Source organism: Zingiber officinale, chromosome 4B (assembly GCF_018446385.1).
Source record: "Zingiber officinale cultivar Zhangliang chromosome 4B, Zo_v1.1, whole genome shotgun sequence".
In the NCBI taxonomy this organism is placed as follows: domain Eukaryota; kingdom Viridiplantae; phylum Streptophyta; class Magnoliopsida; order Zingiberales; family Zingiberaceae; genus Zingiber; species Zingiber officinale.
In genome coordinates this window covers 90,440,442-90,561,018 of record NC_055993.1, presented here as the reverse complement: position 1 = coordinate 90,561,018, position 120,577 = coordinate 90,440,442, and the positions used below count along the sequence as shown (strand labels likewise).

At 37.7% G+C, this 120,577-nt stretch overlaps 6 protein-coding genes across 11 annotated transcripts; 4 read left to right on the top strand and 2 right to left on the bottom strand.

The window, feature by feature from the left end:
- The first annotated feature begins 53,206 nt into the window (after window positions 1–53,206).
- On the top strand, window positions 53,207–58,714 carry LOC121975471 (activating signal cointegrator 1 complex subunit 2-like). 3 transcript variants are annotated; one of them, XR_006110331.1, is made up of 10 exons: window positions 53,207–53,694; window positions 53,827–53,986; window positions 54,102–54,163; window positions 54,237–54,331; window positions 54,907–55,020; window positions 55,495–55,560; window positions 55,657–55,751; window positions 55,834–56,267; window positions 57,201–58,440; window positions 58,518–58,714. XR_006110331.1 is itself a non-coding variant. In XM_042527144.1 (9 exons), the coding sequence occupies exons 1-9, from the start codon at window positions 53,271–53,273 to the stop codon at window positions 58,265–58,267; spliced, it is 2,517 nt and encodes an 838-aa protein (XP_042383078.1). In that variant the 5' UTR covers window positions 53,207–53,270; the 3' UTR covers window positions 58,268–58,445. The 3 variants fall into 3 exon arrangements, 1 of the variants encoding a protein (XP_042383078.1); XR_006110330.1 differs by having other exon boundaries at window positions 58,514–58,714; XM_042527144.1 differs by lacking the exon at window positions 58,518–58,714 and having other exon boundaries at window positions 57,201–58,445.
- Window positions 58,715–59,217: 503 nt separating this feature from the next.
- Window positions 59,218–63,305, top strand: LOC121975469 (mitochondrial outer membrane protein porin 5-like). The gene is made up of 6 exons (XM_042527141.1): window positions 59,218–59,358; window positions 59,480–59,547; window positions 62,086–62,196; window positions 62,270–62,356; window positions 62,432–62,640; window positions 62,716–63,305. The coding sequence occupies exons 1-6, from the start codon at window positions 59,313–59,315 to the stop codon at window positions 63,020–63,022; spliced, it is 828 nt and encodes a 275-aa protein (XP_042383075.1). The 5' UTR covers window positions 59,218–59,312; the 3' UTR covers window positions 63,023–63,305.
- Window positions 63,306–63,523: 218 nt separating this feature from the next.
- On the bottom strand, window positions 63,524–65,977 carry LOC121975470 (40S ribosomal protein S3a-like). The gene is made up of 7 exons (XM_042527142.1): window positions 65,894–65,977; window positions 65,764–65,811; window positions 65,544–65,649; window positions 64,454–64,591; window positions 64,196–64,381; window positions 63,909–64,109; window positions 63,524–63,822 (listed from the first exon to the last, which is right to left on the bottom strand). The coding sequence occupies exons 1-7, from the start codon at window positions 65,902–65,904 to the stop codon at window positions 63,727–63,729; spliced, it is 786 nt and encodes a 261-aa protein (XP_042383076.1). The 5' UTR covers window positions 65,905–65,977; the 3' UTR covers window positions 63,524–63,726.
- Window positions 65,978–66,114: 137 nt separating this feature from the next.
- LOC121975468 (pentatricopeptide repeat-containing protein At5g67570, chloroplastic-like) lies at window positions 66,115–73,104 on the top strand. The gene is made up of 9 exons (XM_042527140.1): window positions 66,115–66,775; window positions 67,322–67,513; window positions 67,681–67,762; window positions 67,854–68,045; window positions 68,145–68,258; window positions 69,420–69,513; window positions 69,587–69,690; window positions 71,191–71,676; window positions 72,272–73,104. The coding sequence occupies exons 1-9, from the start codon at window positions 66,168–66,170 to the stop codon at window positions 72,974–72,976; spliced, it is 2,577 nt and encodes an 858-aa protein (XP_042383074.1). The 5' UTR covers window positions 66,115–66,167; the 3' UTR covers window positions 72,977–73,104.
- Window positions 73,105–73,272: 168 nt separating this feature from the next.
- Window positions 73,273–95,352, bottom strand: LOC121975465 (myosin-10-like). 4 transcript variants are annotated; one of them, XM_042527137.1, is made up of 18 exons: window positions 95,208–95,352; window positions 93,850–93,912; window positions 85,925–86,018; window positions 85,722–85,830; window positions 85,611–85,649; window positions 83,884–83,967; window positions 83,730–83,791; window positions 82,562–82,664; window positions 81,142–81,291; window positions 79,842–79,910; window positions 79,696–79,752; window positions 79,342–79,605; window positions 77,209–77,298; window positions 76,944–77,054; window positions 76,141–76,211; window positions 75,214–75,426; window positions 74,601–74,694; window positions 73,273–73,683 (listed from the first exon to the last, which is right to left on the bottom strand). In XM_042527137.1, exons 2-18 carry the CDS (start codon window positions 93,908–93,910, stop codon window positions 73,387–73,389), a joined length of 1,968 nt encoding a protein of 655 aa, XP_042383071.1. In that variant the 5' UTR covers window positions 93,911–93,912; window positions 95,208–95,352; the 3' UTR covers window positions 73,273–73,386. The 4 variants fall into 4 exon arrangements, with proteins under 4 accessions (XP_042383071.1, XP_042383069.1, XP_042383070.1 ...); XM_042527135.1 differs by having other exon boundaries at window positions 75,214–75,435; window positions 95,208–95,351; XM_042527136.1 differs by lacking the exon at window positions 95,208–95,352 and adding an exon at window positions 94,971–94,990 and having other exon boundaries at window positions 75,214–75,435.
- Window positions 95,353–95,579: 227 nt separating this feature from the next.
- On the top strand, window positions 95,580–97,507 carry LOC121975466 (vicilin-like seed storage protein At2g18540). Its single transcript, XM_042527139.1, has 5 exons — window positions 95,580–95,926; window positions 96,012–96,203; window positions 96,273–96,340; window positions 96,417–96,725; window positions 96,802–97,507. Exons 1-5 carry the CDS (start codon window positions 95,641–95,643, stop codon window positions 97,462–97,464), a joined length of 1,518 nt encoding a protein of 505 aa, XP_042383073.1. The 5' UTR covers window positions 95,580–95,640; the 3' UTR covers window positions 97,465–97,507.
- Window positions 97,508–120,577: the final 23,070 nt, after the last annotated feature.

The window sequence follows — 120,577 nt, the reverse complement described above, 5'->3', positions numbered from 1 at the left end:
AGGAGATCATCTGATCGGTCGATCGAATGTGGGGATCGGTCGATCGATCCACTTCAGGTCAAACCTGATCCCGAGCTTTGAGGATCTGGATCAGTCCTGCAGAGGCTATAAAAGAGCATCGGGAAGCAGCTTCGAGAAGAACGAAAACTGAACAACCTATGCTCTTGTACACTGCTCTGAACGATCCAACTACACTCTACGACTCCGACAACTGATGACGACTTTCTTCATCTGTTTGTACTGTCAATATAATTCTTTATTCAGTATTTGTACTTTAACATTGTAAAAGATTTACGGATTGATAGTGATTGCCCATCGAAAGCGATCAACGATTGCGGGCCTTGGAGTAGGAGTCGCCCAAGGCTCCAAACCAAGTAAAAATACTTGGGTCTTTTTGTGTGTGTTTTATTTTCCGCTACTTTACTCGAACGTTTTCGAAAACGATAAGTGAAAGCCACGAGCGATGTTCACCCCCCCTAGTGCGTCTCGATCCAACAATTGGTATCAGAGCAGGGGTCACTTCGATTTGGTGCAACCACCAGTCAAGCACATCTTCGTGGTGCTTTTCAGTTTTTCGAAGTCGATCAGAATCGGTATTCTTGTCGTCTTCCGATTAATTATGATTTTTGAAATTAATTGAGATTTTTAAATTAATTATGATTTTTAAAATAATTTTCAAATAAATTGAGATTTTGAAATTAATTATGATTTTTAAAATAATTATGAAATTAATTATGATTTTTAAAATAATTATTAATTAAGATTTTAAAATAATTAATAATTATTAATTATGATTTTTAAAATAATTATTTTTTATGATTTTTAAATTAATTATGATTTTTAAAATAATTATGAAGTTAAGATTTTTAAAATAATTATGAAAATAATATTTTTAAAATAATTATGAAGTTAAGATTTTTTAAAATGATTATTAGATAAATTATGATTTTTAAAATAATTATTAATTATGAAATTAATATTTTTAAAATAATTATGAAATTAATTATGATTTTTAAAATAATTATTAATTATGAAGATTAAAATTAATTAAGTTAAATTTATTAAATTGATTAAGGTTGATTAATTAGATTAAATTAACTTAGGTTAAATAAATTCAACTAAGTTCATCCTGGGTCCATCTCACTCGATTCTAAGTTATCAATCAGGGAATCTTATATAGTTTTGTGAGATGGTTAAGTTTTAATTTAGATTATGCCTAAGGATTAATTTACATTTGAGTTAGACTTAGGTTTTCCAATTAGTCAATTAAATACACATTTCAAAGATTGACTCTCAGGCTGTGGGAATGCAATAGACCTTCTTGGGTATGAGATCATTCACCACTTCTAGACAGAGCCTTTCAAAGAAATCATATATTTAATTTCCTTTTTGAAACCCTAGGTTTAACTAAACAAGTGTAAATTACGCCTAGGTCCTTAATCTATCCTAATCTAAACATGCATATTATAAAGAAAAGAAAATAAGCAATCATCAAGAGATTTTATCTATTTATCCAGATAGTTTTTCTATTGGCTCCCCTGGATCATAGCCTCGATATGGTCTATCAAGGTAATGGACTAGATCCTTGGGGACCTAATATTGACCAAGTCCAACTTGACTGACCAAGTTAGACTTAGGTAGTCATGCTTGGACTACATTTCTATTTGGTCTATTAACAAGTGATAGATAAGATTGGTATTTTTTTTTTAAATCCTAGTCCGGATCGATTGTATACGGCTTTCTGTTTTTCAAGAATCAAGTCAAGATTCTTGGAACCCAGTGTAAACCGTTCCAATGTTATCTTCAAATCCTTGACTTGAGTTTTCAGATTGGAATTCTCTTCCTCAAGATTTTGGACTTGAGTTGAGGTTCCAGTCTGAATCGAGTCAGTCAAGGTTTCAGAGCTAGTCACTTCTTTAAGGGTTGTTACCTCCTTTAGAAGTGATTTGATCCGAATGTTAGATTTGGCCAATTTCTTTAATAAGTAGGAAACTAGTTTTTCTAGACTATCTATGTTAATACCAGAAATTAAAGTGCTTACAGTGGTTTTGGGTCCTTCGGAAATGGATACGGATTCGTGGCTTCGCTCGGACTCAGTATCTAATTCACTCTCGATTTTGGACTTAAACTCGGACTCGGTTTCGATGATGTTCGCTTGTAGCGGTAGAGTGAGAAAGCTCATTTGTTCTTCTTCGTCGGATTCGGATTCGTCTGAAGACTCAGACCATGTTGCCTTCAACACCTTCTTCTTTCTCCTTTGTCTTCAATCGGTCTGGAGGATCGGACTGGCAACATATATGCTCTCCTGAGTGGAGTAGGTGAGGACGCGTTCCCTGCGAAGGGAATAGTAGGCGTCGGTGTTAGAGTGTATACTAAAAGCCTAGCTTTTTACAAATATTTATTTTGAAATAAAGAATCACATTGGTCATATGTCTACATTTATATGCTAAGTGTAGTTGTTCAATTAATTTATATTGTAGATAACATGGTGTGTGGTGTTACACACAGAAGATCATGTTATTAGTTCCTTATAAATTACAAAAAGTAGCTCATGACTAAGATGGAAAGGAACAAACCATTGGAATAGTTGTAGTGTAATTTGGTATTAGTTTATCTTAACTATAAAATTATACTAGTACACTCTGAATGTATTGAGCAGGACCATTTAAGGAAATTTCTTTTTATATTGACTACATAAAAGAATAAGATCTTTGTTATTATGGAAGTGTGTGCTCTTAATCATGATATAATAACAAGCACATATACTCAATATTCATTTCTTTAATTTATCAAAGGGTATGATTTAGTTCGATAAATCAATAGGTGTGATAAGTTGGGAAATGACATTATTTATATGGTGTGTTGTTGATTATAGAATGAAACTGTGTCCTAGTAATCTAGATTGATAATGTCCCCAAGAGAAGCTCATAAGGATTGTCATGTAAACCCTGTAGGTGGACTTAGTCCGACATGACGATAAGGTTGAGTGGTACTACTCTTGTAGCTAGATATTAATTAAGTGAGTTGTCAGTAACTCATTTAATTAGTGTGCATTCTATATCTTAAACACAGGGAGACTAACACACTCATGATAAGAAGGAGCACATATAGTAATATGAGATTGGTGCGGTAGTTCAATAATAACTCTTTAATGGAATGAGATATTATTGATGAACTCGAGTTGGGTGTTTGGGGTGAACACGGGAAGCTCAAGTTCATCGGGAGACCAAAACCAATTCCTCCTCTCGGTCCTTGTCGTAGCCTCTTATTTATAAAGTCTTATACCCACCTATACCTACATTCTTACCCATCTTTAGGTGGTCGGCCAAGCCAAGCTTGGAGCCCAAGCAAGGGTCGACCAAGATAAGCCTTGGATAGACCAAGTGGTGGCCGGCCCTAGCTTGGAGCTCAAGCTTAGGTGGCCGACCACATAAAAATAAAATGAGTTTATTTTAAAATCTTTCCTTATGTGGAAGCCATGGTTTTAAAAGAGAGATTAAAATTTAAATCTTTCCTTTTATAGCTTTCTACAAAAGATTAAGAGAAAGGTTTGATATCTTTCCTTATTTGTAGTTAAAAGGAAGATTTTAAGTTTTGATAAAACTTTCCTTTTTTGTAACCATCCTCATGGTTTTAAAAGAGAGTTTTAAAATTTAAATTTTTTCCTTTTATAGCTTTCTACAAAATATTAAGAGAAAGGTTTGATATCTTTCCTTATTTGTAGTTAAAAGGAATATTTTAATTTTTGATAAAACTTTCCTTTTATGTAACCATCCTTATGATTTTAAAAGAGAGTTTTAAAATTAAATTTTACCTTTTATAGTTTCTACAAAAGATTAAGAGAAAGATTTGATATCTTTCCTTATTTGTAGATTGAAAGAAAGATTTTAATTTTGGAGAAAATTTTCCTTATTGTAATCATCCACATGTTTTAATAAAAAGATTTTAATTTATAAAAATTTCCTTTTATAACCAACCATGAAGGGAACTTTTAAAGAGAAATTTTTATTTTAAAAATTTTCGGAAACAAATTAGGAAATTTTAATTTTGTGTTTAAAACTTTCCTTGTTTGGAGGATTTGAGGTGGTCGGCCAATAGAAATAAGAAAAGGAAATTTTAATTAAATTTTCCTTTCATCGGCAAGGAAAATAAGGAAGTTTTTATTAAAACTTTCCTTATTTGCCAAGACCAAGGAATATAAAAGAGAGGGTAGAGGTGCCTCACCTCATAACAATATATCATCTAGTATTCCTCTCTTCTCTTCCTTGTGGTGGCCGGCCCTCATCCTCTCCTTCTTTTCTTCTTCTTTGGACGACGGCATCAACTCTCTAGGAGACTCTTGGTGGTCGGATTTTGCTTGGAGAAGAAGTAGAGAAAGGAGGATTTGTTTCTTTGCATCCCTTGGAGCTTGGTTGGTGGCCGAAGTTCTTCATCTTAAGGAGTTTGTTGATTGGCCGAAACTTGCTTGAAGAAGAAGGAAGCTTGGATGGATTCTCGTCTCGGTAGATCGTCGCCCACACAATGTCCGAGATAAGAAGAAGAATACGACAGAAGATCGTGAGGTCTATAAGCTATAAAAGGTATAACTAGTTGTTAGTGTTGGGGATCGGACGGCCGGCTTGAAGGGGGGTTGGATAGACGGCACCCCCAAATAAGCGCTTCCTACGTATTTGTTAGCACAGCGGAATACAAACAATACAAATACAAATACGAAAGCTAAAGACTAAGAATGAGAAAGACAAGCAAACCAATTGACACGATCGTTTAACGTGGTTCGGAGATTAGGGCTCCTACTCCACGGCTGTCCGTAAGGTGGACGATCCCGATCCTTCGGTGGATTACTCCCCGGCAAACTCCGGCTAGCTCACGTAGCTCCTTGTGGGTGGAGAAACCTCACCACAACCCTCACAAGAACTCTTTTGACGCTAGGGCACAAGTAGACTACTAATAGAGATTAACCACCTCTATTTCATCAACTCAAACCAAGCTCCCAAGCTTTGGTTTTATAGGCCACGGGTTGGAAAACCCCGCCTACCAGTCGACTGCTAAAACATGCAGTCGACTGCCCTCTGTGGAAATTCGACCGTTACATCCCAACGGCTCGATTCCACACATTCTGTTCGCTGCCAGTCGACTGCACCAGTCGACTGCTAAAACATGCAGTCGACTGCTACAGTACTGCTACAGTAGCGCTACAGTACTGCTACAGTAGCGCTACAGTACTGCTACAGTAAAACCCTAAAAACTAGGATTTTACTCCGAGTACAATCTCTCGTGCACTCGTACCCTCACCCTTATGACTCACTTGATGCTTCCTTTGCAGCTTTGACCTTTTACCTTCAAGCCTACTTCCTTTGGCTCTCGTCCCTCGGATGCATTCAAGCCCGCGGCTCGTCCCCAATGCCATCCTTCGCGTATGCCTCGAAGTCGCTTCCCTCGGCCCTTGTCCTCGCTGCCTTGTCCACGGTCCCTCGGATGCTCCATCCTTCACCGGACCCGAAGCCATCAACCTGAGTCACATGTGTATCCTGCAAACCTGCACAACTCAAATACACATATCAAATACAAGGGTGAACCTAACTTAAACCCTTTGCCCAAACACCAAAACACATGGTCCCGCGGACCATTGGGATTGCTCCAACAATCTCCCCCTTTTTGGTGTTTGGCAATACGTTTAAGTTAGGGAAAACATATAGCAAATAAACATGCTAAAACAAATGGACTTACGTTGCCAAGGCTACACACTTGGACTTACACCGCCGAATGGACTTACGTTGCCAAGGCTACACACTTGGACTTACACTGCCGAATGGACTTACGATGCCAAGGCTACACACTTGGACTTACAACGCCGAATGGACTTACGTTGCCAAAGCTACACACTTGGCAACCGCCGAAACAATGCATCAGGCTTTTGAACCTATCCCAAGGCTCCCCCTACACCTAAGCTCCCATTGAGATAGGATTTTCACAACGGGCTTTTTAAGAACCTATCCCAAGGCTCCCCCTTTACCTAAGCTCTCCATTGAGCTAGGATTTTTACAACGGGCTTTTTAAGAACCTATCCCAAGGCTCCCCCTACACAAAGGCACTTTCAGGTTTTCCCAACTAAACCTTACTTCTCCCCCTTTGCCTAACATCCAAAAAGTCCTCCAACAATATCCCAATTGTTGAAAACTTGTCATTCCAATTGACCCTAAACTCATGTATTAATCCCCCATGGATTTCATACACCTGTATGAGTTGACTTGGTCAAAATTCAATGCTGAAAACAATTTCAGACTGGTATCAGTCGACTGCAAGAACTACCAGTCGACTGGTCGCTACTGGTCGAGCGAACAGAATGCTTCTGTTTCCAGCCAGTCGACTGCAACTTTTAGCAGTCGACTGGTGCAGTCGACTGCTAAAAGTTGCAGTCGACTGGCACAGTTTTTTAGCCTTTTTCAGCATTTCTGACCCAATTTCAGAAATGCACCAGAAATTCCACAGACCTCCAAAAATTCCCAAATTTTGTGGAGAGGTCTGTTTTACCCATTTCTACTTGGGAAAAATACATTCAAAAATGTATCTATCACCAATCCCAAGATTGACACAAAACTCAAAACTAGCTAAAAAGTTCAATTGAACCTTGACCTAAAGTCCTAGTTTTGGCTTCCTCTTGATGTATTTGCCCATACCAACCCACAATGCATCCCTAGCATTGGTTTATATGGCATCTATACTTCCAAAACCAATTATCATGCAATATGACCCCAATTGTCATATTTCTTGCATGAAACATAAACCATGTGTGCCAATTCCCTAGGTTTGAGACTCAAGTCCGTCTCTAAACCACTTGGCACACTCCATGGCTCCTCTAGACCCCCAAGTAGAACCCACCTGAGATCCATTGGCCATGGATCCCAAATTGACTCTTTGAGCTCCCCCTAGAGCTCTTAGCCTTAGCCACCTCCCTAGGTGACTCTTCCACAATGGCTAGGCCACATCGATCCACCCCGACACTTGGCCTACAAACGTAACTTTCTTAACCTTGGACACCTTGTCCTTGGTTAATTTCTTCTTACCATTAAATGACTTTCCCTTGCCATTAATTGACTTCTCCTTGCTATAGTCATATGCAACCCTAGCATAAGACTTTCCCTTAGCCTTGGAGACCTCTCCTTGCCATGATCATTTGCCACCCTAGCATATGAACTCTCATTGGCCTTGGAGGGACTAGATCGGTATCCCAAGCCCGATCTATCATTATTGGGTCTTTGGCTACCCAACATCATCCTTAATTCCTTAGATCCAACATTGAATCTCTTAAGGAATTGTTCCAACTTATCAAGCTTTCCCCTTAAAGCTTGATTCTCCTTCTCTAGGTTTCTAACCCTAGAGTTAATTTGTCCAAATTGGACATTCCTAGACCTACCCTTCCTAGGCATGTGTCTCCCCTTCTTGGGATTAATGCCTTGGGTCTCCCTAGGTCTATTGTTTCTAGATTTTTCATGCATAGATTTCCTAGGGTTTTGATCTACAATTTCCCTACTCCTATCATGATATTTGAAACCAAAATTTTGCATGGGCATATAATGATTAACATTATTTTTCCTAACATGCATGGGAACATAAGAATTTGAATTTGAATTACACTTCAAATTAGGGTATACCTCCCTTACCCTTGAAGCTCCCCCTTGATTTGAGCTCTTCTTCTTCTTCTCCCATTTCTTTAGATGCTCCAACTTCTTGAACTCTCCCTTTTTGGGGCATTTGGTGTGGTAGTGACCCTTCTCTCCACACGTGAAGCATATGATGCGCATCTTCTTCTTTTGGACTTCTTCATTCCTACAATCCACATTAGAATTTAAAATAACTTGATTGGGTTTAGGATTTACCTTCTTCTTACCCATAGGACATCTATTCTTGTAGTGTCCCTTCTCATTGCACCCGAAGCATATTATGTTGTCCTTTGACTTCACTTCGGTGGAGGTGCTTGCTATGTTGGCCACTTCCAAGACCTCTTCTTCATCCTCTTCACTTGTCTTGGATTTTTCTTCACTTCTTGAGGATGTTGATGATGCCTCATCTTCCTCATCCACACTTGTGGATGGCCTTTCTTCATCCTCCTTCTCCTTGGATGTGACCGAATTCACTTCCTCTTCCTCTTTTGATGTTGAATTGGTCTCCACATCCAAATGGTCCTTCTTCTCCTCTTGAACCACTTCATCTTTCTTCTCCTCCTCGGATGTTGAACATTTCTCAACTTCTTGTTGATCTTCCTCTACTTGAGCTTCTACATCCGTTTCTTCGGATTTTTCTTTTTCTTCTTCTTCTTGTGTAGGTATGAGTTCTTCCCATTGAACCTTCTTTATTTTGCTCCACAACTCGTGGGCGTTCTTATACTCACCTACACCATTTATCACATTAGACGGCAATATATCTATTAAGATTGATATTACCTTTGAGTTTGCCTCCGATCGTGAGGTTTGCTCTTCCGTCCAATGTCGTGTTCGGAGCTTCTTTCCTTTCTTGTCCTTTGGGACTTTGAATGGCTCTTTGACCACCATCATTATGTCCCAATCCGTATTGAAGAAGGTCTCCATCCTCATCATCCAATACGTGATGTCCCCAAGGCTTCCTCCTTCAAATTTTGGAGGGACAATAAACCCGGCCATCTTGTGCTTCCTTGGCGGTTAGTCCAATGGAGAGCGTCCTCGCTCTGATACCACTTGTTGGGGATCGGACGGCCGGCTTGAAGGGGGGTTGGATAGACGGCACCCCCAAATAAGCGCTTCCTACGTATTTGTTAGCACAGCGGAATACAAACAATACAAATACAAATACGAAAGCTAAAGACTAAGAATGAGAAAGACAAGCAAACCAATTGACACGATCGTTTAACGTGGTTCGGAGATTAGGGCTCCTACTCCACGGCTGTCCGTAAGGTGGACGATCCCGATCCTTCGGTGGATTACTCCCCGGCAAACTCCGGCTAGCTCACGTAGCTCCTTGTGGGTGGAGAAACCTCACCACAACCCTCACAAGAACTCTTTTGACGCTAGGGCACAAGTAGACTACTAATAGAGATTAACCACCTCTATTTCGTCAACTCAAACCAAGCTCCCAAGCTTTGGTTTTATAGGCCACGGGTTGGAAAACCCCGCCTACCAGTCGACTGCTAAAACATGCAGTCGACTGCCCTCTGTGGAAATTCGACCGTTACATCCCAACGGCTCGATTCCACACATTCTGTTCGATGCCAGTCGACTGCCCCAGTCGACTGCCAAAACATGCAGTCGACTGCCAAAACATGCAGTCGACTGCTACAGTACTGCTACAGTAGCGCTACAGTACTGCTACAGTAAAACCCTAAAAACTAGGATTTTACTCCGAGTACAATCTCTCGTGCACTCGTACCCTCACCCTTATGACTCACTTGATTCTTCCTTTGCAGCTTTGACCTTTTGCCTTCAAGCCTACTTCCTTTGGCTCTCGTCCCTCGGATGCATTCAAGCCCGCGGCTCGTACCCAATGCCATCCTTCGCGTATGCCTCGAAGTCGCTTCCCTCGGCCCTTGTCCTCGCTGCCTTGTCCACGGTCCCTCGGATGCTCCATCCTTCACCGGACCCGAAGCCATCAACCTGAGTCATATGTGTATCCTGCAAACCTGCACAACTCAAATACACATATCAAATACAAGGGTGAACCTAACTTAAACCCTTTGCCCAAACACCAAAACACATGGTCCCGCGGACCATTGGGATTGCTCCAACAGTTAGTTTCCGCATCATAACTAGTTCATCATTTTATTTAGATCTTGAAATACCAAATACAAGAGGCTAATGAATCTAGGTTATCGATCTTGTGTTTCTTTTGTTTTTTGAACTTGTGATTCAATTGTTCTTTTTCGTTAAACCTAGGGTTACTATAAGGAAATTAAATATTGAATTTCGTTAAAAGGCTTTGTCTAGGAAGTGATGGATGCTCCCATACTCAAGAAGGCCTAGTGCCTCGCCATGTTTAACCTGAAAGCTGATCTCTGAAATTAATATTTAATTGAATTTGTAATATGGGTGGATTTAAATCAATAATATTAAGCATCGTTTGTGATCCAAGTCTTAACCACTAAGAACAGATAAGTTGAATTTGGAATCAATAATGTTAAGTTCTGTTTGCGATTCCAAATTTAATTTCTAAAGAACACAAAAGGTCGTTAGAAATTGTTCAGGACTTGTACAAAATTTTTGTACAGGAGAACCGGTACGATATTCCGAGTAGCAACCAACAGTCAGTTCGTCCTAGGGTTTTCGATCGGAAATCCGAAGTCAGAATCGGACAACCCGAAATTTGTCAACTTATTTGTTTTAGTTGCTATTTGTCTAACTTTGTTTTATAGGAAACTAACATTTCTGCAGGGTCAAACTTAGCCATGATCGGTCGACTGAACGACCTGATTGGTCGACCGAACCGCAGCACAAAAGGACTAGATTTTCAGATTGTAGACTGAGTTCAGTGGAGGGATCGGTCGACCGAACCTGGGGATCAGTCGACCGAACCAAGGATGGGAGTTGACCAGATCGAAGCCGGGGGGATCGGATCGGATGAGGAGGTCATCTGATCGGTCGACCGAACTTTGGGATCGGTTGACTGAACCAAGGATAGAACTTGACCAAATCGAAGCGGAGCGAGTGGATCAGATGAGAAGGAGATCATCTGATCGGTCGACCGAACGTGGGGATCGGTCGACCGATCTGCTTCGGGTCAAACTTGATCCCGAGCTTTGAGGATCTAGATCAGTCCTGCAGAGGCTATAAAAGGAGCCTCGGGAATGTAACGACCCGCCTCCTACTGACTAGGCTGTGAGGCCGATCGCTACATTATGCTGTGCTAAATTACTATTGCAGAAATCTGGATTGATTAAAATTTTACTAAACTGATTACTGTAAAATCTGAACTTAACATTCTAGGTGTACCTAGGAGTTGTACACATGCTAGGGAAGATAATCTATGCCTCTCGGATGTCCTGCTAGCTGTAATCAGGCATTTCAATCGATCCATGAATCGATTGGGCTGTCGGATCGATCCAGATTCGGAAGAAAACCCTGGATCGGTCGGCTGACCGATCCACAAACCATCTCGCTTCTGTATGCGGCTGGATCGGTCTACCGTCCGATCCAGGAGTACACTGATCGGTCGGTAGACCGATCCAGTGGCTCACTGATCGGTCGGCTGACCTATCAGTGAGCTTTGTACTTCTCTGTTCGCATCTGGATCGGTCGGCTGACCGATCCATAAACTCTCTGTTCGACCGATCCAGTGGCACTACCCCACTTCTGATCGATCCGTAGATCGATCTGGGTTTCTGATTTCACACCGAAACTCTGATTTCAGCACTAGTTCGTGCCAAAACCTCACACAACAATTATACAATGCATGGAAAACATTCTAATATCCACTAACTAGCATTCTAACATGACATAGTGCAAGGTTTATTAATTCATAGCATTTAAACCACTAGAAATGCATAAAAGTGTCTTAAGAGAAGAAACTAAGTTCTTAATTTGCTAAACTTCCTAAGGATCTTCATTCCAGGTTCCTGCCACACACACCATCTCTGCATTGACCTCCAGCTTCCTCTGCAAGTTCATCTTCCCTTTACCTTTATCTGCAGTATAAGGGAAAATAGTATCTGTAAGCTTTAAGCTTAGTAAGAAAATCAACTACCTCACTAAAACATGCAACGATGCAAACATGTTTTTAAAGAATGCTATTTAAAAACATGCACTGAATTTGTTAAAGCATGGCATACTGAAGTTACATGGCATAAATACTGAAACATGGCATGCATAATAAAATCTAAGCATGGAGCTATCTCATGGTATCAACTAGGAGAACTAAACTGAAACTGAAACTAAAACTGAGCTAAAACTATATTCACATAACTAGATTACAAGTTTGAAAGCTATTATCATAATAAGTGAAAATAGTAATCATGCTGCTGTTTGGGCCCGGCAACTGTACTTGCTGTGCGCGCATCCCTAGCTAGACCAGGGTTTGCAAGTCCCGCATTTAGTAGGGTTTACTAAGTTATCTAAACCTAGGGACCGACTATGGGAGCCCAGCCCAATGGATATCTAATCCTGTACAGTGCCACTAAAAATAAAATACTGAATATAGCTATTAATTGTTTATTTTACTGTTTCTAGGTTATCTGAACCTAGAGCTAGGTTATCTAAACCTAGAGGCGACTGTGGGAGCCCACCCATTGGACCGTAGTCCCATGTTAGCTGAAACTAGACTGATATACTGATTTAAATGCTACTAATGCATTTAACTGAGCTGTTAAAAATATCTGAGGTAGTATTTAGCTACACTAATCATTTTATCGAACACTTGGTGTGCTCCAACTCTCCCCTCTAATAGGGAGACCACCTCTAGGCACCCGACAACGTCTAGAGCCTCCAACTGAAGGAGAACAACGTGTCTGGCCCATCTAGAGGTGCTCAACTAGATCCCTAATCTGCGAGGAGGGTTTAAACACACCCTGAGTGCCGAAAAATCTGCATATAGCTAAACTAAAGGCATGCAATCAAAAGAAAGCTACTTATACTGCAGGTGAGGGGTTTCTTACCTCGTGCGCTAGTTTTCTTACGAATCTAGTCGCTAGTTTTCCGGTGGGGACGATCTTCTTGACGATCCTCTCGCGTCTACGTGTTCTTCTCGCAGAGGGGAACGTCCTCGTGTCGGAGTCATCGCCGGAAGGTGCTCCTAGAGCCCTTAGGAAAGGAACCCTAGGTTGTTCTTGTGGTTGGCGCCGAGAGAAGGAGAGGAGAAGGGGAGTCGGCGGTGAGGGTTGGAGAGGAGGAGAAGTTGCCGAACCAAACAAAAATAAACCAAACCCCACTTAAACTTCCTATTTATATTAAGTGGGTACTTTGGCCCAACTCTAATATAAATTAAATCGTTTCCCTTTCCTTTCAGCATGGCCCTGCTGGGTTCATCTGGTTACTAAGGCTAACTAAAAGTTATCGGATCCGAGAGGTCCCGGGTTCGATTCCCGCCTAAGCTATTTTGTGGTTCTAATTATTTTTGCTACTTCCGCTATTCTAAAAATTCCGAAAAAATATCTAAAAATTCCAGAAAAATCATACAATATTTCTAATATAGTCTTGAGAATTTTCGGGCGTTACAGGGAAGCAGCTTCGAGAAGAACGAAAACTGAACAACTTGTGCTCTTGTACGCTACTCTGAACGATCCAACTACGCTCTACGACTCCAACAACTGATGACAACTTTCTTCATCTATTTATACTGTCGGTATAATTCTTTATTTAGTACTTGTACTTTAACATTGTAAAAGATTTACAGATTGATAGTGATTGCCCACCGAAAGCGATCAACGATCGTGGACCTTGGAGTAAGAGTCGCCCAAGGCTCCGAACCAAGTAAAAATACTTGGGTCTTCTTGTGTGTGTTTTATTTTTCGTTGCTTTACTCAAACATTTCCGAAAACGATAAGTGAAAGCCACGAGTGCTATTCACCCCCTCCCCCCTCCCTCTAGTGCGTCTCGATCCAACACCTACATCTTTGAGAAAAAGAGAAGCTTGGAGACCTCTAACCTTTCAGATCTAGCTTGCTTATCAAATAACTCATGAAAATGATAGACAATATTATAAGAATCCAAATGCTCATGCTATTTCTATAATTCAGGAGTCATAGCAGCTAACATGATGCAACTAGCAAGTACAGAATCATCCTTATGTTTCTGAAGGGCCAACAGTTGGTCCGCAGTTGGATCGACATCAAGACTGGTGGGAAGAGGCTGATCAAGGACATAAGCTAGCTTTTCAGCTTTGAGAACAATTCTCAAATTTCGAAATCAGTCCAAGAAGTTCAGCCCAGTCAATTTGTTCAAGTCCAAAATTGAACGTAAATTAATAGAAGTCATAATTAAATGATTAGTCTAGAAATACAAAAATGAGAATGTATAAGACATGATTTTATTTATGTAAACAATTTACATAAAAGCTCACTTATTTATTAAATTCAAATACCCTTATTTTGAATTTAGGAGATGGTAGGTTTTCTCCAAGTGGGTTGATATTCACCATAGATAAGAATAACCTTAACTTTGGCCAACAAGCCATTCTTAGCTATAGTAGTAGATAACATATTTAACGATTGCATATCACTTATATGTAACTATCATATTATGCTAGCAACTAATTGATCTTCGCATAAACATCGGGTTGTTAACACATTAACAAGTATACATCAAACGCACATCATCCAACTTCACCTCTATCCACATTGATCATGGCTTTGACAAAACAAATCAATGCTTCAAGTTTAAAACCAACCCGTTAATCATGAGATTGCATCTCTATGGTTTGAACATGTTTAATTTCAAGTTGAGCTTGCCAACAACTCAAATAAAAACTTAAACTCGCGTTCTTACCATATTAACGGAAGGTGTAGGTTTTAATATTGAGTAAGGGATTTAGGTCTCATCTACATCATGCAAAATTCTATCTATATGACATTACACGCATGACATAAATGATGACATGGCACATCACACGCATGACATAAATGATGACATGACACATCATACATATGGTAAGATCTAATCACATCACACGTATAGCAAAATCTAATCATATTATAATTAATGCATCTACATGGCAAACAATATGGTATGTTTATGGCATAAATTTACATATATTATAATTCTATTTTAAAAATAAAAATATGTTATAAATCTGATTTTAACAAATCAAGATTTATCTAATCAAATTACGAAACCAATTTCTAAATTTAATTAACATATCTCATCTAAAATCTTTCTATCAATCAAGAATTTTTAATTATTTTGGAAATAAATTTATAAATTAATTACCTAACCATTTAGGAAATAAATAATTAATATTTCTTAATTTATTACAAAATAATTCAAATCTGTTTTTTTTATTTTTCAAATCTTTCCAAATTTGGTATTTCCTAACAATTTAGGAAACTTCCCAAAAATAGAATATTTTAATAAATCTAAAAATTCTAGAAAATATTAATTTTATAATTTAATTTAGAATATCTTAAATCTAGATTTTTTTAATGATTTTTTTAATCTTTCCAAATTTGGTATTTCCTAATAATTTAAGAAATTTTCTAAAAATGAAATATTTTAATAAATCCAAATATTCTAAAAAAAATAATTCAATAATTTAATTTAGAATATCTCAGATCTAGATTTTTTTAAAAAAATTTCATAATCTTTCCATATTTGGCATTACCTAACAAATTAGGAAATATTTGTAAAATAAAATATTTCTTAAAATTTCAGAAAATTCCAAAAATGATAATTTATAAATTAACAGAATATTTCTAAATTTAATTTTCTAAAATTATATGAGAAACTTTCCAAAAATAGAATTTCCTAACAATTTATGAAACTTTCCAAAAATAGAAAAATCTCAATGATTCTAGAAAATTTTAAAATTAATTACAACATAAATTATGAACCATAAAATAATTTTACGATCATGTCGAAGCACGATCATGCTCTGATACCACTGTTGGGATATGCACGATGCGGTGTGTGCTAAAACACGTTTCGTAAACATACGTAATGAAAGATAAAACAATAATAATTCCTAAATTATTATATTACACGCACCACACGCATACAAAGATACAATATGCTAAACATGATCGCATAATTAAATTTTTACGAAAAGTAAATTTATGCTAGGTGTACCTTACGGATGACCTGTAATGAGAAGGGCATCAATCGTAGCGACGTTGTCGAACCTTGCCTCTATTCGTATCCACGCCGAGCTTCTCAAAATAACTTCTTGAGTACAAGCCTCTCCTTCGAAAGTTACTAGCCATGAGCGAAGAAGAGTGATCAAGAGGAAGAGGAAGAGAAGCACACAAGGAAGAGATTTCTTCCTTGTGGTGGTCATGGCAACAAGGGGAAGGGCTTTCCCTTGTTAGCAGTGGCAAAGAGAGAGGGGAGAGGGAGAGGAGAAGAGAAATTGGGTTAAGATTTTCAAAAAAAATTTACAAGTCAATTAATGATCTCATGTGTATAATCTTCTCTCAACCATATCAATATATAGCTCTTATTAATGAGTTGGATTAAAAAGCTCAAATCCAACCCATTATCCCTTAACCAAAAATTAATTCATTAACCCTTTGGTTTGGTTCACAACTAAACCAAGTTGGTTCATGACTAATTCATGATTAAACCAAATATGGTCTAACTCTTCCATAAGAGATGTGGCCCATCTATACTTCTATTGCGATAAATATTTCTATATTTATCTTATGTATGGTCCAACTAAACATTTATCTCTTGATTTAAGAATCCTATTCTTTAACTTATTTTACGCCTTTTAGAGACTCATTAGTGTGTGTGACCCAATAGGTTCCCGGTTTATCTTGGGCATCCATAATTAACTACTTAATTATAGAACGATCATGAGTGGCACCTAGTAATACATCATGATCCCCAATTAGCCGAAAAATCATAGTTGATCTTAGAATTAATTTTAATCCCTTCAGCAGCTACAGTGAGTGGTGTCTCGTTCCTTTCACTCATCTTATACCCACTTGGTTCAGGACATGGTCTACGTGTCTTATCCCCACTAGGCTGACTACGTCACACCTAACTTAAGTAATACTTCCTCGTTCTACGGGTTCAAATTACTTGTACATGTGTACAAGAGTCTCGCGCTCTTAACATGTGATGCTTTGACCAAATACTTTGAGTAATAATCCTAACGAGTGGTCATAGGCTATACGTCTCCTCGCAAGGAGTGGTGAATTCTCTGTGGGCTATCCAAACACCTTCGGACACTTCAACTTATACTCAATCATCTCAGGTCCACACCTCAATGAGATTCTTGCTTAAGATATCAAAGTATAAGTCTTCATGACTAAGATGACTTGTATATCTCAAGTCGAAGGAAACTTGCACTCGTGCTGCAGCAAGAACTTCACAAAGATATCTATATATATATGTAGAGAACCATATGAAGTCTTACAGCGAGTCACTCCAATGAACTAGTTACCATAACCAGCATCCACGTTTAACTCTTGATATCCCAATGTCTCCGGCCAGTGAGAAAATAGTTGCTTAGCAGAACTAAGAATTATAACCCGTGCTAATCTTACAGAATTGATGATGTCCAAATGCATCAATTCGACGACTAGGGAAATTTTAATATATTCATAATTACACATGTAGAGATAATCACTAGTTGCGATCCAATCACAAATTCTCTCATGCTATAAATTATATTACGGGCATTCATTAAATGAGTTTAAGACAATCAAACATATAATATGCACTCAAATAGTAAATCTATATTTATCAAATAAATAGAAAAAATTATAAAACGATTACCTTAAGACATCCCTCAAATTCTAACACTTAGATCCATTGTAAAAGTCTAAGTTGAGACTAAGACTAGGTCTTGGTCTTGGTTAAGACGAGATCTAATTTATAATTTTATTTTATTTTATTATGTGATAACTCTATTTTGTAGAAAATTTTATTATTTAGACTAACACACTTTTGCAGGAGTTAAATGTAAAAAATAAACCACGAATGAACAGTATTGAGGATGCCTTGGCTGATTAGAGGTGCCTCAGCTAAAGCACTGGAGGCACCTCGGATGTATGGAGGCGCCCCAGTGCGGATAAGCATCGAGGATAGAACTTCAATGCTGGAGGCACCTCAAGTTGTAGCATCAGAGACACCCTCAGCCAGATGGAGGTGCCTCCAAGTGGATAAAAGTCGACACTCTCAAAGATGACAACTTTAATGGAGGTGCTCCAGAGACATTGGAGGCACTTCCAATACCCTATAAAAGGAGGATTTGGCCAGTGCATTCTACACAACTTTCATATGAGCTTCTTTAATCATTTTGCTGCACCATCCTCTTGCTATCGCTCTGCTACAACTCTACTACACCCAACTATTGTAGTCAGAGTGACACCGACCTCAAGCTACGATATTCAATCTACTAAAGTGTTGGTAACGTTTTAAAGTTATTTTTATTGCATGTGTAGTTTGTTACACTTTCTTCTTTTTGTAATCGAGATTCGATTGTTTAGAGGATTTCCCATCGGATACATCCCAAAGGAGTGTGGGCCTTGGAGTAGGAGTCGTCGAAGGCTCCAAACTAATTAAAATCAAAAGCATACTCATTTTCAGCTATGTTTTATTTTCTTAATCTTTCTATTGTGCATTTAGTTTTCAACTATTTTAAAAAATGAAAAAGAAAAGTTTTTTAAAACGTGATTCACCCCCCCTCCCAATCTCATGTTCTATACAATCCTACAAAAAGAGCTTGATCAATTATAAATAGGAAGTAATTAATTCGAAAAGATTCTTTAAAAGACTGCGTTACCTCTTCATTGTTAATCTTATCAAATTATTTTTTTCTTTGAATGATGAGTTTTTCTTAAAAATAAGTTCAATTCTCATTTCACTTGCAATATGTTCAACTTCAATCAATGCTTGATCAAATCTAGATTCTCTAAACTCTTGGAGAGAAGAAATAAGTCCCTTTAACTATCTAATAGAAACATCAATATCCATATTTTATACTTAGAGAAACTTACAAACAATGTTGATCTCATATAGCAACTTGTACCAAATAACCATTCTAGACACGAACTCAAAATTCTCAAGTTCAAATAATGTCAAACCCCCAACTTCACTCTTTATTTTTTAGCCATCAGAAATGTTTGCCAAATCAATTGAAGCATCTCGTATTTTCAAAGTTTGACCTTTTATGGGTTACACACTTTCAACACGGATTTCCCATTGTGTTTGCAATAATGGCTTGACCGTAAGACCTTGTACATGATATTTGAAGATTTGCCACAGCTTGGTAGAAAAAGAAAATAATGAATATATGCGTTGTATAACACCGAAAAAGGATATTGCTTTAGGGCAACATTTCACCATATCACATAATGGAGATTAATACTGTGGCGTCCACATGGAATGTTGAAATCTCTAGGATTAATTTCAAGTAATCTACTCTATATACCCTTGTGTTTTTCTTTCATATTAGATCCATTGTCATATTCTTGACCTCTTATATTATCATTGTCAAACTCAAGATTACTCAAAGTATTTTTAAGCAATGTAAAAAACCCAAGCCCTAAAGTTTCATTAATTTTCAAAAAAAATCCAATCTAAATTTCCTCAACCGCTATTGCATTTTCTGAATCATCCACACATCTAATTACAAGGGACATATGCTCCTCGTTGTAGGTCCACATTAGGTCAGCTAGAAGGGAGTGAATAGTCATAAAAAAAAGTTAGACAAATCTCTTGCTTTCGAGCTTAGCAAGAATACAATATTAATTAAACAAAGATAACATAAAAATAGAAAGTAAGAAGGCTAGAGTTTACTTAGTTACAACCTAGATGGTTGTTAATCTAAGACAATTTAAAGCTCATTAAAAAACTCCTTCGTTGAAGGTAGAGAAGTCTCTTACATACTTTAAAAGCTTAGGAATTACTAAAAAGATTAATACAATGATTGTTGATTAATTCCTAACTCCATAAGACTTTTTATAACCTCGTAGAAAAAGTTATTATTACTTAGAGATGCCTTGAAGGGGATTCAAAGTGCCTCCAAAAGGATAAAAGTTTATTCTCTTCTCAACGGTAGCCTAACGACTACTGTTTATTAGAGGTGCCTCTATAGAAGCTCTAGGGCACCTCCAATAGAAACGTGAGGGTGCCTCCAGTCTCCAGTAGGGTGCCTCCATCAAATCTAGCAGGGTGCCTTCTTCTCCAAGTAGGGTGCCTCCTTCTAGAGGCGCAAGGCCACCTCCATGATCCTTGGAGGCGCCTTCTCTTCGGCAGTTGGCAGATCCAAAGTCAACTTTGGAGTTGACTTATTTATTCTTCGCATGGGTGATGTTATGGTCATCTAAAGTTGATCTCACCCGAACCCAACTTCGACCTTCTCCTCGAGTAGGCTTCCTCTCTGACTTCTCATCCCTCGAAAGCCCTGCACATGTCATTCTCATCCACCAGAGTACTCTTCCATAACTTCTCATCTCTCGGTTGTACTGAGCATGTTGACTCTCTTTTCGTGTCATCCTTCTCGTCCATTACGTTTTTCGCTTGACTTCTTATGTTCCTAAGTCCCTGCACACTTAGACACAAAGCATCAAAAATGTAGAACCTAACTTAACTTGGTTGATCACATCAAAATCAATCCGGGGTACTTATACTCATGACTCACATCTGGAGTGCAATCAAGCTTGGTAGTGAAATATTTTGCATGTTTAATTTTTGTAACAATTGAACTTCTTACTTCAGTCGTCAATATCTGTATCAATTCATTTTGGATTTTGGGTCCAAGATAAGTGTAATGAATATATCTTTCTTGAACACGCTGAAGGTGCTCCTCCATTATTGGATTAAATTCAGCAATCATTTAAATTAGCTAAAAAAGATTCCATTATTCTCAATATAAATCTTCTCATTATCTCGCCAAAGTGCCAAGTTATTTTTCATATTTTTTTGCACAACTGCAATTATTCTCTTTAATACTTATTTTTAATATTCTCTTTCCTTGTTAATTACTACTTGCATATTTTCATCAATTATTTTTTTTTCTTTTGAAGTATTCGTTCTAACTCAATCCAACTAGTCATGCAATCAATATGATCTTTACTAGTTTCATGAAGATTGAGACATTGACTAATATTCTTCCAATCTTTATATCCTTCGTCAACCATATGACCAAGTTTCATTGTTGCTCTTTGAGTTTTGAATAACTTGCAATAGAAGCAGAAGATCTTGTCCATAGAAATAGAATATGTAAGTACCCCAGGGTAGTTTTGATGTGGCCAACCAAGTTCAGTTAGGTCCTAGTATATTTAATCCTTGTGTCTAAGTGTGCAGGAGCTTAGGAACACAAGAAGTCGAGCGAAAGACGTAGCTAGCGAGAAGGGTGGCACGGGAAAGGAGTCGACGAGCTCAGAGCATCCGAGGGACGGAATGCTACGGAAGAGTACATCGATGGAGGAGAAGAATGTGCGCGACATTCGAGGAATGAGAAACCGAGGAGGAAGTCTGCTTGAGGAGAAGACTAGAATATGAGTCTGGGTGAGCCCAATTCCGGACAAATTTAAATCACCCAGACGATCGGAGCGGCGAAAGAGCAAACAGAGCTGTTGAAGGTGCCTCCAACACTGCTGGAGGTGCCCTCACGCCTTTCTGTAGGAAGGCGCCTTCAACAGGGTTGAACGCGCCTTCAACCACCCATAGAAGGCGCCTTAGACTAGGTAAAATGCAGTCATTGGCGAAGATGAAATCTTATCATCGCTTGCTTCACTGGAGGCGCCTTCCACCTTGTTGGAGGCGCCTTCCAACATCATATAAGATTTTTCAGGGGCTATAAAAAGACCCCTGGACCTAGAAAATAGTTAATCAATTCTTGTATTCATTTCCTAGCACATTTTTTAGCGTTCAACGAGTGTAATAGGCTTCTCCGCCTACACGAAGGAGATCTTTTCAGTGCTTTCTTCTATCTTAAATTAACAACCACCTACGTTGTAACCAAGTAACTCTTTAATATTTTTAATTTATTAGTTGTTTAATTTCCTTTTTATAAGTGTGCTACTAATTTGAGTTGAAAGATCGAGAAAGGTTTTTGTTTTATTTCTTCAACAGGCAATTCACCCCCTCTTGCCGGCCCAAATTGTTTCAACAAGTGGTCTAAGACCCAGAACGTCTCAGAAGGACTAACCGCTGACTGAAGCACTGAGACAATGGTCAAACCAAGCATCTACCCATCGAAGTTCGAGGGAGAATTCGCGTTATGGAAGAAACGCATGGAGGTATTTTTTTAAAACTGATTTTGAAATTCTTTTGATAATTAAATATGGTTTTATAGCTCCCAAAGACCCACAAGGAAATGAAAATGAAGAATACCAATGGATCAAGAAGGAGCAAGCAGACTTCATAGCGAATAGACGAGCCAAGTTCCACTTACTCAATGTACTTCCACCCTAGGAAGTAAAGTGGATCGGAAATTACGAATCAACAAAGGAACTTTGGGAGAAGTTCCTGAAGCTACACGAAGGAACTTCAGAAGCAAAGCTCGTGAGCCGAGACCTGCTCCAGAACCAACTGACGAACCTCCGGATGGAAAAAAGTGAAATAGCTACACATCTACACTCGAGGATCAAAGAACTCATCACCGGACTCACGAATTTCAGAGAAAAGATAACAAACTGAGATTCATTAAGGTACGCTTTAAATGCATTTCCTAGGACACCCGAGTGGACCTCTATAGTCGACTCATTTTATATATCTAAAGACCTCAAAGTTAGTTCATTAGAAAGTTTATTTTCCACCTTTGAACTTCACGAATCTAGATATGCAGAGTTGAAAAAGGAGCCTAATCAGAACATTGCTCTGAAGGTAAGAATGGACAATCCAGACTCCAAAGTGTCAATTGATGAAGACGAAGCGACCCTAATGGTAAGAAAATTTAGTAAATTCATTAAATTTAATAAATTCAAGCCACAGATAAAAAAAGATTTAAGAAACAAAAGGAAGATTCGATGTTACAACTGACAAGAAGAAGGGCACATCAAGGACGACTGCCCCAAACTGAAGAAAGACAAGGGCAAAAGACCAACAAGATCGAAACTCAAGAATTTAAAGGCAACATAGGATGAATCTTCGTCCTCCGAGTCCGAGATCGAAGCCTACATCAAACTAGCCCTAATGGCAGACCATCAAAAAGAAAACGAAAGCAGCTCAGAGATGAGTATCGATGAAGGGGGAGGATCATCAGAGGAAAGCTACGATGAAGGGGAGTATCAGAACACGAGGTAAGTGAGGTACGTGCACTATCCTCCAAATAATCTTTTGAATTCATAAAAATACTTTCTAAAAATTTGTGCAAATTAGAAAAAGAAATTTTTAATTTGAAAAGATAATTAGCTAATGCATGTCCACTAGAATTATTTGATAATTTAAAATTAGAAAACAAAAAATAAAAAACACAAATAGAGAAATTGAAAGATTACCATGCATATTCTAACTACACTCAACCAAAGTTTAGAAATCATAGTAGAATCAATTGGTACATTAGAAATCACCAGGGACAAATTAGGAAAATTCTAAAAAATAATGTACCTCCCAAATTTTTACTAAATTCAGTAGGTAGGAACCTATATTGGGTTCGAAAATCATTTTTAGACTAAACTCTAATTTTTCTTAATTCTTAGGATAGAAATTATCACAATTAAAAAAATAATTTTTTGTCTATCTTTGAAAAATATTAGCTTACTAGTTATTATTATTACGTAACCCTAGAAAAGTGTTGCAATTTTTTTTTAAAAAAAAAGTTTAAACTATTTTTCCCTATTTTTTTGATGTGATCAAAAGGAGAGAAATAAGTACAAGTTCAGGGAAAGTCAGGATTTAAAATTTTGTACTTATTTGTTTGCAAATTTTTACTTATTTTGCAAGCAATTTGTTATCACTTTTGCTATCATGTTTATTTTATTATATTTTTACCCTAACTTTAACTTGGGTTTATATACATCAAAAATGGGGAGATTGTAAGTACTCTGGGGTAGTGTAAACTAAGTTCAGTTAGGTCATGGTGTATTTGATCCTTGTGTCTAAGTGTGCAGGAGCTTAGGAATACAAGAAGTCAAGCAAAAGATGTAACTAGCAAAAAGGGTGGCACGAGAAAGGAGCCGATGGGCTCGGTGCATCCGAGGGACAAAATACTGTGGAAGAGTACACCAGTGGACGAGAGGAATGTGTGTGGTAATTGAGGGATGAGAAGCCAGGGAGGAAGTTTGCTCGAGGAGAAGGTCGAAAGATGGGTCCAGGTGAACCCAATTCCGGATGAACGAAATCACCCAGACAATCGAAGCAGCCAAAGAGCAAATGGAGCTACTGAAGGTGACTCCAACATTGCTGGAGGCACCCTCGCGCCTTCAACAGGGTTGAAGGCGCCTTCAACCACCCATGGAAGGCACTTTCAACCCTTTAAAGGAACCTTAGACTGAGCAAAATGCAACCGTTGGTGAAGATAAAACTTTATCTTTGCTTGCCTCGCTGAAGGCCTCTTCCACCTTGTTGGAGGCACCTTCTAGCATCAGATATGATTTTTCAGGGGCTATAAAAAGACCCTTGGACCTAGAAAATAGTTAATCAACTCTTGTATTCATTTCCTAGCACATTTCTGAGCGTTCAACAAGTGTAATAAGCTTCTCTGCCTACACGAAGAAGATCTTTTCAGTGCTTTCTTCTGTCTTGGATTAACAACCACCTAAGTTGCAATCAAGTAACTCCTTAGTGTCTTTAATTTATTAGTTATTTAATTTCTTTTTATAAGTGTGCTACTAATTTGAGTTGAAAAATCGAGAAGGATTTTTGTTTTATTTCTTCAATAGGCAATTCACCCCGCCTCTTACCGGCCTAACCTATTTCAACAGAATACACTAACCATCTTCTATCACCTTTCTCACCATTTGGCAATTGCCTCTTATAATGTCATGGATTAAAGTGTCTTCCGGTATTATCAAGAGGAAACAAAATACCATAATCTTTTCTAAAACCTCTTTCAACTTGAAGGTCCCAAATATTTTGAATTTGGTCATAATTTCCTAGATTATCAACATTTAAATGAAACAAGATCTCTTGATTTATATCTTCATCCCTAGCATTTTCAGGCATATTGACTTCACCTTTATCATTTTCAGATTATTTTAGGTTTTCATTGTGAAGTTCATTCAATTCACTATATTCTAATCATTCAACTTATTATCAGTGTCATCCTGATTCACTTGTTCTACTATTTTTGTTTGCACTGCTCTTTGATTGTTAGTACAATACTTATTATGACTTCTTGCTTGGCTTTGAATTAAAGCCTTTTCCTTTTGTTCTTTCTTCTTTTTTCCTAGTCTAGACAATTATTTTCTTATAGGAGATATATTTGCTAAAAGCCTAAATGTTAATCTACACCAACAATTCATAGATTAAAATAGTTCTAACATCTAAATATAGGAAAAATTCACCAAATGATAATACATGTAAATACCATTATGCTAAATCATAGTCATATTTTTATATAATCTTAAAAACTATGGCGGGCTTAAACAAAGAATTTGAAGATTTTATACAGATGCCATTGTGTGTAAAATGAGAAAGCACCACATCATTGCTACAAGTACATCCACTTCAATCGAACTAGATTATAGACTTCCAAACAAATTCAATCACAATGGTCATAACTCAAAAGAGTCAACTATGTTAACCTATGCTATTTTTGCAAACTATCAGTTTGTTTTAGCCGAGAGCCTTTGTTTATTTTTCATTTTTCTTTTTTACATTTGAAATAATTTTTTTCTAATTAATGACTGAAGTACAACTAATAAGATCATTTGTGTCATGAAACGATATCAAAAGAATTTAAGTATTGAACCCCTTCTAACTATACTAATGCAATATAAAAATGACTCAAGTCATCTCCCAACGAATGCAATGATAGGATGGTAATTTAGGATCGCTTATTATTCATATTTTTGGGGTTTTTAATATGGAAATGGGGGTTATTGTTTTTGTGATTCTAAATCTAACAAATGAAAAGCAAAACAAGTAGGAAACTAATCTAATGCTTGAATAAAATCTAACTAAGTGTCAACAACTAATCCACAACGCATTGTCACTCTACGCTATGAGTTTCACCATCAACACAATTAAACTAAGGAAGAAAATAACAAAGCATTAAATGAAACATATCCTAGTAAATGAAAGACAATGCAAGTAATGAAAACTAAGTCTAACCTAACTACAATTGTAGAAAATAAAGACAACATGAAGTAAAACATCAACGAAACTAAGCATAGAACGAAACCTAGAGCATGTAATGAAACCTAAGCTAATCTATCCTAATTACATTCAATCAAACCTAGAACTTAAAGAAATTAGAAGAATAAGACAAATCTGTAGGATCGAAAAGAATTTAGATATCTCCACAATGGTATGATATTATCCACTTTAGGCCTAAGCCCTCATGGTTTTGCTCTTGGGCTCTACCCAAAAGGTTTTATACCAATGGAGATATCTTTTCTCTTATAAACCCATGATCTTTCCCATGTATTTTTAATGTGGGACTATGTTTGCAACCTTGCAACCCCAATAATCCCCCCTCAAACAAAGGACCACAGACTTCTCATGTTCGATCCTCGACCCACCAGGTCTTCCTGCCCCTCAGTCCACCCGACCTACTAGGACTTCCTTGCCTAGTTACAACTAGGACTTCTTGCCTGGCATTTGGTCCTCTTGATTCGAACATAGGAGCCCCCACTTTCTTTGTTCAAGGTTAATATTGCACCCACATGGCTCAATCAGACCATAACTCTTGTGTACAATCAGCGATTAAACCTTCTGGTAGTCCAGGCTCTGATACCAATTGTAGGATCGAAAAGAATTTAGATATCTCAACAATTGTATGATATTGTCCACTTTGGGCGTAAGCCCTGATGATTTTTCTCTTGGGTCTACCCAAAAGGCCTCATACCAATGGAGATATCTTTTCTCTTATAACCTCATGATCTTTCCCATGTGTTTTCAATGTGGGACTATGTTTGCAACCTTGCAACCCCAACAAAATCAAGAATTAAACAAAGTTAAATTCATCAAATTAAGCTTAAGTAATGGTTGAAACAATTCATCAAACACGTTGTGTTCATGAAACTATCTAAGCAAAATAATTCATCGAACACATTATGTGCATGAAACTATCTAAGCATGGTACATGCAATTCAAACATAGAAAATCAAGTTCAATACAAGCATTCAACCATAATTAATAAACATGAATAAAACTAAGTTACCACTCCACAATCCATGCTCAACTTTCAATTCCAAAGACTACCCTTTCTAGGAATTATATAATAATTGCACAAAATAATTAAACACTTACAGTGATCTCCCGTAGATCTGCAATCGGTGACGGTAGGACTTACTGTCGGAAGAACGATTACAAAATCGGAAAGCTCTTTATAATTCACAAACCAAAACCCTCTCTAATGGATATTCTCCTTCTCTGCAAGACACATAGTCTTGGTAGAATTCTGACAGCACTTCTGTTGTGCTTCGATTTTATCTGCATACACAACGCAGCAACCTTTTCCTAATGCATGCACTCCTTTCTCATCATACACCAATTGCCTTGGGCACTCTTTTATATAGAGGAAGATGACTCTTCCTCTACCTCCATTAATGGAGGAAGGTGAAAGGATTGGAAGATGAAGGGGAAGAGGCACCCTTTCACCTTCTTAACACCAACATCTCCCACTCATCCAAGTCAATCCTTAAAGGTTAACTGGTCACATAGACCATGTCAGTCACACAGACTACAAGGTGATCATGTCACAATGCCAAAGCCAAATATTAATTAGTGACAAAGACCAATTAAGTCATATAGACTATTTGACGATCAAATCACGAAGATCGGAGAAAAATTAATTAGTCACAAAGACTAAATAAGAACATCCATTCCATACATTAAGGAAAATGATTCGTTTGACAGCAAACACACTAAATAATTATTGCTAAGAAGATTTTTACACCTTACATAGCTACTCTTTGAGTGATCAATGCTAACAAAGTTGTTACACTTTACTTAGCTGCTCTTCCAAATGAATTAGAGGCACTCTCATTATGACACATAGCCTCTCTCTTGGCAAAACATATATGTTACCTAGGAAATATCCAATCTCCCAATGGCACACAACCATTATCTAGGAGATATCCATGTCTTGTTATTTACCCAGATTAAATAATCTTTATTTACATCAATATGAACATCTTTAATCCCTCATAATGACTATTATGTCAAGAGCATGTTCCATATTCAATATTCACAATCATTTATATAAATAACAGAAATGGGTTGACCAGTGAATAACATTAAAAGATGTAAATCTATTTAATTTTCCTTTTTAGCTAGAATCTATTCATTTTAAATAGTCGCTTTCCTAGTTATGCTTTATAGACTAAATCATCCAGAGCCAATAGGAAACATGCTAAAGTAGCAGACACTGATTATAACTTCAAGTAGACAGCTAAATAGTCACTTAGGGTAAAATTGAGATTAACTTATAATCTCAAGGGTCTCACATAGTACAGAAGTAGGGATGCATTCTCCTACTACCCTTCTTGTCGACATAATCACATGCTACAATGTTATTCTATTTACTAAAAAGAGCGCATGTTTTTCTCAAATTTTAACATCGTACAGATTTCGATCTAGACATACCTAATGTCTAATCCTAAATTCAACATATGAATTATAATTTGGCCTTTAAACAAATTCAGTAAATGGTGGGTACATTTACTCCGATCATTACATAAATGATCTTATCTTGATATAATTATCAAGGTGGTCTTAACTTATAGGTATGTCTCTATTTATAGCTACATAAATTATCTCATAAGTAATGGTCTTACCTCTGTTTATACTTAACAAATAGAGATTTGTCCATGTGAGTGGATCAATCTCAATCTGTCAACATGCTCATTGAGATTTTAATCCAAAATGTAACAATGTATACACTGAATAGATCATGATATTTTACAACATGTTACATTTTACGAAGTCACAAAGACTTCCCATATCCTTGAAATGAATCTTTAGTCAATGGCTTAGTAAAAGGATCTACAAGTATAGTGCGTATAGGAATATACTCAAGAATTATCATTTTCTGATCCACAATATCCCTTACAAAATTATGCTTAATTCTATATGCTTGCCTTTGATGTAATATTTGGGATCCTCAGCCTGACCATTACAATACACTGTAATAGGATTCCCACTGTCCTCGGCAATCTTCAAGTGCTTCAGGAACCTTTTCAACCAGACAGATTGTTCCACAACTGATGCGCAAGCCACACATCTTCCATTATCGACAAGGCTACACAAGCCTAGCCATATAGCTTCTATTGTTGACAAGGCTACACAAGCCAAGCCACACAACTTCCATTGTTAACATGGCTACATAAATTTGCTTCTTGCTATTTCATGAGATTGTGCCATCATTTAGCAAGAAGGTATAGCCAGATGTGGATTTTTTATCATCAAGGTCTCTTGTCCAATCCACATCTGTGTAGCCACTTAGGCTCATCTTAGATCCTTGAAAACACACATAATCTATTATCTTTCTGAGGTATTTTAATATCCTTTTCACCACTTTTCAGTGTCTCGATCTTGGATTTAACTGGAAATGACTAACTAAGCCAACACCATAGCTTATATCTGATAGATCGGATGCGAGCGATAGAGGGGGGATGAATATCGCTTCTTTTAAAACTTTTCTTTTACTTTGTAAATCAGAATCGTGCAGCGGAAAATAAGAAAAGAGACAAGTTCTTTTACTTTGTTTGGAGCCTAGCTCGACTCCTACTCGAAGGCCCGCGATTCTTGATCACACCGATGGGCAATCCACTATAACCCTTCTTTCCGAGATCCTCGGAAAGAAGCAGATCGTACAAATGAGTAAGATAGTAGCAACCCCACTATCTTACTGAAGCAATAATACAATGCAAGTTTAATAAATAATATACCGACAAGATGTAGAAATGAACGCTCGGTCGGTACTTTCGAAGTAGCTTGAAGAGTTGTAGTGAATCTTGCAGTACGAGCAGCTTGTGCGGAGAATAACTTTTTGATAATCAGTAGTGTTCTATTAAGCCTCAGATCTCGAGCACCTTTTTATAAGTGCCACTGTCATTCGGTCGACCAATCCCTATGTTCGGTCGACCGAACCCACTCCCTTCCTTCCTGGCTGGAGTCTGACACTGACTCGATCTTCTGCGTTTACTGTTCTTTAAGGGTTAGGTCGACCGAACCTCTTTTTCGGTCGACCAAACAGCTTCCTTCTCTATTCGTCAAAATCTGCTGAGATCTTCATTTAATGCTCCATTAATACTGATTGGATCGGTCGACCGATCCCTGGTTCGGTCTACCGATCAAGCTTCGATCGGACTGTGCTTCGCTTTGGTTTGAACTGATCTCTGGTCTGAGTCAAGCTAGTTCGGTCGACTGATCCTCCTGTTCGATCGATCAATCAGGCCGAATCTGCAAAACAGAGTTAAACAATATTCCTGTAAAATAAAGGTTAGCACAGTAATATAATGCATGAGTAATATAAACAGTAGAACTGTCTTGATCTCAACTTGGAAACCTTCTCGGTTTCTTCAGTTGGATCAGCGACCTAAGAGTGTTCCCTTTAGGAACCCAACCTCACTGTCGCTCCTCCAGTTGCATACCTCAACTTACCTGCCAAACATTGGTCCTCCAGACCTGTTTGGACTTTTGCTAGCTTAGTGTCTGATCGCCCGATCCACTAAGACTTTTCCTGCAATACTACATTAGCCAACAACAATAATAGTAATACAGAATAAAATGGTAAACCTAAACCTAGATTTATCGAGATCCGCTGGTCCGGTCGACCACGCGCGGTCGACCGGAAACCATCCGAACAACCTTGCTTGGAGTTCACTCCTCCAAGACTTCTCGTTACCTAAGGTTACCACCCCCTAAGGTTTTCTCAACCTGGCTTCACTCACCAGGACCTAAGGTTACCACCCCCTAGGATTTTCTCAACCTGGATTCACTCACCAGGACCTAAGGTTACCACCCCCTAGGATTTTCTCCACTTGGCTTCACTCACCAAGACTCAGTATTCAGCTACCCAGGGATCAAGTCCTCCAAACATATCCACCTGGCTTCCACGATATACCGAGATTTCCCTTACCTAGCCTACAACTAGAACTCAGTATTCGGCTACCCAGGGATCAGGTCCTCTAGACCTATCCACCTGGCTTCCACGATCTACCGAGATTTCTCCCCTTGCCTAGCCTACAACTAGGACTTTCCTTTATCAAGCTCCATACTTAAGCATACTTAAACATATTTGTCTGATATTAAAACCTTGGAGGTCGATTGCACCAACAATATCAAGATGAGTACACAACATAATGTACATCAAACTACCAATAGAATTGACATATGGTATTACCTTCATTTTGGCTATTTCTTTAGGAGTCTTGGGATATAATGTTGCAATTTGATATATTGAAGTGTTGTAGCATCTTAGCGATATAAGCCTCTTGAGACAATCCTAAAAGTCTTTTTGATCAATCTTTCATGATCTTCACTCCTAAGATGTACTCAACTTCTCTTCAAAAATAATACCCTCCATTTGGATATATCCTTTTGCAACTAGTCGATCTTTGTATCGATTAATTGATTGATCCTCTTTCCTCTTGATTTTGAGAATCAACTTATTCCCAATAGCCCTTCGGCCCAGAGGAAGATCAACTATAATCCCAAACTTGATTCTTTCTCATCGATTCCATCTCTTCAACCATTGTAACTTTCCATTTTTTTCTCTAACTCTACATCCCAATGCTTCCTATTGAGGTTAATCATCGTCAATTGGAAGTGTTATCAATGCCTTATTCTCAATATCAAACCTCTTCTTAGGTTTGATTTTACGAACACTTCTCCGTAAGTTAGACTGTTGAGAAGTCAACTCATGACTCGACATATCACTCTCACTCGGTTGACTAGACTCAAGCATCCCTTTTGACACCTCTCTTGTTGATAATATCTCATCCTCCTCAAATAGAGGAACTTTTTTATCAATATCACCTTTGATGGGGAACTCTATTTCGAGAAAAGTCACATCTCTCGAATCTATTTCGGAGATGGTTTCATCTAGTTGCTCACCTATGAAAATAGAATCTTTGGAGATCTCATGATATCTAATAAAGATACATTTCTTATCATTAGGTCCTAGTTTTCCATACTTATGAGAACTCTCATGAACATAAGCAGCTGACCCCCAGAGTTTCAGATTACTTAAATCTGATTTTCTGCCTGTCTAATGTTCATATGGGGTAGATGGAACTGACTTTGAAGGTACTTTGTTAAGTATATAGGTTGTAGTTAATAATGCATCTTCCCAATAGGAGATTGTCAAATTAGCCTGCGCCGTCATAGACCTAACAATTTCAAGAAGAGTCTTATTTCTTCTTTTAGTTACCCCATTTTGCTGTTGAGTTCCAGGGATTGTTAATTGTCTAATAATCCCTCTATCATTATGTATTATCTTGAACATATCAGACAAATATTCTCTTCTACTGTCAGTGCGCAAAGTCTTAACTTTATATTCTGTTTGATTCTCAACTTCGTTTATATAACAATGAAGTAATCCAATGCTTCAGATTTGTGAGAAATCAAATACACATGATCGAACCGAGAGAAATCATTAATAAATGTAATGAAATAGGAAGCTTCATGTCTAACCTTCACATTCATTGGACCACAAATATCTGAATGAATTATTTACAATGGTGATTCAGATCTAATAGACTTACCAAATAGTTTCCTAGTTGCTTTTCCAGTAAGACAATGCTCACATATAGATAAGTGAATCTTAGGCTGAATGTCCAATGGACCCTCTCTAGCCAACCGATTCATACGTTCTTATCTTATATGTCCTAATCTAGCATGTCAAATCTCATCAGTTATATCTGCATTACTAGTTAAAGCAATGTTCAAAAAACAACCTTCAATTATACAATTGGCATCTAGTTCTACTTCAATAACCATAAAATCATTTGTTAAAAAAAAGCATATCCGATTAACACTGAGTCAATCTTAAGTTCAACACATTGGTTGTAAAAATTAATACAGTACCCTAAATCAAGAAGACATGTAACAAAAATAAGATTTCGTCGAATTTCAGGAGCATACAGGACATCATGTAGAAACAAAACACTACCACCATGAAGGTTGAGTTTGCAAGTGTTGATTCCTTTGACGTCAACTCTTGCATTGTTTCCTATATAGATCCATTTATTGCCAGCTGGTACCTGATGGTACTCAATAAATGTAACTCATTCCCGAGCTACATGGTTGGTTACTCCCAAATCTATAATCCACAAAGGATAAGAATCAGCTAACAAAATTTAACTAGCAACAAATGCTCAAGAAAAGAAGACACACATGGATTTACCTTTTTCAGCTCAGTGCACTCCCAAGTGAAGTGACCTTTCTTACCGCAATTAAAATAAGTCAACTTGTTTTTAGGTTTCTTTCCAATTTTTTTTCCTATCTTCTTGATTGGGTCATGTCCCACAATAGCAGCTTCTTTCTTCTTTCCCTTCCCTTTCTTGTACCATTTCTTTTTCATGGATCCAGATGATCCAACAGAACTGACAGCCACATAGGCTTGTCCAGAAATCCTTACGGATTCAACTCTCTCCGCCTCCAATTCTACATGGCGTGAGACGTCAGTGAAAGTCTTGATACTCTCATTGTGAGTCAGGATCTGCTTCATGGTCTCCCAAGAATATGGAAGGAAATGAATAACTATTTGAACCTGTTGTTCATCGGTCAACTCATGACTAGCAGTTTTAAGCTCCCAAATCATGTTCGACATCTCCCTAAGGTGTTGAACCATTGAAACATTCAGACGCTTCTTGTAGCTGTCAAACCTGATTGTCAGCTATCGAAGTTTGCTTAGACTTACTCCACTATATTTTTCTTTAAGGGCTACTCAGACTGCATGAGCCGAAAGATATGACTTATACTCAAAATTTAGGTCATCTACCATTGAACTAATCAATATGCCCTTTGTAGTGGAGTCATTTTTCTTCCATGCCTTATAGGCATCAAGATCTCATCTATGCTGTGTAGTGGGACCATCTATAGGTTCTACCATAACCTGATTTACAGCCTCTAAAACCTCTTGTTCCTTGAGTACTTATTGTATCTTAAGCTGCTAGATTTTGTAGTTATCCTCACATAATTTCTCTCTATTATTGAGTTTATCTATGATGTTCTTATTTGCCATGATCTAACATAAATAAACATATTATTTAGTATTCAGTGTAATTCATATGCATGCAATTTATGATTGACTCATTGTTAATTTGAGTTAGTTTACAAAATCAAGTAATAACTATGTTTTCACTCATCATTTGTATGGTCCAATCAAATTAACATTGATCAATACTATTACACACATCAACTTAATCATATTCTATCATGATTTCTTTAATTAAATGAACTAATCATTTAATAAAATGAATTAATCATTTTTCATGACATCATATAGAGCAATCAACATATGAATGAACATATCATTAACATAAACACGATGCAGTTTGTTAACATATAACAAACTGACATGAACTAAATGGACTAATACTGTTCATACATAATGGCAGTAACAATAACAGAACTCTAATTAACTAGATAGGCTACTATCACTCCTACTAGGATAGATACTAGTGCAGTGGCCAACATTATCCCTTTCAACCTGGACTCATTTGGGGTAATCTCAGGTGGGATAGCTTCAGGATTCTCCATCAGATTCCCAATTGGATCCTCTTCTGGATCCTCCTCGATCATTTTTGGGTCCTCTTCGAACTCTTCAGGATCCTCTTCAGTCATATGGTGAAGTAGTTCCTCACATAATTCTGAATATGTGACACGTCCATGATGATGCCCCCAAATATAGTCTGCTATCATCTTAGGATTCTTTGGTAATGAACGTATCAAAGCCCAGATCCTTTAACTATCTAGGACTGGAAACTCTTCTCGTTCAAGTTTCTAAAATAGATCATCAAGTCATCCAACGTGTTCGTCCACTCTAAAAGCAGAATTATACTTTATCTCTTGAATTTTCTCCCTGAGTTGATTTCATCGCACTTCGCGATGAGTCAATGTGGTAATCATCCGTGCCATCTGAAAAAATTAAAATTAAATAAGTCAATACAAAACTGACTAACCAGTACAAAACCGGCTTAATTCAATTTATACAAGCTTAGTACCAACATAATAAATCAAGAAAGAACAAATCTTCTCAATTTTTAGGAGTCTAAGTCGACTAACTCATTGGACTGGTTGATTGGGAATCTAGATCCTAAGCTTGGTCCTTTATCCTTGTTAGAACTAATCTAATTTAACAGGGATTTATAGTACCTATGTTCTGTTATTGTTTAATCTAAGTCCATTTCAGCCAAACTCAGACTTATTGATCAAACTCAAGTTCGTTTGATCAAACCAAGGCTCATTGGTTTAAGTCTGACCAATTAGAATAAATCTAATTATTTTGATCAAATTTGACCCAATAGAACAAATCTGGTCATTTGATCATATTTGGTTCAAGCCCAATTAATCAACTCAAATCGTTTCCAGTTTTGATCAAACTGGTTCAATTAAACCAACTAATGATTTAATCTAAACTGAGTCTAAGTGAACCAAATTAATCTAGCCCATAAATTGAACCAATTTTCCAATTAATTACTACATACAAAAATTAATGCTACAGTATACATGCGTTGGCAAAAAACATGCATTGATTAATTGAGACCAAAAACATAAAGTTTAACTTTATAAACCTACTATGTTTCTTGATTTCAAGATGCATGCAGTAACGAAATATTTTATTATTATTATTATTATTATTATTATTATTATTTTCTAAAAACAAACTTTTTCTTATGAAGCACTGTGCTTCGTGTTTATCCTTCGTCCGTTTTCTTCGCCACACGATACCCACGCCACCTCAACCATTGCCTCCACGCAACCATGACAGACACGGTCGTCGTGTTGGGATGTATACTATAAGACTAGCTTTTGTATGAACATCTATCTTGAAATATTTTGAAATGAGAATCACTTTGGTCAAATGTCTGCATTTTATATTTATATATATGTCAATGCAGTTGTCCATTTAATTTATATTATAGATAACATGGTGTGTGGTGCCACACAGAAGATCATGTTATCAGTTCCTTATAAATTATAAATAGTAGCTCACAACCAAGATAGATTGGGGCAAACCATTGGAACGACTGTAGTGTAATTTGGTATTAGGTTGTCTTGACTATAAAATTATACTAGTACACTATGTGTGTATTGAGCAGGACCGTTTGAGGTTGTTCAATTTATATTGACTACATAAAAGAATAGAACCTCTGTTATTATGGATGTGCGTCCTCTTAATCTCTATATAATAACAAGTATGTATACTTAGTATTTATTTCTTTAATTTATCAATGAGTGAGATTTATTCGTTAAATCAATAGGCCCGATGAGTTGGGAAATAGTACTATTTATATAACATGTTGTTAATTATAGAAGGAATCTGTGTCCTAATTATTTAGGCTGATGATGTCCCCTTGAGGAGCTCATAAGGATTATCATGTAAACCCTACAAGTGGACTTAGTCCGGCATGATAATGAAGTTGAGTGGTACTACTCTCGGAATCATATGTTAATTAATTAAATTGTCAGTAACTCATTTAATTAATGGGCATACGATATCTTAAACACGGGGAGATTAACACACTCATGATAAGAAGGAACCCATATTATAATATGGGATTGATGCGGTAGTTCAATAATAACCCTTTTGTGATATGGGTTATTATTGATGGACTTGAGTTGGGTGTTCGGGCCGAACACAGAAAGCCCAAGCCCATCAGGAGGCCTAAACCAATTCCTCCTCTAGGTCCCTGTTGTAGCCTCTATATAAAGTCTTGCATCCACCCACCCATAACTTGGTTTGGTTTAACCTGGTTTGGTTTAACTTGATTTGGTTTAACAAGGTTATAGAAAGGGAGATTTTTTCTTAACAGAGTTTTGTTATTTTTCTTTCTTTGTAACCGATGGCAAAGGTTATAAAAAGAGTAGGTAGTGCCCCCTAAAACCTAATTTTCCTAATTTTCTTTCTTCTCCTCCTTGTGGTCGGCGCCCCTCCCTTTCCTCCTCACCTAGGGTCGACGCCCCTCCCCTTCTCCCTTGCTAAGAGCTGGTGGCCCCTCTCCTTGCTAGGGTTGGCAGCCCCCTCCTTGCTAAGGTCGGCGTCCCCCTCTTCTACTCCTTGGTGGGCGGCGGCTTAGAGAAGAGGAAGAAAAGGAAGAAGAAGAGAAGGTGCCCGATCCTAAGAGCTCCTTTTATAGCCGGCGGTTTGGAAACCGAGGAGAGAAGGAGGGTGGTGTTGTCTTGGTAGTTCATCGCCCACACGACGTCCAAGAAGAGGAGAGGAATACGGAGAAGATCAAGAGGTCTTTAACTACAAAGAAAAGATACAACTAGTTCTTTAATTCCTATACGTAATTAGTTAGTTTTCTTTGTATCAATTTTGAATACCAACACAAGAGGCCGGTGATCTTGTACTTCAATCAAGGTGTGCCTTGATCATTCAAGAACTTGCTTGATTGATCAAACACATGTTTGATCGAACATGCGGGTTGCTAGGAAAAGTTTTGTTCTTATACAATTTTTTTTGTACAGGGAATTGAAACAGAAAAGAATTCCAGTGCCTTCAAAGTGGTATTAGAGCATGGTTTCTGGTTCTATGTGATTAGTTTTCAGTTAAATTATGCACTATCCGTACATAAGTTTAGGTCGGATAATAGTAGGATGTGCAAGATAGATTAACTCTGTGGTTGCAGGCATCATAGATCCAACTATTATGGCTTTGTGTGTTTGTGTATGATTTGAACCCTCGGGCATGTCGAGGTTATTGTGTGTGCATGATTGTAATAATTAAATGCAGCTGGTTGTCGTATTATTATTACTATTTTTACATTCTGTTTGATCTATATTACATGTAAATTCCTTTGTAGAATATAGGATCTATAAATGTAAAAAAAATAAAAAATTGTTGCGGCTTGTATCCTTGCTATGCGTGGTGCTATTTTGAGGACCGGAGGCGCGGTTGAGAAGGAAGCGAGATAGACACGACGGCTTGATCCATTGGCGGCATATTGGAGGACAGTGATCCATTGGTGGCATATTAGAGGACATCGTTGGATGAGGTCATAATAGTTGGAAATTTTATTTTCATATTTATTGCCTTTATATGCTGTTTTATGTGTTGTGATGCTGTGTTGTGATGCTATGTGATGTGATGTGTGCGCATATTAAAATTACTCAATTTAAATAACTAAGTGGGAGAGAGATTATTTAAATAAATTCCACGGTTTCCATTACTAGTTTGTAGGTGATGCATTCAAACTTGCGCGTTGGCTTTAAGTGCCTTCCTCCATATCGGATGAGTTTGTTTGCGGATCACTAGATCAAACTTTCTCTATGGATGATTATAGGAAATTATTTAGATATGTGTCATCTTCTCCATCTGAAGGGGCACAATCCTAATTAATGGACTAAGTATCAAGTAATGGTATACACTTAGACGCATTTAATAGTATCCTCCCCATCGAAGTCACTGCTATTATTTGTGTGATCGAAGATGAACCAACTATTAATTTTATTTGTCATAAAGTTAGGTTGACAAAATAATAAAATTAATGGGTAAAACCTCCTCTTACAAATGTTTGAATTAGTATACGTCCACACTATCGTGGCATACAAAATTCACGGTGTTTTAAAGTGTTGGTGAATTTAAATTATATTGTTTGAAGAATCAATATTATTTTAAATTCTAAAGTTTTGACCAAATATTTTATTTTGTGATTCTCAAGATTTCAAAATGGTTTTCAATCCTCTTGATGTTATTTTAAAAGAAAACAAACTTACTGGTCCAAATTATATTGATTGGAAACGAAACTTGGGCATTGTCTTAACTGTTGAAGAATACAAGTTCATACTTTTTGAAGTCTGTCCTAGCGTGCCTGATAAGGATTCTAATGAAGAGGAGATAGAGAGACATAGGAAATGAGTCAAGGCAAACGAGATGGCGCGGTGTTACATTTTGGCTTCTATGTCAAATGTCCTGCAACATCAGCATCAGGCCCTACCCACTGCTTATAACATGATACTCAATCTCAAGGAACTCTTCGGACACCAGAATCGGGCTGTCAGGTAGGAGGCCATGAGAAAGGTGGACTATCCTCGCAGAAAGGAGAACAATAAAGGTATATCTTATTCATTAGTTGTTGAAATATGTTTAGCGGTGTTATCTATCGGTACCTGGTGTATAGATACGGGAGCCACTGATCATGTCTGCAATTCATTGTAGGGGTTCCAGGAAATCCGACAACTACATGAAGGGGAGACCACCGTCTACATGGGCAATGCTATGAGAGTGGTGGTTGTTGCAGTGGGAGATGTTTATTTATCCTTTGATAGGAATAAAACTTTGATTTTGAAAAATTATCTTTACGTACCATATTTTAGAAAGAATTTGATTTCAGTTTCTAAATTATTTATGGACGGATATTCTATTTCTTTTGATGATAAAGTGGTTGTCAAGAAAAATAGGATGGTTATCTGTTCTGGTGCGTCGGTTGGCAATTTGTATACTCTTAATCCAATAACTCCCACGATGCAACAAATGGAAATTAATAACACATCTTCTAATTCTAATAAAAGAAAGCAACCTTCGGAAATGAACCAAACATATCTTTGGCATCTAAGGTTGGTTCGTATTAACTTGAGTAGGATTCAAAGGTTAATAGCCGATGGACCTTTAAGTTCATTGGTAGTGGAAAACTTTCCGACCTGCGAGTCTTGCTTGGAAGGAAAAATGACCAAGAGGCCTTTTAAGGCAAAGGGGTATAGAGCCAAAGAAGTATTGGAATTAGTTCATTATGATTTGTGTGGGCATATGACTATCCAGGCAAGAGGTGGTTTCGAATATTTTGTCTCTTTTATAAATGACTATTCGAGATATGGGTATATTTACTTGATGCACCGCAAGTCTGAGTGCTTTGATAAGTTCAAAGAGTACAAGGCTGATGCAGAGAAACGTCATGGTAAAAGTATCAAGATACTACGGTCTGATCGTGGTGGAGAGTACCTCTTAGGAGAGTTTAGGAGTTACTTATCAGAGGCTGGGATTCAATCCTAATTGTCTGCACCTGGTGCACCCCAACAAAATGGTATGGCGGAACGAAGGAATATGACTCTTATAGAAATAGTTAGATCAATGATGAGTTATTCAAAATTACCAAATTCGTTTTGAGGATATGCTCTGGAAACGACGACGTACATTCTGAACTTGGTATCTTCTAAGTCAGTACCCTCTACTCCCACAAAATTGTAGAATGGGTGTAAGCCTAGTTTGAAACACATTTGGATTTGGGGTAGTCCAGCACATGTGCTGAAGGGAGACGTTATAAGTTAGAATCATGTACAGAAGTTCGCTTGTTCATGGGATATCCTAGTGGAACGAAAGGTGATTTGTTTTATAGTCATAAAGATAAGAAGGTCATTGTTAGCACCAATGCCCGATTTTTAGAAGAAGACTATGTAATGAACCACAAGGTCATGAGTAAAATTGTTCTTGAAGAAATAAGAGAGGGCACTTCTATCTTAGTACCAACGGTACAAGATGAGATACCACAAGTAACTGCAACACGTGTCACAAATGATGCATAATTACAGGTAGTGCCTCATCGTAGTAGGAGGGTTGTTAGGTAACCTGATAGATTCATGTTTTTGGGAGAGTCTTCGGACTTGATCCCTGGTGAACATGAAGCTGATCCCTGGACATATGATGAAGCACTCCAAGATAAAGATCCAATATCTTGGCAAAGTGCGATGAGCTCTGAAATAGAATCTATGCATTCTAATCAGGTCTGGGAGCTTGTAGAACCACTAAATGGTGTAAAAGCCATTAGATATAAATGGGTCTACAAAAGAAAGATAGGAACAGACTGGAAGGTGGAAACCTTTAAAGCGAGACTTGTTGCGAAGGGGTATACTCAGAAAGAAGGAATCGATTATGAGGAAACTTTTTCGCCGGTATCCATGCTTAAGTCTATCCAGATTCTCTTATCTATTGCCGCTCATATGAATTATAAGGTTTGGCAAATGGATGTCAAGACAGCTTTTCTTAATGGAAGTCTTGAAGAAAACATCTATATGAAACAACCAGAGGGATTCATTGCGAAGGCAAAAGAGCATCTTATATGTAAACTCAATCGGTCCATTTATGGACTGAAGCAAGCTTCAAGATCTTGGAACATCCAGTTTGATGAAGTGATCCAGTCTTATGGATTTATTCAGTATCCGGATGAGTCTTATGTATACAAGAAAAGTGACGGAAACGTGGTGGTATTTCTTGTACTATACGTAGATGACATTTTGCTTATTGGCAACAATGTCAAAGTGTTGTCAGACGTAAGGGTATGGTTGTCCAAGCAGTTTGATATGAAGGACTTAGGAGAATGTAGACATATTCTTGGGATCAAAGTAATAAGGGATCGCAAGAAAAGGATGTTGTGCTTATCCCAAGCTTCATACATCGATACTATCCTAGCTCGTTTTAGCATGCAAAACTCCAAGAAAGATTTTCTACCTTTTCGACATGGAGCACCTTTATCTAAAGAGATGTGTCATAAGACATCAAAGGAGATAGAGGAGATGAAGGCAGTTCCTTATGCTTTGGCTGTAGGAAGCCTAATGTATGCGATGCTATGTACGAGACCGAATATCTATTTTACTGTGGGCATGGTTAACAGATATCAAAGTAAACCAGGACCAGGACATTGGACTGTTGTAAAGCATATATTAAAGTACATTAAAATGACTAGAGATTATATGCTGGTTTACTAGGCAGATGATTTGCTCCCTGTAGGTTACACAGATTCGGACTTCCAATCAGATAGGGACAGTAGTAAATCAACCTCGGGGTATGTGTTTACTTTGGGAGGTGGGGTCATAGCATGGAAGAGTGTTAAGTAGAAATGTGTTTCAGACTCCACCATAGAAGCTAAGTATGTGGCAGCCTTTGAGGCAGCCAAAGAAGTTGTATGGCCCAAAAACTTCTTGATGAACTTAGATGTTATTCCTGGTTTGCCTAAAGTTATCACAATTTATTGTGACAACAGTGGTGTAGTAGCAAACTCAAAGGAACCACGAGCCCATAAGGCAAGTAAACATATTAAGCGCAAGTACCACCTGTTACGAGACATCGTAAAATGACGAGAGGTTGTTGTCGCCAAGATTACATCAGCAGATAACCTGGCAGATCCTTTCACTAAGGCCCTTTCGGCGAGAGCTTTTGATAGGCATGTTGAGGGGATGAGAATCAGATGTATGGCAGCATAGTCTTTTAGTATAAGTGGAAGATTGTTGGGATGTATACTATAAGCCTAGCTTTTGTATGAACATCTGTCTTGAAATATTTTGAAATGAGAATCACTTTGATCAAATGTCTGCATTTTATATTTATATATATGTCAATGCAGTTGCTCATTTAATTTATATTGTAGATAACATGGTGTGTGGTGTCACACAGAAGATCATGCTATCGGTTCCTTATAAATTATAAATAGTAACTCACAACCAAAATGGATTGGGACAAACCATTGGAACGGTTGTAGTGTAATTTGGTATTAGTCTGTCTTGACTATAAAATTATACTAGTACACTATGTGTGTATTGAGCAGGACCGTTTGAGGTTGTTCGATTTATACTGACTACATAAAAGAATAGAACCTCTGTTATTATGGATGTGCGTCCTCTTAATCCCTATATAATAACAAACGCGTATACTTAGTATTTATTTCTTTAACTTATCAATGGGTGAGATTTATTCGTTAAATCAATAGGCCTGATGAGTTGGGAAATAGTACTATTTATATGGCATGTTATTAATTATAGAAGGAATCTGTGTCCTAATTATTTAGGCTGATGATGTCCCCTTGAGGAGCTCATAAGGATTTTCATGTAAACCCTACAGGTGGAGTTAGTCCGGCATGATAATGAAGTTAAGTGGTACTACTCTTGGAATCAGATGTTAATTAATTGAATTGTCAATAACTCATTTAATTAATGGGCATACGATATTTTAAACACGGGGAGATTAATGCACTCATGATAAGAAGGAGCTCATATTGTAATATGGGATTGGTGCGGTAGTTCAATAATAATCCTTTAGTGGTATGTGTTATTATTTATGGACTTGAGTTAGGTGTTCGGGCCGAACACAAGAAGCCCAAGCCCATCCGGAGGCCTAAACCAATTCCTCCTCTAGGTCCCTGTTGTAGCCTCTATATAAAGTCTCGCATCCACCCATCCATAACTTGGTTTGGTTTAACTTGGTTTGGTTTAACCTGGTTTGGTTTAACTTGGTTTAGTTTAACAAGGTTATAGAAAGGGAGATTTTTTCTTAACAGAATTCTGTTATTTTTCTTTCTTTGTAACCGACGGCAAAGGTTATAAAAGGAGTAGGTGGTGCCCCCTAAAACTTAATTTTCCTAATTTTCTCTCTTCTTCTCCTTGTGGCTGGCGCCCCTCCCTTTCCTCCTCACCTAAGGCCGACGCCCCTCCCCTTCTCCCTTGCTAAGAGCCGGCGGCCCCTCTCCTTGCTAGGGCCGGAGGCCCCCTCCTTGCTAAGGCCGGTGTCCCCCTCTTCTACTCCTTGGTGGGTGGCGGCTTGGAGAAGAGGAAGAAGAAGAGAATGTGCCCCATCTTAAGAGCTCCTTTTGTAACCGGCAATTTGGAAACCGAGGAGAGGAGGGTGGTGTTATCTTGGTAGATCGTTGTCCACACGACGTCCTAGAAGAGGAGAGGAATACGACAAAAGATCAAGAGGTCTTTAGCTACAAAGAAAAGGTACAACTAGTTCTTTAATTCCGCTGGATAATTAGTTAGTTTTCTTTGTATCGATTTTGAATGCCAACACAAGAGGCCAGCGATATTATACTTCGATCAAGGTGTGCTTTGATCATTCAAGAACTTGCTTGATTTATCAAACACATGTTTCATCGAACATGCGGGTTGCTAGGAAAAGTTATGTTCTTGTACATTTTTTTTTTACAGGAAAATTTAAACAGAACGAAATTCCAGCGCCTTCACGCCGGCCAAAAAATTCAATCTCCGGCCTACTAGGGTGGTCGCCAGTCCTATTCTGCACCAGAATCCAGTCGCTTTTGGCCCGACGAGGTCATTGTTGGTTGTTCTGCTCGTTCGTCCGTCTCGGCCACCAGCACATCGCCATCCATTTGAGACGCCATCCCTGGCCACAGAAAGCCTTCGTCGGCATATCTCTGTGGCTCGAGCCCGACTCTAATGGAAATCTTGACCCTGTCACGATTTTGGCTCAGTGCGCTGCCGAGCAGCGGTGTTAACGCTGGCAAGCGACGCTTACGAGCGACCCTATCACTGGTCTCCCTGAGCCCTATTGTTGGCAACATACAGCCATAATGCAGTGTTGACGCTTGTCTGCTATGACACATTAGTCGTGCAAACGATGATGAGAAATCACAACTAGGTATAATTCCTAATACTCTGATACCATTGTAGGAATTATATAATAATTATACAAAACAATTAAACACTTACAGCTATCTCTCATAGATCTGCAATCGGCAACGATAGGACTTACTGTCAGAAGAACGATTACAAAATCAAAAAACTCTTTATGATTCACAAACCAAAACCCTCTCTAATTAATGTTCTTCTTCTCTGCAAGACACATAGTCTCGGTAGAATTCTGACAGCACTTCTGTTGTACTTTGATCTCATCTGCGTACACAACGCAGGAACCTTTTCCTGATGCATGCACTCCTTTCTCGTCATACACCAGCTGCCTTGGACGCTCTTTTATATAGAGGAAGATGACTCTTCTTTGTTAGGATGTATACTAAAAGTCTAGCTTTTGGTATAAACATTTATCTAGAAATAAAAAAATCACATTGGTCAATTATTTACATTTATTTGTTAAATGTAATTGTTCAATTAATTTATATAGTAGATAACATGGAGTGTGGAGTCACACTTAGAAGATCATGTTGTCGGTTCTGTATAAATTATAAACAGTTGCTCACGACTAAGATGGAAAGGAACAAACCATCAAAATAGACGTAGTGTAATTAAGTATTAGTTTATCTTGACTAATAAATTACACTGATACACTTTAAGTGTATTGAGTAAGATCATTTAGGTAAGTTTTTTTTGTACTGACTTAGTAAAAGAACTAGACCTTAATTATTATGGAAGTGTGTGCTCTTAATCCTAATATAATAACAAGCATGTATATTTAATATTTATTTCTTTGACTTATCAAAGGGTGAGGTTTAGCTCGATAAATCAATATGCCCGATAAGTTGGGAAATGATATTACTTATAGTGTGTGTTGTTGATTATAGAAGGAATCTATGTCCTAGTTATCTAGGTTGAGAATGTCTCCAAGAGGAGCTCATAAGGATTGTCATGTTAAACCCTGCAGGTGGACCTAGTTCAACATGACAATAAAGTTGAGTGGTACTACTCTTGGAGCTAGATATTAATTAAATGAGTTGTCAGTAACTCACTTAATTAGTGGGCATTCATAATCTTAAACACAGGGAGACTAACACACTCATGATAAGAAGGAGCCCATAGTGTAATTTGGGATTGGTGCGGTAGTGCGGTAATAACTCTCTAGTGGAATGAGTTATTATCGATGAACTTGAGTTGTGTGTTCGGGGCGAGCACGGGATACTCAAGCTCATCGGAAGGCCAAAACCAATTTCTCCTCTAGGTCCCTGTTGTAGCCTCAATAAAGCCTCAAGTCCATCCAAAGAAAAGCCTATCTTGGTGTCCAAGAAGGGGTCGGTTCATTGCTTGGTGACCAAGCAATGGTCGGCCACATATTCTCTAGAAATGGTCGGCCCTTGCCTTGGGCAAGGGGGCCGGCCGCAATATTTAAATTAGGAAGGTTGTTTTTGAATTTTTAAATTTCCTCAAATATTTACAATTTGTAAAAAGAGAGATTTAAAAATTTATAAAATTTTCCTAATTTAAATTAGGCCACAAGGTTTTAAAAGAGAGTTGTAAAATTTATAAAACTTTCTTTTAAAAAGAAATATTATTAGAGATGTTTTAAATTTTAAAACTTGGTTTTAAATTTTAAAACTTTCCTTTTAATATCCACATTAGAAAAAAAAAAAGAGTTTGTAAAATTTTATTAGAAGTTTTCTTCTTTTAAAATTTTATAAAAAAAATTTTTCTTTCTTTCCCTTTTAATAAGTGGCCGGCCACCTTACTTGGTGCCCAAGCAAGGGGCCGGTCAAATAATTAAACATCAACAAATAGTTGTTTAATTAATAAATCAATCTAGGATTGATTAATTAAAAGGAAAGAAAAAGAAAAAATTAAAAGGAAATAGGAATGAGTCTAATTTTTATAAAACTCTTTCCATAATTTTTCGTTGGGAAACTAATATAAAAAGGGGGGAAGGGGAGGCCTTGAATAACATAACAATTGATATTGTGTTGTTGGAGATCATCAAGTGGCCGGCCCCTCTCCCTCTCTTCCCTTTGCTCTCTTTTGCTCCTTTGTGGTGGTGGTGGCCGAATTCTAGAGAAGGAGGAGAAGCTCTCCGGGTGGTGTTCGTCTTGGAGGATCGTCACCCACACGACATCCAAGAGGAGGCAAGGGATACAGCAGAAGATCTCGAGGTTTTTAGCATACAAGGAAGAGGTATAACTAGTATTTAATTTCCGCATCATACTAGTTAATTTTTCTTTGTATAAATATCAAATACAAGAGGCATTCGATTCTTGTTTTTCGAATTTAATTTCGATGTTGTGTTCTTTTTCTTTTTTCCTTGTGATTTGATTGTTCCTTTTGGTTAACCTAGAGTTATATAAGGAAATTAAATATTAACTTTCATTAAAAGCCTTTGTCTAGTCGGTGGTGGTTGCTCCCATATCCAAGAAGGCCAAGTGCCTCACCATGCAGTACTGGAAGCCAATTTTGGAAACTAATATTAAATTGAATTTATAACCTAGGTGATTTGGATCAAACGTGTTAAGTTCCGCAGGAGATCTAAATCTAAACCTAAAAGAACATATAAGTTAAACTTGGAATCAAACGTGTTAAGTTCCGCAGGAGATACAAGTTTAACTTAAAAGAACACATGGTAGCTAGGAAAGGTTCAGATCATGTACAAAATTTTTGTACAGTGGAGCCATTGGGTTTTCCGAGTAGCAACCAACATTCTTCTACCTCCATTAATGGAGGAAGGTGAAAGGGTTGGAAGATGAAGGAGAAGAGGCACCCTTTCACCTTCTTAACACCAACACCCTTGTCATCACACAAGGGCCCAAAGATTGAACGCCAAACTCCGGTGATGATGATACGAATCTTCCACATAAGAACCCTCTTGGATGGAAGTTAATCGGAGTGTGGATGGACTGCCGCCACTGCCTCCTTGCTCTACCGCCTAAACCCCAGATGGTAAAGTTGTCGAAAGGAAGACGGAAGGTGGATGTCACATCGGAGAACCCCTCCGGCGAAGTGGATGTTCTCACTGCCGAAGTTTGCTCCTCCCTTTATAGAATGTCGCTGTTGTCGCCACTTGGAATCAAGAAGAGAAGAGTGGAAAAGGGAGGGTCGACAATGACAATGAAGGAAAGAGGAGATGTCGCCGGTCAGTGGTGAGGCAAAAGGAAGAAGAAGTGGTGCGGCAGGAGATGGCGTCGCAAACCCTAAAACGCGAAGAGGAAGAAGGGTCGTTCATGTGGACGATCTTTTAGAAGCACTATGCATTTCTTATTGGATTTTGGGTTTGGGTTAAGAAAAGGGTTGAGAAGTTTGAGTGAGATCTGGATAAACAATAAGGATTGAAATTGGACTCTTGAATTGGGTTTTAAGAGTGGGCTTTTGGATCAAATTGGGCTCTTCTCTCTTGGAATGAAATAAACCAAACTCTTCAATTGACTTGAACCAAATATTCTCAAATTGAACTGACTTTGAATCTATAGCTTTGAACCAATCGGTTTGACTCGACTCATGTCCATGTCTCTTCTTTAATTCCCTACAAAATCATGAAATAATGCCAAAATTAGGAAGAGAGTATAAAAAGCTCACAAATATATCCGAACTCATAAATCATAATATTAAGCAAGATTTAAGCAAATAAGAGGATAAAAATGCTAAATGTGAGAGCTAAAATAATACATAAAAAATGCTAGTTATCAACAAACATATTAAATTAACAACACACAACCTGCCATTGTCATTGACGATATCTAAGTATTTTCTACAAATAGTAAAAATAGAGAAGAAATATCTGATTTTAAAATTTTGGGAGATTGAAAAAAAATATACTCTAATATGAAATATGCTTGAAGTTGAAAGAGAAGTGCTTGCCCAGACCCCTTTTGGAGTATTCCCAATTTTACCAAATGATATTTAAAAGTGAGATTAAAATGATTAAATTTATGTACAAATAATTGGATAGTGGCCTTCAATCTCACTCATGAGCCATTAAGTAATATTCATGATGGGATGTGCATGGACATAGCCATATAGTCTATATTAGTTAATTTTTTTAAAAGATTTTAGTGCCCCTTAAATTTGTGGGCTTGCCTCACATGCTACATAAAAGATCTGGGCCTAGCGTACCATAAGTTCAAAATTTAGATGGGAAATATAAGAAAGAGATAATAATGAGAATGATGTAGTGAAAGATAGTTGTGTCATTTTATAGAAGCATAAGCGTCCTTTTGATAAAAAATCAAAGTGGAACATCTTTTTAACTATTTAAAAAAAATGACGCCCTTTTTATTTTTACCCTATATAATCTTTTATAAGAAAATAATTAATCATTATTAAGCATGAAATCTAAATTATTTTTAAATATAATTTAAATGCATTTATTTTTTACATGTATTTACTGAACAGCATAGGTAGGGTTTTGTAATTACCAAATCGTGTAGGATAGTTTATAAATTACCAAATCACGTATGTTGTACCGATTTGACCCCTCGTCCACGTCGCCTGCTCATCTACATTGTCATCCACTTCGGTTGCTTATCTGAAGCAAGGAAAAACGCATCCCAAACCACTTCCCATAAAAAATTTGAGATGAAGTTCCACTTCAACTTCAAAAATGCAAAACCATAACTCCCCCCTCTTGAATCATGTTGCCTACTCATTCCCGACGTTTAGCATTTCACCGGCGAAGTCTTACATCACTGATCCTCCTAAATTTGACTTCTTCAACTCTATCGGCGTCTTCATTGGTCGTTTTCATTGGCCTCTTTGTTCTCAGGAAGTTTTGAAATCCAAATCATATCCTTTACCAATAGTTTTGAAGTTGAAATCATTTCTTTCACCTACTACTATGTTCTCAGAAGCTTCTAGGTTAAACTTAGGCTTCACCACCTTCACCACATTAGCTCCTTCTTGTCCTGTTTGCCACATTAGCACACCTATGAAAATGTCGAAGCATATACCTCATCATCTTCAATGGTAAAAATTTTTAGAGCATAAGTTTTTTTTTTAATTGTTCATTTATTTCTCATTATAGCTTTATTTATGAAAACACATTCTGTGTATTTAACCTTGTTAATACTATCAAGATGAATTGGATGAATTGCCTAAAATATACTTAGGTGGCGTTTGATTTTTTCTTAGGAATCGGAATTACTCTTCTATTGATACTTGTCTTAAATTTATGCACATCTTTCTTGATTACTCACTTAGCCATTTTGCTAACTTTCTGCATTCCTTGCCTCCAGTTTTGCAGACACGGAGATCCTTTTAATATTATAGTTAATCCTGACTTTACATAGAGTTACTCAGAGATCTCGACGTTCTAGTTCCTGGTTTGTTTTAATTTTGTTTCATTGTATTTATGTTTTGTTTCAGGTGTCATCTTACTTATATAGTTTTGTTGTCTATGAAAAAGATGATATATATATATATATATAATTTGATAAATTTCCTGATTATTATGTTTAGATTGTTCTTAGGGTTTCTTTGTATTATACTGTCACTGAGTGAGATACCAGGAACTATACCCCCGGGGCGTGACATAAATACATCAACGGTATCTAATTGTTGAATTATGACACGGGATTGGTTTCTTAAGCATGCCCCTATTCAAGTGACAAACAACATTGTAACACCAAGGATAAGTAAGTGGAGATCTACTTATTCTCATAAAAATAAAATAAAGGCTAAGTTAGCAAGAGTCTTACCTAGCTAGGTAACCATTATGTGTATTTCAACTCATGCTAAATTCATCTTATATAGTTAAACATTTTTTATTAATTATATATCGTTATTGATTTTGTAGATTATTGTTGATATTCTCCCTACCTCTCGAGGAAGTAAATTTACTTGGTACCTCCATCCTTATTAAATTTGAGTCAATACCACAACAGGATAAGACATCGACTTCAAAATTTCACATAGACTTAGAGGAAGAAACTGGATGTTCTCATTGCACTGAAAAGCAAAAACAAATCCAAAAGCTTACAATCGATAATGAAAGTTTAGTGAAAGTTAGTCGAGAATTAGTTGTCATATTGGAAAAGGGATATTTCTTATCCAACTAGCCACCCTACCAAAGATTCTCATCCTAACCTCGTTTCAACCAATGTGACAAGGAGAGGGCATCAAAGAAGTCACTATAACCTTAGGTCCACCACTAAAGATACACTTAATTGGCTAACATTGGTCCTAGGTAGGAAAAAGACCAGGAGAAAAAAAAGAGGGTGAAGGGGGTAACTTGGAGATAAAGTCTGGGGAGGTTGATTTTAATATGAAAGAAGAAGATAAAACTATATTAGTTGAGGATGAAATTGAGGATGAAGAAGAGGTTAATAAAAGAAAAGCAAGGGCAATCAAATTAAGACTATGAGATTGAATGTTATTAAAGTAAGTTGACATTTATGCAATGATATTTAATTTTGATTAAAGTAATTATATTTTCTTTAATCTGACTTTTACTTTTGTTAAATACATTGAGTTTGATTTATTTGTAATATCTGAAAGGAAAATTCAAAGAAATATCCTTTGAATTTGCTAGTGTTGATTGACTCATCTAATGAATAGTGCATATCATTTGTTAAGAATTTATCCTTAGAAACATCCATTTGAATTTCCACTTCCATTCTATTCTCGTTGTATTCTTATTCAGTCTACATATCCTCAAAAAGATCTTCCAATCCTGTAAGTACTGGGTTATCCTTAAAATTAGGAGTTTGTTCATTCAAATTGAAACTGTAATTAATAGTCTCTCTAGTATTAACCATAACACTAGAGGAAGTTGAAGGTGTCATATTGTCAGTAATCATATTTATATTTGGAGTAATAGATTTGTTTCAATTCTCTATTTGTGAATCTATAGATTGCATTATAATTCTAAGCACCTCATCGTAAATTTGATCTTCCATGTATTGATACAATCATAAATTAACCATATTTGAAATAATGAATTTGTTTCAATTCTCTATTTATGAATCTATAGATTGCATCATAACTCTGAGCATCTCATCAGAAATTTGATCTTCCATATATTGATATAATCATAAATTAACCATATTGTGAACAAAAATTCTATAAGATTGTGAATATTTAAAAATTATAATAGAGGAAGTCAATAGATCATTAAATGTGTATCTTATTAAAATTATATTATAAATCTTTTAGGATTTATCCTTTTAGAAGTAATTATCTTGTAAATAAAGACATAATTATGATTTTGATTATAAAAGTTAAATAGAGATATTTAAAAATTGAAAATGTTAATCTCCCTATAAATTAATAATACTAATTATCTATAAAAAGGGAAACCCAGTAGAAGAAAATACATGCCTTAATTATTCACAGTGAAAAATTTTGTCCTCGGTAGGATTTTAAATGTTGTCGGTATTTTAGAATTTTTCTTGAATACTTGCAATTCAAGAAGATTTGAAGATGCTTCGCCACATAGTGAACAGTGTCGAGAGTTTTGGTGCTGTCAGAATTTACATCAAACCAAAGCACGAAACTTCAGTTTTAAAGAAGCTTCGCCTTACAAGAAGATTTGAGTGCTGACCAAAAAAAGAACATACCTGGGTTTCGCTTGACTGTTGTAGTCGGACATGACCAGGAGGAAGGTTGTGTTTGCTGATTATGACTTCAGTGGTCTGGAGGAGGGTCATTTGTCTTCGTTGAGTTGTTGCACTGTGCTGTAGACCATCAAAACACGTCAGTGTTGGAAATGATATGGTGTTTAAGTTTAGGTTTGATGAAGAAACTGTATCATTGTTAGTTGTAAAGTGTTAGTTCGGAAGCCTGTAACGAAGAGAAATTGACATGGTTCAGACTTCTCTTTTGGTTCGGATGCACACAACAATCATGAGGGAAAAATTAGAGGGTAAAATCGATATCCTATATGTGATTCGAAAATTTTCAAAAAAACTTACGTGAAATGAATATTTGACCAACTTAGATACACGGTTCAGTACAAATCTATATTTTTTACTTTAACACGAATCTATTGGATATTAGATGTATACTATCATTTGTTAATGCTCTTTTCGCCTATTTACTTGTCCCTAGGGCTATAGTACCATGGTAGGACATTCAGTTTGTTATCCAGATACTCATGATTCGATTTTCCAACTATAATTTATTTATAAAAATTTTTCTTATAATTAAGGCACACACAATTAATGAATATTAATTTATCTCGATGGTAGCCAGTAAAAAAATTTTATGAAACCCGATCAGTCACCCGACACTAATAATGAGGCTAAATGAATTTATTTATTTATTTTTTCGCCTATTTACCTGACCTTAGAGCATCTCTAATGCAACTTTTTTAACAGGTTTATAGAGTTGAAAAAGCTCAACAAAAAAACTCTAATGAGTGGAGACATAAGCTTTGAGGTTTTTATTTTAAGAGCAGATTTGATATTCGAAACCTGCTTTTTTCTCTTGAAGATGGAGCCATTAATCATTGAAAAATTAATATTGCATGTTTAATTTTTTTAAAACCATTAAATATTTTATTTAATAGTTAAATTATACACTTTTCTTTTGAAAATAAATATATTTGATAAGTTAAAAAAAAATACAAATGACTATAATTAAATTAAAATTCATAAGTTAATTAAATATTAAATAAAAATTATAAATTAAATTAAATTAAAAATCATAAGTTTATTAATTTATTAATTAAAAATTACAAATAAATTAATTTAAAGATGAGAATTAAATAAAATATTAAGTAAAAATTATATAGAGATATTAATGAAAAAATAAAAATAAAGATGTATGATTTGTAATGTAGGACCCACAAAAAAAGTTTATGGAGATTTTTTGATTGTTGAGAGAATAATAGATTTTTCTATTTTTGATGTGATATATTGGAAATTAAAAAAAAAATTATGAAGAGGTTTAATTATTGGAGAGGCCCTTAATCAATTTTTTTTTCGATATTTACTCACCCTTTCCCAAGTTATTTTGCGTCGATCCCCTTTCCATCGCCGCCGCCTCATAGCTCGCGACGCCATGTCTTCTGCCCCGCCGCAGCGCTCCCAAGGATCGAGAGCGCCGTATGGTTATCAGAAGAAGTTCGTCCCCAGAAACAATCCCCCCTCCTCCACCTCCACCACCACCGCGGCCGCTTCCTCCTCCTCCTCATCATCATCTTCATCAACAAATCCATCGATATCCACTGGCGGCAACCTTCCTCCATCCCTCACTACCGCCCTGAGGAATTCGTCGTCTTCATCCTCAGGATCTAGATCTAAGGAGAAGCGCGGCGATGGAGGCAACTTCATCGCCTACTTGCCCCACGATGAGGCAATCGCTTGCGGCCTCAGCGCTGACGCCGGTGGGCTGGATGCGATCGAGTCGCAGATGGTCGTTGATCTCCTTAACGACGAACTATCCAGGATACTTAAGATGAGACCTAAGGATTTCTGGAGAGAAGGTTGGGATCCTGGTTCCCGGAAGCTTAGTCGCTTTATATTCCAAAATGGGATATTGTATCCCTTAGTCCTTTAGTTAAAACCCTCGTGCCGATTCCATATTCTGTTTTGTAAACATTTTACTTGTTTTTCAGTGGCGAGGAACGATGAGTTGCTTGAGTTTTTGGATAGTTATCTGCAATTTCGGAATAGATGGTATGATTTTACACATCGAGGGGCAAGGGGAGTTGTTGCAGGGGTCATCGTCGGAGAGCTTGAGCTATGTCGGCGAGTTTTTATGATTCTCTATAGAATGTAAGCTCGCTATTAGTGATTTGTCATATCTTTGGGGGGTTCTCCTGATTTTTATTTGCTGTTCTTATTGTTATTTATGACACTTCGATAATGACCAATATAAGAACCTTTACAGGTCTTCCAACAAGGATCCTGGGGCCCACCCAAATGATTGTCTCAGCATGAAAGAGCACACAGGTTGCATAGCTTTTCCATGGTAACATAATTTTTAAGAATGATGAACTTCCTTCATCCAATCTTCCTTCTATAGCTCTCTTGCAGGAAAAGAATCTGCTTGATTTGCCAAAACTATTAGAAATTTGTGCTATTTATGGACATGAAAATGAAGAGTTAACCAAGTCCCTGGTATGGTCCCTAGCATCTGCCAATATTCGTTCATTATTTTTTTTTTCTTATCTACTTTCTTTTCTCTTAGTTGGATGACCAAATTTTGTTGGAAAAATAAAATTATGGTTCCTAAAAAGGCACCATAAGGAGTCCCATAATTTTAATTTTCTGAAAAGGAATTCAAATTTACTTTTAGTTTCTTAGGTTGTCTAAATGTTTTTCTCATTTTGTAGTATACATTCGTATCTATTTGAGGAATAAATAAAATTTCAAACATAGAAATGCAAGGAATTGAGGCATTGCCTAGAGTCAGACTCTAGTATTTACTACTCTACATTTTATGCTAATTACTTTCCTATTAATGTCTGTAAATGAAAAACCATTCCTTTGGTAGTTACCTAAACAACATTCAGTCTGGAAAAAATTCTACAATTTGATTCATTAAAGCACCTTAAGTTCGTCATCAAAGATGATGATGGTTTGTTTATGGATTTGTGACATTTATAATAGAAAGTGATATATTAACAGACTCAATGTTCTGTTATATTTATTGTTCCTGACTTAGTTTTCTTCATCGAACATTTTGCTCTCAGGTTGTCAATGCTATAAAAGCCCAGCCGAAGCTTCTTAACAAAATTGATGAAGTGGTCTCTCATTTCCTGAATATAGTGCAAACTATGCATGAACGATGCAGCTCTTCTTTAGAGGTTTTATTTCTCAATCTTAGAATTATTTTTTTTAGAAAAAAATCTAAGAAGTTTTCTTTTGTTTTGATCTATATAAATGGAGTCTTCTTCAGTTGCTATTCATATATCTATTATCCATCTAAAAGGTTGCCCTTGAAATTTTTGCTACGGTTAACTCGGTATAATCTGAGTCATCTTTTAACTTTATTGATTAACTGTGACCAATCACTTATTTTAGTTAAACATTACAAAGATCTCCACTTTCTTTCATGTTTCACAGATTAAGAAGCTCATGTAGACTTCGGTACTTTTGTTCTTTGACTAAGATATGATTGCTAGTTGAAGAGTGTTCTATTGCTATTTCTCAGATTTCAAATGTTTTTGGAGAATATTGCCAAAATTTAGAGTTAACTTTATTATAATGAATCTGGAAATCTTCTTTTGTTTGTGTTTCAACAAAGCATGCAAAAAACATTTGACTGATGTGGCTCTTAGGTATTGTTTTCATCTGGAGGACAAGAAATTCATGGATGTGGTCAACTGTATAAGGATTTTTTGGAGGCAAGTCACTTTTCGTTTTTTTTTTTTTGCAACATGTTTAGGTTACCATTCTGAGTTATGCAATTATGGTTTTTTAAGTATTTGATCTATCTTCAGGTAATGGACTTTGTGAATGATGCTATCATGACGCTAGATGCATTTGCCGCTACATATGCACCTGCTAGTTTGTACTTCTCTCTACTTGAGTTCAGGTGTCTGCTTTTGTTGCTATCATTGTGAAATAGACATCGTGATTTTTTTTCTCTGAATTTTGTATGTTATTTCATTTTTCAGTCATGGGGGTGGAGATATGCTCAAAACTCTAGCAAGGTTGCATGATTCGTTGCTACCATGTTTGCAGAAAAGTTTTAAAATTATATCTAGTTCAAAGTCTGATATGGCATCAAATCCCAATGATATGGTCACTGATACGCTTATCAGCCAAAGAATATTGTCAGGAAGAATTGTTAATTTTGGTTGGAAATTGCTCGACTATTGCTATTTGAGTGATACTCCAATAGAAGATAACCTTCAGACCACTTCAAAAATGTTACCTGCGAAAGTAGAGGATCCTGTAATAAGAGGCGACATTATTGTTCATACTATGAAAGAGATTAATGAGGAAATTTCTTATAATTTCTCTGAAAATCATGGTAATGAAAGATTTCTCCAGAAACTTGAAAAGGAGTTCAAGATTTTGAACCACATTAACAACCTTCAAAGGAATGGTAAGTTAATCTTACTTTCTGATTGTTATTGTGATTTGTCTAGTAATTCTATAACTTTGATATTCCATATGGTATGTTGTTTGACCTCCATCTTCTTACGCTGGATTTATTCCATGTTACTGAAAAATAGTTGCTTCTTTTCTTTCTTTTTTTTCATCTTGCATCTGCCTGTAATTCTGTTGATGAACATTTCAGATTTTCATTGAAAATGCGTTAGAATGCTTTCTCAATATGACCTGGTAGTATTGAATGATCATCCAATTGCATTCCAAACTCATAAACTCAAGTGCTGAATTTGGAAAGGACTTTTTCTGTGACATAAAGATCATAGTTGTGGCCTACATCATAATTTAGTAAATGAATTTCAGAGCCTAATTGCTTTGCTGGTATTCACCCACTTTCAGATTCTAGCGAATCATAGGTCCAAATTGTTGGTTTGCTTGAGACTCGTATTTCTTAGATTATTATCAGATTTAAATCTAACTAATTAATTGACAAAGTTTATCAGTTACTTGAGATTTTGATATGCTTTTGGTACTTTGACGGCCTGGTCAGTCTCATAGTGTGCTTGATTAGTCGATGTTAATTTATCTTCTATGATTGTGCCCTAACATAAACTTGGTTATCGCTGGTATTTGAGAGCAAGATTCTTATGTTTGGCTCCTGTTTAGCCTTTAGAACCACTCTTTTAGGTAGTGGATTCATTAGGTAGATTTGTTAGAGTAGATATTTTATTTTGGTTAATTTCCCCGGGTAGGTCATCATCTTCTGCAGGAATATATACATGACATCAACGTTGAGGAATTGAGCCTATGTAACTGGCTGCATTAGGTTTAGAAACAGGATTTTAGCTAATGATGATACGTCTCTAACTTTGATGTGATTGTGTGTTGTTTTTGTTGTCTGATTATCTATTTTTTACTTTGTTTACAGGATGGTTATATATGGACGAGGAACAATTTCAGTATTTAATTAATATTGCAAGCCCACTAAATACAAAGTCCTGGGAGAGAGAATCTACGATCCTTACCCCTTCAATCGATGGAAAAGCACAGACTGATGAGACTGTAATTGCTGAGTCTAAAATTAGTCAAATCAAAGACCTCTTTCCAGAATATGGTAGAGGATTTCTATCTGCCTGTCTTGAAGTTTATAACCAGAATCCTGAAGAAGTGATCCAGAGAATACTAGAAGGAACCCTTCATGAAGATCTATTATCTTTGGATACTTCATTAGAACAAATTCCATCAAGGAAACAAGCGTCTGGAAGGAATGACAAAGGGAAAGGTTTATTAATAGATCTTGAACCAAAGGGTAACATCCCATCTAGTATGGGTCCCATGTCGATGAGTAAAGTTGAAGATGGGCCCACGTCTTCTTCTTTCTCATCTTCAGTTGGGCGATACACTAGAAAGACTGATATTGATGTGGCTGATTCTGCTATTCTTGATTATAAAACTACCAAAGATGCAGCAAAGACTGCAGCGCTTGCAGCAGAGTATGAATACGAAGATGAGTATGATGATTCATTCGATGATTTAGGTCTGAGTATACCCGAATCAGTAAGTGAGGAGGCAGATTACTTAACCGAGAGAGTTAGGCCTATTCCAGGAATGCCCACTGGCTCAGAGATAGAAACTTCATCAAATTCTAACTCAAAATGGAATTCAAAGAAGACACAATTTTATGTCAAGGATGGGAAGAACTATAGCTATAAGGTTTCAGGTTCAGTTGCTGTTTTAAATGCTCAAGATGCAGCTCTTGTGAATGAAGCCCAGAAAGAGATGATCCATGGTCTGGGTCGTGGTGGAAATTTACCAATTGGAGCTGTTAGGAGATTGTTGGATGCCGAGGAGAAGGATAATCAGATATCTGATCCTGCAGGAGATTCAGGTAGAGGGAACTCATCTCAGCGAGGAAGAGGAAGGAGAGGAGGTGGGAATCACCACAGAAAGGATAGAGCAATACGGAAGCATTTATCAGGGATGACTGGACATTAGATATATCTATTTTGATTATATGTGCAGCACATATATTGTCGCCCAAATTGTATATAGATAATCCTTTCATTGTGGAACATGTCAAGCCTGAATGTGTTCGTTTGGTCAGCTGCAATGGCGACTTCAGTTTTGGTAATGCAGACAACGATAAGTTAGCACTAAACTTTTGCGAGGTAAAGTGTTTTTTAGATAACCCATTTTATATTTTCTTTCATTCTCACGTTGACAGAACTATCCTTCGTCTAGGTAGGATCAATGGCACAAAACAACACTTTTGGCAGAATTGATGAAAGGTGCAGTCAGTAGGCAGTGGAATGCATGTTATAAATTCATGTTTTTATGTATTAATAATGATTTGCACATCTGAGCTATTAATTTAAAGTTGTGGCGCTGAATGATTGACATGTGCATTGCAATCTCACTTTTATGAAGGGTTTCATTGTGTTACTTCTGGGGCATGCTTAATATACTTCGCTCGCATAATTGCTAACGCTATATATTCGACTTGTTCAAAATGAGATGCTTCACTAATTAAATTTCAGTTGAAATATGTCGATAAGTTTTAGTGATTTTTTTTAATAAATAACTCGACCTTTTGCATTGACGATATCTAATATCTGGAATAACTAGACAAGCAGAATCACTTAGAACTTACAATCTGAGTGCCTCTCCTTACAATATTAGAAAGATATTAGCAAGTTCAGAATTACAGAAACAAAATTAAAATGATTTTATTTCGAGTTAATAGTAATTTAGAATTTTTAATAAAATTATTAGTATAATAAACACATAAGAAATGGGAAAGTGCTTCTCGATAATAATCAAAATAGAAATACCATAAATTTTAATTTGAATTTTCCAGAGGATAAAATAAATTCGGAACATGAACTGCTGTGCTCCTAAATGGGCCCGTGATGGGCCGCACGCGAAGTTGGCATCCGGACCGTGCTCGATGCTGGTGTTTTAAAATTCTCAATCTCAGAACTCGCTCTCTGACACACGATCCCACCTCTCTCTCTCTCCATCTCAAGCCTCAGTCGCCGCCATGAGGGGTCCGGGTCTCTTCTCCGATATCGGCAAGAAGGCCAAGGGTATGCTCCGATCCAACCTTCGATGGCTTCTCTCGATTCTTTGTCAAGCTTCTAAGATGGAGTGGATTTTGCGTTATTTATACTATGTTTTCTCGCTTTGATTCCGTTGTTGGGAATGCAGATCTGCTGAACAGGGACTACACCTACGACCCGAAGCTGACCATCTCCACCTATAGTTCTTCCGGAGTGGTAAACCCTCTCCCTGACAGCTGATTTCTCACCTTGGATTCTCTTTCCTCTTCCCTATTTTTTTTCTGGGATTGATTAGTCGGGGTGAAAAATCTTTGATTCAGTTGTTGTTTGATGTCTGTCAGAGGGAGAGATCTCGACTCTTGAGAATATTTTATTGGAAAAGAAGAGAGTGATGCATAAAGGTGGGATGGGAGAAGGGTTTATGGTTTTATCTAGGGATCAGCACGGGGGACAGCTTGGCCTCTCCTACCTTTAAAACTTAATGTTGTTAAGTTGTGATCTATAAAATACAATGATTGTAGGATCATATAAAACAGATGTGTATCCAAGTATGAATTTTCATGGTATTTAATTGTTCAATAAGTATCAAAATAAATAAGAATACCTAGATGCTGCATTTTTTATTATAAGCACTCAACGTCCCAAAGTATTCATTCCACGTGGCCTAGATGTCTGATAATCATTCTTTCATACAAAGTGGTTGCTATGTTTTAAAAGCATAGTTGTTAGAGTCACTTGATTAACGGTTCGTGTCTTGCCATATATGTTATGATTCAGCTGTGATAGAACTTCAAGAAACTATGACAATTTGCCTCTTTTTGTTTGACTGAATGTAAATCTTATTCTGTACAAGTTATATTAATACAGAGAAAATTTTTAGAATATAAATTTGACCAATCAAAAGCAAACTTAACAGATTAAGGCGTTAAATTTAGCCTATAAGTTCAGAAATAAACTGAAGCCGTAAGAGAAGAATGAAAAGATGAATCTTTTGTTAGGGATTGCCTCCTGAAACTGAACAAAAAAATGAAACCAAATGAAATAGCAAAATTTGGTTTATGGTTAAGTTTCATTTAAAAAATCAGAAAGGATTTAAAAAAACTGAAAGGATTTCAATTTTGGTTTCAGTTTGAATTTAAAATAACAAAAGTATTCCTCTCTTCATCTAAATGGTCTTGGCCTTTCCTCATGACACAATCAAGGTGGGCCTGGCAATGATTTTCTAAGGTCGAAAACATTCGGCAGTCTATTTCCCATTTTATTTGAATGGCCATTGTAATGAATTAACAATAATTTGCAAATGTAAGAACCAATATGTATTTCTATGATAAATATCAACTTGCTCATTGGCAATATTATGCCACATATTCTCTTATATATTTTAGTGGTAGAGATATTGTAAATAAGATTGGAAGCTTGTTAACCTATTTTATTATGTTGTCTGAAGCTTATCTTTACAGAAACTTTTATCAAAACAATTCACGATGGTAACCTTAGTTTGGCAACCTTGTTAAAAAATTACTGTATAAGCCGTGTCAACTCCTAACAGATTGTTCTGTGTTGGTGTTGACTTTTGGAGCTTCAGTTATTATTTCAAACATCCAATGTTGTAATTTTATGAAGACATTTCTGCTTGATATGTTTACTAAGCAGAATCTATTTGCTAACTTTCTTGCTGAGAACATTTATTTCAAATCTTTTTCTGTTCCATTCTGACAATCTTTTTTCTTTTCTCTCCAAAATATGAGATCTAATACCCCAATCAATCTGGTGCATCTTCAATTTATGTACTGTGTCTTGGACATATATTATTTCTTTATGTAACACCACTTTGAGCACATCCTTCAAATATGTTATCAGTTAGCCATGCTAAATTTTGTTTCAACTCAACAGCTAATTTCTTGTTTTCATCTTATAATATTTCGGTTGTCTCTTCTCATATTTGCAAGTTGATTGGTTTGTATTTCACCCTTAAAGAAGCATAATTTTTTCTAGATCTTCCAATGATGCTTTCCTTGTTAAAATCGTGACAATGGGTTCCATAACTTGTAATGGTTACTTAGAGACTTTAAGGTTCATAGTTGACCTAATTTCTAATTTTAGTTGCAGATCTTGCACAAAAAGTACAATCCGTATGCCTCAACTATTTGGGGTGTATTATATAGGTTTTATTCCTCACTATTTAGGGTCAGATTTAAAGATTCATTAAGCTCAACAAATATGACTAAGATCCATGTTCACTAAGTTTCTAACATAGATTTATGCAGATTGACAATGCTTAACGCAGCCCTGCAGATAGGATTGGCTTATGGCAGTTTTTGTATTTGCATCTCTTGCAATTTTTTTTATTTCATTTTTATATGCTCTATTGCTCGTTGCATTGCTTTATTTCCATTTGTTTTGACTAAGTTTGGTCTATATACTTGTGATTCTTAATATCTGCTTGAATGTTATTTAATATGGTATTTTAACTGATAAAAGGCAAGAATTGCTATGAATCCTGTTGACTTCGCTTGCTGAGGTCTGCAGAGATGACTTTGATATTTAGCCTAGTCTTTTACATTCTCCAAAGTTTCCAGATGATCCTACATTATACCATGTGAATGTTTTCTGAAAATATCACCTGTAAATGAATGTTTTACACTTGGCTTCCTAAATCTTGAGTAGTGTAAATTACTCATCAGCTTCCTTGTTATCTTTATTGGCTTCTTGTGGCAAAAAGAAATCTCCTAACTTGTTCTGAACGAAATTCAGGGGCTTACTGCTGCTGCAGTCAACAAAGGAGGAGTTTATACCTTTGATGTTGGCTCACAATACAAGTACCAGAACACTCTTCTTGATGTCAAAGTCGATACGAACTCAAATGTGTGCTTTCTGTCCTTTTCCCTTGTTAAAAACCCATTATGAGCAATAAGTTAAGTGACTTTTTTTAAATCAGATCTCAACAACGCTTACTATCACAGACATTGTTCCATATACTAAGGCCATTGCGTCTTTCAAGATACCTGATTATAATTCTGGAAAGGTAACTATTGTTCCTTCACTTACATCATGGAAAATTTTATGGAGGGTTTTTAGCTTAGCGTTTCAATCTTTCTAGTTGGAGCTGCAATATCTCCACGATCATGCAAGCTTTGCTTCAGTAGTAGCTCTGAAGCAATCTCCGGTGGTCGAACTTTCTGCAACACTCGGTACCAAAGTGGCTGCATTTGGTGTAGAGGCAGGTTTTGACACAGCATCAGGAAGCTTTGCCAAATATACTCTTGGGATTGGATTAACAAAGCCAGAATACCATGCTTCCATAGTTTTGTAAGTGCCTTTGGAAACTTAAACACGTCAACTTCATGTATGGCCTTCTCACACAATTTAGCATTTCTTGACCAGGGAAGACAAGTTAGATACTCTGAGAGCATCATATGTCCATCATTTGGATGAGATACAAAAGACCTCTGTGGTCGCAGAGATTGTGAGGCAATTCTCTGCGAACAAGAACACAGTTACAATTGGAGGGCAATACGCATTAGATCCCCAAACATTAGCAAAGGCACGGGTCAACAACTCAGGCAAGCTTTCAGCTCTTCTGCAGCATGAACTGAAACCAAAATCATTTCTCACCCTCTCTGGTGAGTTCGACACTAAGGCTTTGGAAAATGCTCCTAAGTTTGGTTTGGCTCTTGCTCTCAAGCCTTGAATGCACTTGTTAGCTCTCCTTGAATGCACTTGTTAGGCAGAGCTTCGTGCATAATTTTTTAGGGCTCCGACTACAAGTCAAAATAAATCAATTCCCAAAACAATTTAGTGGTTTTCTAATTTTTTCAAGTGTCGCCCATGTACATGGCGAACCCTCTCTATTTCTGAGTTGCCGAAATTTTCAATTTGTAATTTTTGCTGTCAAATCTATGTTCCAACTGACGTATGATCAGTTGCCACCGAATGCTTCAATTTAATCCTGATGAACTCATAGATTGCACTTACATTATCTTACGAGTATGATTGCTGCTGTGGTTTTGTTTGTGTCGAGAGTTGACTCTGTTGGTTAGTAGTTGAGCTGCTAGATCAATGCTATTTAAGTATGGCATGACTTACGTCGAGCTCAGTGTGGCAGCTTGTGGGTTGGACTTTAAGTAAAAAAAATATATCCAGAACATCAGTATCAATTTGATTTAGTGACACGATCTGACTAATCCGACCATACGAAAATTTCACTCGCTTTATCTTCAATTAAAGAGTCGGCATGGATAAAGATATAATTGTATGAGCTCTTCTCTCCTATGGATAATAAAGCCAACTTCGAAAAAACAGCAAGTTCCATCGAGCTAAATTGCAAAAACTAAATCAGGCTTCAGGAAAAAAAGTGCAGTTCTGGTAACCCATAAAGGGGAGAGTAAAATTCATTTAAGCTCCAACAGGTTCGGCTTCACCTTCCATTGGCACATCTTCAGCGGGTCTCTCCAGTTTGACGCCCACATCCTCCTTGTAATCACCATGAACCTACAAATAACATCGGTTTTTAAGATTTGAGACATTTTAACATTTTGATACCACGAGCTCAAAGAATTTGGAGTCCATAAAAGTACCTCCATGAGTTTTCCCAAATCAAACTTGGGGGCCTTCAGGATTTTAACTTTGCGGATGAAGACGTTTTGCAGTGGAAAAATGCTGGTTGTTGCTTTCTCGATCTCCTTGCCAATAACCTCTGGGATAAATTTCTGTACCAAATCCTTCAGATCACATGATGTCGCTTGGTTAACCATGATTTCGGTCATTTTACGACGAATCTGTGGTAAAATTGTTTGTTATGGATCTTCCACAACAATCTTATTGGTTTAAAAGAGAATTGAATTGCATAGTTTAATGGGCATACCTGTCTGATTTGGCTAGACTGTGCGTAGCAAGTGCGCTTCACCTGATTTGGGCGTCTCTTTGTGAAGGCAATGCAGAACAACCGCAAGGTATAGTTATCGGTGGTCTTCACATCAACATGGGCTTCAATGAGTGTTTGCCATTTTCGGACTAAGGATCGAAGCTTATCAGTTGTGAAATTCATTCCCTGGAAAAAGGTGACAAGGTTAAATATCAAGAGTATAAAATTGATCAACTTGCAGGAGTACCAGAAACATACCCAGAAATTAGTCAGAACATTCTTCCCTTGAACATCCTCTGCACGAAGCCGGATCTTCCTGTATGCCTGGTCCTCATCATTCTGAAGGTCAGCTAAAGAAACCTCAAACACTCTGTGCTTAAGACCTTCAGAGGCAATCTGAAACAAAAAAACGTAAGACAAGTTGAAGAAAGTACAAGAGCCCGGAATGTCAGCATCCTCTTTGAGCAATTTGCATGTACTGGCACTTATCAATAAGATAGAAAAACAGTTTTTGGATTAACCAGGAAAAATTAACCACATAAAAAAAATTTGTTCTTGTTAACTAAAAACAAAAGTGACAACTGAACACCCCCATCAATTGTTTAGTGAATCACAGAAAGTTTTCTACATGGAAAATAGTTGGTTTAGCGGATATATTATGAATATTCGCCATCATAACAACTAAACCTGTTTCTCTTTCTAAAAAATTCCATATTTTGGACGGCAATCAGGTGGTCAATGGCGGGGATTTGATTTGCTATTCAAAAGGATCTCTGGTGCATGATTGACTGAGAAATAATTTTTTTCATCAACCCATTCAAAGGAAAAACATAAAAGGCTAGGGTTAAGCTATAAAAATCATAATTTAAGAATAATACGATGCAAGACGAATTTAGCATTCAGGAACAGGGGATTAAGATAATAGGAGCCACCTGCTAACCAAGGCCAAAATTTTTGTCCCTGACTAAGATATTGTTTTCCAGTATGTGCACCAATTACCATGATAATGAATTTCTACAAAATAGCGTTAAAATTTTCCCTTTCATTCATAGCCAAAAATATGGTCACACCATAACATATGTTAATTTCTAAGATAAGAAAAGATTTTTTTTCAAAATGTTCAAGTAAAATATTTGACCCATCTGAGGGAATTTCATGTAGAAAAGCCTTCAATATAAAGGAAATCTGCCTTTCTTTTTGATTCAAATGAACAAAAAAAAAACTTCACCGCAGCAAAAAAAAATTATTTAAGCTACTAAATAAACCACAGCGACAACCTGAGTACAGTAGCTTATAAGACACAGATATCTTAAGGGAATACTACATAAAGAAGATGATAGTAGCATGCCTTGGTTCCCTGAGTCCTAGAAACAAGGGTCTTCCCCACGTTTCTCACGCTGAAGACGGACGGAGCTTTAATGTCATACCAGTCCTTCTTAGCAAAAGGATCAACTCTGAAACACCAAATCGCTAGATCAGAAACCAGAAAAACTAACATCTTTAAGACTTACAAGGGATATAGACCAAGGAAAATATAGAAACAATGGAAATGAAGTTTAAAAAATTACATCTTCTTCTTCCCTCCTTTCTTCCCCTTCGAGATCCTCTTGTTCTTCCTGCAAGTGGCCCAAAACAGAAACAAAGGTGAGAAACGAGATCAACGACATATAAGCGCTTGTAGTTATGTCCGTATCCCACCCGACCGCCATGGCTGCTGCTCTTGATGCTGCACTCGCTTTGCTCGGGCTTCGGCGCGTGAATACGGGCGACGAAAGAGGCTGCCCTAGGTCTAAACTGATTGGTTATATAGTTAGAGAAATGGGCCATGTAGTTGCCCATTAAAACAGGCCCAGTAGGCCCAATAATAGGGAAGAGAATTGTTTTTTTGTTTGAAATTACCTTCTTCCTTCTCTATAAACAAACAGAAGAAACAAATATCTAAGCCATAGCCATTTCCCCTCTGTCTGCGGCCATGGCCATGGCGGTCTCGGCCGCTGCCTCTTCCGCTTCGTTATCGGCCGCCTCATCCGATCACAAGCCCTTCGAGCCTAACAACGAGGCCATCAGGAAGCGGCTTCTTCGCAAGGGTGTCTTCCCCACCCCTAAGATCCTCCACGCCCTCCGCAAGAAAGAGACCCAGAAGGCTCTCCGCAGAGCCAAGAAACAAGCCCTCCAAGTACAACCTTCTTCTGTATCGGAGTCGCAGAGTCGGGACTTGGAGGGCGATGATCTCTTCCGCACCGTCTCCGCTGAGTACCGTGCCGTGAGGGAGGAGTTCCGCCGTAGAGACGAGAAGGCGGTGGTTCTCGCCGGGAAGCCATGGGAGGGTTCCAAGGCTGTCGACTTGAGAGCTCTTACGAGCGCGAGAGAAACCCTCGGAGATGGGAGACTGAGGACTGAGCACCTGGAGGAACTGAGGCGGATGCTTGCGGAGAGGAATGGGGAGCAGTTCCGGTTGTTGTTGATTAATGATGAAGTAGAAGATACGGGTTGTGATTTTGGAAATAAAGAAGTGAAAAAACCACCGAAATCATGGCTGATGATAGAAGAAGAAGAAAGAATTCGCTTGCTTGTTGACAGGTACTAATTATTTGCGCTTGGCCTCTTCTCTTTCTTACATATTCCTTAATTATATTTCTTCTCTACCTACTTGCACAACCTTTTTGATATGTGAATCTTTCTCCCGGAACTTGTATTGGCCAAGAGTTCGAAAAGTTCAGTTAGCTTTCATTATTGGTAATGCCACTTCAAATGAAATTGTTTTTTGTTCTTTGCAAGAATGCAAGGTTCTTTTTATTATTATTATTTGTCAATCATTCCATGCTTATTTATGTTTCTGTCTCTATGTTGTAGATGGTTCTGAGTTTACTGACAGAATATATTTTCTGAACAAATTGACTAGATTGTTATTTGGTGTTATAATAGTGAATGATGTTATCACATTTTTAACATAGAGAGACTCTGCTTTTTAATGATTACTGATCAACTAACAGAGTATTGGGGAGTGAGTTTGGTTATCATGCGAGATATGGCCTTACATGAAGCATAATGATGGATAAGATCCATGTAATAACCTCAAATAGTTGGGTCTAAGTCAACCACTCTAAGCATCTGTTTGTCATTCAGGCTGAGCAGTTCGAACCCAAGTATGCAAGATTGGAAGTTTTCATGGATGATGAGGAAATCAGGTATATTGTTTACAGAGATGTCCCTACTCAAAATAATTGAACGGCTGGGACATCTTGGAAAGTGGAGTTCTGCTCTGTCTGTTGTGGAATGGGTATACAATGAAAAGAGCTACAAGCATAAGAAAAGCAGGTATGGCATATGGAAGTAGTTTTCGCCTTAAAACTGGTGCTTGCTTGCTGCAGCCATGCCTTTCCTAATTGTGGATTGTTTGTTTTCCTTGAATCATTATGATAACTGAAAGTTTGGAATAACTATGTGAATAACTCAGTACTGATGCATTCAGCTCCATTTTGCAGGTTTGTGTACACCAAGCTTTTGTCTGTTCTTGGAAAGGAAAGGAGACCAATTGAAGCTCTTCAACTATTCAAGAAAATGCAGGTAATATATTTTTCTTTATTTCAAAATTTTCATGCTCTTTTACACCTCATCATTTTTAACTGTATAGTTTTTCCTATTTTGATGATCTTAGGAAGATGGGCAGTTATATCCAGACATGGCTGCATACCATAGTATCTCAGTCACACTTGGTCAAGCTGGTCTTGTACATGAGCTAATCAACATTATCAATTGCATGAAAGTAAAACCCTCCAGAAAGCTTAAGAACATGAATCGCAGAAACTGGGATCCCTGCATGGAGCCAGATATTGTCATTTATAATGCTGTGTGATTTTTTTTATTTGTTTACAATTGTCTTTTTTTGGCAGGATATATTAACTGTATTCTGTTAATTTTTTTTAATTTTATATTAACTTGTTTATAGGTTTTGAATGCTTGCATTCCATCCCATCAATGGAAAGGAGTGTTTTGGGTGTTGGAACAGATGAGATATAGTGGTTTAAAACCTATCGGAGCGACATATGGTTTAGCTATGGAAGTATGTTCCGCATTACTCTTTGTTTTAGATATCATAGGCAAGAAAAAAATTTATTTTTCAACTTGGCAAAAACTCTTGAGTTCTCAATTTGAAAATCAATGCCATTTTGTCTATTCTCTTGAAATTTTCAACTTGTTAAGAAGCTTAAAAACTAGAAGTTGTGACATCTGACTGAATGTTCTCTCATTCACCTTAGATCTCTGAAATTCATGATTCCTCATAATATCTACTTCTAATGTATAATCTTGCTCTAACAATGAGTTGCCAGCTTTTATATCTGTTGCAAAAAACAACATCAGAGTTCACTTTAGATAAATTTTGTTCGTGAGCACATTCAGTAGGTTGTTATAGATGATCAAATGTTTTGTGGATGAACCTAATTATGGTTTAATAGGGGGATGTAAGCCAAAGCTGTAATCTTGAAGATTTGTTTTATGTTTGCTGGTCTGAAGATTTGGATCACGAATCAATTATAAAAGAAGAATAATTTTGATGGAGGTTCATTACAAGTGATAATATTTGATCATTTTTATAGAAAATCTGCTAAACTGTTGGACATAGTGATTTGTTTTTTTATTATTATTATGCTTTTTTGAGGTTTTTTAAATACCGAAGGATGGAAGTCTTTTTGAACAACATTAAATGGCAGCTAAAAGACAATATCTTGATTTTTAGATTGTGGTTTTGGAGCTTGGTCTGTCCATAGCCAATAAATCGAGATAAAGGAGACTTACGCTAGGTTGTCAACTAGTGTTAAAACTTAGGTAAATATTATGTATGGATCTAGGCGTAGGAGTATCCATATAGTTGATCCCCTTTAATGGAATAAAGGCTTGGTTGTTGTTGGTTTTGGAGCTTGGTCAAACTGGGTTAGACCAATGAGTGGTGGTTATTACTCTATATACTAATACCAAGTGCAAAGGAGGGGAGAGAGAGAGAGAGAGAGAAGGGAGCTTGCCCCTCCACCTTATTCCTCTTTTTTGATATTGAGTGGTGGTGGTTCTTAGTGTTTATCTCTTTTGTGTTTGCACTTTATGCTACTGCATTCTGATGGTCCGTATCAGCACCAAACAGTGTTAAGATTACCGATATACTCATCTCCCTCTTATTTTCTGAAGAGACACTTTCAACTATAGTCTTACAGGAACTGCTTGTTGAAAGGTCATGCTGAAAGCGGGGAAGTATGATCTGGTACACAAGTTCTTTGAAAAGATGCGAAAAGGTGGAATAGCTCCCAAAGCACAAACCTACAGAGGTACTATTTTATGATCTTTTTTTTACATCGATTCTGATGTGGGGGGAGAATTCCACTGATTTGATGGTTGCAGTTCTTGTTAGAGCCTTTTGGGAAGAAGGTAAAATAGATGACGCACTTGAAGCCGTCATGGAAATGGAACATAGAGGAATTGTTGGAGCAGCTAGTGTCTATTACGTGCTCACTTTCAAAGGGTAGAGCACGATGAGTTAATTTTTTATCAGCATCTGTTCTATTAAAGCAGCTGTGTGCATTTATACTAACTTATGCACATTCTCATCTTAGCTGTGTTCCACTGGAGAATGTATTTCTTTTATTTACTGATTGTATTTGCTGATTTTCATTGTAGAAGAATGAGGGTTCTTTATCCATCTGATTTTCTAACCATTATATTTGATATTGTTTTTGTGTGGTAAAACATTTTCTCTGATGCTTCTGATTAGGGTTGTAAACAGGCCGAGTCGAGCCGAGCTTAAAATGAATCAAGCTTTTGAAATGAGTGTTCAAGCTTGGCTTGGTTTATTTTTTCTGAGCTTGAGTTTGTTTGAAGCTTGGCTTGAGGTTGGTTCGTTTAGATGTTATCAAACTCTCAATTCAAGCTTGGCTTGAGCTTGGTTCAAACTTGGCTTGAGCTTGGTTCATTTAGATGTTATCAAGCTCTTAATTCAAGCTTGTTTGATTGTTTGAAACTTTTTGTTATTTGATTGGTTATTAAGCTTGATAATTTAAATTTATTTATTTATTTATTTTATTTTATTTTATTTTATTTTATTATTTATTTAGCATATTGAAAAAGTTTTATTAATTAATATGGTTCGTGAACATTGTTCATGAGCATTATTCACGAACGTTAACGAACTGAACACATATGTGTTCAAGCTTGTTTGTTTAGCTTAACGAGTTGTTCAAGGTTGTTTGTTTAATTAATCTTATGTATATTGAACGAATATAAACAAGCTCTTACCAAGCCGAACACCAGGCTTGTTCATGAACGCTTGGTTCATTTACACCCCTACTTCTGATTTAGCATATACGCATCATGCACATACTGATTATATTTGCTGGTTTTCATTCACATCAGAAGGCGAGTTCTTAGTCATCTTTTTTTCTCTAAACACATATATATTCTTGTAATTGTTCAATCAATTTTGTTATTTGTCTTAAAACATGTTCTGAGTTGTTAGTTATGCGCCATGCACATCTGATCTATTGGCTCTGGGAATTAAATGCATTGGTGCCTCTGGCGCAGTGACTTTAGCCTTCGATACTACTAAGAGATTTTGCTTATTGAACCAGAAATACTATGTGAATAACGTGCACTGTTAAACAAACTGCTTTGGTTCCTATCAGCATGATGTGTTATCATACTCTCAACCTACTCTTTTGCTTTATTACTTCCAAAGCCTATCTTTTTCTCAGTCGATGCCTCAACTCTTTCTTTTGATTTACTAAGACATTTTTTTGCCATCTATTTCTTATTAGAAAGCAACGCTCTCTATGTAATATATATTTTTTTACATGCAAAATATAATATTGGTTGCTTGTACAATTTGTGTAGTTTACCTTTTTATTTGACTTAATCTAATTATCTTTGAGCAAATATAAATATTCACTTCTCTTTGATATTCATTATTACATGCTTTAGTAGTATTAATCTGCCTGCTATGGTTCTTTCAGTATTTTCCTGCTGTATTATCGACAGGTTATGTTTTTTCAATGTTAAAATTGCAGGTTGAGAAATTAAAAAGGGTCCCTTTTAGAAAACCTTTGGAGGTAGCATTCACTGGTATGATCCTAGCTTCATTGGATGGTGGATTCGTTGGTGACTGCATCTCAATTTTTGAACATATGAAAGACCACTGTGCTCCTAATGTTGGAACCATAAATGCCATGCTGAAAGTCTATTCTTGTGCTGACATGTTTGCAAAAGCTAAAGAACTATTTGAAGCTACTAAAGCCACACATGGCGGTTTAGAATCCTCTGGAAATTATTCATCTCTTCAGCTGGATTCATATTCATATAAATCTATGCTAGAGGCATCTGCTTCTTCCCAACAATGGGAGTACTTTGAGTATGTCTACAAGGAGATGATTTTGTCTGGTTTCAAGCTAGATCATAGAAAATTTTCATGGTGCCTAGTTAAAGCATCCAGAGCTGGAAAGGTAAGCTTCTATTTACTATTTTTTTTCAGTTTTCTCAGGTTCATGAATCTCATGGTGTCTTGTTATTAAATTTTGATAGAATAGTTTTTCTGTAACTTATTTGTTGCTTGCTACTACAGTTATCACATATGGTACCACCTCTATTGTTGTGTCTAGGAAGAAACCTTTTGAATGGTTTCATGGCATGTACATTTATTGAAGATCAAGAATACCAAAACGAAAGTGACCCGGAATGGTTTCAGACATGCTTTTATGTTCATCAAATAAATTCATCTAAGGAAATTAATTAGAATCTTTTCCTTATGTTGTCATCCTGGCTCAATTATTCTGCACATTCTTGTACTAAAGCATATGTGGCATGAAATTTAGATAGGGGCATCTATGTAAAACGTTAACTCTTGAAGCAGAGACAAGGCTCGAACCTCAATTATCTAGTAACAATGAGGCACCTTTTCCATGGTTCCTTGTCTTTTTTGTTTACAACTTTACATGCCTTAGATGTCAGTTAAAATATTTATAGGCCTGAGATTGCTTGTTATGTAATCTCGCGTATGCATACTGATTAACTTACTAGTATGGTCTGGTTTCTTTTCAGTGGCATTTGCTAGAGCATGCATTCGACACAATTCTGGAGGCTGAAGAAATTCCTCATACATCGCTTTTCATGGAAATGATATGCCAGACCATCGCCCAAGGGGATTTTGGAAGGACAGTGAGTCTACTCAACAGTATGGCTCATGCTTCGCTTTCAGTGAGTGAAAGTCAGTGGACCAGCTTACTGGAGAAGGAGATCGCTACATTGGGCATGGGGAAGTTGCAAGACCTACTAAACCATTTGCAGAGCTGCAGCCTTGTGATGGAAGATCCCGTCCCAATTTTTTTGAAGTCACTGCACTTGATTTCTGGTCGAAGATTTTTGGAGGGCACAGCGTCTGTTGCAGGTTCGATTGGCAGTTTGGAAAATGATGAAAAAATTAAGGATTATCAACATGTTGATGTGCCCGGCCGAATAGATGGCAGGGCGCCATCTCTTTCTACTTCTTATTCATGCAGTCTCGTTGAAATGCCTGATGCAGAGAGCAGCGCTAATGCCAGTTTGCAGGGAGAATTTGATAATTTGGAAAGCAGTTCACCTGCAGGGGCTCAAAGAAGCGAACATTCCTGTTTTCAGCACAACGAAGAGTTTTATTTTACTGATTCAACACTGGATTTGTTAACTTCTGGAATACGAACACCTTTCTCAGAATCGCCGCCAGCATCAGAAATACTTGAAAGGTGGAGAATTAGGCAAGAAGATTAAGGATGCACTTTGGACAATGAACAAATCATTTCCTTTTTGTTTGATGTTATTTCGTGTCAATATTATCCATAGAAAATGATGTGATTTTTTCTAAATTTTTATTTTGATATTAGTTTAAAATTTTAAAATGTCATTGCAGTATTTAACAAACAATTAATAGCATACTGCTTCATTCCTACTTAAATTGACATTGGTTTTTATCCTGCAAAATAAAATTATTATATAAAAGGCAATTGAAATTCCTTCTTTATATAATTATTTATATTTAAATAAATTTTATTTGTGTAAATATATTCTAAATTAATAAATATATAAACAAATTTATTCAATACCTCGGTTTAAGTCCATTGTCAAGGAAAAAATCTAGAAGAAATATACAGCATAAGAATTTTACAATTATGGATTATTCATTAAGCACATGCATGTAAATCATCGCACTTGCTCATGTTTTGGATTAGAAGCTTGGTAGCAAGCAGCAGAAGTTCTGCCATCTCTCGTCCGGCAGCAGGAATAGCATCACTTTTCTCACTTTTGGAGGCCTCCGAAGGATCGGATGACTCGTAAAGACTTTTGTAGGCATCAGATTCATCCCCGGACCAGCTGATCGGGAGCGATCCATCAAGCACAGTCTTCATTTGCTTTGCCTCCGTCATGATATTGCTCAATGCTTCAATTGTACTTTCGATGGATGAAGCTTCATTTTGAGCCTATGCAAGGAATATCATGTTTGATGGATTATATTTAACAGATGCAAGTTAATATCATAGTTTTCAGGCTGATAACGCCACCATGTTATTGTGTGTTACACATGACTATGTATATATATCCATGTATAAAGGCAACTGAAGATGAACAGTTCACTTGCAAGTGTGCATCTACAGTAGTCAACAATTGGGAGGGAACCAACGCAAATGAACAGTTCACTTGCAAATGTTCATCTACAGTAGTCAACAATTGGGAGGGAACCAACGCAACTGAAGGTAAACAGATCAATTGCAAGAGTTCATCTACAGTACTCAACAATTGGGAAGAAAACAACGATTATGATGGTGTCATTACAGAATGGCGAAAAGTTGGGCAAACTGAGATATCATCAAGCTCGAAACAAATGAGCTTCACAGAAGAAAATAGAATAACGAACAAGATTTTTATCATCTCCATGACCAAGCCATTAAGGTGTATTGACCATAAATAAGGTGGCACCGTGTGTAAATTGGTATGCCAAAAACTAAAGCTGTGTGCAAGTTTCCTAGCATACCAATTTCTTCCAATGAATACTCAGACAAACTGCTTAATAAATTATTGATATAGATCCAAAAAGAAAAAGAAAAGGACAAAAGCAATTGAAGAGAGCAGGTAACACATCAAATGAAACTCTCTTAAACAACAAGGGTTGATATGTTTTAAAGAGAAGGAAAAAACTAGGATCAGGATGACCGATGGTTTGAACTAAAGAAATGCCAAGTGACATCTGTATAAATTCTATAGTGAACTCAGAATTATACATAAGAATTAAATGTGAACTAGAATCATCTGTTCAATGAGGATATAAAAAAGGTCATACGGCCAAAAGCACCTAAATGAAGATTCTGCCGATCAAAATTATCCATAATTGAGGGCTAACCTTCAAAAGCAAAAGATGAAGTCTACGAATTGAGGAGGTAAGGTGTTCCAAACGAGCTATGCTTTCTTGGAAAGTAGCATTTTCAATTTTTAATCTGCAGTAAATGAAAAATGATCATAAAACAATTGCCTTGAGAAAACAAGAAAAAAAATTAATACCAAACTTAACTATTGTGTTCCACTTAAATCAAAACATTGAGTCAAACTACACATGTTCAATCTTAATCCTATAAATACCTAACATATCTCAATAATCTAAGAAAAAAATAATTTTGCTGACCTTACTAATGTCAATATGACCATTCATATCTGTCTGTATCTACACTTTCATATTCATAAATAATTGACAAGATTACCAATGACATGTAAATGCATCAAGTAGTTGGTGTACAACTTGCAACTGATTGGTAATTGTGAGAATGCAAAACCATCATCATTAATGGCATCAATTGTGTGCCATTTTTTTCTAGTCTTTCAAAGCACATGCACATACAAGTGCAGAGTCAGTTGTACTATGAACTGAGTAGCTGGAAAAATTGACTACACAAACATGATTATATGTATATTCAGAATGTTTCTTGCTTGGCATCTAAAGGGGAAAAAAAAATACTAACCTAGCAAAATTTATATTAGAATGCTTAGTTTTGGCTGGGTCACTCTCTTCAATGTTTCTCGGAGAGCCATCTTGATGTTTGTGGTCAGGCACCATCCAACGCTTCAAGTATGTTTTTTTCAAAATATTCTTCAATTTCCCTTCTTGTTCTTGGATAGTAATGGTTTTATCAGAATCAACAAAACAACTGTCTTTCAAACTACGACTGTTGTTCCTGCAATGGCTAAATCATAGGAACTTTATTTGCCAAAGTTTTTCCAAAGCTAAAAGTAGAACTGCATTTTCCATCTGGCATGGACGAAACATGGAAAGGATAGAATAATATGTGCACATACTAAAAGTGCCATAAACTAACAAAAAATTCAAGAATATCTTCAAGGGCTTCATAGTAAACCATGATATAACACTCAGGGATGAACTACAATTCTAGAATGTTCATAAAGCTAGGCAGACATCTGAAACTCGAGCGTTCAGGGATCACCTACTTCTAAGATTTTTGTTCTACCAACTTACCAATGAGGTAAAACTTGTCAGCCATCTGAAACTCGAGCAAATTCAAGAGTGTATGACCATTATACAATGACCAAGTATATTTAAACAAAATCCAGTACATATAATTTTGTATTTTCTTTTATGGATGCTCTGGAGTACAACGACCATCTGTAATATCGCATTTGTATTGACAACCATCATCGAGTGAATTAAATGGTCATTTAAAAGTGTAAAATAGGTGTTCTACTCTTAAAGCATTATTTAAGGCATAATCATTACATGAGCATATATAGACTTATATTAAAACTCTAATCCTAGATGTACTAACTTGGAACCAAACTCACTGCCCCTAATAATCCCAATACCTTTCACAGTTATGAACAGCAAATATCAGCCAATGGAAACTAATAAAGATAACGGACAATAGGCAACATACTCTTTTAATAGTTCATAATCTCTTTTAAGTTCAGCCAATTCCATGAGAGCGTTGACCTTCTCACTGGTAACCTAGGAAGCATAATAGAAAGAAAACATCAACAATAAAGGTATCAATTCTGGAAGGACTGTGAATGTATATCATGTCAGTACAAGTGCACGTTGTAGTAACATGTTGAAGGATCATAATAAAAAAGTTAGTGTGTATTGAAGTCCCAACAAACAGATCCTTGTTACTTGACATAACCCTCAATTATTTTGTCAACTGTCAAAGGAAATATATTCAGTCACTACTTTTTCTGTATATCATATTCAAGGTAATAAATCATCTTAAAACAAAACCTTAGCGTGTAAACCTAATCACACTGAGGGTGTTTTATATCACAAATGGAAAGTCATTGTCTACAAGAAGAATTTCAAATATGAAATAACCACCATAATTACCAACAGTATTATCACCAGATCCATAATAAGCAGTGTAAAAGAATGTTTCTGCTAGAGACCTTGATTTCCTGAGCTGTATGGTTAACAGCTGTAGGAGGCAATCAGCACATTTTATTATTTATTTACCAAGTGAGATAAAGGAACCCAACAATCCTATGTGATCCTGGAAGAACTCATTTTAGGAACTGGGGCATGTTAAGTTAGTCACATACTCAGACCAAATCTTGTACCTTTGTTAATAAAAGCTTTTGTGATCCACCAAATCATGCCCCTAAGATTACACTTTATATGATGGATATGGTTTTATATCCAGCAAACATTTAGTATGCAAGCTGGAGAACGCCTTAAAGAGAAACTTACTTGAGACAAATTTCTTTGGAGTTCCTCTAACTTATTTTGCAGAGCTTTGTTAAGATCTCTCTCCAACATATGTCTCTCTTCTTGCTGTGATAAGAGCAGTAATGCTTCAACCTGGAAGCGGAATATGGAATAAGCTTCATAAATTAACATTTAAAATTTTTCATTCTTTCAAAATTTGTATCTCAGCATGAAAGTGTTGGAAACAGATAAAGGGATACTGAAGTGGAACACAATGTAAAAGTTTAATATTTAAGATGCAGTATACCTTCTCTTGCAATGCTAGTGCAAAGGCACTTGGTGTATCACATGTGTTGCCATTGCTATGCACAACATTACTTGAAGGAATATCAATCTTCTGCAATTGAGGAGAGTGGCTTAATAAAGATTAAATTACAAAAAAATAGGAACAATAGAGTTCTTTGAGATGTAATCAATCTTCTGCAATTGAGGAGTAGCCTAAGCATTCCTTGAGATGTAATCAACAAGTCATTCATTATGTAGATCATGAAAATAACACCATATATTAAGCATTCCTTGCCTCCACCTTTTTCATGCTATAATTTTCAGCCACGTAAGTCATAATCAAACAAAATATATATTCTATTTTTATTTATCTGCATTTGGGAGTCACATCTTAACATGTTTTTTATTTTAAAAAAAAACCACCTCACAGTGCTTTGTTGTATCTTTTCAGTGTTAATGGTTTCATGTACCTCATTGCTATAACCTGTCTTATCACGTGTAAAGACTAAAAGTAACAATGGATCACATTGTTATCACCACTTGGGGAACATTTCCTTGTTCTTTTCATGGAACTCAGTTTTTACTTTTGAACTTGAAATATTTAAATCAAGAGAGCATCAGCTTTCTGTCTTATGCATGGTTGAATAACACAGTTAAACTGACAAACCATAATGATTGATTGTGCATGTCGGCATGAACTTCATCACGGCACTGTCTAATGACCAATCAACCACACAAAATTCATACTACCAAATAGTTTACCTCTACAAGTGCTTAATAAGACCATGTCAAATCAACATTTTTGTAACTTATTGTTCACAAAATGCTTGCCATTCTAAACCAAAAGTGACCATTTTTCCATTTTGTTGTAGGATTAGTCTCATGAATAATAAAAACAGAAAGGAGACATATGAAGTCCTAGTTTTTATAACAGGTAATAAATACAGTCCACTTTGAACAGGCAAAAGCACAATCAGTGTTCATAAGTTCATAGCATGTCATCTGATACAATTGAAATATACTTTTGAGCATAAGTACTGGAAGGTGGGCAGTGGACCGCCTTATATTTAGAGTGGTCCACTACGAGCCACATGCCAACTGTAGGACGGGTGATTGTCAATATGCTAGTAATGGTTATACTAGGCGTTTCCCCTCTTTTCAGCATTATAAGCTGGTTTCAGCTTATACTCTCATTCTGTGCAAATTCTCTTAAATCTTTCAAATTCCTTTTTCCACCATTCCTTCCATGGTGCAGCTTGATCTTGAATGTCAATCCATTGTTGTCTTTATTCACTATGGATAGGTATCCCAGGTTGAGGCATTATGCAAGTAAAACTACATTTTCAGGTGACTACTTTGACGTACACAAAAGCCCTAAATAATTAAATACCCACAGGCTAGAAACTGAAAAGAAACCAAGCAATGCAAGGGCCAGACAATTGAGCTGATAAACAAACCCTAAATAATTAAGTACCAACAGGTTAGAAAACGACAAAGAAACCAAGCAATGACAGGAATTCCTCTGTGAAGCCAAGAAACAAGAAAAATGACATCGATGCAGAATCAAAAACGTTGAAGTCAGACAAATGAGCTGATAAACAAGAAGCCAAAAAAATGACAGAAATTCTTCTGCAAAGTGGCCTCTCACTCTCAGCAATATGGAGGCCACTCAATCATGGGACTGGTAGTGAAAATGATAGGAGAGACACCGATACAGAATCAAAAGTAGTTCCTTTTCATGATAGCAGACATACACATGGACTGACAATGCATGGGAAAAAGATAAGCAGGGAGCTAAGTGCTGCTACATGACATTCCTGTTAGGCTTTGAGTGAAAGGAAATTTGTTTCTTTAGAAGTTATATGGTAAAAAATAGGCATCCAACTTGAATCAAACTTCATGATCAAAAACAAACTGAGCCAAAGCTTTGTAACCATAGAATAAAGGGGAAATTACCAGCTATTTTTTCCTTTTTCTCAGGACGATGCAAAGTAAATATGTCAGGAATTAACTAATAATTGGCGCAATAAATTTGTTAACACAAGCAAATATGAGCAACTAATGCAAATTATTCTAGTATAATGTGGACAAGAGAGCTAGGTCTCAAATATTTTTTTTTCTCAAGACAAAAAGATTAGATAGAAAGAATACAAACCCTGTCCAATAAATGGGAGTTAACATCATTCATGACATGCACATCTTTGCATTCAACGTCATCACATTGTTTCTCTCCGTCAGAGGACACTACACTTGATTCATGGTCCATCTGAGATTCACTCAATCTTCTACGAACCTCAACAAGCATTTTGTCCATCCAAGATGATACTTCATCCAACTCTTGTATGATCTTTAACCTATGTTCCACATGATAACTTCGCATTGCTGATAATCCTTCCTTTACCAACGAAGCCAACATTATCTGTATTCCATATCAATTTATGTTTCATAATACTTACATTTTATAGTAAAGAAAGCTATTTATGACAAAATCAAAATACTGATCTTTCACCTGTTTTGTCTCTAAAGATCGTACATTTCTCCTAAGATGTTGCTCGATTTGGAGTCCCTACAAGTCCACAAAACATTAAAGATCATGGTAAAGAAGATCAAGAGTCATGGATTCACTTGTTTGTTCCTTTCCGTATTTAAGGCTACCATTCGCAAATTATTTTGAAGCTTGCTAATTGAATTTCTCAAAGTATCCTTCTCTTCTTCTAAGGAGGCCTGTATGACACATGCTATGTTAATTAAACAGGAAAATCTGCTAAAATTGAGAACTATAACCATCATTCAACATGCAAGGAAAAGAAACTGATATTCTTTAAACTGTTTCATGATAGGCAGCATAAGGAGCTCTGCCCCACATGTTTGCAACCAACAGATGTGAACCACAAGAATCGATTTTCAAGTTCAACAAAAGATTTCATCAGAAAATAGAAGATAGAGAATTAACCTAGTGCTTCAAATGACAAAGTTGATAAGTATCTAAAAATATTTGGCGACATGTGCAATAAGTATGCCCTTGAGTGGTCTAAAGGCAGGCCAGCTTCAAACAATAAATGAAAGAACACTACTGTTGTAATTTCAAGTTAAAATAAACAAGCTCAATTTAGCTTCGGGAAGGTTGGAGCATGTTGAATTAGTATGCTAAAAGAACATGCTGCCTCATATTTTCTAGGTTCAGTAAATTAACAATCTGAACATGGCCATCACTAAGCTCTACTTCTTAATGTTCATGAACAGATAGAACTGGGAGTGAAAACAATCCAACACTGGATTGGTCAAGACAAGCTAAATGGATTCAGTAATAAGATGAATGTCACACTTCATTCATATTTTACTCAATTCAAATTGATCATTTTATTAATTATGCACAAAGAAAAAAGGATGTAATCTGAGGCATCCTACCACGAGGGGTGTTTGTATATATGCCTACAAGTATGGATACCATACTGGTTACAAACCTTGATTTGATCCAATGGAATAGGAGAAGGCATGGTTCAAATTTCATTCCTCACTAAGAATGTCAAACTCCAAATGATTAAACTAAGTTTCCATGACCTGTAATTCTGAACTGCTAGAAAGAACAGTAGTTATGTTCTTAATTTGTTTACAAAAAATAGAACCACAATCTGAAAAGAGAGCAATACAAACTTTAGAGCAGTTTGTTTGATGGCATAAACAACAGTGTTTCTCTAAGAAATTTGTTTGATGGCATGCTTCAAACTAGAAATTATGTTTTCATATGAAACCATACAGTATCCGTTCGCATATAAAGTAGCTTTTGATATTATTAAAACTACAAGACAGATTTATCTGAAGCTAGTAAGGTGAAATCCAGAATCCAACATATTATTATACTATGATTTGACTGTCTTTGCTTAAATACGAGTTCCATTGGGTTCGTGAATTTCTGAAAGTGCATGGTCATAAGAAAATAACATGGTTACTTTACAATGTATTTGGAAGTGGAGGTTTCCTCATCATTGTTATAAATCCATCTTTCTGGAGGATCATCAAGCAGGCAACTACACATGTCCAGCAATGGTATATCTGCAGAAAGCCCAGTATCTCGTTCTCGGATCTTGTAAAACTTACTTACTACCTGAAAAAGGATGGAAATGTATAAATCAAAGAAAGCATATTTATGAGGTCTACATGGAAACTATGGCCCATGCAAAACATACCAGACCATTGACTCAATAACAACAAGAAAGAGAAAAAACACAAAATGCCTGTCATTCTAGTTTCAAAGGAATTAGTCATAACAAGGCCTCTAATTATTAGGTAATACTGAATAAACTACATTCTAATTATGACAGCAGTTTGTAATACATCATCCAAGCTGAAACTAGTTTTTCTATAGTTTGTTAACAATGATTTCCACCATGACCTGTTGACAACAAAATGGCCACAAAAGAAACCTAGTGCATAATATAGATCAGTAATGTCAAAGAAAAGACCACAATTGCAGCAGGCAATGGTTAGAACAAAAAGAAAAACCTCAGCAATTTCACAACCTCAGATTCAGCCAGATCATCTTTCTACCCACTGAATTGATCTCAGCATCATCATATCAGTTATGAATACAAATACTAATGCACACAAAACCCTGGTTTCCTCCCTAATGCCAGCTTCAATTTTGAATCATCTCACAATGATGGTTCAGAGTCTTTAGACTGCAAAGCAACTTACAAGTTGTTCCTCAAGAAAGTTGGAGCAGTGCTACTCTTCAGATAATGTGCAAACATAATTCTCTAATGAAAATTAACCAAGCCTGTGTTAAACAAGTATTATTTCATTGAAAAGTTCACAGGTTTGAAGAATTTTGGAAATTTTAGTTCGACAACACATGCTAGTCATTTAGTCAAGAAGCTAAAATTAAACTGAAAACAGAGGAAGTTGAAGATGATAATTGGAAAATTGAATAAATTCAAGTTGTTATTTTAGTCATAAAGAAATGGCTCGTCACATGTCACTGGTATTCAAGTAACTTGAAATAAAATTGGAGACCAAACTCCAGAATCCCGTTGAATTTTCTTTCAAGACAAAGTATGGTATCTCTAGAATATTGTTTGCTATGTAGAAAAATTCTCATTTCTCAGTCCAATGTTTAAAAATTAAATGTTGTTTCTTCAGTCTTCACATGACCTTATATTTTATAGTGAGATGCCTTTTAGTTGGAAATGGACAAATCAGGATCACAGAGAACATTGACGTTGGAGATCCATGCTACTGTTACATCTGAATGATTTCTTGAAGAAAAAAAAGAAGTAAAAGCACTAAAATGTTATATTACTATGCAAAAGATGAAAAACATTGAGAGTGAGCAATTGTTAAGAGTTGAGACAATTAGAGCATGAGAGAAAATTTACCTTCGGACAAGATTCACTTTGCCTTTTTAATTCTTCCAATTCCACCTGTAAGGAATTATTAAGTTTTTTCCCCTCAAGGAATGCTGATTCAAGTTCCTCTAATCTGCAAGAGATGTCAATTACTTCTTAAAATGATATTTGTACCATATCATGATCAACCAATGAAACCAATATATAAAGTCGCGGTGTGATCCAACCATTAAAAGCACAGAACACCATCGTTTCAAGATATGGGTACCTAACTACCAGAATATGGGTTTACCTAATTCTTGTACACAAGCTGCTAGCAGATATAGAAACGTATTTAAGAAAAGTTAAGACAAATCAGAAATGATTCAATCAGAGTATGAAGACAATTTTTTGGCCAAAAGTAACTAGAAAAGCAAGAAAAAGGAATATAATACTTGCCAACCATCATGCCACAGAATATCATACATTTGAATGCTATATCTGCCGAAGAAATGACTAGTAAAGCTTTATGTATTTTTCATATTATCAAATCTGCTTTTGCTGCAAAAGTTGAGTTAGAAAGCACTGAAGTTAGTTATACATTCTATAAGATATTATCTTTGGTAGCAGGGTCGAGCAAGGTTGCCTGATATCACAGATTTTTTTCTGAAAGGAATACATTGGTTATTTGCCAGTAGAATCTAAATTGTAATTTCAAACTTGACGTAGAAGAGCATCTTTCTTTTTTTTATTATACTTATTTGGTGTCAAAAAAGGTACGAACAAATACCAAACTAACAGGTATTTTGGATAGGATGGTTGATGGTTCATCTTTTAAGTTTGCATCTAAGTTGTTGAATCTTCAAGCTTGGAACCCCGAGCAAATCACCATTAAATAGTATGCCAACGGTGTCTATGTACAAAATATTCCTGCAGGAGCAGGGATGTTATGTCTGGAAGCACTAGCACACAGAGCACTGAAGCAATTTACTGTAAAGACACTGCATTTTCAGAGTCCTATCATGTAGAACATTGTATAGCCTATTATGTGAAGGTCAGTTTGCAAGCTCAAAGGAATGTATACTGAAGAGTAATTCGTAACAGCACAAGTTTCTCAGTGTTTGTCTTGCATGATGATGTCAATTTCTTCAGAACTTTATCTTGTGACTATTAATATGCATTAGTTTTGACAATAAACCATTAAGAAACAGATGAATACTTCTTCTCAAAATTATTGATTTTTTCTGACATAGCTTCTTCATGCTCTTTAGCCTTCTCAGCCTGTCAAAATTATACAACATATAGTGTCAAAGTATTATTTCTATTTATATCAAAAGGAACAACGAAAAAATGAGAAAGACAATGATTAGAACCTCCATTAGGGAGTTATCTCGTTCAGCAAAAGCAGCTACCACACAACCTTGAAAAAATTTCACTTGTTTCTCTGCTTCCTTGTTCTGCCAAACAATGTTAGAGAGCTAGGAAACTTTAAAGAAGCTAAAGAACCATTCATGTCCACGAATTTAGATTCACTTAAAAGATTTGACTTAAAGCAAATATTTTATACAGGAAGAAAAATAAAAATGTCAATTCTGAGAAAATATTAAATGCTAGACTACCTCTGTATTGATGCAACCTGTGAATCAACGGTTCAAAAAGTTTTGGGTAAAACAAATAGACTTGAATTTTAAATTATAATTAAATTTGGAATTATAAGTGGTGTTTAACATCATTTAAAGTTATTTGGTAGTCTGTGCAATTTCAGAAAAAAGGTTTATTATTCGAGCTATTTTTGGTAGACAATTCTGTTTTCTTGTCATAGTTAATTAATTTCCTAAGTTGTCAAGTCTTATAAGGTAAGTGAGTTTTTTTTAACCCCATTTGATTAATTGTATTTTCCAATTTTGATTGGGGTTGGCACCATTAAAAAGACCAAAACTCCCTCATATATTATATTCATATATATACACCCAGATACTTTTAGTTTAGCCCATTTAATAATTTTTTAAGATGAAAATAAAACCACATTAATGAATTTTTTTAGTGATGTAATCTGCTGTCATAGTTAGAGATAGACATGATATCAATCCATCATCCATGTATATGAGCATCATCATCTGAAGTCTCAGATCTGTTTTTAGCCTGAATTACTGATCAAACACAAAGTTTCATTTATAGGATAAAAATACCATAAGATTAAATTGATAGACATAGACACATATTGATTAAATTGAATTTTGGAAATTTACTAATTTTATTATTCAGGAACTTACAAATTTAAATTTTGTTCATTGTAGTATACATGTTTATAGAAAACAAAAAATTGCCTGCTCTAGCCAAGAGGCATGGGCACTATCATTATCTCAACAGCAATTGAACACCATACTATGCTATCTTATTTGTCTGAAGTCATATCAAATTTCAAAACTTTGCTGTTTACATATCAACCAATTACAAAAGGCTGCCATCCCTAATTATGGAGGTAAATAAATGGCATTTAGTATGTGACCACAAACTAGATGAATATCAAATATTAGATTAGGATATGTAGGATCTGTGCATTGGAATGAGAAATTCCTACAAGATTGATGAAAGAAATGTCAATGATTGAAAGTTTCAAGTCATGTCTTTCCCGAATTAGTCAAATGTAATTTTTACTAAATATTGGAGAAACACTATTTTGATCCATGTAATCAGTTGTTCTTTTAAATTCCAATATGAAGCCTAGGTTAAAAGGTCAAATCAACATTCATCCCGATCCCTAAATGCCAACCAGAATATTTAACATCATATAGATTTCAATGTTTTGAGAAAGTTTTTGAATAATAGAGCACCATATCTATAGGTTCTAAATGGAAGCAAGAAAAAGAATGTGCAGTACGTAAAAACAGTTGGAAGCCTTGTGAACTACAATTTTCTGCATGACTATAATAATTGCAATTTTTACTTAAGCCATTGGCCTCTGTCCTATAGATGAACCATATCAGATTAGATAGAGGATAGAGCACTTTTACTATTTAAGAACCTTGTCAACTACACTAAGCTTCAAGATAATCATATTGCAAATTAGTTACACTGTTTTGATAGAGTAAATATGTACCTTTATAACTTCAGCAGCATGTAAATCAGCTAGCTGGCTCTGGAAGTAAATCATAAAGAATAAGCAAAAACATTATCAGATTTATTATTCATGGGACAAAATATCACAAACCTTTATGTGATAAGCTTCAGAAAGCTCCTCTTGAAGGTTCTGCTTCTCTCTAATGCATCCAGCCAATTTCTTTTTCAAGTCCTCAATTTCCTGCTCTAAACCAGCTGTCCTGATAAGGGTTCCAGATAGCTGAAACTGATATTAATGAAAACCCCAAGCACAAAGCAAACTGTGGGCTAAAATATAATAATAATTCAATGCACCTCTGAAAATGCATTCGAGTTGCTACTGCAAGATAACTAGGACCAGCTTGTTGCATGCACAACTGCTCAATATCCTTCCTGAGTTGATCGCGCTCTTCAAAATACAAGTTGCATGTATGTTGTTAATAAACTTACGGCTAACTGGAAGAAATCAAAACTGTAGACCAAACTGTAGACAGCAACAATGTAACTAGTGTTAGGATCAAAAAGTAGCTAGAGGGGGAGGGGGGTGAATAGCTCGTGGCGTGCTTCGTGGTTGACGTTGCTTGTTTCTTTGAAGATGTGCAGCGGAAATACAAGAAACAAAAACATACAACGCTAACACTTGGGATTTTACTTGGTATCCACCTCACAAGAGGTGACTAGTCCAAGGATCCACGCACACACACACATCTCCACTATGAAACACTCCTTTTCGATAACTACCGAAGGCGGAGAAGTCCTACAAGACTCTCAATACAAGAAGAAAGGAAAGGGAAACAAAATACAAGCACAAAGCTTACAATGAGTACAGAAAACCCTAACCCTAACTTCTCTTCTTGGCTTTGATCCGCCTCTTGACTTGGAAAACCTCCAAGATCCTTCAAGAACTGGCGATCTGAGCTTTGAGAGCGCTGTGGAGGAGCTGGCGAGAGATCTGAAATGAATCGGTGAAGAGATTGCTGAAGGAGACGCCCGCCTACAGCTCAAATACGACGCAACGGTCGGATCCCGATCGATTCGAAAACTCCCAATCGATCGGGGAGGCTTTGGATCGATCCACGGATCGATTCAGAGCGCCTATGTGCTCTGGAAAAACGCCTGGATCGATCCACGCATCGATCCAGCGCTTATCGCGCGAAGCAGCAACGTCCCAATCGATTCACTGATCGATTGGGACCTCTGGATCGATCCACTGATCGATCCAGAGGCTTTCTGTGCGCTGGGAAAAGCCTGGATCGATCCACTGTTCGATCCAGCTCTTGGTTTTTGCCCAAAACCAAGTCCGAAGCCTCTCAAACCAACATCCGGTCAACCTTGACATGTTGGTACATCCTGTCTAGCATCTGGTACTCCCTTGACCTGCCAGAACTCCCCACCAAGTGTCCGGTCAATCCCTTTGACCCACTTGGACTTTTCTCTTCGTGCCAAGTATCCGGTCACTCCCTTGACCTACTTGGACTTCCACCAGATGTCTGGTCAACCTTGACCCATCTGGATTTCCTCGTGCTAAGTATCCAGTCAATCCTTTGACCTACTTGGACTTCCCAACACCAGATGTCCGATCATCCTTGATCCATCTGGATTTTCCTTTGCCTGGCTTCACTCACCAGGGCTTTCACCTAGCTTCACTCACTAGGGTTTTCCATCTGCCTAGCTTCACTCACTAGGACTTCCTTTTGCCTAGCTTCACTCACTAGGACTTTCACCTGGCTTCACTCACTAGGATTTCCTTCTGCCTAGCTTCACTCACTAGGACTTTCCATCTGCCTAGCTTCACTCACTAGGACTTTCACCTGACTTCACTCATCAGGATTTTCCATCTGCCTAGCTTCACTCACTAGGAATTTCACTCTGCCTAACCTTCCAGTTAGGACTTCCCAGTCAGGTATCCGGTCACTTTTGACCTACTTGACTCTTCTTCATTCACACTGATCAGTCCTGATCAGAATCTCCCCATATGAACAACTGCACCTGCATTGTCCATATGTCTACATGTATTGTCAAACATCGAAACTATGACCAAGACTCAAGATTGGTCAAACCAGTCAACCTTGACCTAAGGGATATTGCACCAACAATCTCCCCTTTTTTGATGTTTGACAATACCTTTAAGTTAGGACTACTCTGAGTTAAGCTAATCCCACAGCCTTAACTCTATTCATGCCAAAGTATGAATGTTGGTTCCCTTCATTCTCCCCCTATGACCTCCCCCATAGGTAATGAAGGTCTAACTTAAACCACACATTCTCCCCCTATTGGCACACATCAAACAACCACTATCTCTCCCCCTGAAGAGATACTCATCATTGGTTACAACTTCACTCGTTGAACCTTTATCCCTTTTTAAACTCTCCCCCTGAAGAGTTTCTCAAGGTCGTGATCAACATCATAATGAAGGTCTCATACCCTTCATTTTCCCTACATTCTCCCTCAAAGTAGACAAATGCCCAACCTTGAGCATTTTTCAACCATTTGAAATACCACTTGAAATAATGAGGATATCCACTCCCCATTTCAAGTTCAAACGCTCATTCATGAGCATTTTTTGAAAAGAAGGTTAACCACCTTCCAAGGTTCATGAAAAAAATAGTATTCATGTCTTTAAAAAGTCCCTCCCCCTAAAGACATGGTGGTAACTTCTGTCATTGCACCAACAATAACTTGGAATCCCTAAACCTTTAGGAAAGCCAAATTTTGAAGTTGAGAGGTTCAAATATTCAAAACTTTGAAACAAACCTCAACTTAACTTCAATATAGTCTTCCTTAACCAATCCATCCTTGTTTTCAACATGAAAACTCCCTTTTTATGTATACAAATGTATTTTGAGGGGTTTGGAATGGTTACCTAGACTAACATAGGTTCAAAATGCTGAAATCAGGCCTTCCCAGCCAAAATCAGCAACTTGGATCGATTGGAGTTGGGTTCCAATCGATTGAACCTTGCTGAATCGATCCACTGATCGATTCAGGATGTGTAGATCGATCGGCTGATCGATCCAGCGAGCTTCTGCTCGCTAGAATTGCCTTCTGAATCGATCCACTGATCGATTCAGGAACTCCAATCGATTCATGGATCGATCGGAGCTCTGATAGTTGCTGAATTTCAAATTCAGCCAACTTCAAAAATCCCTAGAAAATTCTACAAAAATCCAAAAATCATGAAATTTCGTGTAGACATTATTTAGGGCATACTTTATCATGGAAAAATAGCTTTCTATGAAAATACATCATATTTTCAAAGATTGACACATGCTTGAAAACTTGCTAAAAACTTTAGCGTTTTCTTCAAATTTGTGTCTAACTATTCAATGGTGATTACTGTCAAAAGCTAGCCTTCACCAAGGTTTTCCAAAAGCATTTTAAAATAATTTTCAAAACCAATATCCCATCACATTCCTTGGGCTTAATACACATGACTTGTACATTAGCTTTCCCAATGATGGGAAAACATATAACTATGTGTTTTGATGAACCTAAAACTCAAAAGAATGCACTAAATCAACATCTTGAGTTTTGTTCATCTTCCTAACATCTCACTTGTACCTAATGTGCACTAAAACACATACAAGTCACCTTATAGTTCTTGTGAGATGTGAGATTTTGGTTTTACCCTATTCTAGGGATCATGCATATATATCTAGGCATTTTAGAGATATTAGACATCCACCTAGGATGTCACTTGTTAATAAGTATTGTTAAATGTCATTTGTCCTTAATTACAAGGAATTAAGCTTAATGCATGAATATGTTATGGCATACATCAAAAGGAAATAATTTTTCAAAAGAAAATATCCTATAACTACATGATGTATGAATGTCATGACATGGTATTTTTGAATTTTTCATAATAAAGCATGAATGCAAAAATAGACATGATGTCATGACATATGATGGGCAAACAATCATGACAGGGTTTAGCATAAATAAAATATACCTAGATTGCCTATCTAAGTATCCTTAACCACTTAGCTATCTCCACTTGTTTTAACTTAAAAACGTTAAACCTAGATTGCCCTAAATGCTTCAAAGAAGTGCCAAAACCTAAATTGACATTTCTATTTCTCTTGATTTGTTTATGCCACTTAAAAATTAAGCATATCCTTAAATGTTGGCATATTCCATTTTTCCTCAAGAGTAAACACATAAATCAAGGCCTAGATTGACCTTAAATTTCCTAAGAACATACCAAAAACCCAACTTGGTAGTTCTTATGATTTTCCCAATTTGTGTCACTTAAAATATCATCCAATTTATCAAATTGTGACACATTTTACTCTTCCCAAGAGTAAACAATAATTCCATTTCATTTTCAAAGGTTAACAAAAACCTTGAAAATGCTCTTTGAGTGTCAATTTCCTCAAAGTTGGGTTAACTACCCTTCTAATCGAAGTTGACACTCTCTAACCCATCTATGGGGTAGAGAAGATGCTCCTAGGAACCCAACACCTATTGGTGCTCCTTGGATGCTCTTGGTACTCACTAGGGATAACTTCCCTAAATACCTTCCTAGTGACCTTGTTGGGCTTCTTAGAAGCCTTGGTCACATTTTCTAGGTCAACTCTAGGGATAGCCTCCCTTGTGACCTTGTTAGTGACTTTCTTAGACTTCTTAGAAGTCTTAGTCACTTTGGTTGCAAAGATACTTCTAGGGATATCTTCCCTTGTATTTTTGGCTTGCCCACTAGACTTAGGGCTTGTTCCATAACTATATGGAACCCTATGATAACTAGGCACATCCTTTTTAGCTTTGGATTTGTATCCCAAACCTCTATGGCCATTGGATGGCTTTTGTACCCCTAAACCTAGGTTATGCTCATTTTGCCCTAATAAGATATTTTTCATCCTTTTTAAGGTCTTTTCAATTTTATCAAGCCTTAACCTCAAGGCTTGATTTTCTACCATTAAATCCTTAGATTTTGGTTTTTCATTAAACCCATGAGCATTTTTATTTCTAGGCTTATAACTAAAACCCTTAGTTTTCTTACCTAGATTTTCATCTACCTTCCTAACCCTAGGTGTGGTAGTTTTAGCATGAAAAGCTATATGTTTTTCCTTAACACTATCATGCTTCCTATTTTCATGGTAAATAGCATTAAAATGATAGAAATTAGAACTATCATGCTTTTTACCATAACGTAAAGGGGTAGGCTCAATAAACGTTACCTTCTTCTTTACCTTGGAGGCTCCCCCTTGACTAGTGCATCCTTGAGCCTTGACCATCTTCTTCCCCTTGGGGCATTGACTTCGGTAATGCCCTTTTTGTTGACACAAGAAGCACACAATGTGCTCCTTGCTCTTCTTTGTCCCGGAGGTGGTCTCCTTGGGCTTCTCCTTGCACTTTTGTGTCACTTGACCCTTCTTCTTGGCCAAGTTGGGACACTTGCTCTTGTAGTGCCCACTTTCCCTACACTCAAAACATATTATATGATTTTTATTTTTAATTGAAACATTTATACCTTCTTGTGTAGGGATGGCATTTTCTCCTTTGGATCCGGAGGTTGAGGCTTCCTCTTGATCCGATGATGATGCTCCTCCATTAGATTTTGCTTGACTTGTAGAGGTGGAAGCCTCTTCTCCATTTGACCCGGATGTAGAAGCTTCTCCTTCTTCTTGATCCGGCGTCACCAAATATTGCTCCCCCTCAATCCTAGAGGTGGAGGCTTCATCATCTTGTACATGAAACAAGGAGTATGCTCCCTCCTTGTTCTCTTCATTGCACTCCCTTGAAGATGAAGCTTCTTCTTGGACTTCTTCTTCGGAGGTTGAGCATCTCTCAACCTCGGAGTCCTCCTCTTGGTCTTGCTCCAAGGAGTCACCCTATCTGGATTCTTCTTGCTCTTGTACAGTGGAGGGGATCTCTTCATGAAGCTTGGCCAATTTACTCCATAATTCCTTTGCATCTTCAAATTCTCCAATTTTGCAAAGGATGGTGCTTGGCAATAAATTGACCAAAAGCTTGGTCACTTTGTCATTGGCCTCGCATCTTTGAACTTGCTCTTGGCTCCACTTACTCCTCTTGAGAACTTTGCCCTTTGAATTTGTTGGAGTCTTGAAGCCTTCCATAAGAGCAAACCATTGCTCTATCTCCATCATAAGAAAATTTTCGATTCTTGATTTCCAAAAATCGAAGCTCGTGGAAGTGTATGGTGGAGCCACCCTCGTGTCGAATCCGAGCCCATCTCGGAATTCCATTGTAGAAGTTGAGCTTTTGAATTTCTTTGACTTTGACAATTTTGCTTCAACTTCTTCACCCTCTAGCTCTTCTTGTTATGCTTGACCCTTCCGGCGATGATTCCGGTGAAGAGCGGCCTCGCTCTGATACCACTTGTTGGGACCGAAAAGTAGCTAGAGGGGGGGGGGGGTGAATAGCTCGTGGCTGCAGCGGAAATACAAGAAACAAAAACATACAACGCTAACACTTGGGATTTTACTTGGTATCCACCTCACAAGAGGTGACTAGTCCAAGAATCCACGCACACACACACACCTCCACTATGAAACACTCCTTTTCGGTAACTACCGAAGGCGGAGAAGTCCTACAAGACTCTCAATACAAGAAGAAAGGAAAGGGAAACAAAATACAAGCACAAAGCTTACAATGAGTACAGAAAACCCTAACCCTAACTTCTCTTCTTGGCTTTGATCCGCCTCTTGACTTGGAAAACCTCCAAGATCCTTCAAGAACTGGCGATCTGAGCTTTGAGAGCGCTGTGGAGGAGCTGGCGAGAGATCTGAAATGAATCGGTGAAGAGATTGCTGAAGGAGACGCCCGCCTGCAGCTCAAATACGACGCAACGGTCGGATCCCGATCGATTCGAAAACTCCCAATCGATCGGGGAGGCTTTGGATCGATCCACGGATCGATTTAGAGCGCCTCTGTGCTCTGGAAAAACGCCTGGATCGATCCACGCATCGATCCAACGCTTATCGCGCGAAGCAGCAGCGTCCCAATCGATTCACTGATCGATTGGGACCTCTGGATCGATCCACTGATCGATCCAGAGGCTTTCTGTGCGCTGGGAAAAGCCTGGATCGATCCACTGATCGATCCAGCTCCTGGTTTTTGCCCAAAACCAAGTCCGAAGCCTCTCAAACCAACATCCGGTCAACCTTGACCTGTTGGTACATCCTGCCTAGCATCTGGTCACTCCCTTGACCTGCCAGAACTCCCCACCAAGTGTCCGGTCAATCCCTTTGACCCACTTGGACTTTTCTCTTCGTGCCAAGTATCCGGTCACTCCCTTGACCTACTTGGACTTCCACCAGATGTCTGGTCAACCTTGACCCATCTGGATTTCCTCGTGCCAAGTATCCAGCCAATCCTTTGACCTACTTGGACTTCCCAACACCAGATGTCCGATCATCCTTGATCCATCTGGATTTTCCCTTGCCTGGCTTCACTCACCAGGGCTTTCACCTAGCTTCACTCACTAGGGTTTTCCATCTGCCTAGCTTCACTCACTAGGACTTCCTTTTGCCTAGCTTCACTCACTAGGACTTTCACCTGGCTTCACTCACCAGGATTTCCTTCTGCCTAGCTTCACTCACTAGGACTTTCACCTGGCTTCACTCACCAGGATTTTCCATCTGCCTAGCTTCACTCACTAGGACTTTCACTCTGCCTAACCTTCCAGTTAGGACTTCCCAGTCAGGTATCCGGTCACTTTTGACCTACTTGACTCTTCTTCATTCACACTGATCAGTCCCTGATCAGAATCTCCCCATATGAACAACTACACCTGCATTGTCCATATGTCTACATGTATTGTCAAACATCGAAACTATGACCAAGACTCAAGATTGGTCAAACCAGTCAACCTTGACCTAAGGGATATTGCACCAACAACTAGTCCACACTCATGCATTTTACCCCATTATTTTCACATATTACTAACATGAATGCTACACATATAGGGACGTCTTAGCCAGATGCATGCGTGATGTATCACCCATCATTGAAGAGGATGAATCTACCCTAGACAACTCAGAAGTTTTCAGTAGGTTGAACTGTGCAAAGTTTGAATTACAACTGAAATTTTAATCTATTACTAAATAGAATGGTTGCGCGGTTGCGCCCACCAAAATTTGATGAATCCATAATGAGGCTAAATTGATTAATGGTAGAATGATCAAAGATCAGCTGAAGAATGAAGTTGAGAACAATAAGATCAATGAAAGACAAAATATATTATAGAAATGCATGTAAAAAGTTAAAGATCATACCATATTGAAGCTGTTCAATCTGGTAGAGAAGAGCGTGCTCGTTGTTTCCTATTTCATCCATTACTGACAAAAATATATGAAAAGTATTATCTTCCTCCTAACAACTAAAAATAAAATCTAGTGCCATATTTGTAGGATCCAGAATGCAGAAGGAACTGAGACACTACTAGCATAGGATATTCTACTAACCAAAAATCAAAAATTTTGAAAACAACTAAACTATAAAGTGTAGATTTGAATATCATAGAAGGTTGAGATGACCAATTGAAACCTCCAAGCAGAGCAAGAGTTCAAAATGAAACAAAAAACAAACAAATATCCTTCTAAACTTTTCGTGGTAATTAGAAAGTTAAAGCTTTTGTCATTGGTTGTGGTTGAAATTTAAGCATCTTGTATATTTTTGCTAACCTATGACTTCAAAAACCACCTTAATCTTTTAAACCCCATAGTTTATTGAATTACTTACTAGACTTCAAAATCACTTATAAGTTTACATACATCAGATGCAATTAGACTTCAAAATTTTACTTTATTATTCCAAGAGAATCATTGATTTTCTTGCAAAAGGAAAATTAGTAAGCACATTAAAATTCTACTCAAATGACAAAATAAACTACAGTTCAAGTGGTTTTGTTATAAGAATACATTATACACTAATGTAACCTCTACCCGTCAATTCATAAGCTAAATGAAAGTTGTCATTAAATTATTAACTTCTCAATGATATCAGGACATCTACACGTTGCAGTTTTTGTATAATTATCCATAACTATAATATACATTAACTTGAAAAAGACAATTAAATATAGCTATAACACTAGTGACGTAAGGAACAAATTACGATGGATTAATCGTTTCATAATTTTTGAGATGAGAAAAAGAAACTGAAAGGTTGTGATCAAGATGGACCAGGGGACAGAAAATTCTGTTTTACAGCTGAAGATAGTTTCCCCCAAAAAAATCCCTATCCCAATTTGTAGCAGTGGATAATCCTTCACAATTTCAATAGCCCTTCTCAGGGTCTTCCTTTTATTGGGATCTACAGAGACCCTAGTTCAATAAACAACCCAAACAAATACAAGCCGGTGCGTTGATCGTATGTATAACTGCTAAATAATTACTTTACGATAACGCAAAGGAAGATTCCTCCTTCTAGATGAGTCTTTTTTGGTTTGCTTCTAAGAAACAAGTCTCGGTAACGACATCCAGTACGAGCCGAAGAATAGGGTAAGGGATGCAAGGGAGGGTGAAACGAGGAGAAAAGGAGATCGATGTCCTCCCCAAACCGTCGGCGTCTACCGGCGGACTCTCCGGCGGAAAGGGAACGGAAAGAGGGAAGGAAACTAAAGAAGACTTACCAGGAGAACGATGGGGACGACGAGGAGCTTGCGAGTTGCGATGACCTCGTGACGAAACTACCGTAGGCTTCTTCACTTTCTTTTATAAATTGCTCCTCGAAGTTAGAACAAATTGTACATGTAAGCTTGGGCTATGGGCTTAATCTCAACATGAAAATGGGCTCACTACACAGGCCCATTAACTCGGCAATCGAATCGCCTCCAACCAACCAGTCATCGTCGCACAAGTGTCGCTCTCCCTGCGGTGACGAGTCACCCGCCGAAGCTCTGCCTCGCGACGTGGCGTCCATGCACGGTGCCTCCTTGCGAGACCCACGCATGTCCAGATGTCCCGGTCCCCCTTCTCCCATCCATCCTCATTCTTATGCCCTCTCTTCTTCCATTCCCTGCATGCCCATCGCAAGCACAGAGACAGAGAGAGGGGACGTACGAGATGATGTCTTTGAGAGCTCTGGTTCTGGTCGGACTGACAGCCATTCTGTGCACCCTTGCCACGGCTGAAAATGGAGACGACGTCCACCACTTGCCGAAGTTCACTTCGCTCGTGGCCAAAGAGAACAGGCAAATCCTGGCACTGTCCGAGTCAGGGAAGATAACGGCCATCGACGTGCATGATGGCTACGGCGACGCTTATCACCTCCAGTTCATCACCATGGAGCCTGGTTCAATCTTCCTCCCTGTGCTCCTCCGCACTGACATGGCCTTCTACGTTCACACTGGTACGCATTTATCAGTTTCTTCAGTCTCTTGATTTCGCTCTGCGTGCAGGTGTTTGTTCTGAAGCTTTCGACCTTTCGTGTGTAGGTAGAGGAAGAGTAACCTTCATCAGCCAGGGCGGTGACGAGGAAGAAATGGACATCGTCCGCGGCGACGTTTACAGGCTCGAGCAAGGTACCACCTTCTATGTGAAAAGCCACCCCGATCCCGCGAGAGAGCGGCTCCGGATTCATGCCATCTTTGACACTTCAGAGATTGATTGTTACAGTGCCTTGGTAGGTTTGTAAGTCGATCTTTGGGCATTGTTGACGAGGCTAACTGCTTCTTGGTTGCAGGGGCTTTCTGCAGGAGCTTACTCGAATGTCAGCGACTTAGTTCGAGGATTCGATGACGGCGTTCTCCAGATGGGTTTTGGGGTACCTTAATAATTTGAACTTGTGACAAGATCTGGATTTGATATACGAGTGATTGATTCTGTAATGGATATGCAAGGTTTCGGCGGAAACAGTTCGAGACATCAAATCTGCTCCGACGCCTCCTCCGATAGTGCTCTCGTCTGGAAGGAATGAGACGGAGGAGCCAAACTGGAAGAAAGAGATCATTGGAGCCCTTTTTGGCGTCAGAGGAACGTCCGATTTTCTGAGCAAGAAGAAAAAGATGAGCGGGAGCAAGGCGTTCAATTTCTTCAAGGCTAAACCGGACGTGCAGAACGCGAATGGATGGAGCACTGCGTTGACGCACAAGGACCTCAAAGCTCTCAAGGGCTCCCATTTTGCCCCATTCATGGTCAATTTGATGAGGGTTAGCGATCGAATTCTTGAAAATCTTGGAGAAATCTGGACTTGTGTTGATTTGCTAATGACATTTAATTTTGAAGGGCTCGATGATGGGGCCGCACTGGAACCCTAGGGCGACGGAGGTCGCCATCGTGATAGAGGGGCGAGGCGTGGTGCAACTAATTTGCCCCAGCGATGCATCGGGAAAGAAGATCAGGGCCGCCGCCAGATGCCAGAACACGAGGTTCGAGGTGAAGAAAGGGGATGTGTTCGTGGTGCCGCGATTCCACCCGATGGCGCAGATCTCGTACAACAACGAGACCTTGGCGTTCGTGGGATTCAGCAGCTCGACGAAGAACAACCACCCGCAGTTCCTGACGGGGAAGAGGTCGGTGCTGCGGACGATCGGCGTGGATGTGTTGGCGGCGGCGTTCAATGTGAATTCGAGCGTGGTAGAGGGCTTTCTGGCCTCTCGAGACGAGTCGATCATGCGTCCGTGCACGTCGTGCGCGGAGGAGATGAAAGCGAAGATGAAGAGGGAGGAAGAGGAGAAGAGGAAGAGAGAGGAGGAGGAAGAAGAAGAAGAGTGGGAAAGAGAGGAAGAGGCGAGGAAGAAGAAAGAGGAGGCGGCGGCGAGGAAGGAGAAGGAAGAAGACGAAAGGAAGAGAGAAGAGGAAGAGGAAGAGAAAGAGGAGAGGAGATGGGAGGAAGAAGAGGAGCGGAAAAGAGAGGAAGAGTGGAAGGAAGGAAGGAAGGAGGAGTGAGTGGGTTTCTATAACTAGTAGTCTCCGAATAAAGACGAAGGATGAATAATGAATTTCTTTCATGCATTTTTCTTTTGCGTGGTAGTTTTGCTTAATCAATTTACTTTAATAATAGCAAATAAAACATTATAAGTTCGACTCTATAGCTGTAAGTCGAGTCGAGTTTTGTAATAAATGTAAGCACAAGTGAGTTTAAAATGAATTAATTCGCTTTAAATGATTATTTAAGTTTAGTTTAAACTTTTTTTGAGTTAAAGTTTGATTTATTGTTATTGAATTATCAATTTAAATTTATTTGAATATTTAAAACTTTTATATTTAAATTTGTTAGTTTATTTTAAAATTTTATTTATTTATTTTTAATGTGTTGATTAAAGTTTTATTGATTAATACGGTTTAAAAATATTGTTCAGAATATTATTTAGTTGAATGTATAAGTATTTAAGTTGAATGAATTATTTAATTTTATTTATTTAATTGATTTTTATAAGTATTGAATGAATATTGATTCCGTCTAGAAGTGACAATAGAATTATCGATGAGTATGAGTTGGTTAGGACTTAGGAGTTTGACGAAATAAAGATTTTTGACTTAGCAACATTTGCAAGCACAGTGGAAGAAGGGAAAAAAGTATCAGTAAGAGGTTGGAGATCCTTAATGCAATTACTCCAACAATTAAGTTAAAAAGGGTGGAGAAGAAGAAAAGTAAATGAATCGAAAAAACAAAGTAGGCTCGTGTATTTACCATAGTGGCGAGGGATCTCTTTTATAATGTCTTTTATAATTTTTGTATTTAATGAGGTATTATATGATTGTTTGATAACTTGTTTAATCACTATCATCATGCTTCCGTATCCTAGAGTCTCATTATACGTGTGGGAAGTATTGCGTATCCATATAAAAATATAATCTTTTGATTTTTTTAGAAACTCACGTGTTGTATTAATGATGAAATTAAATCGTGGATCAAGAGCTTTATTGAACTACTTGTCAGAAGATAGGTCATGAACATGGAGCCTAGTTTTTCATAAGGAGTGAATAGGTTATGATAGTATCCCCATGAGGAGTTGAGTCTTATAAGCAGCTGGCAAACTGGGGTGCGGACTCTTGAGAGCATGTTTGATCGACAACAAGCGATGGGGAGCAGAGTCATGCAAATAACTGGCAAACTGGGACACAGAGTCCTTGAGAGCATGTCATATCAACATCAGACTATCGGGAGGTGATGGGGAGCAGAATCTCATTAATAATTGGCAGACTGAGGTGCAGGGACCCTGAGAGCATATCCGATCGGCATCAGCCGATACGGAAGTGATGAGGAGCAGAGCTCTATAAGTATTTGACCGAGCGGGGAATTGGGCCTCTCAGAGTTCTGTGTGGATTGAGATGTAATAGGGAGCAGGGCCCCGTAAACATCTGATCGAGCTGGGAGCTAGACCCCTTAGAGTGTTCGATCAACCTTAGTCGATCGGGATGAGGGATTCCCACTAGGTAGGTTCCTCAGTCCTTGTCCTACCTTGAACTTTTGACTACCACCTATTGTTGGGATTTAATCAAAGTCTCATATTGGAAAGATTTAAAAAAGATTACGTGTTTAAAAGTATGTAAGATATTTCTATTAGCATGAGGCATTTTGAATAGACCTCAAGAGCAAAGTCATGAAGGTTTAGGTCTAAAGTGAACAATATTATATCATTGTGAAGATATGTGAATATTCTTCAGTCACAACAAATGGTATTAGAGCCATGGTTCAGACCAAATGTCAGCGAGGTGGTTTTGAACAAAGTTACTAGAAGGCTCGGAGCAAGTCAGGGTAATTAGACGCTCGCGGGGAGCTTCTGTAACGCCCCGGCCCAGGCGGGCCCCACCCGTACTGAATCGAGAACGTCACCAGAATTGCCCATCGGGTTGACGACTAGCTCCACAGACCATCGGAGGTCCTTTCAGCGTGCTTTGTCCTCACTCGCATGCACCTTGGAAAACTTCTCAGGAGGTCACTCATCCTCAGATTTCTCCAAGCCAAGCACGCTTAACTTTAGAGTTCTTAAGTTTGGGTTTCCGAAAAAGAAGGTGCACCTTGGTAATATGGATAGTACCATCTAACATTTTAAGTCATACTTAACCAGAATCTCAAAACCGGGGTATTACAATCACCCCACTTAAAGATACAACGTCCTCGTTGTGTAACCACGAATCACACCACAGACAAATCCCAGAATCTCCCTCGCTAGGTGGTGCCCTGGGTGCTCCTGCCACAAGCGCACTCACGATCGCAAGGTCTCCTTGCTACCATCTGTAACGCCCCGGCCCAGGCGGGCCCCACCCGGACCAAACCGAGAACGTCACTAGAATTGCCCATCGGGTTGACGACTAGCTCCACAGACCACCAGAGGTCCTTTCAGCGTGCTTTGTCCTCACTCGCACACACCCTGGAAAACTTCCCAGGAGGTCACTCATCCTCAGATTTCTCCAAGCCAAGCACGCTTAACTTTAGAGTTCTTAAGTTTGGGCTTCCGAAAAGGAAGGTGCCCTTGGTAATATGGATAGTACCATCTAGCCTTTTAAGTCATACATAACCAGAATCTTAGAACCGGGGTATTACAGCTTCGGAGTAGGTCAGAGTGATCTAATGTTCACAGGGAAGGCCCAGAGCATGAGAGTAATTGTGGTCATTCATTTGAGGGAAGGATTGTTGGGATACAATCAAAGTCCCATATTAGAAAGATATGAAAAAGACCATGGGTTTAAAAGTTTATATGATATCTCCATTGGTATAAAACATTTTTGATTGAGTCAAAGAGTATAGTCATAAGGGCTTAGGCACAAAGTGAACAATATCATATCATTATGGAGATATGTAAATATCCTTTAAGACACAACAAATGGTATCAGAGTCATTGTCCATACCACATGCCATATGGAGCGACCTTAAACGAACTTGTGAGAAGACCAGGAGTGGGTCAGGATGATCAAATGCTCGTGGAGAAGGTCCGGAGCAAGTCAGGGTGACCAAATACGGATGCTCGCGAGGAGGCCCGAAGTAGCTCAAGATGACCATATGCTCGTAAGGAGGTCCGGAGTAGGTCAAGGTGACCGGATGCTCATGGGAGCTGCTTTGGACCTCCCGACGAGTATTTGCATCTGGTCACCCTGACCTGCTCCTAGCCTTCCCCGCGAGCATCCAGTCATCCTGACCCCCTTGGGACCTCCCCACGAGTTTGTTTAAGGCTACGCCACATGACATCTAATCTGAACCATGGCTCTGATACCATTTGCTATGTCGTAAAGGATATTCACATATATCCATAATAATATGATATTGTCCACTTTGGACCTAAGCTTTCATAATTTTGCTCTTTGACTCTACCCAAAATATCTCATGTCAATGGAGATATCATACATCCTTTTAAACTCATATGATTTTTTTTTCATATCTTTCTAATGTGGAAATTTGATTGTATCCCAACAATTCTTCCTTCAAACAAAGGACCATAATTACTCTCATGCTCCAAGCCTTTCTGTGAGTTCATTTAAAGCCACCTCACATGGCATCTAGTCTGGACTATGACTCTGATATCATTTGTTGTGTCCTAAAAGATGTATGATATCTTTATTAATATAAGACCTTTTAGGTAGAGCTCAAGAGCAAAGCCATGAAAGCTTAAGTCCAAAGTGGATAATATTATGTCATTGTGGAGATATGTGAATATCCTTTAGCACACAATAAATGGTATCAGAGTTATGGTCCAGACTAGATTCCATGTGGGGCGGCCTTGAATGAACTCGCAGAGAGGCCCAAAGTGGGTCAGGGTGATCGAATACTTGCGAGGAAGGTTTAGAGCAGGTCCCGGAGTAGCTCAGTGTGACCAGATGCTCGCGAGAAGGTCCAGAGCAAGTCAAGGTGACCTGATGCTCGCGAGAGCTGTTTCGAACCTAACCGTGAGCATCCATATCTGATCACCCTAACCTACTCCGAGCCTTCCCCTCGAGTATCCTGTCACCCTTATCCGCTCTGGGCCTTCTCCACGAGTTTGTTCAAGGCTATCCCACATGGTATCTGGTCTGGACCATGACTCTGATGTCATTTGTTGTTGTTGGTGCTGGAAGCATCCGCCGATCGAACCCAGGTTTTGATAATGGCAAAGGAATTCAAAGTTAAGATTGTGTGTGATCTAACAGTCTGAATAAGCTTGTAGGAAAGTTCTAAGTGTACTTAGACAAAAGTCCTAGCTGCGGTTAGGGTTTAGGGTTAGGCAGGTGGAAAATCTTAGGGGGTGGTAACCCTAGGTCATAGGGGGTGGTAACCCTATGCGGAAAGTCTTGGCGGGTCGAGGACTTCAGGCAAAAGTCATAAGGGGTGGTAACCCTAAGTGGGAAGTCTTGGTGTCGCGAACCAAGTGGAACACTGGATGGGTCGGGGGAGCGAGCTGTTGGTGCAACATCCCTCAGGTCAAGGGTGACCTGGTTAACCAAGCTGAGTCTTGGTTTGGGTTTAGATGTTTGACAATAAGATATTGATCGAAGAAGAGTCAAGTAGGTCAAGGTTGACCGGATACTTGACTGGGAAGTCCTAACTGGCATGTTAGGCAGGTGAAAGTCCTAGTGAGTGAAGCTAGGCAGAAGGAAATCCTGGTGAGTGAAGCCAGGTGAAAGTCCTAGTGAGTGAAGCTAGGCAGATGGAAAACCCTAGTGAGTGAAGCTAGGTGAAAGTCCTGGTGAGTGAAGCCAGGTGAAAGTCCTAGTGAGTGAAGCTAGGCAGATGGAAAACCCTGGTGAGTGAAGCCAGGTGAAAGTCCTAGTGAGACAGAAGAAAATCCTGGTGAGTGAAGCTAGGTGAAAGTCCTAGTGAGTGAAGCTAGGCAGATGGAAAACCCTAGTGAGTGAAGCTAGGTGAAAGTCCTGGTGAGTGAAGCCAGGCAAGGGAAAATCCAGATGGATCAAAGATGATCGGACATCTGGTGTTGGGAAGTCCAAGTAGGTCAAAGGATTGACCGGATACTTGGCAAGAGGAGGAAGTCCAAATGGGTCAAGGTTGACCGGACATCGGTGGAAGTCCAAGTAGGTCAATGGAGTGACCGGATACTTGGCACGACGAGTAAAAGTCCAAGTGGGTCAAAGGATTGACCGGACACTTGGTGGGGAGTCTGGCGGTCAAGGGAGTGACCGGATGCGAGGCATGATGTACCAACAGTCAAGGTTGACCGGATGTTGGTTAGGAGGTTTGGGACTTGGTTTTGGGCAAAACCCGGATCGATCCGTGGATCGATCCAGCCGTGGATCGATCGCACAGAGATCCCTTTGGTCGATCAGAAGCTCGGATCGATCCGTGGATCGATCCGAGGTCCTATCGATCAGCCGATCGACGACCGTCGCGCGATAAGCGCCGGATCGATCCGTGGATCGATCCAGCGCGCTTCTGAGCAGAAGCTCGGATCGATCCGTGGATCGATCCAGCCTCCGATCGATTCGGAACATTCGAATCGATCGGATCCGACCGCTGGCGTCGTTAAAGGCCGCGGCGTGGTCTTCGTGATCTCTTCACGAGCTCTTCTCGATTCATTCCAGCTCCTCCACGGCTCTCTACAAGCACGTGATCGCCAGTTCTTGAAGGTTCTTGGAGGCTTTCCAAGTCAAGAGGCGGATCTATTGCAAGAGGAAGAAGTTAGGGTTAGGGTTTTTACTGCACATCTTGTAAGCTTTTGCTTAACTTGTATTTCCCTTTCTTCTTCTTGTATTGAGAGTGTTGTAGGGCTTCTCCGCCTTTGGTAGTTACCATAAAGGAGTGTTATTCATAGTGGAGGGTGTGTGCGTTGGTGTGGATCCTTGGATTAGTCACCTCTTGTGAGGTGGATACCAAGTAAAATCCTAGTGTTAGCGTTTTGTGTTTGTTTCTGTATTTTCCGCTGCACATCCAAGAAGAAACAAGCAACGCCAAGCGACGAGCGAACGTGACGAGCTATTCACCCCCCCCCCCTCTAGCTACTTTTGGTCCCAACAAGTGGTATCAGAGCAAGGGAATCATCGCCGGAAGGGTCAAGCATATCAAGAAAAGCTAGAGGGTGAAGAAGTTGGAGCAAATTCTTCAAGTTCAAGACTTTATCAAGCTCAACTTCAAGATGCAATTCCAAGATGGACTTGGATTTGACACAAGGGTGGCTCCACCATACACTTCTACGAGTTTTGATTCTTGGAGATCAAGAATCGAAAACTTTCTTATGATGGAGATAGAGCAATGGTTTGCTCTAATGGAAGGCTTCAAAGCTCCAACGAACTCCAAGGGCAAGCTTCTAAAGAAAAGCAGATGGAGCTCGGAGCAAATTCAAAGGGGCGAGGCAAATGACAAAGTGACCAAGCTTTTGGTCAACTTATTGCCTAGCCACATCTTGGCTCAAGTTGGAGAATTCGAAGATGCCAAGGAGCTTTGGAGCAAATTGGCCAAGTTTCATGAAGAGATCCCCTCCACTGTACGAGATCAAGAAGAATCCAGAGAGGGAGACTCTGTGGAGCAAGACCAAGAGGAGGATTCCGAGGTTGAGAGATGCTCAACCTCCGAAGGAGAGGAAATCCAAGAAGCTTCATCCTCAAGGGAATGCAACGAAGGGAACAAGGAGAGAGCATACTCCTTGTTTCATATTCAAGATGATGAAGCCTCCACCTCTAGGATTGAGGGGGAGCAATCCTTGGTGACGCCGGATCAAGAAGAAGGAGAAGCTTCTACATCCGGGTCAAGAGACGAAGAGGAGGAAGAAGCTTCTACCTCCACAAGTCAAGAAAAAACAAATGGAGGAGAATCAAGGTCCGATCAAGAGGAAGCTTCTACCTCCGGATCCAAAGAAAAAGATGCCACTCCTACAAGCAAAGGTATAAATATTTCAATTAATAATAAAAATCATATTATATGCTTTGAATGTAGGGAACATGGGCACTACAAGAGCAAGTGCCCTAAATTAGCCAAGAAGAAGGGCCAAGTGGCACAAAAGGGCAAGGTGAAGCCCAAGGAGACCATCCCCAACACAAAGAAGAGCAAGGAGCATATTATATGCTTCTCTTGCAATCAAAAGGGGCATTACCGGAGTCAATGCCTCAAGGGGAAGAAGATGGTCAAGGCTCAAGGAGGCACTAGTCAAGGGGGAACCTCCAAGGTAAAGAAGAAGGTAACATTTATTGAGCCTACTCCTTTACATTATGGTAAAAAGCATGATAATTCTAATTTTTATCATTTTAATGCGATTTACCATAAGAATAGGAAGCATGAGGGCTTTAAGGAAAAGCATGTGGCCCTACATGCCAAAACTACAACACCTAAGGCTAGGAATGTAGGTAAAAGTCTAGGCAAGAACTCTAAGGATTGTAGATACAAGCCTAGAAACAAAAATGCTCATGGACTTAATGAAAAACCAAATTCTAAGGATTTAATGATAGAAAATCAAGTCTTGAGATCAAGACTTGATAAAATGGAAAAGACCCTAAAAAGGATGGAAAATATCCTAAAAGGGCAAAATGAGCAAAACCTAGGGCTAGGAAAGTCAAAGCCATCAAATAGCCATAGAGGTTTGGGATACAAACCAAAGGCTAAGAAGGATGTGCCTAGTTATCATAGGGTTCCATATAGTTATGGAACCAACCCTAGGTTTAGTGGTCAAGTCAAGAATACTAGGGAAGTCATCCCTAAGAGTATTTTTGCAACCAAAGTGACTAAGACTTCTAAGAAGTCTAAGAAAGTCACTAACAAGGTCACTAGGAAGGTATCTAGGGAAGTTATCCCTAGTGAGTACCTAGAGCATCCAAGGAGCACCAATAGGTGTTGGGTTCCTAGGAGCATCTTCTCTACCCCATAAATGGGTTAGAGAGTGTCAACTCCAATTAGAAGGGTAGTTAACCCAACTTTGAGGAAATTGACACTCAAGGAGCATTTTCAAGGTTTTGTTAACCTTTGAAAATGAAATGGAACTATTATTTACTCCTTGAAAGAGTAAAATGTGCCTAGTGGTGAAAAGTTGATTTTAATCTTAAAAGGCACATATTGGGAAATTCATAAGAGCTACCAAGTTGGGATTTTGGTATGTTCTTAGGAAATTTAAGGCAATCCGGGCCTTAATTTTAAAGTGCTACTCTTGTGGAAAAATGAAATATGCCAACATTTGAGGAATATGCTTAATTTCAATTGGCATAAATTAATCAAGGGAATTAGAAATGCCAATTTAGGTTTTGGCGTTTTCTTGACGCACTTAAGGGCAATCTAGGTTTAAGTTGTAAGTTTAGCTAAGGTTTTAAGGATACTTAGATAGCTAATCTAGGTATATTTTATTTATGCTAAATCTTGCCATGATTGTTTGCCCATCATATGCCATGACATCATGTCTACTTTTGCATTCATGACGTATCATGAAAAATACAAAAATACCATGTCATGTCATGCATACATCATGTAGTTATAGGAATATTTCTCGTGAAAGTTATTTTATTTTGATGTATGCCATAACATTATCATGCATTAGTTTAATTCCTTGTAATTAAGGACAAAAGGCATTTAACAACAATTATTAACAAGTGACATCCTTGGTGGATGTCTAGTATATATCTAAAATGCCTAGATAGATATGCATGATCTCTAGAATAGGGCAAAACCAATCTCTACATCTCACAAAGACCTATAAGATGACTTGTATGTGTTTTAGTGCACATTAGATACAAGTGAGATGTTAGGATGATGAACAAAACTCAAGATGTTGATTTAGTGCATTCTTTTGAGTTTTAGTTTCATCAAAACACATAGATATGTGTTTTCCCATCATTGGGAAAGCTAATGTACAAGTCATGTGCATTAAGCCCAAGGAATATGGTGGGATATTGGTTTGAAAAAGTTTTCAAAATGATTTTGGAAAACCTTGGTGAAGGCTATCTTTTGATAGTAATCACCATTGAATAGTTAGACACAAACTTAAAGAAAACACTAAAGTTTTTGCAAGTTTTCAAGTTTGTGTCAATCTTTGAAAATATGATGTATTTTCATAGAAAACTATTTTTTTCTTGATAATATATGCCCTAAACAATGTCTACACGAAATTTCATAATTTTTGGATTTTTGTAGAATTTTCTAGGGGGTTCGTTGACCGAAATGGAATTTCAGCAACTATCGAGTTTCGATCGATCCATGGATCGATTGAGTGCCTGAATCGATCCATGGATCGATTGGCAAATCTATAGAAGAGCTCTGGATCAATCAGCCGATCGATTCAGTAGTCTGAATCGATCAGTGGATCGATTCAGAAAGGTTCAATCGATTGGAACCCAACTCCAATCGATCCAAGTTGCTGATTTTGGCTGAGAAAGCCTGATTTCAGCACTTTGAACCTATTTTTAGTCTAGGTACTCATTCCAAACCCTTAAAATACATTTGTATACATAAAAAGGGTGTTTTCGTGTTGAAAATAAGGATGGAATGGTAAAGGAAGGCTAAGTTGAAGTTTAGGTTGAGGTTTGTTTCAAATTTTGAACATTTGAACCTCAAAACTTCTAAATCTGGGTTTCCTAAAGGTTTAGGGATTCCAAGTCATTGTTGGTGCAATGACAGAAGTTACCACCATGTCTTTAGGGGGAGGGACTCTTTAAAGACATGAAAATTATTTTTCATGAACCTTGGAAGGTGGTTAACCTTCTGTTGTGAACTTGCTCAAGGTTGAGCATTTAAACTTGAAATGGGGATAAATGGGGAGTGGATATCCTCATCATTTCAAGTGGCAACTCAAGTGGTTGAAAATGCTCAAGGTTGGGTATTTGTCAACGTTGAGGGAGAAGTTAAGGATAATGAAGGGTATGGGACCTTCATTATTGTGTTGATCACAATGAGTGAAGTTGTGATCACGATGAGCAACTCTTCAGGGGGAGAGTCTTCAACAGATGAAGTTGTTAAAGTGTGCCCAAAATTGGAGCATAGGTTGATGTGTGTCCAAAGATGGGTTGATGTGTTTTATTAGTAGGGGGTTGATGTGTGCCAATAGGGGGAGAATGAAAGGAAGTAAGTTAGGTTTTCATTACCTAGAGGGAGTTTGCCCTCTTAGGGGGAGAATGAAAAGCTTAATTTATGGGTTCATTACCTAGTGGCATGAAGAAGGAGGCTATAGGATTAGCCTAACTTACATGTGGGATTGTAAGTGTGATTGTAGTATTGTCAAACATCAAAAAGGGGGAGATTGTTGGTGCAACATCCCTCAGGTCAAGGGTGACCTGGTTAACCAAGCTGAGTCTTGGTTTGGGTTTAGATGTTTGACAATAAGATATTGATCGAAGAAGAGTCAAGTAGGTCAAGGTTGACCGGATACTTGACTGGGAAGTCCTAACTGGCATGTTAGGCAGGTGAAAGTCCTAGTGAGTGAAGCTAGGCAGAAGGAAATCCTGGTGAGTGAAGCCAGGTGAAAGTCCTAGTGAGTGAAGCTAGGCAGATGGAAAACCCTAGTGAGTGAAGCTAGGTGAAAGTCCTGGTGAGTGAAGCCAGGTGAAAGTCCTAGTGAGTGAAGTTAGGCAGATGGAAAACCCTGGTGAGTGAAGCCAGGTGAAAGTCCTAGTGAGTGAAGCTAGGCAGAAGGAAATCCTGGTGAGTGAAGCCAGGTGAAAGTCCTAGTGAGTGAAGCTAGGCAGATGGAAAACCCTAGTGAGTGAAGATAGGTGAAAGTCCTGGTGAGTGAAGCCAGGCAAGGAAGGAAATCCAGATGGATCAAGGATGATCGGACATCTGGTGTTGGGAAGTCCAAGTAGGTCAAAGGATTGACTGGATACTTGGCAAGGAAGGAAGTCCAGATGGGTCAAGGTTGACCAGACATCTGGTGGAAGTCCAAGTAGGTCAATGGAGTGACCGGATACTTGGCACGACGAGTAAAAGTCCAAGTGGGTCAAAGGGATTGACCGGACACTTGGTGGGGAGTCCTGGCAGGTCAAGGAGTGACCGGATGCGAGGCATGATGTACCAACAGTCAAGGTTGACCGGATGTTGGTTAGGAGGTTTGGGACTTGGTTTTGGGCAAAATTGGATCGATCCGTGATCGATTCAGCCGTGGATCGATCGCGATCGATCCGCATTCTTCCGGTCGAAGCTTCGGATCGATCCGTGATCGATCCAGAGGTCTCGATCGATCGGCCGATCGATCGGACGATCCCGCGTGATAAGCGCCGGATCGATCCGTGGATCGATCCAGCGCTTCTCGATCAGAAGCTCGGATCGATCCGTGGATCGATCCAGCCTCCGATCGATTCGGAACATTCGAATCGATCGGGATCCGACCGCGTCGGGTTTAAAGCCGCAGGCGAGCGTGGTCTTCGGTATCTCTTCACGAGCTCTTCTCGGATTCATTCCAGCTCCTCCACAGCTCTCTACAAGCACGTGATCGCCAGTTCTTGAAGGTTCTTGGAGGCTTTCCAAGTCAAGAGGCGGATCTATTGCAAGAGGAAGAAGTTAGGGTTAGGGTTTTTACTGCACATCTTGTAAGCTTTTGCTTAACTTGTATTTCCCTTTCTTCTTCTTGTATTGAGAGTGTTGTAGGGCTTCTCCGCCTTTGGTAGTTACCATAAAGGAGTGTTATTCATAGTGGAGGGTGTGTGCGTTGGTGTGGATCCTTGGATTAGTCACCTCTTGTGAGGTGGATACCAAGTAAAATCCTAGTGTTAGCGTTTTGTGTTTGTTTCTGTATTTTCCGCTGCACATCCAAGAAGAAACAAGCAACGCCAAGCAACGAAGCGCACCGAGCGAACGTGACGAGCTATTCACCCCCCCTCTAGCTACTTTTGGTCCTAACACGAGCGTCCAACAGAAAGTTCGGAAGCATCGAGCGCCGAGCAAAAGTCCAGTCGATCTGGAGGATCGTACTGGCAACAGGTAACTCTTCTGAGAGGAGTAGGTGAGGACGCGTTCCCGGCAGAGGGAACAGTAGGCGTCGGGTCGACCTAGGGTTTCCGGTCCGAAATCCGAAGTCAGACCCAGGATAGTCCGGAGACTATCAATATCTTATTCACTATGACTATTATGTGCTAACTTTGTTTTGCAAGGTATGTGTTTGAGACTAACACATTTTGCAGGAACAAAGGAGCAGTTTTTCACCTTGGATGAACAGTACCCGAGGCGCCTCCATAGAGCTTGGAGGTGTAATGACCCAATTTTCCTCATTAGGAGTTCTAAAAGTTCTTAAAAATATTTAGAAATACTTTAGAAAAATTCTAGAGATTTTTAAAAATTTTTAGAGTATTTTTATGTAATTTTTGGAGGTCGTTTGGTATTTTTACCAAAAGAAAGAAGTTTTGACAAAAAATGTCCAAGCCAAGGCTCGAACCGGCAACCCCTGACCTGAGCAAAACCCGGCTAACCAACTGGGCTAGCAGTTGTTACGTAATCAAATAAAGGGAGAATTTTATTTAAGTAGTAGAAGATAATAACAAGAAATAATAGGGAGAAAAAAAAAATTGGTTGCAGCCGGGATTCGAACCCGCGACTCCAATCATGAGCCAAGTCGCGGCTGACCAAGTGCTCCAGCCGTCAATTTTGCTTAGAAAAGGTAGGAAATTTATTTAAAGCAGTTAACAGAATATTAAGATTATAAGAGGAGAACTTAGGGCTTGATTTATTACCCGTGACCTATTTCCTTCTCCTCTTCTCTCCTCGCGTCTCTCTTCTGCGCGCGACGACCGTGCTCGGGCGGAAGGCTAGGGCTTCGATCCGGCGGTCGGCCAAGGTTCTCCAAGGGGTTCCTCCATCTCCCTAAGCTCTTCTCGACGAGGAGGAGTAGGGAGCACGAAGAAGTGTCGGGATTTCGAGCTCGCCGAAAGCCCTAGAAGCCTCCTTCTCGGTTGTAAGTCCAAGAAATCCAAAGTAAGTCGCTTACTCACCTGCAGTAGGATAGCTTCGGATTTCTATTTCTTTTGTGTTCCGAATGTGTTCTGTGAAGAAGGTTAGATTAGGGTTGCTGCCGTGACCTTCAAAGGAAGAATAGATTGTGTTCTTATCTAAACCTTTTGTGTTCTTAAGTTATCTAAAATAGTTTAAGGATTCATGTTTCCTTCAGTCTTTAGTTTTCTGCCGAGAATATCAGAGAAGAGAAACGGATTATATCGTTTCGAATTATAGATTTGGTTTCGGTTTTGGTAATGAATGTGGTTTCCTTGTATTTTTCTTGGTATGTCGTGAGAAAGGATTGAACTTCGAAGTTCTACCATGAGTTGAGGTTTCAGAGATGTTCTAATTGTTCTTGCTCATGCTTAATCCATCGCATGCTTTCTGTTTTGGGTTCTGTACCGGATTTGAGATTGAATTTGTTGCTGCCCTGTTTCTTCGGGTTGTTTGAGTTTCTAGATAGAAGTTTGATTGTGTTCTGCGATTTTGATATGTTAAGGATTCGGTTTCCAGCATGCTATGCTTTGTTCTATGAGTTTCTTTGTGGTATTCCTTCGATTGGATTCTTCCCAGTTGTCTTTTGATTCGGCCGGAGGTTTCACAGTCGCTCTTGTTTGTGCTTACTGCTATGAACAAAGAACAGTTATATGTTTGTAAGATCTCAGAATTAAATTTCTTTGCTATTGTGTAATTTTGATTCAATTGTTAGATTGAGGAAATGAATGAATTGATTAGGTTGTGCATGTTGTTTATTCAAAGCAGTAGAAACCCACCCCACTATATTACCATGCAAATCAACTATGAAGGCCTACATTTTTGCAAACTAAAGTGTACCTTACCTTCTATAAATGGTATATTTAAGAGCAGTAAGTGTTCCTTGTTTTCTTGCTTGGGATTTTTCTATACAGTATTGGGATGGCTAGAGGTTTAAGAGTAGCTAGTGTGCTTATGATTTGGTGTTCCAATTTTGACTAAGTTGTAACAGGCTTAAAGATTATGATTTCCTTATAAAAGTATAGCTGTGAATAAGTTTTATATTGGTATTGTTTTAGTTTTCCAGTAAGCTTAATTTGATTCGTGCATGGAGAGCTTATAGTGCAGATTTCTTAGAGCTTAAAATACATATTGTATGTGCAGATTTCTTTTTGTATTCTATGCATGATTATGTGTTACATAGTTAGTTTCATTCATAGATGCATAAGAAAGATAAAGAAAAGTATAAGAAAGATAAAGAAAAGAAAGAAAAGGCCGAGGCCTTAAGTAGATCCCAAAAGTCAAGACTTTAGGGATTTTGGCACACAAGGTGCCTATTAAAATGCCAAGGCATTCAAAGAAGAAGTAATTAAGATTATAAGTATTTTACTTTTAAGAAGAGGCTAGTACCCGACTTCCGAGGTTGTCGTTAAACAAATCCAGGTGTTCAATTCCGAGGTCTTGGCCCTGCTCTTTTAGGATTGGTGGCTCGCTACCCCAACCTATTAGGGAACGCGCATAAGATGGTACTATGCCTGGGCCCAAGAAGAAGTTGATTATTATTTTGAAGTATTATAAGTATAAGTTTTTGGACAAGTAAAACGAGTTTTACATAAACATAAAGTATTAAAAGATGAAGTTTAGAACAAATGAAATAAGATTCATATAGTTCTAAAAATCAGTAAGTTTAGTTCTTTGTTTTACCATGTTTATCTAGTAGATGAGTAGTTTTCATGTTTACCTATTAGATGAGCAGCATGATTAACTATTAGAATTACATGAGTAGATTCCTTAACTTTTCTTTGCTATTAGTTCGACATGAGCAGTTATGTTTATGCTTTATTTCTTTTTAGAGCATATAGTTTCTAGTTCTTTTTGTATACATGCACATTCGTGTTTTTGTGAGTTAGATAGCGCTTACTAAGCAAATTTTGCTTATAGACTACACTTCCTCTTACTGCATATATAGGAAAGGAAAAGATATAGCAAGGAAGGCGACAAGGTGGCGCGGATGGTGTGTGATGTTTGGACTATGGAGTAGACTAAGAGATTGAACCAGAGTTTATTTAGAATGTTTGGGTTTAAGTGTTTAACGTATTTAGAACTTGTGCATGTTATTATTTGGTTTGGTTTGTCGTGTATTTGTTAGAGTTGATTTTTCCTTGGTATTGTGTTTCTTTTTGATATATAAACTGCGTGGTTGATTGATATGTGTTCCAGCCGCTTGTGGCTGTGTATATTATGTTATGTATGTCAGTTTAAGGTCACCGGTACAGGGGAGACTCTGTCGAAATTTTTCGGTAGGGTTTCCATGTGATTTTTAATCATACCGGTTAAGTAGAGTTAGTAGTTAAGTAACGGTCATCCTTAGAGAGTAGTAGTAGTAAGAAGGGTGGTCGTTACAGGAGGTGTCTTAGGTACAAGGTGAGGCTGTCTACGAGAAGGAGCTGGAGGTGCCTTCATAGGGACTGAAGGCGCTTTGGATTGCGGCTTGGAGGTGCCTTGGAGTGGCGTTGAAGGCGCCCTCAAGTGGATAACGAGCAGCGGTCAAAGCCTGATCGATAGTAGCTGAATCGGGATAAAATCTTGGGTCAGAGGCGCCTTGGAGCTTAATGGAGGTGCCTTGAACACCCTATATAAGGGGACCTCGAGGCAGCAGTTGAAAAATAACCTTCTAAGCGACCCTTTTGCGACAAGTTGCCAACAAGAAGTTCCCGAAGTGCTGTAGCAACATCCCGATGACCTTGAGCCCCATATTTGATATTCTTGTTGTCAGTATTGCATTCTTTACAGTTTAAATTGTTATTAGTTTGTAATAACTTTTCGAGTTTATAGTTGTTGCCCACCGGAAGCGATCAACGATCGGGGGTCTTGGACTAGGAGTCGCCACAGGCTTCGAACCAAGTAACTCCTCGTGTCTTTGTGAGTGATTGTCTTTTTAATTTCCGTTGCGTTTATCACTTGAGTTTTACGAATCGAACGAAATAGCCACGAGCGTTATTCACCCCCCCTTTAGCGCTTCTCGATCCAACAATTGGTATCAGAGCAGGTCGCTTCGATTTGGTGCAACCACCAATCAAGCATTTTTTTCGTAGTTATTTTCAATTTTACGGAGTTAATTAGAATTAGCTTAATAGCTACATTCTAATTCTTTTTACGAATCGATTTTAGCTCGAAATTGATGCAACACCACTCGAGCTCGTTAATTTTAGCTATATTCCCGCACTACTAATCCAAGACCTAGTATTGGGACATCTTGTTTTATTTTGTATTTGCATATTAATTAAATGGCCCAGTAAGAAGGATATAGTACCGTTCGTCCCCCTCTCTTCACCGGAGAAAATTTCGGGTACTGGAAAGGATGAATGGAAATCTTCCTAAAAATCCAGTTCGATATGTGGATGATCGTCATGACTGGATTCCAACTGCCAACCGACGAAGATGGCAAGCCTACACCCTGCGAGAACTGGGAACCAACTCTAATCAAGAAGGTGGAAGCCAATGCTAGAGCGACCTGCACCCTCCAGTGTGGGCTGACCAAGGAGGAGCTCAACAGAGTTGGTCCGTTTTCAACCGCAAAGGAGCTATGGGAGAAGCTGATCGAACTGCACGAGGGCACCTCCGACACCAAGGTAAGCAAAAGAGATCTGTTATTTAATAAATTATATAATCTAAAAATGCAGGAAGGAGAGACAGCAAGTCAACTCCACGCTCGTATTCAAGACATCCTCAACTCCCTCCACACGATCGGTCAAAGGGTTGAGAACATGGATATAATAAGGTACGCTCTTAATGCATTTCCAAGGAGTACATTGCGGGCATCAATGGTAGATGCCTATAAAGTCTCCAAGGACTTATCTGTTGGTGCGATTAGCACTAACGATTTAACCCAGCTTTTGATGAATGACAAATAGGTTAAGTTAAGTTTGTCGTTATCTAATGCTTTGATCGAGTATGCAGGCTAAGTCCAGACAGGTCGACGGGCTGACCGGATGTCTGACACGAAGTCCAAGCGGGTCGACGGGCTGACCGGGCGCTTAGCACGAAGTCCAGCTAGGTCGACGGGCTGACCGGATAACTGGCACAAAGTCCAGACGGGTCGAAGGGCTGACCGAACGTCTGGCAGGTAAGTAAAGGTAAGTCATTGGAGGAGAGTGACTGTGAGGACGCATCCCAGTTAAGGGACAGTAGGTGTCAGTCCAGTTTAGGTCCATTTTGGATCCCTAAATTGAGACCCTGACTAGGTTCTGGTCTCGGGAAGACAGGACCTAACTCATAAATCTATATAAAATATATATACATATATTTTTCTAACTCTATTTTGTAGATACAAATGTAGAGCTTTAAATTATGCACGCGTAACAACTGACAGAGCTTGATTCCGAGTTCGGAGTCAAAAGTTATGACCTTCGGAAGATGACTGTGTCAAACAAGTAGTTGGAGATGACTCGGATCAGCCAGATTCGAACTCTCCTCATCTGATCCGAATTTTTGGGATCTGATCAGCTCTGGAGACCCCTCCAAAGGGCTATAAAAGGAGGGGGTGAGCAAGCTTCAAGGACACAACTCTCAGAACGAAGAATCTGCTTCCTTGTGCTCCTGCTGCGCTGCGATCTCTGACAAGCTTTTCCTTTCTATTCTAAGTCTTTTTATTGTCGGTAATTTTTCCTTATTAGCAATATTGTACTTAACTTGTAATCTATATTTCGAATTGCTAGTTAATTTCCAAACGGAAGTACTCACGGAGTACGGGCCTTCGAGTAGGAGTCGTCACAGGCTCCGAACGAAGTAAATCCAATGTGTTCAATTTTCTTATTCCGCTGCGTTTATACTCGTTGTTTTTCGAATCGATATTCACCCCCCTCTATCAACATTTCACGATCCAACAAGTGGTATCAGAGCGGGTACCGCTCTGATTTGGTGTAACCACCAATCAAACAGGGGGTGAAAATTTCCTCTTTTTTTTTTAATTTTAGTTTTTTCGCATAAGTCCAAACTAGTATCATTACTTGTTTTGGATATTTTCTTTCGTTGCAATTAAGACTAAATTGGTGCAACACCAACTTAGTTCATTTTGATTAAACTCTTCCCGCACTGCTAATCCAAGACGAAGTCTTGGGATATTTTTTTTTTGTTTAATTTCGTGTGTGCAGATTAACATGTCTCAATTAGAAGGCTTCAGCACAGTACGTCCTCCCCTATTCAACGGGGACAACTTTTCGTACTGGAAGAAAAGAATGGAGGTTTACCAGAAGACAGACTACGACCAGTGGTTCAGCGTCATAAAAGCCTACAGACCTCCAGTCGACAACTACGGAAATCCACTAGACCCGGAACAGTAGACTCGGGACATGAGGAAAAAGGCATCGATTGAGAACAAAGCAATTAACACGCTACACTGCGATCTAACACGAGAAGAACTGAACCGGGTCGGACCACATCAGAACGCGAAGGAGCTTTGGGACAAATTGATCGAGCTGCACGAAGGAACGAGCGACGCGAAGGTAACAAAAAGAGACTTACTTTTAAATAGAATTTTTAATATAAAAATGCAGGAAGGAGAAACAGCAAGTCAGCTCCACGCGAGGATCAAGGACATCCTCAACGGACTCCACGCGATAGGCCACCAGATGGAAAACAGAGACTTAATAAGGTACGCACTAAATGCTTTTCCACGTAATAGTTTGTGGGCATCGATCGTAGATGCCTACAAAATTTCCAAAAAATTATCTAAATTAAAGTTAGACGAGCTTTTTTGTGAGTTAGAACTGCATGAACAAACTAATGCTAGAGCCGAGAAAGGTGTTGCTTTATTTGCAGGCTCCTCCAATGAAAAGAAGAGCAAGCCTGAATCTGAAGAAGATTCCGACCAAGATTCCGAAGACGAAGAATACCTGGTGAACTTGGAAAGAAAAATGTTCACCAGGAGAAAAAGGAGCTTCAGCAAGAAGGATCTTCAAAAGATCAGTTCTCCCACGGAACAAAAGAACGTGACCTGCTTCGGATGTAACAAGAAGGGGCACTACAAGAACGAGTGCCCGAGACTAAAGAACGACAAACCGAAGCCGACCAAAAAAAAGGCTCTCAAAGCGACGTGGGACGACTCCTCCTCGGACGAATCGGAGGTAGAAGATCAGAAGCACCAGAGCCACCTCGCGCTGATGGCCCACGAAGCTGAATCGGAAGACGGGTCCGAACCCGAATCGAGCCACGAGTCCGTACTCATTTCCGAAGGCCCAGAAGAGGTATATTTCGATTTAAACAAAAAAAAATTTAAAATTATTTCCTGCTTAAATAATAAATTAGTTAAAATAGAAAATGAAAACAAATCACTCCTTGAGGAAAATCAAGACCTCAAGGAACAAATCAAAAATTCAAATCCAACTCAAGATCTAACACTGAGAAGAATTTATCATTAAAAAATGATATTAACAATTTAAAAGAGATGTTAGAAAAATTCACTACAAGATCAAAAAATCTAGACTTAATCCTGAATAATCAAAAGGCGTGTTATAATAAAATCGGACTCGGATATAAGTCGAACTCAAATAAAACCTTTAAATCATTAATAACTCAATTCAAACCAACACGTAAAGCTTGGGTCCCGAAAGTGTGCTTAACCACGCAAGTAGGACTTAATCAACTTTACATACCTAAAGATAAAATATATTATATAAAATCTGATAAAGAAAATCAAAAATCAAAATACAAACTTAAATCAAAAAATTCAAAATCTGAACATTTTAAAACTCAACAAAATATAAATTATCACCAAGTTAATTATAACTATAAAATAAATAGACATAAACCTAAATCAAAAAGGTTAAATTGAAGGCCAATAATTCAGGGGGAGGCTCCAAAATAGCTGGCACCTCCAAAACTAACATACCCGACAGGGTAACCCAAACAAACTAACCCGGCAGGGTGATTAGGATTAGCTAAAAAGGGACCAGGTTTAACTTGAATCATGGTACTGGTGAAGTTTTTGGATGATAGTACATTAGGGAAGCTTGGGCATCGCATGTCTAGAAAGATATGACTTCGATCTGGTGCATTTGGCCAAGTGGAACTGACTGAAGCTACCCTTAAATGGATACTAACAAGTTAGACCAAGGTTTAGTACTAAGCTCCGTGGATAGGACTATTCAGAAAACTTTGACGGCATGGTTACTCTAATGATGTCCAGATGACTCACCAGAGCCCAAAGGTTTATCCGAAGAATGTCTATTTGTTGAGACTAAAGCTAAACCTGAATCTAACACAAGTTAAACCAAACTCTATAATCAAATCAACTTCATCTCACAAAATTATAGGATTCCCTGATTGATCATTTAGATCGGGTGAGATGAATAAGGTTTAAATTAATTTTTAAATTAAATTTTGAATTAAATTAAAATTTTGAATTAATTTAAATCTCAAATTAATTAAATTTTGAATTAATTTAAATTTTAAATTAAACTTTGAATTAATTGAATCTCGAATTAATTTAAATTTCGAATTCAAAATTTTAATCTTAAACTTAAAAATTAATTTCAAAATTTTAATTTTAAACTTAAAAATTAATTTCAAAATTTTAATTTTAAACTAAAAATTAATTAAGTTTTAATTTTAAACTTAAAAATTAATTTCATAATTTTAATTTTAAACTTAAAAATTAATTTCAAAATTTTAATCTTAAACTTAAAAATTAATTTCAAAATTTTAATTCTAAACTTAATTTCAAAGTTTTAATTTTAAACTTAAAAATTAATTAAGTTTTAATTTTAAACTTAAAAATTAATTTCATAATTTTAATTTTAAACTTAAAAATTAATTTCAAAATTTTAAACTTAAAAATTAATTTCAAAGTTTTAATTTTAAACTTAAAAATTAATTTCAAAATTTTAATTTTAAACTTAAAAATTAATTAAGTTTTAATTTTAAACTTAAAAATTAATTTCAAAATTTTAATTTTAAACTTAAAAATTAATTAAGTTTTAATTTTAAACTTAAAAATAATTTCATAATTTTAATTTTAAACTTAAAAATTAATTTCAAAATTTTAATTTTAAACTTAAAAATTACTTTCAAAATTTTAATTCTAAAATTAATTTTAAAGTTTTAATTTTAAACTTAAAAATTAATTTCAAAATTTTAATTTTAAACATAAAAATTACTTTCAAAATTTTAATTCTAAACTTAATTTCAAAGTTTTAATTTTAAACTTAAAAATTAATTTCAAAATTTCAATTTTAAACTTAAAAATAATTTTCATAATCTTAATTTCAAAAAATTAAAAACTTATTTTAAAAATTAAAACTAAAAGTTTCTTAAAATTTTATTTATCAAAATTCAAAACTTAAAATTAACTTAAATAATGCTTGCTCAAAAATAATCTTAAAAGACTAACTTTAATTCCTACTTATTGTAGGAAACCAAGTGGATTTTGGACAGTGGTTGCTCCAAACATATGACTAGAGATCACACCAAGTTCACTCAACTCACTTACAAAAGTTTAGGAACATTTGCCTTTGGAAACAATGACAAAATCAAGGTAATTGGTATAGGTAATATTGAATTAAAAATAGACTTTATAATTACAAATGTTTACTTGTTGAAAATTTTAAATATAATCTTCTGAGTATAAGTCAATTGTGTGATACTAGGTATAAGGTTAAATTTCTATCTACAGAATGTTTAATCAAACATCTAGATAATCCTACTGTAAGCCTAAAAGGTTTTAGAAAAGACAACATCTATGCCATCAACTTAACCACTTTTTCAATTAAGTGTTATTTAACACAAAAAGAAGAAACTTGGTTATGGCATAGGAGGATGTCTCACACCAACTTTAGAAATATAAGCAAATTAAACGGACTAGTTAGAGGCTTGCCTAAATTACCTAACTTGGATTCAACCATATGTAATGCTTGTCAACAAGGTAAACAAACAAAATCCACTCACAAATCAACTAATCAGCCACAAACCAACTCAATATTATAACTTCTACATTTAGACCTTTTTGACTCCCATGGAGTCAAATCAATAAATGGAAACTTATATTTCTTAGTAATAATAGATGATTATTCTAGGTTTACTTGGGTAAAATTCTTAAAACATAAAGATGAAACTTTTGGAATCTTTACAAACTTTTGCAAACAAATTGAAAACGAAAAAGATCTTAAAATTAAAAGAATTAGGAGTGACAATGGGGGAGAATTTAAAAATCATAACTTTAACAAATTCTGTCTTAAAAATGGCTACCATCATGAATTTTCATGCCCTAAAACCCCTCAACAAAATGGAATTATAGAAAGAAAAAAATAGAACCTTACTGGAAGCCTCTAGAACTATGTTAAATGAATATAATTTACCTAAATATTTTTGGGCAGAAGTTGTCAGTATAGCCTGCTATGTACAAAATAGAACAACATTAAATAAAAGACATAATAAAACTTTCTTTGAAATATTTTATAACAAACAACCTAACATAAAGTACTTTAAAGTATTTGGGTGTCCAGCCTTTATCCTAAACACCAGAGAACATCTAGGAAAATTTACTTCTAAAATAGAAAATAGAATTTTTGTAGGATACTCACTAAATAGTAGGGGTTACAGAATATATAATAAAGTCACATTAAAAATTGAAGAAACAACAAATGTAAAATTTGAAGAATCCAAATAAATCCCAGGACAAACCCAACTCCTACCAATTGAGTTCACTCAAGGTAATCAAGAAGAAACCAATCAACCCTTAAAGCATGAAGAAGAAGAACAACCTCAAGAAAATCAACCCCCTAGAACTATAAGAGTGAACCCAAACCATCCAACTGATCAAATAATTGGTGACCCAGACCTGAGGGTCCAAACTAGATCATCATTTAGAAATCTAAGTCAAATCTCTTTAATCTCAAATATTGAACCCAAAACTGTAGCTGAATCCCTACTTGACCCAGACTGGATCATAGCCATGCAAGAAGAACTAGCTCAATTTTAGCGTAACGAAGTCTGGGACTTAGTGCCACCACCCAAAAATAAGAAAATAATAGAAACAAAATGGGTATTTAGAAACAAATTAAGTGAAACTGGGGAAATTACTAGGAATAAGGCTAGGTTAGTTGCCAAAGGGTTTAGTCAAGTTGAAGGACTTGACTATGATGAAACCTATGCCCCAGTAGCTAGATTAGAATCCATTAGAATGTTACTAGGTTATGCGGCCCATAAGGGATTCAAACTATACCAAATGGATGTTAAGTCTGCCTTTCTCAATGGGTTAATAAAAGA

Excerpts from the sequence above, each read along its gene's own strand:
- LOC121975471 (XM_042527144.1), top strand. The coding sequence starts at position 53,271 with ATGTCTTCTGCCCCGCCGCAGCGCTCCCAAGGATCGAGAGCGCCGTAT. Across the intron at positions 53,987-54,101 it reads TTTATGATTCTCTATAGAAT|GTCTTCCAACAAGGATCCTG; the intron begins GTAAGCTCGCTA and ends GAACCTTTACAG. Across the intron at positions 55,561-55,656 it reads TGTATAAGGATTTTTTGGAG|GTAATGGACTTTGTGAATGA; the intron begins GCAAGTCACTTT and ends ATCTATCTTCAG.
- LOC121975469 (XM_042527141.1), top strand. The coding sequence starts at position 59,313 with ATGAGGGGTCCGGGTCTCTTCTCCGATATCGGCAAGAAGGCCAAGG. Across the intron at positions 59,359-59,479 it reads TATCGGCAAGAAGGCCAAGG|ATCTGCTGAACAGGGACTAC; the intron begins GTATGCTCCGAT and ends TTGGGAATGCAG. Across the intron at positions 59,548-62,085 it reads CCTATAGTTCTTCCGGAGTG|GGGCTTACTGCTGCTGCAGT; the intron begins GTAAACCCTCTC and ends AACGAAATTCAG.
- LOC121975470 (XM_042527142.1), bottom strand. Across the intron at positions 64,592-65,543 it reads CTAGGACTCAGGGAACCAAG|ATTGCCTCTGAAGGTCTTAA; the intron begins GCATGCTACTAT and ends TTTTTGTTTCAG. Across the intron at positions 63,823-63,908 it reads ATTTGGGAAAACTCATGGAG|GTTCATGGTGATTACAAGGA; the intron begins GTACTTTTATGG and ends TGTTATTTGTAG.
- LOC121975468 (XM_042527140.1), top strand. The coding sequence starts at position 66,168 with ATGGCCATGGCGGTCTCGGCCGCTGCCTCTTCCGCTTCGTTATCGGCC. Across the intron at positions 69,514-69,586 it reads CAAAGCACAAACCTACAGAG|TTCTTGTTAGAGCCTTTTGG; the intron begins GTACTATTTTAT and ends TGATGGTTGCAG. Across the intron at positions 71,677-72,271 it reads AAGCATCCAGAGCTGGAAAG|TGGCATTTGCTAGAGCATGC; the intron begins GTAAGCTTCTAT and ends GTTTCTTTTCAG.
- LOC121975465 (XM_042527135.1), bottom strand. The coding sequence starts at position 93,910 with ATGGATGAAATAGGAAACAACGAGCACGCTCTTCTCTACCAGATTGAA. Across the intron at positions 85,650-85,721 it reads CTGAAGCTTATCACATAAAG|AGCCAGCTAGCTGATTTACA; the intron begins GTTTGTGATATT and ends ATTTACTTCCAG. Across the intron at positions 79,606-79,695 it reads GATCTTTAGAGACAAAACAG|ATAATGTTGGCTTCGTTGGT; the intron begins GTGAAAGATCAG and ends TATGGAATACAG.
- LOC121975466 (XM_042527139.1), top strand. The coding sequence starts at position 95,641 with ATGATGTCTTTGAGAGCTCTGGTTCTGGTCGGACTGACAGCCATTCTG. Across the intron at positions 96,341-96,416 it reads TTCTCCAGATGGGTTTTGGG|GTTTCGGCGGAAACAGTTCG; the intron begins GTACCTTAATAA and ends TGGATATGCAAG. Across the intron at positions 96,726-96,801 it reads TCATGGTCAATTTGATGAGG|GGCTCGATGATGGGGCCGCA; the intron begins GTTAGCGATCGA and ends TTAATTTTGAAG.